At 48.3% G+C, this 136,178-nt stretch overlaps 6 protein-coding genes across 9 annotated transcripts; 4 read left to right on the top strand and 2 right to left on the bottom strand.

Moving 5' to 3' along the window:
- Positions 1 to 9,567: 9,567 nt before the first annotated feature.
- ABHD15 (abhydrolase domain containing 15) lies at positions 9,568 to 14,359 on the bottom strand. The gene is made up of 3 exons (XM_074974933.1): positions 13,940 to 14,359; positions 11,129 to 11,481; positions 9,568 to 10,102 (listed from the first exon to the last, which is right to left on the bottom strand). Exons 1-3 carry the CDS (start codon positions 14,357 to 14,359, stop codon positions 9,583 to 9,585), a joined length of 1,293 nt encoding a protein of 430 aa, XP_074831034.1. The 3' UTR covers positions 9,568 to 9,582.
- A 4,866-nt stretch (positions 14,360 to 19,225) lies between these two features.
- On the top strand, positions 19,226 to 32,884 carry WDR81 (WD repeat domain 81). Of its 2 annotated transcripts, XM_074974998.1 has the most exons (11): positions 19,226 to 19,283; positions 20,079 to 23,677; positions 24,070 to 24,177; positions 24,412 to 24,602; positions 26,526 to 26,716; positions 27,061 to 27,226; positions 27,361 to 27,526; positions 27,894 to 28,586; positions 29,176 to 29,321; positions 29,560 to 29,739; positions 30,839 to 32,884. In XM_074974998.1, exons 2-11 carry the CDS (start codon positions 20,116 to 20,118, stop codon positions 31,163 to 31,165), a joined length of 5,730 nt encoding a protein of 1,909 aa, XP_074831099.1. In that variant the 5' UTR covers positions 19,226 to 19,283; positions 20,079 to 20,115; the 3' UTR covers positions 31,166 to 32,884. The 2 variants fall into 2 exon arrangements, with proteins under 2 accessions (XP_074831099.1, XP_074831100.1); XM_074974999.1 differs by lacking the exon at positions 30,839 to 32,884 and having other exon boundaries at positions 29,176 to 29,458; positions 29,560 to 29,724.
- Positions 32,885 to 36,871: 3,987 nt separating this feature from the next.
- Positions 36,872 to 46,540, top strand: SERPINF2 (serpin family F member 2). Its single transcript, XM_074974508.1, has 10 exons — positions 36,872 to 36,950; positions 38,196 to 38,259; positions 39,087 to 39,158; positions 40,544 to 40,618; positions 41,175 to 41,631; positions 41,996 to 42,139; positions 42,384 to 42,587; positions 43,474 to 43,616; positions 44,222 to 44,426; positions 45,687 to 46,540. Exons 1-10 carry the CDS (start codon positions 36,934 to 36,936, stop codon positions 46,010 to 46,012), a joined length of 1,707 nt encoding a protein of 568 aa, XP_074830609.1. The 5' UTR covers positions 36,872 to 36,933; the 3' UTR covers positions 46,013 to 46,540.
- Positions 46,541 to 50,631: 4,091 nt separating this feature from the next.
- Positions 50,632 to 58,635, top strand: SERPINF1 (serpin family F member 1). Its single transcript, XM_074974485.1, has 8 exons — positions 50,632 to 50,742; positions 53,472 to 53,557; positions 53,968 to 54,169; positions 54,254 to 54,409; positions 55,344 to 55,547; positions 56,531 to 56,673; positions 57,575 to 57,785; positions 58,236 to 58,635. Exons 2-8 carry the CDS (start codon positions 53,480 to 53,482, stop codon positions 58,493 to 58,495), a joined length of 1,254 nt encoding a protein of 417 aa, XP_074830586.1. The 5' UTR covers positions 50,632 to 50,742; positions 53,472 to 53,479; the 3' UTR covers positions 58,496 to 58,635.
- A 340-nt stretch (positions 58,636 to 58,975) lies between these two features.
- On the bottom strand, positions 58,976 to 69,971 carry SMYD4 (SET and MYND domain containing 4). Of its 2 annotated transcripts, XM_074974285.1 has the most exons (10): positions 69,773 to 69,971; positions 69,542 to 69,686; positions 67,832 to 67,912; positions 65,597 to 66,767; positions 63,198 to 63,380; positions 62,406 to 62,575; positions 61,295 to 61,427; positions 60,671 to 60,787; positions 60,187 to 60,310; positions 58,976 to 59,376 (listed from the first exon to the last, which is right to left on the bottom strand). In XM_074974285.1, exons 1-10 carry the CDS (start codon positions 69,904 to 69,906, stop codon positions 59,223 to 59,225), a joined length of 2,412 nt encoding a protein of 803 aa, XP_074830386.1. In that variant the 5' UTR covers positions 69,907 to 69,971; the 3' UTR covers positions 58,976 to 59,222. The 2 variants fall into 2 exon arrangements, with proteins under 2 accessions (XP_074830386.1, XP_074830387.1); XM_074974286.1 differs by lacking the exons at positions 69,542 to 69,686; positions 69,773 to 69,971 and adding an exon at positions 69,316 to 69,503 and having other exon boundaries at positions 58,977 to 59,376.
- A 157-nt stretch (positions 69,972 to 70,128) lies between these two features.
- On the top strand, positions 70,129 to 114,392 carry RPA1 (replication protein A1). 2 transcript variants are annotated; one of them, XM_074974288.1, is made up of 18 exons: positions 70,129 to 70,506; positions 71,134 to 71,159; positions 72,846 to 72,893; positions 73,263 to 73,341; positions 73,965 to 74,073; positions 75,001 to 75,089; positions 86,653 to 86,742; positions 88,421 to 88,553; positions 89,225 to 89,327; positions 90,574 to 90,642; positions 90,792 to 90,984; positions 92,078 to 92,217; positions 94,441 to 94,589; positions 105,066 to 105,198; positions 106,349 to 106,525; positions 111,206 to 111,313; positions 113,383 to 113,469; positions 113,858 to 114,392. In XM_074974288.1, exons 3-18 carry the CDS (start codon positions 72,852 to 72,854, stop codon positions 113,966 to 113,968), a joined length of 1,812 nt encoding a protein of 603 aa, XP_074830389.1. In that variant the 5' UTR covers positions 70,129 to 70,506; positions 71,134 to 71,159; positions 72,846 to 72,851; the 3' UTR covers positions 113,969 to 114,392. The 2 variants fall into 2 exon arrangements, with proteins under 2 accessions (XP_074830389.1, XP_074830388.1); XM_074974287.1 differs by lacking the exon at positions 71,134 to 71,159.
- The last annotated feature ends 21,786 nt before the right edge of the window (positions 114,393 to 136,178 follow it).

A 136,178-nucleotide genomic window follows, 5' to 3' on the forward strand; every position in this document is an offset into this window, starting at 1 on the left:
CCTACGCTGCCTCCATCAGGCTCCTTCTCCACCTCCAGGCACACCCTGTTCCTGCCTGGGTGAGCTTCATCTTTAATTAGTCCTCATTGCTCCCTAGCTTCTCCTCCAGGTGCTCCTCAATTGGCCCACCTGACCACCTTAATCAGGGTTGGGGTGGGGCGAGACCCCATCACACTCGTGCTGTCACTGAGCTGCAAATAGAAACAGACTGTAGCTGCGGGAGGGCCTAGCTGCCCTAAGCTGTGCTCAGTGTCTCAGACAGGACAGCTGGCCCCTCCCACCACCGCGTCTACATTTAGTGCACTAGCTTGATGCCAGCTAGCATGAGTATGTCTCCTCAAACTGTGAATCACACCCCCAGCTCCCAATGCAGCCGTACCCACGGACCAAGAATCTCTTTGCTCCTGCTCCGAGCTGAGCGGCTGGCCTCGTTCTTTCTGAGTTTCCTGGCTGGGGAATTTACACTGGTTGGCAGCTGCCCATTCAACTTTCCTTTGGAAGTCCCATGTTTGTGACTCCACCTGTAGCCCTGTCCATGGTCATAGATCTTCCAGCCAGACGGGACCATGCTGGGTAGTGCGGATGCCAAGACAGGTGGCCACCTTGTGTGGGCAGCCCGGGAGCCATGCACCTGGACAGCATGGTGCACGCTATGGCACACTCCAGCAGGAGGGCGTCCAGCCCAGCTCAATGTTCTCAGCACAGCTGCTCGGGGTCGGCACTTCAGGGCGATGCCCTGGAAGGGATGCGGGCTCCAGAGTTACCAGTGCTGTGTCCGTGGGAAGTGAGGGCTCCTCTGACCTCCTGCTCTGACTTTCAGGGCTAGAGTCACACCCTGCTCAGCCAAGAGGGGAAGAGGAAAAGTCTGCTCTGGCACCTGAAGGGTGGTGGCATGGGGAATACAGGCAAGTGGAGGGACAGGGCAGGAGGTGACTCTTAGGACTTGCCTCCCAATCTCATTACAGGGTTTAAACTGCAGCAATCTGAGCTGGGATTAGGTCTGGTGGACAGAGCGGGACACTCATTTGTTAAAATAATCACTTCTCAAACTACCCACTTTCAGGGCCTGGAGCCCTTCTCTGGCCTCTCTGCCCAGGCCTGCAGAGGAGCAGTTCCCTTGAGCCACCGCACAGAGCCTTCTCCAGAAGGGAACTCACCTGTCTCAGGTCAGCTCTGTGGGGTCCACATTTCCCCTCTGCCTGCTGCTAGGACCCCTTTAAGGCTGGATGCCTCATCAGTTTGGATTGCCAGATTTCAGCTGACAGCCTGGGGCTGCTTTGACGTCATTCTGACCTCAGCAGAGCCTGCCAGCTGATTGCAGTTCCCTGTCACTCCAGCAGCAGGGCCCGAAATAACAGCAGCCTTGCCATGTATAGACACACCCTGCCCTGAGCAGCGGCCCCAGCTTTACGCAACTCACATTTACTGCTGCGGGCTGCGCGATCCCCAGCACTGGCTCCTGCCTGCCCCCACTGCCGCATCCAAACTGCGCGTCTGGTCCAGACCCGAGGCCTGCCACCGCCCTCCGGCTGCACCTACCCCCTACCCACTGCCCAATATGCCGTCCACACCGCATCCTGCTTCCAGGCGCCATCCATACACGCAGCCGCACGCCCCAGCCCTGCCCACCGCCCCGCAGCCGCACGCCCCGTCCCTGCCCACCGCCCCGCAGCCGCACGCCCCAGCCCTGCCCACCGCCCCGCAGCCGCACGCCCCGTCCCTGCCCACCGCCCCGCAGCCGCACACGCCAGCCCTGCCCACCGCCCCACAGCCGCACGCCCCAGCCCTGCCCACCGCCCCACAGCCGCACGCCCCAGCCCTGCCCAACGCCCCGCAGCCGCACGCCCCGTCCCTGCCCACCACACCGCAGCCGCACGCCCTGTCCCTGCCCACCGCCTCGCAGCCGCACGCGCCAGCCCTGCCCACCGCCCCACAGCCGCACGCCCTGTCCCTGCCCACCGCCCCGCAGCCGCACGCCCCGTCCCTGCCCACCGCCCCGCAGCCGCACGCCCCAGCCCTGCCCACCGCCCCGCAGCCGCACGCCCCGTCCCTGCCCACCGCCCCGCAGCCGCACACGCCAGCCCTGCCCACCGCCCCACAGCCGCACGCCCCAGCCCTGCCCACCGCCCCACAGCCGCACGCCCCGTCCCTGCCCACCGCCCCACAGCCGCACGCCCCAGCCCTGCCCAACGCCCCGCAGCCGCACGCCCCGTCCCTGCCCACCACACCGCAGCCGCACGCCCTGTCCCTGCCCACCGCCTCGCAGCCGCACGCGCCAGCCCTGCCCACCGCCCCACAGCCGCACGCCCTGTCCCTGCCCACCGCCCCGCAGCCGCACGCCCCGTCCCTGCCCACCGCCCCGCAGCCGCACGCCCCAGCCCTGCCCACCGCCCCGCAGCCGCACGCCCCGTCCCTGCCCACCGCCCCGCAGCCGCACACGCCAGCCCTGCCCACCGCCCCACAGCCGCACGCCCCAGCCCTGCCCACCGCCCCACAGCCGCACGCCCCGTCCCTGCCCACCGCCCCACAGCCGCACGCCCCAGCCCTGCCCAACGCCCCGCAGCCGCACGCCCCGTCCCTGCCCACCACACCGCAGCCGCACGCCCTGTCCCTGCCCACCGCCTCGCAGCCGCACGCGCCAGCCCTGCCCACCGCCCCACAGCCGCACGCCCTGTCCCTGCCCACCGCCCCGCAGCCGCACGCCCTGTCCCTGCCCACCGCCCCGCAGCCGCACGCGCCAGCCCTGCCCACCGCCCCACAGCCGCAAGCCCTGTCCCTGCCCACCGCCCCGCAGCCGCACGCCCCAGCCCTGCCCACCGCCCCGCAGCCGCACGCCCTGTCCCTGCCCACCGCCCCGCAGCCGCACGCCCTGTCCCTGCCCACCGCCCCGCAGCCGCACGCGCCAGCCCTGCCCACCGCCCCACAGCCGCAAGCCCTGTCCCTGCCCACCGCCCCGCAGCCGCACGCCCCAGCCCTGCCCACCGCCCCGCAGCCGCACGCGCCAGCCCTGCCCACCACCCCACAGCCGCACGCCCCGTCCCTGCCCACCGCCCCGCAGCCGCACGCCCCGTCCCTGCCCACCGCCCCACAGCCGCATGCGCCAGCCCTGCCCACCGCCCCGCAGCCGCACGCCCCGTCCCTGCCCACCGCCCCACAGCCGCACGCCCCGTCCCTGCTCACCGCCCCACAGCCGCACGCCCCGTCCCTGCCCACCGCCCCGCAGCCGCACGCGCCAGCCCTGCCCACCACCCCGCAGCCGCACGCCCCGTCCCTACCCACCGCCCCGCAGCCGCACGCCCCGTCCCTGCCCACCGCCCCGCAGCCGCACGCACCAGCCCTGCCCACCGCCCCGCAGCCGCACGCCCCAGCCCTGCCCACCGCCCCACAGCCGCACGCCCCGTCCCTGCCCACCGCCCCGCAGCCGCACGCCCCGTCCCTGCCCACCGCCCCGCAGCCGCACGCCCCGTCCCGGCCCACCGCCCCGCAGCCGCACGCGCCAGCCCTGCCCACCACCCCGCAGCCGCACGCCCCGTCCCTGCCCACCGCCCCACAGCCGCACGCCCCGTCCCTGCCCACCGCCCCACAGCCGCACGCGCCAGCCCTGCCCACCACCCCGCAGCCGCACGCCCTGTCCCTGCCCACCGCCCCGCAGCCGCACGCCCCGTCCCTGCCCACCGCCCCGCAGTCGCACGCCCCGTCCCTACCCACCACCCCGCAGCCGCATGTGCCAGCCCTGCCCACCACCCCACAGCCGCACGCCCTGTCCCTACCCACCGCCCCACAGCCGCACGCCCCGTCCCTGCCCACCGCCCCGCAGCCGCACGCCCTGTCCCTACCCACCGCCCCACAGCCGCACGCCCCGTCCCTGCCCACCGCCCCGCAGCCGCACGCGCCAGCCCTGCCCACCACCCCGCAGCCGCACGCCCCGTCCCTACCCACCGCCCCGCAGCCGCACGCCCCGTCCCTGCCCACCGCCCCGCAGCCGCACGCACCAGCCCTGCCCACCGCCCCGCAGCCGCACGCCCCGTCCCTGCCCACCGCCCCGCAGCCGCACGCCCCAGCCCTGCCCACCGCCCCGCAGCCGCACGCCCCAGCCCTGCCCACTGCCCCGCAGCCGCACGCCCCGTCCCTGCCCACCACCCCGCAGCCGCACGCCCCGTCCCTGCCCACCGCCCCGCAGCCGCACGCGCCAGCCCTGCCCACCGCCCCGCAGCCGCACGCCCCGTCCCTGCCCACCGCCCCGCAGCCGCACGCGCCAGCCCTGCCCACCACCCCACAGCCGCACGCCCTGTCCCTGCCCACCGCCCCGCAGCCGCACGCCCCGTCCCTGCCCACCGCCCTGCAGCCGCACGCACCAGCCCTGCCCACCGCCCCGCAGCCGCACGCCCCGTCCCTGCCCACCGCCCCGCAGCCGCACGCACCAGCCCTGCCCACCGCCCCGCAGCCGCACGCCCCGTCCCTGCCCACCGCCCCGCAGCCGCACGCACCAGCCCTGCCCACCGCCCCGCAGCCGCACGCCCCGTCCCTGCCCACCGCCCCATGGCTGTGTGTGCCGTCCATGCCTCTCCGCCCGGCATGCGGTCCATACCTTGCCCCACCGCCCACACTGCACACTCTGTCCGTACCTGTGCTGTGCCATTGGGTGTGCCCTCCAAACCATGCCTGCTGTCCATGCCCAGGCCCTCCTGCCACGCGTGCTGTCCCTGCTCACACACTGCCCTGGGCAGGTCCCCGCTGCCTGCAGCTGCACCCTCTTGCTGCACATGGTAAGCGCAGATCCCCACTCACGCCCACACCCTCTGAGCGGGTCCCTGGCTGGAGTGAGCCGTACCAGTCCTACCCTCTTTTCCTTTCTGGGCACGTGTATGACTTACTTATGTCACCTTCTGCAGCTGGGGCTCCCTTGTTCTCATGCCCCCTGGGTGCTGAGCCCCCTGGGGACGTGGGGGGGCTTCCTGGGTGGTCCTGTCCCCACTGGCACAGGCACGGTGGTGCCAAACTCCCCAAGGCACCTGCAGCTGCTCTCTGTTCCTCTTTGAGGCTTTTGGCGCTGTCGTGAATTTATCCCTTTTGTTCAGACTGGTGCCTTGCCTCTCTCTTCTGACCCTTGGGGCTCCCTTGGCCTAGGGCTGGTCCCCAGAGGGGCCTGGGGGCTGTCCCCAATCACTGCACCATCCCTCCCTCAGGGTCTCTCTGGTTAATTGCTGGGCTCTGACCAACTCCGGAAGTTGCCATGGGAACAACCCTGTCTAGCCTCCTGTCTGCTCCGAGCCAAAGGTCGGTAGGAAATCAAGGTCCGTTGCCCAACCTTCGGCCCGGAGAGCAGGAAAGTTGGTGCCGGGAGAGAGCAAGCCGGGGGCTCCTGCAATGCCCCTCTGGCCAATTGCTCCCTCCCAAGAAGGAGGGTTGGAGTGGGGCTTGGAGTCAGAAGTTACTCCTGAGTTCTGTTTCTGCCCCGCCACAGACTCGCTGTGTGACCTTAGGCAAGTCCCCTGACCTCTCTGTGCCTTTGCCCTCCGTATAATGGGGCCGGGGGGGAGCGTTGGCAGAGCTTGGGTTCAGTGCAGTTCCTGGTCTATGTGCATTCAAACCACAACCGGAGCATTGCGCTGAAAACCACTTCCCAGCACTCAGCCATCTGCTGGGCAGCGTGGAGCCAGCCCGTCCGCATGCAGCTCAGGGAGCCACCTGCCGGCCATGGCGGGGTCCCACTGCGGAGACAAAGGCCCTGTTCTGGGGAAGCAAAGGGCCTGGGGGGCAGCCCTGGGCGGCAGAGGGCTGGGCTGGAGCCCCAGGCGGGCGCTGATGGGGAAGTTGGGCTGGGCGTCCGCTTGGCGCAGCAGTTCTGGCAGCGGTGCCACACCCTGGGAAGAAGAGACTCCCCTGCCCCAGTGCTCGGGGCCCTGGTGGGCACAGGGCACATGGTAGCAAATCCCTCCCCAGGGCTCAGCCCCTCCAGCTGAGCTGCCAAGCGCAGCATTTCCTGGTTGCTGAGTCCCAACTCAGAGTCCCCTGAGTGGGAGGGGGGCAGCCGGGCTGGGGCAGCTAGGACAGAGGGTGGCCAGCTTTGGTTGGGTGTATTCCTGGAGGTTTCATCACATGACATAATCTTTAATTCTTGAAGACTTCAGGACAATCCTGGAGGGTTGGCAACCCTAGCCACTGTTCCCAGTAACCTCCCTGGCTCCCTTCTGCCCCCCCCAACCCTTCCCCCCAACTCCACACTGGTCCCAGTAACCTCTCTGGCTCCCTAGTGCCCCCCCAGCAACCCTCTGCCCAGCTCCCCACTGGTCCCAGTAACCTCCCTGGCTCCCTATGGCCCCGCAGCAGCCCTCTCCACAACTGCCTCCTCCACCCATAACAATCCCTCTTCCAGACGCTCTCCCGCAGTAACCCCCCATCCCTCCCCCCGGCCCTGATCCCGCTCGTGCTGATTCTCACTGACTGGAGGGGAGAGTTGCTGCTGGGGCGGGGGGGCAGGAGGGAGCCAGGGAGGTTGCTGGGAACAGTGGGGAGTTGGAACTGTTACCTAGTCCGTGTTATATTCATATCATAAGCATATTTCCATAAATAATATGGAGTGTAATGCCACACCGGGGATTCAGCAAAGCAGGAATCTAGGTGAAGATGAAAAACAAGGCCATCGAGTGGGGCAAAAGGCAGGGTGGTTCATGCCCCTGGCACCCTCGCTGCAGTACTGACAGGCTCTAGCAGAGGGCTTGGAATCTCCAGGCTGGCTTGAGCACAGTCTGCATGGGAGTAGGGCTCAGTTAAAAGTTTCTTGAGGGCCAGCAGTAAGATTCTTGGGATGTGGTGGAGTTTGGGCAGTCACCCCCCAGCCCCCAACCTGCTGCCCTGAGACTGCACAGCTGTTAACGCCAGCCCTGTCCTTTCAGAGTCCTGGCCAGGCAGTGGGCCAGGGAGAAGATTTAAGGGAATGGCAGGAGTGGGGAAAAGGGATCTCGTCAGCTTTGTTCTTTCTCTTGTACATTGTTTGGGTTTGTACCTTTGGGCACTTTTTATGCAGTGGAAGCAGAACTGGGGACACAACTGTCAAATTTCCTGTCCCCAGCACTACAATGGTGGCTGTGTCAGACATGCCTACACAGCCACCATTGTAGATGGACAGACTCAGAAGGAAACTCCCTAGAAGTAGAAATTGTGTCCACTGCTGCTAGTCAGGTCAGTTCCACAACCTGACCTGCATGTAATCCTGTATCCAGGGCAACCTCCCAGCCCTGCCTCGGCCCCTGGTCCAGACCCTCAGCATCCACATGACCCAGTCCAGGGAATATTCCCAGGGGAGCAGCCATGGCTCATCCCAGCTCCCCTACAGCACCAACGATAACACAAGTGAACTGAATAGCCCAGTAAAGAGGCTGCTGTGCCTGGCTGGCCAAGCCCCCCTCCCTTCCCTCACCTCCCAGCCGGTGTCTGGCACACCGGCCTCTGTTTTGGAAAGAGCCCCACCCTTAAGTGAGGACAGGTGGCCCCGGGGCTAGGGTGCTAGCCTAGGAGTTGGGAGACCCAGGTTCCATTCCTGCCTGACCTCAGGCAAGTCACTGAGCTGCTTGGTGCTGAACTGCCCTGCCCCACAGGCTTTGGTGAAGATAAAGGCAATAGTGATTTGGAGATGCCCCAGTGATGGGGGCACCTAGGGAGAATGAGAACATGGGCACTCCCCCGTGGAAGCAGGGCTCCTGGCAGCTTAACTGCGGCGTTGACTAAGCCTGTTCAGATCAGGGGTCCTTGGCACAGCAGTCCCTACGCCTTAGCTACAGCAGTACTGGGGGAAGCTGCATTCCCCCAGGAAAGAGGCGACTATAGCCAAGCCCACAGGCAGCTCAGTCTTGCCAAGCTCCCAGTGGGCATGATCATCCCCCATCAGCACCTGCTCCAGGGGGTTGCTCACACCAGGTTTAGATTCTAGGGGGCCCCCTAAGAGTCCATCTCCCAGGCTTCTTGTCCACCCATTTCATGACACTGTTGTTCTCATCAGCTTGTTGCCCAGTAGTGCATACAGAGGAGTCAGGCACACCAGCTCCTCAAAGAATGGACACGTTTTCCTCCTGCCGCTGGATCTGTGTTATTGGCTCAGGCCTTCCTGTACTGGAGCACAAGTCCCTTGTCTTCCCATGGCATTGCTTGCTGCGCCAAGAGACATCCCTAGCCGCTCCTAGCTTTCCACACGACACACCCAGACAACCTTGCCTCTGCCCCCTTTGCGATGCTGGTACAGGGGGACATGGCAGCTCTAGGTGCAATGATACTTGGGGAACACAGCATCAGCCAGTGGTTGGGGTGGACTTATAACGTGCTGGTGTTTGTTATGGAGGCCTAAAGTACCCTTGTGGCTTCCCTATGGGGACAGAGCTCAGCTGTCTGGCTGCGGTGTGCGGTAAGCGTCACCTGAACTGAGCATTCGTGTGCAGTGGGGGAGTGTGTGTGCGCACACCTGTGGGTGCATGTGTCTGTGAGTGTGCACACACGTATGATAGGTCTGTGAATGAGTGTCTACTGATCCCAGTGAGATGCAGAACAGGAAGGAAGACACCAGTCTTTGAGCTTAAAATAACATTTCAAGCATCCTTTAGTCTTGTCATGGAGCATTAATGAAGAATGCCAGTTAGCCTGCACACACGGGCAAGGAGGTACAACTACACAATAGGGGTGCATTACAGATGAGGACCCAGGAGCGTCTAGCACTGCATCACCCAGCTACGTACAGCAGTTCCAGCCTCAAGAAGGCAATCTACACTAATTACTGTCCTTATTTTTATAGCTACATGGAGAAAAGCAACAGGCCCAAAATGCTGCCCAGGCAGTGACCCTAAGTCACCCCTGATCATTCTGCTGCAGCCTCCCTCCCAACTCTCAGCTACCCCCATTTGCTTGGACACATGTAAAACCTAGAGATACGCTCACTGCAGCAGGGCCTGTGTCTTCGTATGTCTTCCATGAAGCACCCAGCATAAATTCGGGTGCTACAAAATAAATAAGAATCATTCATCCCTCTCTGTTCCGTTGCAGCATAGCACCTGGCTGGGCCCCAATCTTCTAGCACTGGGACATCACAGTGCCTGGCAACCATCAGCAAAGGCACAGAAACGCATCACATTATCACAACCAGGAGCCACTGGCACTGGGACACAAACACCACTTCTGACAGGGCAGCACCTGAGATGCTGACACCCAGCCAGGACGCAGCACCTCTGTCACGCTGCAGTTATCATCTAACATGATCCGGTTGTTCACTGAAGTACTGTGTTCTTGTTCAGAGCCGTCCCTTCGGGGTGACCGCTCCGGGCCCTGTGCTTTCGGGGGGCCCCAGGCCGGTGCGATTGGCCAGGGTGGTCAGTCCTCGAAGAGACGAATCCATCTCTTTCGCCCTGGGTCCTGCACCCCACTAGGGATGGCCCTGTTCTTGTTACAAAGAGTCACAGTCCCAGGAGCGGGGCCGGGGGGGTATGGCACAACCCAGCTGTCTGGGCTGCTGAGACACCATCCAGGTGCAGCTGATGAGACAGAGCTCTCGGGAAAGGTCAGCAGAACGTCCTCCAGATGCCGTGTGAAGAGCAGCGGTCAGTGGGTGTAGGAGCGCTGCCAGCTGTAAATGTCAGGCGTATTGTGGGGGCAGCACGACTCCTGCCTGCAGCCACTTCTGCCCTGGGTGACCTTCAGCACTGGCCTGGCCCCTCTCTTCTTGGCCTGGCCCTTCGGTTTGTCCTCTGTGAGGAGGAAATCCACAGTGGAGTGGAAGAATTCCAGCAGCACCTCATGGCTCCAGAAGGCACCACCCAGGCTATCCTTGAAGAAGCCGCAGTGTCCGCCTCCCTGGGTGAGCACTAGGAAGAAGTAGGGGTTTGTCTCAAACAGCTCAAAGGGCAGAGTGTCCCTGGGGGCCCCACACATGGGGTCATCCTGACTGCAGATGCACAGCACTGGTACTGCCACCTCGTCTACGTCCCGCAGGGGGTTGTTCCTCTCCCAGTACAAGTCCCAGGTCTGGGCCTGGCAGAACAAGACCTCCTCCAGCTCCCTCAGTGACTGGCCCCCAAAGAAACGATCCAGGGGAAGAACCTCCCCTAGCACCGTGGCAAACCTGGGGGAGACAGACACTGGTAAGAGCCCAAGCAGGAGAATGAGGAGGGGGGACAGCTCCCTGTGCTGGGGGAGGTTCATTGATTGAGCATGGGGCAGCTCACCATGTCTCTATCTGGGATAGAAAAGGCCACCTCCCCCAGGGCTCTTGTGCTGAGAAGCATTCTCACTAACCAGGACTGCTCCAGCTACACCCTAGGGCAGAGGTGGGCAAACTATGGCCCGTGGGATCATCCTGCCCATCCCCTGAGCTCCTGGCCAGGAAGCTAGTCCCTGGCCCCTCCCCTGCTGTCCCCTCTCCCCCACAGCCTCAGTGCAGCGCCAGGCTCCTGGCCCGCCGCTCCTGCTGGGCAGTGCAGGCGGCGTTGCTGGCTCCGGCCAGGCAGTGGGGCTGTGGGCTCCTCTGAGCGGTATGGTAAGGGGGCGGGGGGATTGGATAAGGGGCAGGCAATTCCGGTGGGCAGTCAGGGGATGGGAAACGGGGGGGGGAAGAGGGTTGGATAGGCATGGGAGTCCCGGGGGGGCCTGTCTGTGGGCGGGGGTGTGGATAGAGGTCAGGTCAGTCAGGGCCCGGGACAGGGAGCGAGGCGGTTGGATAGGGGGTGGGGTCCGGGTGGGATGGTTAGGGGCAAGGGCCCTGGGAGTGGGCAGTCAGGGACTAGGAGCAGGGGCGGTTGGATGGGTCAGAGGTTCTGAGGGGGGCAGTCAGGGGGCAGGAAGTGGAAGAGGGTGGCCAGGCCATTTGGGGAGGCGCAGCCTTCCCTACCCGACCCTCCATAGAGTTTCACAATGCCGATGTGGCCCTCAGGCCAAAGGATCACCAGCTCAGTCCCCTATCTGCTGATCCCACAGGATCTCCCGTGGGTCCATGGGACAAGGGCAAAAGCCACTGGGATCCCTCAGTGCACTGCAAAGCTGCACTCATGGCATGGTGGAGCTGGGAGGCTGTGGTTCATTGCTTCAGACACGGCAGGGCCAGGCCATTGCTACACGCTGTCCATCTCAGCCCCAGAGATGAGTCACTCACCGGCTAAGCCACACCTTCTGGGACATGAGCAAGAGTTGCTGCCATAGCCAGGGGCACCCAGCTTCAAACCATCCCCGAGGGTCAAAGATGGGGGAGATGCAGCCAGCAGCTGTCAGGTGGCTAGAGGAACCACATTCTCCCAGGTAGGAGAACAGGAGCCCTGCCCCAGTGCTCTCCCCCACTGCAAACAGCAGGGCCCCTGGGCACTGGGAGCGGATGTACCGGACGGCTTCTCGCAGGTCAGCAGGATCCCCATACGGCTGCAGCGCGGTAGTGCTTAGGGGGCAGCCGTTCTGGCCGCGGCGGTTAAAGACAACAGGATGGTAGCCATGAAGGAGTGCCACGTGACATAGCTAGACCAGACAACGGGAGTCACTGTGAGTGCCCTGGGAACAACAGGGAAGGACAGCCTGTCTGCTCTGAGGGCCCCACCCCCGGGCTGCTCTACCAGCTGGTGGGTTAGGGCAGAGCCATCCCTTGGGTAGGACGGATCGGGGTGGCCCCATGCTTTGGGGGCCCCGTGGGCCGGTGCGATTGGCCAGCGTGGTCAGTCCTGGAAGAGACAAATCCGTCACTTCTGCCCTGCCCCCCCGTCCCCAGGGATGGCCCTGGGTTAGGGACTCAGACATCAGGAGAAACCTGTGATCACACCTGGAATCCAGGTCAGGATTCTTCCCTGTGGCCATTATCTACGTCTTTATGAATGACCCAGGTGATGGGTCTTAGAAGCCTGTTCCTCTGCTCAGTGCCATGGTATCACTGCCTGGAATGTTTCCCTCATTCTTCCTTTCCTCAGTGTCCTGATCCCCGGCCATGCGGCCTTGGTCCCTGTCTCCTGGCCTCGGGCGCCACATTCAGGCCGAGGTTTGCAGACATGCTCACTAATGTGGGCATCCAACCAGAGACACCTGGGCTGATTCCCAGTGTGCTGAGGACCCACCGTCCCACTGAAGTCAGTGGGAGCCGCAGGCTCTCAAGGGGGCTGGTCAGAAGCTGAGGCACCCAAATGAGCGAGCACGTTGAGCACTTGGTGCCTTTAATCTCTGCGTCAGCCCCTCCATCCCCAACTCAGTCGTGTGCCCATCTCTGGCCTGCTCCCACTGGGATAAATCCATCTATTAATTGGGTGAAGCCAACAGTACCAGGGGAGTCACTCACAGCCCCTGCCCTGCTGCAGGACAGCCCCAAACAGCACTGACCATTCAGCTTTCTATCGCACCGTCCACTCACTTCTAAGTCCATGAGCCGTACCCCTCACCCTCATAGAAGATCAGGGTTGAAAGGGACCTCAGGAGGTCATCTAGTCCAACCCCCTGCTCAAAGCAGGGCCAACCCCAACTAAATCATCCCAGTGGGGGCTTTGTCAAGCCAGGCCTTAAAAACCTCTAAGAAAGGAGATTGCACCACCTCCCTAGGTAACCCGTTCCAGTGCTTCACCACCCTCCTAGTGAATAAGTTTTTTCTAATATCCTCCCTGGTCTCTCCCTGCAAGAGGGAGATTTCTGCCCCAGATGGTCAGGTGGGTTGGCTGCATTTTCCATGTGCAATGGCATTTTGTTATTTTCTGCCCTTGCTTCCCATCTCCCTAGCTCCCTTTGTTTGCAACTCCTCCCAATTCAGCATCATTGGAAAATTTAACTGGCATCTTCTTTACCCCTTTCCAGATGGGCACTGCATAGGGGAGGGTTCAAATAATAGGAATGATTAATGAAGCTGTTAAAGAAGATCAGCACTAGGTGGTGTGCAGTGGGCAAGAGCATCGAGAGGCGTCATATGGACCCAGCACATGTGCCGTGCTGCAGTCGGGGTCCTGTGGCACTAGGTGTGGGAGCCAATGACGGGACAACCTGGACTCAGTTGCACCGAACAGCAAAGGGAGTACAAGCTTTTCTGAGCCCGAGACCGGAGTTAGCTGGGGAGCTCTCTGGCTGGTATTGACTGTGTTGTTCTAACTGCACTCACAGGCTGTGGGCTGGCCCTAGTGAGGTGGCGCTAAGGCCATTTCTGGTAAGGTGAAGAGAGGTTTAAAGATGCCCAGAAGGACCTACGTCTCCCAGCCCAGTCCAAGAGAATCCACTGTCTTCTCTGTAGATTCAGCTTGTCAGCTGTTGCAGCAGAGCCGAAGGGCAAATGGGGTCAGTGGGGTTGTGGGAGGACGGGGGATAAACCTCAGCACTAAATCCACTGTTAGCAGCGACTGCTAGGGGACCACTTTGGTGCTGGGCAAGGAACACACTGCTGGGGTTTATACACAGCCTTGGATAGAGAGCCTCTGCCCCGGGCGTCAGGCAGCTGGGAGACAGACTGGAGCTCCATGCAGCTGCCTGATGGGAACAGCCTGTTCTCCCTGGTGTGGGTGTGGGCGTGGGTGTGGGCAGGGGTTGTGCAGCAATTCCCTAAGTACAGTATACCCTTCCAAATCCTGTGTGACCCCCTATGTTCTCCAGCCAGGCACAGCACTCACCCCCACTCAGCCCCAACCCAAATAGGCCACAGTGCTTCCAAACCCTCCAAACAGCCCACTTCTGCCCTGAGTCCCACCTCCCCACAAACACACACATTGTTCTGCCCCTCAAGGGTAGGGATTGGCTCCATCTCTGCGTCCTGTCGCTGTCTGTCTAAGGAAATTCTCTGAGCTGTAGCTGAAGGGGTCGGGATCATGGTCCCCTTTTCTACAAAGGGGAAAACTGAGGCGCAGGGAGGGGAAGTGACTGGCCCAAGGTTACCCAGTAAGTCAGTGGCAGAACCGGGATTGCAGTTCCTAGTGCCCAGCCCCGTTGCCTGTCACTGCCAGTCCCTCCCCCTCATTACCTTGCTGATGTTGCGGGTGACCTTCCCGAAGGAGTTGGGGACAAGCAGCAGGACAGGTGTGCTGCAGATGGTGGATGTCTGCCTCCTCTTCTGCTGTGCTGGCCCCACTGCCCAGTCCAGTGCCACCAGCCCCTCATCGCTCAGCTGCAGATAGGTCCTTACAAAATGCACCCTGCTATCCAGGGGCCCCATCATGCTGGCCAAGGTCTGCAGGGAGGGGAGAGCCCTCCATGGCCAGCTGGCTTCGCATAGGCTTTTCAAGGCCTGGCACTGGCTCTCCAGGTAGGCAGCCAGCGCAGAGGGCTTGCAGACCAGCTGGGCCCCAGAGCTGCTGGGAACTTTTGCTTTCCGAACCCAAACCCGGACACACAGGAAGATGAGCAGTAGGAGGAAGCCCAGCACCCCCGCCCATGGCAGCATGGCCAGGACAGAGCCTTCTTGGATCACAGGTCCCTGCTCCTCTATGGGCTGTGTGGAGCTGAATCACACACAGCCCTAGGGAGAGGAAGGAGCTGAGCCCAGGGGGCTGCGCTATCCAGACTTCCTCAGCAGACTTCCCTCCAGAGAGGACAGGTTTCTAGCATGGCAAACTTCAATCTTCTGCTCTGGTAGTGAGAGAGAGCGGGGGTGGCTGGGGCGTGTGAAGCAGCAGCCTGGAGGAGGAGCTGCAGCAGTTTCCGTGTAGGTCCCAGACGCAGAGAGAGAGAACCACAGAGACCAGAGATTGTCCATTAAAGACTAACCCTTTGGGGGGGGGGGGGCCTGGGGTTGGGGTGTGTGTGAGGGATGCTGTGGGGAGAAAGGCTTCACTCGGCTGCTGGGGCAGGCAGCACCTTACCACTCTGCACCTACCCCCTCCGGGCACAGGAGTGAGAACAACCCCAGTCCTAGGAGAGCGGGCACAGCAAAAGGGAAACCTGGGGAAGACAGAGCCCAGGACACCCAAAGCAAAGGGCAATGGCTCCTCTCAGCAGCAGGTTCAGCAGCTCATGAGCAAATACAGAAGAGAAAAGGAGTTAACATTTCCCGTCCCTTATTCTCAGGCTCTGGCCCTCAGAAGCAGCATTTCAAATGCTCCAACCCAGGGTTGGACGTCCAGGGCAGATGCATGGGCAAGAAGCAGGAGAGTTAATTGGGCAGCGCTTTCCAGCCCACTCAGCAGAGCAGCTGAAATCCCCAGCTGCACTCACGGAGAACAGCTTCCCACCTCCCTCTAGGAGCACGGCCAGCCACACCCACCATGCAGCTCACCCCTTAGCACTCACAAACCACGACACAGGAAGCATGACATCTGATGACTAGACTGCTGGTGGCACAAGCCCCACTGCCATTCCTTGCAGCAGCAACCTGGGCTCTCTGCAGAGCTGGGCCACATGGAAGCCAGGAGAATGGTCTGTTTCTCCAGCAACAGCTGCCAGATCTTGGCCATCTGAGCTATGCTGGCTAAGGAACCCTGACTGCCTCGTCTAGATCTCAGACCAGTCCTGGCTGTAGCTGTGCTGAGACCAGACAAGTCTAGTCGGGGGACAGGGCACCAGAGCAGCAAGAAGCAGTGTCTAACCCCACCTCCTCCAGGGCATTTGGGTGCCTCTCACACACACATAACCCCTGCTGACATTCCACAGGGGAACCCATCCGGCCACACCTCCAATGCATGTGATAGTCCAGCCAAAAAGCAAACCTAGGCTGGCTCCCAAGGATAAAGCCCTGGCTCCAAACCCCTTCACCCACAAGGCAAAGACCTTACTCCAAAGATCTTACCAATCACCCATGTCTTGGAGGCCTCCCAGTCAGGATCCAGGCCAGGCCACAGCCCAGAGATGGCTTTGGTAGCGCTCACAGATTAGTCTCGGTTTGGTGTGAGAAACAGTGTGTGAGTGTGAGTGCGGTAAAGCAGGCACACCCGAGACTGGGCTAAGGGTGCATGTGGGTCACTGGCCTTTTCTGATCCGGGCGGGCTTAACGCTCCCTTAACCTCGTTTTCTATGGAACATGAATGAACAGCACCTGCAGTGATGCTAGCAGGGATACAACAACCAGAACGATTGATCTCTTGTTCCAGGTCATAAGCTGATCACAGGAAGGGGTCAGGCAGAAACGTGTCCCTAAGGGACAGCACTGCAGGTGCATTAGGTCTTCTCCAGTGCATCCTGCACTGGCCACCATATAAGGCGGACCGATGCCCAAAGGGCAGGCCATCCCACACCTCTTCCTGAAGATGCCAATTGCCCTGGGGGGGTCTCTATCAGTACATGGGCTTCCCCTGAATGATGCACCAGGTGATTTACAGCCTGTTTTGTCCCTTGTTTCTTCATTGACCTTCCTGCTGCCTTGAGGGTTGTTTCATCCCCGCAAATAATGACTCAACAGAAGTTGCACAAGTCCCTGAATCAACATTAGTGAGAACAGGTGCGGCCAGAGCAGGAACTTGTAGCCACAGCACCAGATGCAGCTGAGCAGGTACCACTAGGAGGCTGTGGGGCAAGGAAAGGAAAATCGCATCCCAAACCCCCAGGCCTGGGAAAGGAGGCGTGACTGGAACTGAAGGACACAGACAGGGCTGCAGGCTCAGCACCAGGAACTTAGCCCTTCACAAATGAAAAGTCTCCTTATTAAAAGTAATCCACATCATGCAGTGTCTGACACTCCCCCACAGAGGGCCCTGCCTCCTCTGGGAGCCATCTGGGCTAATGGATGCTGCCTGTTTACCCTGGACTCTTTCCTTGCACTGAAACAAAAACCCACTTACCCACGAAAGCTGGCATGGGCAAGCGAATGGGAAGCTGTGATGGTTGCAGGACCCTGAACAAGGAGCTCACAGGATGTGCTGGTGGCGCAGGGAGTGGATTCGTGACACTGTTGCTCCCAACTTCTGCTTTCTCTCTTCCTCTGGGCCACGAGGCAGAGCCCAGCGCAGCTGCCACTCCGCTTTGGGTGCCTCTGTCCCAGGTCCCACAGTCAGCTCACAGGATTCCTAAAGTCCCTAATTCAGGTGAGAGAAAATAAGCCATTGCTTTTCTATGGAACTGACTCTGTTTGTGAAAAGGGCTCTGTGCACACGGCATGGCACATGACTGTGCCACACGCAAGCAGCCTAGCTGAAAGCATGGCACTGCAGCTGTAGGAGTGTGTCACACTGCCCTGCACTGCGTGTGCAAATGACTGTGCATCAGTCTGTCTGCCATATGCTAAACCTTCCAACAGCTGAAACTAATAAAAACCCCTCTGCCTTTCATCAGAGGGTCTGGAAGTGCTAAGAGCCAGATGGGATTCCTTCCTGGCCGTGCTCAGTGTCCAGCTGGCATTAATTTGCCCCCAAATTAAAAGTTTAGAAAACCCTGTAGTGGGGAGGGTCTAGGGAAAGGACAGAATATGGAGAACACGAATGGGTCAGTAGCCTTTATTTGGGTGGGGGGAGAAAGGCATGTGCTAGATGTCCCAGGCTGAAAATTACTAATGAGGTGCATAGAGAGCTCAGGACTGAAACTGCAAGGCCAGGTTGCAAGTCAGCAGCGCCAGGCCGAGCTGCGTGGGCGCTGTCTGGCTGTTTACCCTGATCACACTGCACCATCTCACCTCCCCACTTCCTTGCTGTGGATGGAGGAGCGGGCCATGTAGTTCTGTGTTGCTTTCGTTTCTGTAGTGACTTGACCACTTCCGGCCCTGTGTGGCTCTCAGCCATGCAACCCCATGGGCCCTGCACTAGAGCACCAATCTGCACAGCAGCGTCTCTCTGTACAGCATCATCCTAATACCTGTCCTTGCTGCGGCTTCTCTCTTTCCCAGGCCAGGCTGGGGAATAAAAAGATTCTGTCCAAGGTGACGAAGGCCAGACATGCAGGGAATTGCCGTGGGGACCTATCCAGCAGCCCTATGGTGATGGCCTCAGAAGCTGGAGGATACCATAAGAACGTCCATACTTGCTCATACCAAAGGTCCATCAAGCCCAGTATCCTGTTCTCTGACAGTGGCCAATGACAGGTGCCCCAACGGGAATGAACAGACAGGTTATCATAAAGTGATTCATGCCCTGTCACCCACTCCCAGCTTCTGCTAGACAGAGGCTAGGGACACCACTCCTGCCCATCCTAGCTAATAGCCATTGATGGACCTATCTTCCATGAATTTATCTAGCTCCCTTTTGAACCTTGTTATAGTATTGGCAAGGAGTTCCAGAGGTTGACAGTGCGTTGCTTGAAAAAATACTTTCTTGTGTTTGTTTTAAACCTGCTACCTATTAATTTCATTTGGTGGCCCCTTGTTCTTGTGTTATGAGATGGAGTAAATAACACTTCCTTATTTACTTTCTCTATACCGCTCAAGATTTTATAGACCTCCATCATATCCCCCCTTAGTCGCCTCTTTTCCAAGCTGAAAAGTCCCAGTCTTCTTAATCTCTCCTCATATGGCAGCCGTTCTATACCCCTCATCATTTTTGTTGCCCTTTTCTGAACCTTTTTCAATTCCAATATATCTTTTTTGAGATGGGGCGACCACATCCGCACACAGTATTCAAGGTGTGGGCGTACCATGGATTTATATGGAGGCAGTATGATACTTTCTGAATCTTCCTTGATGATTCCCAACACTCTGTTCGTTTGGACGGCCGCCGCACATTGCGTGGATGTTTTCAGAGAACTCTCCACAGTGACTCGAAATCTCTTTCTTGAGTGGTAACCGCTCATTTAGACCCCATCACTGTATACGTATAGTCGGGATGATGTTTTCCAATGTGCATTACTTTGCATTTATCAGCACTGAATTTCACCTGCCATTTTGTGGGCCCTAGGTAGGCCGCTCACCTAGCTTTCAGCGGCTGGCCCTCTTCCGGGGGAGGGCTCTCCCTGTCCCGCGTAAGAGCGGCGAACAGGGCGCTGCAGAGCACCGGGCTGGCTGCGGGCCCACGTGGGAGCTACCGGAACAGCCGCTACTGGGGCTGCGTCCTGGGCACCCCGTGGGCCAGCGGCGGGCGCGGGGCGGGCGCGGGGAGCCCCGGGGAGCCCTCGGCGGAAGGGAAAGGCCTGGCACCGCCCGCGATCTCAGGTCGGGGCTCCGCTCAGGCCCGGAGCAGGGGTCGGGGGACAGTCACCCGCCGCGAGAACCTGCCCGGGAGCCAGGCCCCGCGCGGGCCGGAGGGAGCCGCGGCCGGCCCCGCCCCGGGGCCCCGCCAGGCCCGGCTCAGGCCGCGCCCGGCGCCTCCCCACGTGGAGCTTGTTTCCCGGGGAAGCGCCGCACGTGACCGGCATCAGCTGATCCAACATGGCCGGGGCCCGGGCCGCCCCCGCCCGCCGGGGCTAAGGGCTGGGGCCGGCGCCCGCCCGGGGACCCCGCGCCGCGGCCGCAGGTACGGGCCGGCCCGGGCCGGGGCCGGGGCCGGGGGCGGAGACGGGGCCGCTGCGGGGCCCGGCTCCCCCTCGCCCCGCCGCAGTCCCCTGGGCGGGCGGGTGGAGCGCAGTCCCCGTCCCCCTTCCCGGGGCCCGGCCCGGCTCCGCCCGCAGCGGGGGGCGCGGGGCTGGCCAGGCTCCAGGGGCCGGGCGAGCTGCATTGACAGCTCCCCGCCCGGGGGGGCCCCGGCTCTGGGGGGGGGGCCGCCCGGGGGGGCCCCGGCTCTGGGGGGGGGCCCCGGCTCTGGGGGGGGGCCCGGCTCTGGGGGGGGGGCCGCCCGGGGGGGCCCCGGCTCTGGGGGGGGGCCCGGCTGGCCCGTGTGCTGCCCTTGCCCAGATTTAATGGCGCTGCCACCGCTCTCCTGAGCGCAGCCTGGCCAGCCCTGTGGCGCCTGGCAGAGCGCTAAGGCACCCGCCTCAGGCGACCCCCGTTCAGGAGCGAGTCTTGAGCCCCTAGGTCTGTCTACACTGCGGGGGGGAGTGAGCTTCCCAGCCCGGGCAGACAGACCCGCACTAGCAAGGCTTGAACTAGTGGGCTAAAGGCAGAGGCTGGACTAGCCACCAGAACGCGGGGCCTCTGGACTCTCTGTTTCCAGCAGTGCTAGCCCCAGCCCTTAGCGTGGGTCTGTCTGCCGGGGCTGGGAGGAGTGTAGATACCCTATGGCTGAGGAGAGTCCTCGAGCCCCATGTGCATGGGTGGAATCGCAGCCCCCAAGCTGCCTGTCTCATTTAAAGTGTGTCTGTTTCCCGCACAGACCGCTGAGCTGTGGAACGCGCCGGTGCCAGACCAGCATGGAGTGTCTCCTCAGGAGAGTGGAAAAAGACCTGAATATTGACCACAGGCAGCTCGCTGCTGCTGCTGAGGGGACCCATCTCATTGCCTTTGTCCCAGTGAAGTGGCTAGTGAGCCTGAAGGAGCGCAGGGTGCTGCCCAGCCTGTGCCCCCGGCCCGAGGGGCTGAGCGAGGTGGAGGTGAGGACTTTCCTTCAGCACTCTGTGCAGAAGCTGCCTGTTGGCTGGACGAGAGTGGAAATCCATGGTCTGAGGAAAGAGAGGCTGGCTTATCCGCTGACTCTACACCACAGTGCGCAGGACGATCGGAACGGGGGCGTGGAAACACTCCATGGGTTCATGCAGAACGTTGCCTCCCAGAATTATAGAAACTTGTGGCACAGAGCTCACCGCCTGTATGTGCAGCCGTCCTGTCATGCTCACGTGCCGCCCACGATGCAGGCCCTGGACATCCTCAGAATGGCTCTTCAGAAGATCTACGGCTGCCTTTTTCTCCAGGTGGGCAGGAGTGTCCAATATGCCTCTCCAGCCAAAGAAGGTTCTATAGCCACAAAGGGGACATCCTCCTGCCCAAACGTCCTCCGAGCAGAAGCTCTTCTGGAGTCAGCTAACATGCTGTACATCATCTACCCGTATGTGCAGTATTGCTTGCATGACATTGTGACCTTCAGCCCTGCGAAGCTCACCAACAGCCATGCCAAGGTCCTTTTCATCCTCTTCCATGTCCTGCAGGCTATGAGGGCCTGTCACCAAGCAGGGCTGGCGTGTGGCCCCTTCTCCCTTCGCGATGTGGCAGTTGATGAGAAGCTGTGCAGCAGGCTCAGAATTAACCTCCGTGAGTATGAGAAACCGAAGGAGGAAGAGAGGGATCTGAGAGCTGATGAAGAGCAAAGGGCTGAGAAAAGCAGGGCTGTGGAATGGGCTGGGAAGGAGGCTAGGTGCACAGCTTGCCAGGAGGAGCTCAGGGGCCTTGTGCTGGATTGGGTGCATGGGCGAGTCAGTAACTTCCACTACCTTATGCAACTGAACCGCCTGTCTGGACGGAGAATGGGAGACCCCAACTACCACCCGGTTCTCCCCTGGGTGGTGGATTTCACCACCAAAAATGGCAAGTTTAGAGACCTAAGAAAATCCAAGTTCCGCCTCAATAAAGGAGACAAGCAGTTGGACTTCACCTACGAGATGACCAAGCAGGCATTTGCGGCCGGAGGATCAAGTGGAGAACAGCTCCATGTGCCCCACCATATCTCCGACGTGCTCTCGGACATCACCTACTACGTCTACACTGCCCGGAGGACACCCAAGGCTGTGCTCTGTTGTCATGTGAGATCGCAGTGGGAGCCAAATGAATATCCAGCCAGCATGGAGCGCATGCAGAGCTGGACTCCAGATGAGTGTATCCCTGAGTTCTACACAGACCCCACCATCTTTAAATCCATTCATTCTGACATGCCTGACCTGGATGTGCCATCCTGGTGCAGCTCCTGTGAGGAGTTCATTGAAGTCCATCGCATGCTGCTGGAGAGCAGGGAAGTCTCTCAGGATCTCCACCACTGGATTGACCTCACTTTTGGCTACAAGCTGCTGGGGAAGGATGCTGTCAAGGAGAAAAACGTCTGCCTCCATCTGGTGGACAACCATACCCATCTGACCAGCTATGGAGTGGTGCAGCTCTTTGACCAGCCACATCCCAGACGCATGGTGGGACTTGCATACATACCCGCTGAAGCGCCAGTCATTGCTCGACCTCTCATCCAGAATGCCAGAGAGACAATAGTCCTAGAGGATGTCCAGGGTGAGATGGGTGATGGGGTCAATGGGCTGGTCTTGGAAGCCACTCCTTGTGAAACCAGCTGGTCTGGTGACAAATCCATCAGTGGTGAGGATGACTTGGAGCAAGGCACTGAAGCTCTGGATTCCATTCCTGCAGCTGGCAGAGCCGCCGACCAGCCCTGTCCCTGCATGCCTTCAGCTCAGCCCTCCAGCCTCCCTGCCTACCCTACAGAAGGCAAAACCTCAAATGTCCGGCCTAATCGAAGGAGTAAGCCTGGTGGTGTGGATCAAGCTGAAAGGGACAAGATGAAGATTACACTTCCTGAGGGTTTTAATCCTGTCCAGGCCCTGGAGGAGCTGGAAAAACTGGATAACTTCTTGGTTAAAGGCTTAAACAGTGAGATGGAGCTGATGGAGCAGCCACGGGTGGAGCCGCCGCTGGGCCTCTCAGATCTTTTCCAGAGAGACATGCAGGCACTGGGAGTTCTGATAGCTGAGATTGTGTTTGCGCCGAGGGTTCGCACCCTGAAGCCAGATGCATCCCTGCTGGAGCGGTTCCTGACCGTTCGGAATCTTTGCCGGTATCACCCGAAGGAGATCCCAGCCCCGCTCCAGCACATGCTGGATACTTTGTTGCAGCTGAACATGCCTCAGGGGAGACTTTTAAAGAACAAAGTGGCCAAGAACAGAGTCCAGCTTTTTGAGTACAAACCTGTTTCCCAGGGTCTCCCGCCACCCAGCCCCTCGCAGTTTCTTAGTCCTTTCAGCTCAGTTGTTCCCTTCCCTCCATATTTCCCGTCTCTGCACAAATTCATTTTCACCTACCAGTCAAAGAAAGTGGAGGATGAGAGTCAGGGCCGTGAGCTTGTTTTCCAGCTGTGGCAGCAGCTGGAGGGGATCCTCTGTGAAATCACTCCTGAAGGCCTGGAGATCCTGCTGCCCTTCATTTTATCTCTGATGTCGGGGGAGAACACTGCAGTCTATACAGCCTGGTACCTGTTTGAACCCATAGCAAAAGCTTTGGGCCCCAAGAATGCAAACAAGTACCTGCTCAAGCCCCTGATTGGTGCATATGAGAATCCCTGCTGCCTCCATGGCCGGTTTTACCTGTACACAGACTGCTTTGTGGCCCAGTTAATGGTGCGTCTGGGGCTGCAGTCCTTCCTCTCTAATCTGCTGGCTCATATCCTGCAGATCCTTGTTGGCGTTGAGAGCTCCCAGGAAGAAAGTAAGTCCCTTCTGGGAATGGCAGAAGATGAGGAGAGTGGAGGAGGCAGCCCAGTTTCCTGTGCATTTGCGGAAGAGATCAAAATGGATGTGGATCATGGTTCCCCGGCACTTGACCTTTTGGATTACACATCTGGAGTCAGCTTCCACGACCAGGTCTATCTGCCAGAGAACGAGGACTTCCAGAGTGGCCTCTATGTCAGCGAGTCCCTGCAGTCTCAGGAGCAGGAGCTGCTTAGCCTCGGGCGGCTGAGTGACAAAAGCAGCGCCAGTGAAGTGTCGTTGGGAGAGGACAGACCTGCAGATGGGGATTCCCAGAAGGACAAGAGTAGCTTGAAGTCTGTGGACAGCAGTCAGGACCTGAAGCAGAGTGAAGACTCTGAGGAGGAAGAAGAGGAGGTGGAGGAGGAGGAGGCCACAGTTGCTACAGAGCTTACCCTGTCAGTGGGCACTGGTCCTTCCATGGATGCTGCCCTGGCTGATGACCACAGTGAGCCAGAGGAGGGGGACGAGCAGGAGCTGCATGACCACTCTGAAGATAAAGAGCAGACAATTCTCCTGGGTAAGAGCTGCTATTAGATGTCCGTCTGTCCGAGGTGGTGAGTGACTGGTGCAGCAATGGGAGTGGGAGATGGGAAGCCAGGCCCATGCAGGAGGAGCTGGAACCAGTTCTGGACATGCTCCTGAATTCTCCAGGAAGGTGATCAGAGCAAATCTGAATCTATCAAATGGACACTTTAATAGGGTGGAAGATGGAGTCCTGATGTTGCCGCTTGGCTGATGCAGCTGGCAGGGTGCTTGACAGAAGCCCAAGCGATGCTGCAGGTCAGGAGTCAGCTATGTGGGGAGCTCTGGTGAGGACTGAGGCTCTAAGTATCCCATGGGCAGGGTCTGGGAAGCTTACAGAGTGGTAGAGTATTGCTCCTTCTCCTACTCTGTGCTCTTGTTTTGCAGACACAGCCTGTAAGATGGTGAGGTGGCTCTCGGCCAAACTGGGCCCTACTGTGACATCCCGTTACGTTGCAAGGAACCTGCTCCGTCTCCTCACATCCTGCTATATCGGTAATGGTGTTTCCACCTGCTTTAGAGGCCCTTTGAAGGGCTGCTCCTCTGACTGTGTCCTAAAGCAATCTGCTGTGAATGCTGCCCTCCCCGAGAAGGGGTGCAGACCCAACTGCATGGCATGCATGACTGGCTGGGGGGTGGACAGGACCCGCATGTGAGTCTTGGGATGAATGTGCCCTTTGCGATTCAGCACAGCGTGTGTCTCAGCTCACTGAGCTCTCTCTCTGGCAGGTCCTACCAGACAGCAGTTTGTACCAAGCAATGAGGAAAACAGTCCCCTGAATGCGGGAAACATCTACCAGAAGCGACCAGTGCTGGGGGACCAGGTGTCCAAGCCGGTCCTGGCCTGTCTCATGTATATGGCATACCTGTATGGAGAGCCTGTTCTGACTTATCAGTACCTGCCGTACATCAGCTACCTGGTTAGTGTCCCTTCTTTCTCCTTTACTTGTAGCTGTTCACGCATTGATGGAGCGAGAGCTGCATCAAATGTTGAGCTGCAGGCACACAGGAGGGATGATATACAACACAGGCCGCTGAGAGAGCTGCTAGTCTCCAGAGCACACGCATTAGCTGTGGTTAATCCTGGGCATTGTAAGCCGAGCAATGTCCTGCTGGGCTGCTGCTTGGCTGGGAGTTGGCAGGGAGAGCACTTTGCTGATGCAGCCAGAGCAGGAACTGCCTATTCCAGGAGTGAGTTCCCACTTTCTGCCCATGGGTGCAGTGGAGGGATTTCCTGTTTGGAAACCCTCGGTCTGCAGGAGCTCTTGGTGTAAGAGTTCTGCACTATATAGATATGGGACAGGCCCAGGAGGGATTGAAGGCATCTGCCTCTCAATTCCATACTGAAACATTAGCAAGATTTATGGGCTTCTTGGTTTGAAATTCTTAGTTGCTCCTGTTGATTATTTGGCAAAGTGTGCAGTAGAGGTGATCAAAAAATGGAACCCTGTTTAAAAAAAAAATCAACCTTGATTTTGTTTTGAGGTGTACAAAACAGACCCATTTTTATTCTCTTAAATAGTTGTTACTTTTCTACTTACAGACTCTTGCTACATGACGAATTTCAGTAACCATTTCCTTAGCATTTTTTGATTAAAAATTGTGGGTGGGGAATGGCACAACAGTTCATGGAACCCTTTGGCAATGCTGGTCAGATTTCTGTGGAAAAATTTTGTTTTTGGAAAAAATGCCATTTTTCAATAAAAACTTTGTGGAAACTTTCAAGCGGCTTTATCATGCAGGTGGTCAGCACAGGAGCCTGGGAGTCACTGAGTTAAGCCTCTTTCCCTACCAGCTCTCTGTGATCCATTTGCCCTGGAGGGGATTCTCAATGTCTGAAGTCAGCAGCTAGAGTTATGTTAGCAGCTGATTTGCTTTGGCCTCTTGTTTTATTCCAAATAGAGAGAGAGAGAGTGTGTGTGGGGGTGGGGGGCACACCATGTGCTGCCTTATTGTTGCGGAACAGTGTTTGGCAACCTGATGTCGGAGAGATGAAACTGGGGGGCACGCCCACCAACTGCTCCTGCAGGGGCTTGGCAGAAGGGTTTGTGCAAGACCTGTGCTGTATTGGGTTAAAAGATGGGAAGAAACGTAGCTTGTGATCGGAAGCTGCCACTGAGAATTGTTCCCATTTTCAGTGCAAACAGCTCTCTGCCCTGTGTCTTGGGTAAGAGCATGGGTTTGTAGGGCGGATAATCTAGAAAGGATGCCTTTGGTGTTACACTGAAAAGCTCTTTAATAATGCTAACTGTGGCCAGAGCTCTGCTGTAGCCAGTGCCCTTAAGGCAGGGAAAATGGTCACGTACGTTCCAAGCCTGACCTTTGAGGTTCTGGGCCTAGGCTGCTCTTCCAGCTCTGAAGCGCGCTGGGCTGGCCCCTCGGAATGTATCATTTGAATGTCACTGGCCCAGGAGTCCGGTTCCCAGGATGCTCTGCTAGCGTCCTGGCATGGCCTGGTGGTGCTGAGGCCTGTGTGCTCCGTTTCTCTTCCCCCACTCAGACTCCAGGCCTTAGTGTGTCCTGCAGGCAAACGCTGTCTGTGCCATGGAATTGAAGTGCTTTGTTCTCATCGCTCTCCCTCCTCCTGGCTTCTGGGTCTTTCCAGCAGGTGAGGGCTTTGGGCTCAGCCTCTCCCCTGCAGTCTGTTGGTCCCTGGTGGGGCTTGGTGCTTGAGCAATGGTTGGAAGCTCCTCTGGAGGCCGTGAGAGGTGCAAGCATGAATTCCTTGGGAACTGCTCCAGAATGTGGCTTGTCCGACCTGTGCAGGGAGGCTGGTAACCATGGAATGGGAGGTGGTAATGGAGAGAGCTTACGACTGCTTGACTCTTCTTTCTGCCCTCCAGGTTGCCCCTAGCAGTGGGGTTGGCTCTGGCCGACTAAACAGCAGGAAGGAGGCTGGGCTGCTGGCAGCTGTGACTCTGACCCAGAAGATAATCGTGTGCCTTTCAGATACCACCCTGATGGATATTCTCCCCAAGATCAGCCAGGAGGTCCTGCTCCCAGTACTGGGCTTCCTGACCTCACCTGCCATTGGGTGCGTGTAGAGAGCCATCACGCCCAGGGACCAATCAGCACCCACCAAACCCTGGCATTTCCTCTGCCTGGTGTGCATAAAACATGATGAGCAATCTAGCGGGTTGGGATAAAGCTCCCCTGGGCGGGGGTGGGTTCGGGACTATGGGGGCTCACGCTGCCCTTCTGCCCCATCCCCCCCGGTGGGCTCTCCTCGTGCCAGTACTCGGCATGCACACAGAGTTCATGTCTCTGGAGCTCTCTGACAGTCCTGTCTCTCCCCTGTGCTCCTGTAGGGCAAGAACCCTACGTGGGTGCACACTGTTGGTCTGCGGGGTGGGGTGGTGACTGATGTGTCCTCTTCAGGTTCCCTAGTGGTGCCCAGGCCCGCGCTGCCCTGTGTGTTAAGACCATCGGTTTAATTGCCTTGATCTGCCTGCGGATTGGGCAGGAGATGGTGCAGCAGCACTTGAGTGGCACCGTAGGAACCTTCTTCGGGGCTTTCTCGCTAGTGCAGGAACTGCAGGAGCAGGTTAGTGACCATCAGTGGCGTCTGTCTCCCTCTTCCCCGTGGGGCTGTGGGCACATGGACGTTGCAGCTCGTGGTGCCCAGGGAACGCGTGAGGGGCTGGTCTCACTGGAAATCATCTGTCTTCTCTTGTCCAGGGTCTGTCTTCAAAGTCATTGAGCCCTGGTGAGATGTCTGAGCTGGAGGTGCCCTTCTCAGATGGGAGAGTGCTGCGCCTGGACCCAGCTGTGCTAGCAGAGTTACAGAAGGTTTTTAGCCCAGAGATGGCCTACACCACCTATGTCCCCTTCTCTTGCCTGCTAGGTATGCTTCAGCTACCTTCTCTCCGCGGCTGGGGCCTCGTGCTAACAGTCCTTGCCCTGCACTCTGTGTTTATATGCCTGGCCTGGGGTCCAAGTGCAGCAACTGCTCTGTGCATGAGCCCTGAACCATAATGCAGCATTGATGGACAGGAATAAACCCTCAGGACATCATATGGGCCTTGCCCTGCCTGCAGGGGACGGAGATCTCCCTGCCCCTCTGACCAGGAAGGACATGTAGGTGACGGTACCTGGAGGGGGCCCTGGGCCAGCAGAATACTGGATGCTCTGCAAGCCTTGTGCTATTGCTGAGGGAGATGGGGAGGCCGGGGAGAGGTTCCTTCTTCCAGAGCTGTGCTCTGTACTTTCAGGTGATGTTATCCGGACGATTGTCCCTAACCACTTGCTGGTCGGGAGACTGGCCAACTTGTACCTGGAGAGCGTGAACCCAAAGAGCTTGGTCAGTCCGGAGCCAGCACCGAGCACAGCCTGCTTGGACCAGGATGCCCGAGGCAACGAGCCCAGTTCCAGTCACCATGAAGACAGTCACTCGGGCACCTTTGGGAGTGTGCTGGTGGGAAACCGCATTCAAGTCCCTGCAGACACACAGCACAAGGGTTCTGGCCCGCTCTGCTTCAGCCCCAGAGCTGATGGCTTTTGCCTCAGTTCTGCCAGCGAGGAGAATGTCCTGAAGCAGGATCTGCCCCGCAGTGCCCACATGCTATGTGGGAACTGGCTGGCTTACTGGCAGTACGAGATCGGAGTGAGCCAGCACGACCCCTGCTTCCACTTCCACCAGATCAAACTGCAGAGCTTCTTGGGGCACACAGGGGCCATCAAGTGTGTGGCACCACTCAGCTGTGAGGACTTCTTCCTGAGTGGCAGCAAAGACAAAACTGTCCGTCTCTGGCCCCTCTACAACTGTGGGGATGGCACCAGTGAGACGGAGCCACGGCTCACGTACGCTCAGCACAAGAAATCTGTCTTCTACGTGAGCCAGCTGGAGGCCCCGCAGCAGGTGGTGAGCTGCGATGGTACTGTCCATGTCTGGGACCAGTTCACAGGTGAGGGGGCGTGTGCTGATGCAGTGTTTGAAGAGAGGGGAAGCCGGGACAATGGTGAGAGGCTGAGCTGTACTCAGCAGGCTGTACACTTACTGAGAAGGACCAGGCTAAATCTGTACATCTGCACCTGTAGGAAACCCAGCCCTGTCCTCTTGATTTCAGGAGGAACAGCTGGCTGGGGCTTCTCTGCAGAGTAAGACAGAGTGATTCTGTTCTCCTCCTGCTCCTGGCAGAGTCTTACCTATAGGACAGAGGGGGTCCCTTGCTCTGAAGCAGCAAGTCTAGTCTGCCTCTAGAGGCAGGAGACTGGAGTAGAGGTGTCCTGTGTTGCTGGTCCCAGCTGATTTCCTGGTAGAGACTGTGCTCTGTTCCCTTCCTTCTCCCTCCCCGCCCTCCTGACACCATGGGTGTCCTTGCAGCAGTGCGTGATGAGTTGCACACAAGGACTGGAATTGCCTTTGGTTCCAGGAGCCATGGCCCAGCGTGCCCTGAGCGGTGACACCTATTGGGGCAGCTTTGCTGATCCTCCCCTGCTGCAGTGAGGTAGGCAGGCTGCGCTGGTGCACTCAGCCTGTTGTTCTTTTCAAAGGTAAACTTCTCCGGACCTTTGATGCACTGGACAGCAAAGTTCCCATCACTGCCGTGACCACCATGCCCTCTCCCCACAGCAGCATCTCTGTGGCCAGCTCAGACTCTGTGCTGCGCTTCATTGACCACAGGAAGCCAGGATTACAGGTACCGGGGTCTTTGCTATCTCTAGACATTGTGGGCCACCCTCTCCCTGATCTGTTCGACAGCTGCACCTACCTCCAAGGTTCTTACCAGGCCAGTCATTGCTACTCCCAGTCCATGCAGGATTGGGTACCCACAAGGTGAGGCTGGAGAGCTAGGCCTGGCATCCAGGCCCTCCCTGCATCCTCTCCTGTCACTCAGTACCTGGGGCTACTCCTGTCTGTACCTCTGTCTCCTGTAGCACGAGTTCCGCTTGGCCAGTGGAGTGAGCGCTGGGCTCATCCGCTGCTTGGCTGTCAGTCCCAGTGGGCGCAGCGTAATGGCTGGCTTCTCATCTGGATTCATTGTGCTGTTGGACACCAGGACTGGGCTCATCTTGAGGGGGTGGTCAGCCCATGAGGGAGACATCCTGCAGATAAAGGTGAGAGGCTGGAATAGGGCTTGGGCTGCTCCTGCATGTGGGGGACCACAGACGGCGCTAAAGGCTGAAAGTTGGCTGTGTGGGGCCTGCTGCGCGGATCCTGCTGAGCCTTGCGGCAGCAGAAAAACAGAGCTGAGGTGGGGTGTCCTGCTGCCAGTGGCTCCTGCAGCATTCAAAGGCAGTGGGTAGATGTGCCCATTTGTCATCTTCCCCCACTCCTTAGAAGTCTTTTAAACTCTTGGTTGACTTTTTTTTTATTTTAAGGCCACCTCTGTTGCCCCCTTGCCTGGGCTTTGCCTAGGGACTGCCAGTGACTTTTGGTGCATTAGATTCTTCCAGCTCATGTTCTGTCTGAGCCAGCAGATCCCTGGTCTCCTTGCTGATGAGCAGGCGTGGGCATTGTGAGGGGCAGGCCAGACACACAAGCTGGGGAGGAAGGGAGGGTGCAGCTCTCTCCCTGAGGCTAGCAGCCCCTCCCCGCTCAGGACCTCATTCTAATAAGTAACTCTTGTCCATATTTACCTGCCCTGAGGGAGCAGCGCTGGAGTTTTTGTGTCCTTGACCCAGTTCAGGTTAAACAAAGTTCACCTGCGTGGGCTGTTTACCCTCTCGCAGCAGCACCGCTAGCCAGAGTGCAGCGGCCCCAGCCCTTTGCTCTCCTCAGTGCAGCGTGTTGCACAGTCTCAGCTGGGCCCTCAGCTCGGCATCCCTGAGCGGGGTTGTGCTTTGGGGACCTAGGCTTGGGGAGGAGAGAGTCTGGCAGTGCTGCCCGCTCTGTAACAGTAACAGGCTGACAGAGGAAGGGGCAAGCCCCCAATGTGCAGGGAGAGGGCTGTCAGGTGAGGCAGAGATGCACGCTGTCGATAGTCCCTTGGGAGAGCGCCAATTGCCAGCCTGCACTCAGGAGTCTGAGATGGGAGGGTGTCTCGGGCTGACAAGTTCTTGCCAGCAGGAGATGCTGTAGGTGCCCTGGTGAGAGGAGCTCAGTGCTACTGTTTGCAGGGTCTGCTTCCTGTGATCTGGGGAGGGGAGAGTTGGGCTCTCAGGCTGGGGTGCTCTTAGCGCAAACACTGATTCACTGGCACGTTCTCTCCTGCAGGCTGCAGAGGGCAGTGTGCTAATCAGCTCATCTTCTGATCACGCTCTGACTGTCTGGAAGGAACTGGAGCAGAAGCCTTTGCATCAGTATAAATCTGCTTCCGACCCCATCCATGCCTTTGACCTCTACGGCAGTGAAGTGGTGACCGGCACCGTGGCCAACAAGATTGGCGTCTACTCCATGCTGGAGTCGTTGGCCTTACCTACCAGCACGACCAAGTTGAGCTCAGAGAACTTCCGGGGCACCCTGACCAGTCTGGCTGTGTTGCCCACGAAGTGTCATCTTCTCCTGGGTTCTGATAATGGTGTGATACGTCTCCTGGCATAGTGGCCGCCACGGCCTATCTGCCTGTGTCCTGTGCAGTCATTCCACGAGCTCTGGTAGTAGCACCTAAGGCCAGTATCTTGGCTCATGGGGAAAAGGGGGTGAGGTATTTCTCCGGGATACAAGATACAGGCGAAATGTACTTGTGAAGGAGTTCTCAATAAATCACCCCCAACCTCTGCCTGCATTCAAAAAAGCCATAATGGAGGAACCTCCACTGCTGCTGGGAGAAATCTGGGCATTGCAGGGCAGCATCACCCTCCTGCAAGAGGCCTGGAGCCTTCCACACCATGTGTGCCTGACTCCCCCTGGGACTGAGCTGCTCTCGAGAGAAAGGTGGACTCTGGGCGCTCTCCCGTCTCCCTCCAGCACAGGGGTGAGAGGCAGCCCTTGGTAAGAGGAACACAGCCACTGCCCTCCGTGGACTGCCCTCCACACTCCAGCCCAGAATTGGTGGAGCCAGCTGAGCCTGGGAACTGCCTGATATTGGGCATGCTCCCCTATGGGGCCTGTAGGGCACTGGGCTATTCGGTTGTCCTGGACGGTGAGGGCTGAAGGGACACAGATGGGTTTTTTTTCTCAGTTTGCTTTATAGTCTGCCGCAGTCCATTTAAAAACCCCACCCCAGCCATGGCATCAATCTGGGAACCTTTCCCAGCACCCACTGTGGCTTCTCACTGATTCTAGGGCAGTGGAGGGTAGCAGAGCCAGCCATTTACCCAAGGCATAACCACCACCTGCTGCCCACCATCTGTTTGGGGGTGGGAATGCACCTACAGATGGGTGGGGCAGCCCCAGCTGCCAGGGGAGGCAGGAACTAGACCTGTCTGGGAGGTTTCAGGCTCCCTGCCAGGCCCTCTGCCCCGAATCTCTGCATGCTCCTTGGGCAGGATGTATGTCTTTCCCTAGCTCCTGTCCCAGAAGAGGCAGATCCATATCCCCCATGGCTGGGGGGGGATTTCTTTTGCGTGCTCTGGAATGAGGCTGTGTTGGCTGCTCCTTTCAAAGGAGGGGCCCCATCTCTGCTGGGTGGATTCAGGCTTGGCGGTGAGGGTAGCTTGAGCCCCCCTTTGCTGTCGTACCTCACACTCTACCTTACAGGTTTAGGACAGCGCGGGGCAGGACCCAGCATGCCTTGAACCCACAAAGTGCTGCCCTCAGCCCCAGGTCTCCACCTCCTGCCAGAGACCGTGGCTAGAACAGCCCTCTCCAGGCAGCAGTGCTGGAGCTGTGCCCGAGGGGAAGAGGGCATTCCTTGGGCCCATCAGTGAGGGTAGCTGCCTGTCCATACCCCACGGCTTGGTTCTGCTGCAGGCTCCCTCTCGGTCCCTTGAGCTACTCTGAGCGTTTGCGGAATGGTGTGGAGGGGTTGGGGGGCCTAGCCTGAGATCAAGGCTTGGCCTGGTGGAGGGGAGGAGCCTGCAGTGCCTGGGCAACTCCTGCTGGCTCTGTGTGGAGCGTAGGGACTGTGGGGAGGGGCTGTCGTCCTGCCTAGGCTGGGAGTCCCTGGGCTGCCCACTGCTGGGGGGGTCTCTGCTTTCCGCTGCCCTGCGCTTGCAGACGGAGGGTGGAGGAGATGAGCACTTAGTCCCTTGCTATCCCTCCATTCAGGGGTGGGAGGGGAGCTCTGTCCCCTGTTGCCTATTAACCATTTGCAATAGATGTAAATATTTATTCTAATAAACCCTTTGAAAGAGACCAGGAGAGGAGCCTTTCTGTGTGTGGTGCAGGGGTGTGCGGTGTGGCGGTATGCGTGTGTTTTACTTATGGGAAAAGGATGATGGCCTCCTTACACACCCTTCTGTAATGTAGGAAAACACCTGCACAATCCTGGGGGACGTCAGTCTGAGTGACACATGCTGGTGTTCTCATGCTGCCAGGACTAAAACGTCCTTGGGACTTTCTAAACATTCCTAACGCAAAACCTGTTGCAGTCAACGTGGGGGAATTCTATATTAGACCTTGTCTTAACAGATAAAGAGGAACTGATCACAAAACTAAAACTTAATGGTAGCTTAGGTAGGAGTGATCATGACTTTATTCTCCTTGCACGTTATAAATGTGACAAACTCCAGACCAGTTATATATATTCTTGCTGCTTTAAGAGGGCCAATTTCACAAAGCTGAAAACAAGTATGAGCCAAATCACCTGCAAGGAAGAATTTAATCAGAAAAAAGTGAATGATGGTTGGGAATCATTTAAGAACCCCTTACTAGATGCCCCGAAAAGGCTGTGCTGATTAAAAAACTGACCTGGGTTAGAGAGGAAATGATGGCAGCTGTAAAAAACAAACAAACAAAAAAACAAACAAAAAAAACAACCAACCCCCCGCCCCAAGTCTCGCGCTCTGCGTGTGTGTGTGTATATATATAAAAATAAACAAATGGAAGAGGGAAGCTGTTAGTAAGTAATATAAATTAGAAGGTAGGAACTTAGAAAATTGATAAGGGATGCAAGGAGAAATCTATGGACAAGGAGTTTTTAAAATATATTCGGGGGGGGGGGGGAAGAGGAAGAATCCTTACAATGGTATTGGTTCATTTCTATATGGAAATGGCAGAATTATCAATAATGCAGAAGTTTTCAATAAATATTTCTGTTCTATATTTGGGGGAAATACATGATGCAGACTCATCATAGGGTGATGATAAAACTCTTTCCATTCCACTAATATCTCTGGAGGATGTTAAACAGAAGCTACTACAGTTAGGCATTTTAAAATCAACAGGTCCAGATAACTTGCATCTAAGTGATTTGAAAGAGCTGGCTAAGGTGCTTGCTGGACCATTAATGTTGATTTTCAATATCTTCGAGTATTGGGGAAGTTCCAGAAGACTAGAAGATAGCTAATGTGCCAATTTTTAAAAAGGGTAAATGAGTTGACCATTCAGCCTGACGTCGATCACAGGCAAGATAATGGAGTAGCTGATAACGGTACTCGATTAATAAAGAACTAAATGAAGGTAATGTAATTAATGCAGATCAATACAGGGATTATGGAAAAATAGACCTTATCAAACTAACTTTATCTTGTTTTGATGAGACACAGTTTGGTTGATAAAGGTAATCATGTTGATGTAATATACTTAGACTTCTGTAGGGTGTTTGACTTGGTACTGCATGACGTTTTGATTAAAAAAAGAACAATATAAAATTAACATGGCACATTTTAAATGGATTAAAAACTGGCTAACTGATGGGTCTCAAAATGTAACTGTAAATGGAGAATTGCCATTGAGTGGGTGTGTTTCCAGGGGGGTCCTACAGAGATCGGTTCTTGGCCCTACACTATTTAAGATCCTTATCTGTGACCTGAAAACACAAAATCTCTTCTGATCAAATTTGCAGAAGACACAAAAATTGGAGGAGTGGTAAATAATAAAGAGGACAGGTCACTCATTGAGTGCTCTAGATCACTTGGTAAACTGGCTGCAAACAATATGTGTTTTGTTATGGCTTAATGTCAATGTACAGACCTGGGAACACAGAATGTAGGCCATACTTATAGGATGGGGGACTCTATCCTGGGAAGCAGTGACTGAAAAAGATTTGGGCATTGCGGTGGCTATTCAGCTGAATATGAGCTCCCCATGTGACGCTGTGGCCAAAAGAGCTAATGTGATCCTGAGATGCCTAAACGGGAATCCTGAGTAAGAGCAGAGAGGTTACTTTACCTTTGTATTTGGCACTGATGTGACCACTGCTGGAATCCTGTGTCCAGTTCTGAAGCCCACAATTCAAGAAGGATATTGATAAACTGAAAAGGGGTCAGAGAAGAGCCACAAGAAGGATTAAAAAACACGTCTGATAGTGATAGACTCAAGGTGTTCAATCCAGCTTCACAAAGAGAAGGTTAAGAGCTGACTTGATTATAGTCTGTAAATACCTACATGGGGAACAAATATTTAACAATGGGCTCTTCAATCTAGTAGAGAAAGGTCTAACATGAGCCAATGGCTGGAAGTTAAAGTGAGACAAATTCAGACTATAAATAAGGTGGAAAATGTTAACAATGAGAGTAATTAAGCATTGGAACAATTAAGCAAGATTGGTGGTGGATTCTCCATCACTGCAAATTTTTAAATCAACATTGAATGTTTTTCTAACAGCTCTGCTCTAGGAATTATTTTGAGGCAGTTATCTAGGCTGTGTTATACAGGAGAACAGGCTAGATGATCACAATAGTCCCTTCCGGCCTTGGAATCTATTAGTCTATGGGTGGGAATGGGCGCTGCCTGTTGTGTGTTTGAGGGAAAGGCATGGGGTGTAGCTGGATGGTGGAGGGGCAGTGTGGCTGTGTTTATGAGGGAAATGGGTGTGCAGCATTACCAGGGTTGGGGTTGTGGGAGAGGGTTGCAACGTGACTACTCTTCAGCCAATAGTTTCTCTGCTCTGAGTAGTGACTTGATGAGAACCAAGCCAGCTCGCCTCATTTAGGCTCCCCTGACGGAAGAAGGGGTGCTGTTGAGCAGCCCTGTCCCTTGCCAGCTTGGAGTAGGTTGTGCTGCTGACCCTTGGATCCAACTTCTACTTCAGTATGTTCTAGAGCTCCTTTCCCCCTCCCTGGGCTTTCAAAGCAGCTTCCCAACAGAGCACTGATCTGTCCCAAATCAGCCTCCTTTAAAGCAGCTTGTGGTGACAGTTCTCAAGCCTGTCTTGTTTTCACCTGTTCTCCCCTCCCCAACCTCTTAAGGCTTCTCCCTGTAGTCACTGTGGGGGCCAGGGCCTACTCCAGGGTGTATGCGTGTGGGGAAAGGGCAGCAGCCCTCCTGCCCTCGCTCAAAGGCTCTAAGCCTAGACTCAGCTAGCATAGCCCTGGCTCAGGCCCTATGGTCCCATTCAAATTCTCCACCCCTCCCTAGCACTCTAGTCCAACAGTGATATTAATGCATGAGGCCGCATCACCCCCAGAGACAGGTGAGGCTCATTATCTCCACTGTTCAGAGGGGAAGCTCAGGCCAAGGTCATAGCAAGTCAGTGAGAGAGCCAGTATTGTGCCCTTTCCACAAGAACATCCTGCCACGTTAGAGTGGGGGCTTTTCTGGTGTGTGTGTGTCAAGGGCTCACAACACCGTTGCTTGTGGGGAAACCCAACTCTTCTAGGCATGGCTCTGCTGCTGCCCTCATGATGTGTGGCATGGCCCAGAGGGTGTCAGCTAAGCCCAAGCTGAGCCCACTCGGCTTCCTGCTTGGACCCACTGCAGCCAGCAACTTGGGCCCTGGCCATGTGTCAAAGGGCTACAGTCCCGTGTTTGCTGCAGCAGGAGGAGAGGCTGGGATAGACAGACTAGAAAGCTGGAGTTTCTCGCACAGAAAATTCTAAGAATAGTGGTGGGGCGAGGAACCCAAAAGCCATTAAGTCCCAAACCTTGGCTCTCCCATTTGAGGCCATGTGTAAGGGGTCTGCACTCCTCCAAAGGCACAAAGGAGATCTGGAAAGGGGGAGAGTCTCAATTAGACAAAAGATTCCACTTGTTACTTCTACTCTTGAACTTTCAGGAGTAACATAAGCTGGTAAAATCAGGGTCACAGCTATCCTTGGGGTGCAGCGACCTAGAGCCCCACAGAAAAACACCAATTCGCTCCATCCCAGAACAAATGTTTAACCGGATGTACAAGGTCAATATTTGCTGAAAGGGAAAAATCTTCAAATAAGGGGTGGTGCTGAAGGTCATGCCTGTCACTGCCTGGCAAGCGTGGGCTGGAAGGGGCTTCATCTGTCCCATGCAGAGCCATCGGCTGGGTAGAGAGGGTGTCAGCACCAACAGAAATGCTTAGCAAACCGAGGTAAGGGGCAGAGGAACTTGGTTTGGGGGGGGGGGAGATTTGGCAATAAACTGGGGGGAACTGTTCCAGTGGGGGGGGCACAGTGTGAAATTGCCCGAGTGGAGGGTGTGGGGGGTAGAGAATTCAACAATGAGCGGAGGGCCAAGGGCCTCAGGGATTGCATGTGGGGCCAGCTGTTGGATTTGTGGGGGGGGGAGTTGAAATACCCTTAAGCTCTTCACATATGATTGGCGGATGGGGGAGAAGGACTGCAGCCCAGCTTGTCCAGGTTACTCTAGGGACTGCCTGGCAAACTGATGCTGCCCCCCAGGAATTCAGCTCTGTTTGGGGGTGGTGCTGGGTGTTTACCCAATCAAGGAGTAGGAGAACAACCCCCACTAGACCAGGGTGAGTGCCTGGGGCTGGAGCCGGGTCCCAGTGTGGTCCAGGCCACTGCGAGTGGGCAGGGCCATGCCTGGGGCACTGGCAGGGAGCCTGGCCCCCCAAGTGACAGGAACAAGAGTGTGGTGGTAGGAGGGGCTGTGCTTGCCTGTAAGGGGAATATGTGAGTGGGGGGAAGGGGAGGGCTCTGTGCTGCAGGCCAGCTATTGAGAGGGTAACACTAGTGATCAGCTCTGACATTGCACGTCCCATCCACAACCCTCTACAGGCAGCACCTGCTGGATCCTTGGAGCTCCCTAAAAGGCAGGTCAGTATCACTGTCCCCCATGGAGGCACAGAGCAGCAGCAGATGTCTCTGACCATCAGCCAGGGGCCTGTCCCTTATCCCCAGCTTTGTGTGCATGGATGAGAGAGTGGAGAAGCTGAGCCTCTCCCTGGGTTGTGCGGGACAGATTTCATTTGGGAATCGTTAGGAAACTGCAATTTGCTCTCCAGCCAAATGAGGGTGAGAGGGGATAGAAATGCAAGTGTCCAGGGAGAATAAACTCCTGAGCACAGCTACAGCACTGCATCAGTGCTGGATCCTGGTCAACGCGATGCCTTGCGTTGGTCCTGGACTCCAGTGCTGCTTCAGGGACTGTTCTCTTCAGCATCATTCACCTTGCCAGCTGCTGTCTCCCTGGGTTGGTTTCCCAGCAGTTTGTGTCTGTTCCTCCTGGATCCTTCTTTCCTTTCCTCTTCTTTGGGCTCATTATCTGTTGCTGTTCTCATTGTAATAATAGGCAGGCACAGCACAGGCACCCCGGGAGCAGAGAGGACCCAGGGAGTAGCCTGTGAGTGTCACTGACAGCTTTTGTATTCCAGAAATACGGCGATGCTGCTCTGGGGTCTGCTGCTCTGCTTGTCTGCTCTGCACGATAGCCCACGGGTAAGCCACAGGCACAAAGCATTGCCTTCACCCGTCCTGCAGGGCATCTCCTCTGTCAGCACACTCTTCACCCCAGTCAGCCGGGGGCAGTGGCGGGAACAGGGCAGGCAATGCCAGGCTGGATTAGAACAGGGCTGATCTCCAAATGGCTGGCACCAGATGCTTCTGAAGAAATCTCCAAACAGACTACAATGGAATAACCTGCCCCCAGGGGACGCTGCTTCGGCACCCGGTCAGTCAGTTGTTGGCTCCTGCCCTGACACACAAGGGCGTATAGACCTCGGTTTCTTTATCCAGTCTGATGTGACTGTGGATGTGCTCACAATCCAGATAAATACCTAATGTTTTTTAACATTCTCCTGAACTTCAATGATATCTAGTGGCTGTGAGTTACAGGGGTTCATCAGGCACTGTGATTTAAAAAAATCCTTTCATCCATTTGCCTCCTTGCTCTCATGAGAGCAGATATAGAATTGCTCAGTCTATCTTCTATCCCAGCCACTATTTTGCATCCCTCTCTCCTGTTCCCTCTCTAAGCTAAACAGTCCCAATCTTTCCAGTCTCTCTCTAACCATTTCCATCACCCACCTCGGGACTCCTCCACTTCTGTTACATCCATTCTACAAAGAGGTTAAAACTATCTTTGCTTCAGTCAGCCAAGAGAACCACAGGGGACATGCTTGTCTCTGGCCCAGCCTGGAGGGACGTGGCAGGAAGTGAGCCAGAGGGGAGTGATTTCCTCAGCCAAACCTGGAGGAAGCTATTTGGTATCCAACTCTGGGCCTCTTCCCTTTCCCCCAACTCTGACTCAGTTCATTTCCTTCCAGTTTCCTTTGGCACATGCCCTTGAGATGGAGACTCCCCCCCGTGACAATGCTGCCCAGCAGGAGATCCCTGAGGTAAGAGGTGACAGATTCCCATATGTTGAGGTTACTCCAGGGTATTTGTAAAGCTCTACCAGCTCACCTTGGTCTAGTCCTGCCAGTGCCACCTTCAAACACATGCCAAAAATATGGGGATGTCCAACTTCATTGTGTGTAGAGTCTGCCATATGCACTGCATCCCAAATATGGTCACCTGACTTTCAATGGCACTTAGACACCTCACTCCCTTACGCTGGTTTGAAAATCCTAACCTTAAGTGAGAGGCCAGCATATGGTATAGGTCAGTGGCTCTCAACCTTTCCAGATTACTGTACCCCTTTCAGGAGTCTAATTTGTCTTGTGTACCCCCAGTTTCACCTAATTTAAAAACTACCTATTTACAAAATCAGACATAAAAATACAAGTGTCATAGCACACAATTACTGAAAAATTGCTTACTTTCTCATTTTTACGATATAATTATAAATCAATTGGAATATAACTATTGTACTTACATTTCACTGTATAGTACATAGAGCAGATTGTCTATATGAAATTTCAGTTTGTACTGACTTCACTAGTGCTTTTTATGGAGCCTGTTGTAAAACTAGGGAGATAACTAGATGAGTTGATGTACCCCTGGAAGGCCTCTGTGTACCCCCGGAAGGCCTCTGTGTACCCCCAGGGATATGCGTACTCCTGGTTGTGAATCACTGGTATAAAGGACAGAAACTGATGTGTAAAGAGATTGGCTGGTGAATTATTTAGTCATAAAACCAATTAAGAAAATTACCAGCTGTGGGCAAGGAAGAATAGAAGCTTGTGTCTGAAACTGTGTCTGTCTTGGCTCTTACACTGTGCTCATCCCTGTGTTACCTGAGTGCCTCATGGATCTGTTCAAATACACACAAGGAAACCTCTGTATGTCTCTCCCTCTCCCCCCGCTATTCTGTTGGGAGGGTTTTTGTCATTTAGGTGGAGTTACTGAGGGCCGGCTAGGTCCAAGAAGTGACCAGCATTGTAGATGTAGAGGCTGTGACACCCACAGAGAATGCTGCAGAGATGGTGCGAGGCAGATCTGCAGTGCTAGAGGTGTGGAGAGGAGGAGAGTTCGGGGTTGATGATGCTGGAGCTACAGCCAGAAGAGGCAAAGGAAGGCCTGAACAAGAAGGAAGCCAGAACTGGAGTGCAGGAGACTCCTCGTGCCAGGAGAAGGATGTTAGCCGGAGATATTTAACTGAAGGAAGCTGAGATGAAGCCATCTTTTCACTTAGCCAGGGCAGATCAAGAGAGTAGGCAGGGAGGAGTGATTGACTGCCTTGGAAGACCTTGGCTTGGCCCGTTTTCTTTGGAATAAGGCCCTTTCTATTTTCCCAGTTTGTGCTAGTGTGAAATCCTGAATAACTGCTTTCAACCTTCAGGGCCCTGCAGTGAAAAATGACACCAGCATAGAGAATCCGGAGTGGGATCCCTCAGCACTACAACTGACCAGTCAGGTAACAGAGAGGACGGGGGCGCTGGCCAGAGCTGGGGCTGATCTTCTGGCACAAGGGGTGAGGCTGTCACTAGCTCAGCATATTCTGTCCTGGGATGTATCGTGTCAACACACAGTGGCCACCTCGGCACTAATACTCCATAGTCAAAGAATACACACAAGTTTTGAGAAGAGACTGGATGCAACAGGTCCCTCATCATCCTCCCCTTTAATATAGGTCATCGTCTGGTTGCTGTTATTGTCAGGGGACTTGGTCCCTCTGCTCTTCAATGCAGCTCTGATAGGAGCTGCTCAGATGTCAGGACAGTGCTGATCTTTCAGATTGCTGATCAATTCCTTCTGGGTAGCCCTCCCTCTCACTGACTACCTGTAATGCTTCCTCACAGAGCATGTAGCCTGTGCCAGCTAACCAGGCACTGCTGCCTCCCCACCAGTGTGAACTGGACCCATTCGTCCCCTCCCTGTGACAAGCCACCTGCAGTCCCAGGAAAAGAGTGAGGAATGCAGCTCTGTTTCCCTGCTTTCTCTCACTGTAACATCCTTCTGTTTCGTTACAGCACTCTGAAGAGGCTGGAGCCTTAGAAGGAGATCCACAGTTTGTTCCCACCACCACTCTTCTGCCAGTAGTGGATCCAACCCTGCCAAATGCTGCAGTGTCAGATTCCACCTCTGACACCTGGGAAGACATCCATGGGCCTACACTGCCACTTCCTACCACTACCAGGACCACAAGCCCTGGGGCTGGCCTCACAAGCTCAGAGGGCCATCTTGTCACCAGGACAGTAGGAGATCACAAGCAGGTGCTGCAAGGGCAAGAAGTTGATTCCTCTGAGGAGGAGGGAGAAGGTCAAGAGAGAGGCTGTGACATGTCTCAGGAGCAGACACACAGGCTAGCAGAAGGTCTGATGAAATTCACCATCGATCTCCTGACAGAGGTCCAGCTGGAGACCAGCAGACCCAATGTGATCCTGTCTCCCCTCAGCATCAGCCTGGCATTGTCCCAGCTGGCACTAGGTAAATTACTACATTCAAACAGCACAAGCTTTCACCCTCTATAATGTTCCCTCTAGGAGAAGCACCCATAGCCAATGTCCAAAATGCAGACACTAAGCCGGGCACCCTCCCTCCAGTGTTAATGCTCTGGCTTTATTTACTAAGGGGCATGAGGTTATGTTCCCCTGAGGCTGGTCTCAGTTTCACTTGCTGGGACAGCATGGACCTGGCCAGGAGGCGCTGTGATAGTGCTGCCAATGCCTTACACTCAGGCCACTAGCGTCTCTCTGGGAAGACATCAGATGCCCAGCCACAGAGGGAGGTGGTCAGAGCACCTGCCCCTCAGCCCCTCAGATACTGACACAAATCTGATGTTGCTTTTAAGGAGCAGCAAACCAGACGGAGAAACGCCTGCTGGAGGCACTGCACCTGGAATCAGTGCCCTGTCTCCACCACCTGCTGAGCAGCATTCGCAGGCAGCTCACAGGGTCCATGCTCAGAGTAGCTTCACGCGTCTATCTGCAGAAAGGTGAGAGCCAGGAATGGGGAATTCCTACTGGGGTGGGGCTGTTGAATAAAACTCTCTGGGACGCACACACAGACTGAAGCAGCTGGGCTGACAGAACAATGACACCTGTTAGTTTCCCGAAGTACTCCCTGTGGGGATGCCTCTGCTATCTGGTGAGCACATCTGGCTTCACACTGCACTGTCTGACATGCTGAGCGAGTTTCATCAAGGCCAGATGACGTCATGTCAAGTTCCTTCCTTGCAGGGTTTGAGGTTAAAGAGAAATTCTTGGAGAACTCAGAGCAATTCTATGGGGCAAAGCCTGTGACCCTGTCTGGGAACAATGAAAATGACCTCATTGCCATAAACAAGTGGATAAAGGAGGCTACTGAAGGGCAGATATCCACCTTCCTGGATCATCTCCCTGTGAGCACTGTGATGCTCCTACTCAATGCTGTCCACTTCCAAGGTGAGCTTCAGTGCACTCCACAATCCCCACTTTCCAGGTCTTTCCCTCAGTGACTAGCTGGGGTTCTGGGTCCTTTCCCCAGGTGAAGTAGCTGCATGTACTCAGGTGGAATCTCCTTTCATTTCTTCCCCATTTTGCTAGATTCCTCTTTTCCTTCCCCTGCATGTATGCAGCTCCCCTTGTTTAGTCTTGTCTTCAAATCCCATTACAGCGCAGCCTCTTAACTTCCTCACCTGTGCTACACACGTTAACTGACCCAGGAGCCAGAACTAACCCACAGCGTCCCGGTTGCCTTGTTGGTCCTGGTCCCTGGGACGCAGCACATCACCTTGCTCTTCTTAGCCAGGTCACACACACTTCATTAGGTGCCCAGCAAGGTGCTCTGAGGTGCTCCTGTGAAGTACTGGCCAGGGTTTCAGCCCAGCCCAACTTTAGCGTGGTCTTCCTCTAATTCTCTGAGGGCTGAATACCTCCGTGCTGTCAGGAGCCTGGCCTGTACTCTTGCAGGAGCTCCTTGCACTATCACTGATGTTGGCCTCCTTCCTCAATCCCTGCATTACTGGTTGCTCTACAGCTGTCTCTCTTCTCCTCCATCACTGACTTTATCCTGCACTTACAGACATTCTCTACTTCCTCCCCACAGCACCTCAGTCTTCTCCCTCACTGAGGCACAGAGAGGGGATGCCATTAGGCGTTGGCTCATTCCACTGCACCACACAGCCTCTCCTGAGGATAAAGACATCCTGAACTCACAATTCTTCCTGCTCTGACACTTCTTTCTGCTCCAGTCCCCACTCACCTGTTTGCTGATGCTTTGTCAGGCACTTTCCTTTGTTTTTCATTCAGATTTGGGTTTGATTAATTACAAATTTATGGTTTTGGACAGGATTTTGGAGGCATAAGTTTGACCCCAGCCAGACTGGGCCAGATATATTCCACCTTGATGACCAGTTCATAGTTCCAGTTGAGATGATGAAAGCTCAGAAATATTCCCTGAGCTGGTTTACTCTGGATCCCCTGGAGGTTCAGGTAAGAGTCTGTCTAGGGTTCTGCCGGGCAGCTACAGGAATATCCCTTTGTTATTGCAATACCTCCACTGTATTCATGTTCTATGAGAAGAGATGAGTAATACCTGTTCACAGACGCAGGACACAGAAGTTCTTTTCAAACATCCTTTGCCTTCATTCCCTGAAAGGCTGTAACATCTTTGCCCTCAAATTCATGGGGATGATGGACTAGATGGGACCTAATGGACCTTTTGGATAAGTCTGAGAGAAAAAGCAACATGGAGATGGAATTCTCCCATGAAAATTGGGAGGATCTCTTCAGAACAGGGCCACTGCAGTGTAAATGCAGTTCATTTTACAGGGTGGACTTTGTGTTTCTCATATCTTTGGTCTCCACCTGCCTTGTGGATAAATACTGGCTCTGAGCATTAGCCCTATCTGTTCCAGTCTGACCTCTGTCTCCCTGGGATAAACAGCCACTCCACTCCCACCATGCTGCCCTCCTCCCCCTGGCTAATTGTTCTATTGAAAAATCAGCAATGAGGGGAAGTATCCCTTTCTGAGCCCTCATTGGCTTTGCTTGGCTGTTTCCTATTCCACCAGTTCTTCTGATTGGTTTGTTTCCAGGTAGCCAGGTTTCCCTTTAAGGGCAACATGAGTTTTGTGGCCATTGTCCCAAACCAGTTTAAGTGGAACGTCTCCCAGGTGCTGGTGAACCTCAGTCATGACAAGCTGCACAGCCGTTTCCTCAAGGAGAAGCCCACCATGGTAAAGATGCCCAAACTGCATGTAGATTACCAGCTTGAACTCAACCAAGTCCTCAGCCAACTAGGTAATGCCCAGGGTGAGGTTTGCACAGCATGAATGGGTTGGGCTGATTACAGTTATCTGTGCACTGAAGCTCAGAACTGATCTCCTTGCTCGAGGCAACTTCAAAGACCATGTAACTCTTTACTCTTCTCCCTGTTCCTGCCCTTTGCTTTTTTAGCACCAGCCTTTTCTCTGCCCACCCCGCAAAAATGTGGCCACTGTTAGTCTGAGAGCCTTCTTCACTGCAGTTCCTGTAACTGTCTCTCCCTATCTTCCCCTCCTTCAGCTCTCCATCTCACTTCCAAACTCAGCTGTGACCACCTTTCCCCTGCCTGTGACCTCAATTTATTTTCCCTTGATGTTAGGATGTATGAACTGCCAAGACAACCATGCTTCTCAGTGACAATGTAGATCACAAAGCCCAGAACAAAGTGTGTGAGAACTAAGGACAAAACAGTCTTTGTTAAGAGGATCCGGACCAGGTTATGAAATGGACTTCCAGATGAGATTAGGCAAAAACAGAGTATGAGTGTGTTTTAGGAAATGCAGCAGAACCTTCCTCATGGACAAAACATTTCCAGCATAGCAGGAATGACCTTAACCACAAAGCCCCCGATCTACCCTAGCACCCTTCAGAAAACAAAATCTGCAACCAACCAATCAACACTAAGCAGCAAACAAAATATACCCCATCAGAGCTTTCCCCCCCGCAAGGGAGAAATGCCAGAGACTCTATGAATTCCACTAGGGACATCACTGTTTCTACTGGTTTTATGTGGAAGGTGCTCAGATACCATGCTGTGGGCAGCAGTATAAAGCCCTAGGATATGATCAGTCCATATGAAAGCTGTGTTTGTTTGGCACTTGCAGATCTCCATACAGGGAAGGACTGGTAAATCTGGCCAGAGTGCACTTTTCCTTCCTCTGCCTGGCCAGTCCCTGGTGTTGTGCATAGAATACAGCGATACAGGCGGCTGCCGCCTCTACAGCAAAGGTTCTCAAACTGGGGGTCAGGACCCCTGAGAGGGGTGTGAGCTGTCAGCCTCCACCCCAAACCCTGCTTTGCCTCCAGCATTTATAACAGTGTTAAATATTTATGTGTTTTTAATTTATAAGGGAGGGTTGCACTCAGAGGCTTGCTATGTGAAAGGCATCACCTGTATAAAAGTTGAGAACCACTGTTCTACAAAGATGAAATGAATGTCTGAGCCAATGGCATGCCATGGCCCCGAACTAGTGAGTAGACAGTCTTCTGTTTGACCCCAATTTGATTTCTCTTTAGGCCTCGGGGAGTTGTTTTCAGCCCCAGACCTGCAGAAGATCACAGATGAGCCTCTCTTTGTATCCAGCATCCAGCACCAGTCCACCCTGGAGCTTGCAGAAGATGGCGTGGAGGCATCAGCTGCCACCAGTGTCATGATGTCTCGTTCACTCTCCACTTTCAGCCTCAACCAACCCTTTCTCTTCATCATCTTTGAGGAGACAACGGGCATCCCACTCTTTGTGGGCAGCATCCAGAACCCCAATCCCAACGCTGCCAAACAGAGAAAAGAGCCACAGGACTTGCCTAACCTGAAAAATGCCATCAAAAATAGTATCCCCAAATAAGGGAGGAGCAGTGCCTAGGAGTCCTGGGACTGCTGCCTGTGAGACCTCTGTAGCAGGGTCTCTCTCCCTTGACCAGGCTTCCATCAGAAGCCCTTCTGCCCCATCCCAGTGGGTCCCCTCTGGCAGGGCTCTCTAGAGCCCCTCAGCACCACTCTTGAGCAGCAGTGCTGGGTACTTCATTGTCTTGAATACTCATTAGTTTCTGACAATGTCTCTATGCAATTGGACAAAGACAAGAAGTGTAAAAGCTGCTCTTCCTTCTGAGCCCCTCATGCACATTCCTTGGTCAGGACATTGACCAAATAGCAGGACTTGCTTGTCACTATATAGGCCAACGGCAGCTAAATCAAACTGACTAGCAGCCAGTTGCCTTCCCTGGGATGTGAGTCTCAGCTACTACTTCTGATAAAGGTTCTGCCTAGAACATTCCTGCCCCTGTCCCCCTGGGTACTGGGATTTGCTGGGTGTGTGCACAAGGGAGGGGGTTTATTTCTATCCCTAGCACCAGCCCTTCACCTGGGATTTTGGAGGCATATTTTGTAAATTGTTTTTTTAGTAATTTTTATGTTGGCAGAATAATAAAGAGTAAAACAGAAGATGTTTGGCTGAGTTGTCACCTTGAGAGATACCTGGCAGAGACTGGAAAGGGGCATAGCAGGGCAGCAAACAGGCGGAGTAACTGCAAAGACTGAGGGAAAAAAAAGACTTACTGGGGCTTGACCAAAGGATGGAAGGTCCTAAAGGGTCTCATGAGAAGTGAGCAGTCCTTTCTCCTTACTCCAACTCACACCACCAGAATGAGGAGCCACAGGATGAGATTAATGTCTAGTAAATATGGAACCACTAAAAGGACATTGCCTATTCCTCTTTGGAAATCTCAGCTGAACATACCAGAGAATCCACTAGTGTGGGTGGATACAAAGAGAGGGGAGATCCAGTCTGATGCCATAGGGTCTGAGCTGAATGCTGTAGGGGTCAAGAAGGAAGTTTCCCCATTAGCAGCATAGCACAACTGGCTGGTCTTTGCCTTCCTCTGAGGGAGGAATTGGTATTGGGCATTGCCAGCTGGCAGGCTACTGGCTTCAATGGATCAGTGGTCTAATCTGGTCTGGCACATCCTACGTGTGACTTGTTCTCCTATGTTGGGTACTCCTGAGCCTGCAGAACAATGCTACAGGAGTTTGACATCTTCCAGGACATGACTGCATCTCCTTGGGGTCAGAGTCACTCCCTCCCATCAGTACAGGGATGGTGTTCACCTTGAAGTTCACTTCTGAGACGGGTACAGCTCACTGAATCCCTGCTCTGAAATAATTCAGTGTGTCTGACCCAAGCAGCAAAGACTGATGGTTCTGGGGAAAAGCAACCCCCCCCACAGCAACTTAAGCTGTCTTATGTTAGTCTTGCTAGTTTTGGTGTTTCTGTAGCAATTAACAGTGAATGTCTACCTGCTGACAAAGGGGATTTAGAACCACTCTTTGTTGGTAGATTCTGCTTCTCATTGCTTCTAGGAAGTCATTCTAGGGTATGTCTACAGTGCATCTGGGAGCGAGCTTCCCACCCTGGTCCACAGTAGTGAGCTAAAGGTAGCTGTGTAGACAGGGTGGCTTGGGCTCTGAAGCCCACCCTCCTCCCACAGGTTTCAGAGCCCAAGCTGCAACATGGACACAGCGATCTTTAGCACACTACCGTGAGCCCTGCTAACACAAGTCTCTTCACCCGAGCTGAAGGACTTACTCCCAGACACCAGGTAGACATACCTTAGTGGTTTTGTTTTTGAATGGAAGTAGCTAAAGAATCAGAGTCACCTTCCCAACAGCTTCCCCTTTCCTGAGTAGATCTGCCCCAACCAAACAGCAAGCTGCCTGCTGGCATCTCCCTCACTGACTGGCCTGCACTTTCTGTTGGGATTGGAGGGAGGGGGATCAACGCACTGACCACAGACTTCAGGGACACAAGAAACTTTTTCAAAGAAAGCAACTGGCTCAAACCTGCAATTACCAATAGACACCACACATGGTTTACAGACTCCAAATCTAAGGGGAGACCAGCTAAGAATAATTCCCAGCCCTGTGACCCATGGAATGACATTTACTGGTCAAAAAGAGGGTATAATTACTCTACCGTGTAATTAACAAGTAAACCAGCAGGAACCCAGCTCTATTACCTGGGCCCTCAGAGAACATTTCAGATTGCTTTGCTCTCATATTTATTGCCTTAATTTAGAGATGCTGGTCCATGCCTTAGTTAGGTCTTGCCTTGGCTACTGCAACTTCCTCCTCCTTGATTTGCACCTTGCTGCATTCCATTCTATCCAAAATCCTGCAGCTAAAGTCATCTTCCTTCCACACCACTGCCTTCCGGCTCCCTTTGTGCAGAATGTACATGTTTCTTCCTCTTCAAAGCCCTGAACAACTCAGTTCTTATTTCCTCCTACTCCCCTTCATTCTGGTAGTTCCCTCCTGCTTTTCTTCTCATACTCCCATCTTCATGTTGTTCCAGGGGACAGTGGCTAGTTCCTACTGCACTGTGTATGAGGCACAATTAACTTTTTATGTTCAACAAATGATCTGTTACATTGAAATTAATTCATGAGATTTTGCGCAGTCTTTTGAGGCTCTTTAATGGAGGAGTGCTGTAGAAATGCAAAATATTATTAAGATCCAGGCTCATGACTTCCCACCACAGGACAATGCTCTTGCTTCCTAACATTCATACATCTTGGTGATGACCCTTGAACCTATTCTGGTAAAGCAAAGCTCTATCATAGATTGTAAGGCCGGAAGGAATGACTGTGATCTTCTAGACTCAAATGTATGACACAGGCCATAGGACTTCCTTGAATTAATTCCTGTTTGAACTAGAGAAGGTCTTTTAGAAAAACATCCCATCTTGATTTAAAAATTTCCAGTGAGTGAGAATTTCCCATGTCCCTTAGTAAGCTGTTCCAATGGTCAATTACCCTTACTGTTAAATTTATAACTTACTTCCAGTCTGAATTTGTTGAGCTTCAACTTCCAGCCATTGGATCTCGCTATAACTTTTTCTGCTAAATTGAAGAGCCCTCTATTATAAAATTTCTGTTCCCTCATGTAGGTACAGGACCTCTTCCCTGAAAACAATTGCCCATAGGGTGAAGCCATCACTAAATTAATATTTCTTGATAACTTTCATATTTGAAATGTTATTGAATTTCTTCACTTTAGCAAATCCATATGAATACCAAACATACAAAATGTCCATGACATAAAGCCTAATGCTGTTCAGAAAGAATATGCCCTATTTTAAATAAAATAAGCTCCTCAAACCAAAATAAAATGTCCACATGGAGGGTTTGGACTGGTTTAACAGTTTGTTTAAATTCACAACTTTAGTTAAACAGATACAACTCTCCACATAGAAAAGGACCAATTGACTTAGCTAAAGCAAAATAGGTGTGTTCACACAGCCTTTGCATGGGTTAAAATCACACCTATAGTTAAACTGGTGCAACTTTCTTGTGTAGACAAGGCCTTAGTAAGAATCAGCCCAAAGCCTTCCACAAAGTGCATTTTAGTACAAAACACATACATTGAAAAGAGGAAATGGAGAAAAACATGGGAAATGTCAACTGCTAATCTCCAACAACCAGCATCACTCAGCCTCAGGGGAACGCAGAAGGGGTCACAGGGACAAGCTTATTTCCACTGATCTCTGCTTACAATATAAGTCCAGAAGTAATTTCCACATAAGGCCATAACTGTCCATCTTATTCCTGCTCAGGAAGACTGTTTTTTCTCGCTTGGCCATGGTCAATGAAGCAGCACTGAGCCACAAGAAACCAGCTGGGATTATTTGCTTTGCTCACAAAGGTGCTGGTTTGCAGTCATCCCCTCTTCCCATTAGCTGAGGGCCTGTAGGCGATGAGTGCATGTATGAATAAGTCAGTTTTATGCTTCTCATTGCCTAGAGAGTAAGGCCTGCAGCACAGCAGGGACAGATTCCAGGACAATCCCCCATATGGGGTTTGGCACAGCTGCCTTCACTACATTTTCAGCATTTCCCTCTAGACAAGCTGCTTGAGGCAATGGTCAGATAGCCACAGTCCCATCCCATCTCTCCTTCACTGAGCATATTAACATTCTTGTTAATACTGATCCTGCAGCTTGGCTAGAGCCACTCCTGGGTCCTTAGTTGCTTTAAATCAGTATTTGGATCCTGCTGCTGGGTCGAGGTTCTTGCTACGTTCAATGTTAAAGTTGCTGCTATATTAATGATGCTACTGCAGCTCCCACACAGCCATCACCAAGCATTTTATAACCCCCTGAGGTAGGGAAGGAATAGTCCCATTTTACAGATGGGGAAGCTGGGGCTCTGCGACGGGAGCTGACTTGCCCAAAGTCACACAAGGAGCTTGTGCAAAGCACAGAATAGAAGCCAGAGAACTTGGTTCTTAGTTTTGTGCTTTAACCATTGACTGTTTCTCAAATAATGGGATTTGCTTTGGGAGCTGGATCAAGTGAAGGGTTAAAGCAAGCACAATGCAGTGACAATCACAGGATCAAAAATGAGAGCAGACCACTTTAAGAGAGCCCTGGGAAGTGTAACCTGAAGCCTGCTGAAGGCTGGGCTTGGGGGCAGTCTGCTGGCAGGCAGCAAAGAAAGCAGATGTGGCTGTTATAAACTCCATGCTGTCCAGACTCTCATCAAGGGTGGTAACATTAGACAGCACTGGCTGAGAGGAGTCCGAGGTAAGGAGCAATTCACCTTGCTTCCGGCCCTGTTGGCCCACAGCTAGTAGCAATGGGAGTACCCAGAATTATGGGAAGGGCACAGGAATGAGCCCAGGGGTGGGGTGGGGGGGGAGCTCTCTTGCTGGGCCTGGGAGACAGGAGTGATGGTCCTTGCTGTGGTATGGCCTGGGGAGTGTAGAATTCCTCCTGGGGAACAGGAGTAGGCTGGAAATGGGGGACTCTCACAGAGGGCCTGGGGCTCTCCAGATGTCATGGGGCTCCTCCTGAAGGGATTGAGGGCCAGAAATGTGCTTGGGAACAAGGGTCCCTCCTGAAGGCTCTGAGGACCAAGCATGGATGGGCAGGGGTTACAATGCTGCATCAATTAGCACTTGTGTTGCAGTTAGATATTTTTCTTTGCAATAGTAACTAAGTCTAGCAGAAAACTGAGTCAGACCCTCTTGGTGAGGTGCTCTGAGACACCCCCCAATAGAGAGAAACAGACCTCATGGGTGGGGTGGCTGAGATATCCCACACTCAAATGTGCTTAAGGATAGTTAGAGACCTTCAGAACTCTCTAGCCTGGGGGAAATGCTGTTTTATTTTAGAGCTGCAGAGATCCAGGGATCGGACAATTCGCGCTTTGAAAGTATCTTCTCAGCTTGTTTCCCAACCTGCTCTTTCTGAGTCTAACATCACAGACTGTGTGCTCTAGATCTTTTCCTCTCCTTTTAAACATAGCTATAGATTTTAAAGTCATGCTAGAAATCACCCCAGCTCTGCTCCAGCAAGGACTTTTTCTATCTGCAGTTTTGGCTGTGTGCATCATAACTGCAAAAATAGAATCCAGATGTTCAGGCCCATTCCGGCTCAGCAGGGCTTTGTCATTCTAAAATGGAAATCACTTCTTGGCAAAGCCTGAGAAATATGAGGGTGGTGACAATCTTGGCAAAGATGATAAGATCTGGGAATGCATGCTCCATTCTCATGCTCCCAGGAGCACAGAGCAGTTGGGAGCAGAGTATTGTAGAGCTTTTTTTCAGAACAAAGACCACACTTCATGGAAAACCCACGTCTCACGCCTAGCCCAGAGCACACCTCTCACACTACGCATAGTGGTAAAGCCAGGTGAAGAATCTGCTTGCAGCAGGCATCCTCAGACAGCATCCAGCCAGAGCCTCTCTGCTCACGTGTGCCACAGGAGGAAGGCCTGCTCAGAAATCCCCACCATAAGGCTCACTCTCACAGGGACGAAAAGTCCCCGACTCACACCCACCATCACGCCACCTAACATTGCTTTGGTTCAGTACAGCAGCTCTACTCAGAGCATATTTTCTGCACTGGAAAGAAATCCAGAATACCGCTCTCCTGGGTGGGCGATGGTGTCTGAGCATAGATGCAGTTTTGTGAAATTGGACTGCATAGCCAGTTTCATGTCTGCTCTAAACAGAAACAATGCTACAGAGAAATCTCCTTTGGCAGGGATGCTGTAGAGGCACATCGTGTTTCCTAAAGCAAAACAGCTATTCTGGAGAGAGGGTCTGGGGGAGCTTTTTCTTGTAGGGGAATCCTCTGCCTGAAAGGCTGGTCCCTGAATTGTAGTCGTTTTGGACACGTGGCTTTAAGAGTTTGCAATTCTACCAACAGCCATGTTTGCTTTAGAGCTGCATTTAATTTGAAACACATGTGCAGACTCCTACTCCTCTGGCTGCACTGGATCACAGGGGTTAGTTAAATACAAGTGCCCTTCCTTTAATTTCTTTGGAATTTATATAAACATGGCTTTCACCCAGCCCATGGCATCTGACCTCAGGGACATGGCATCCCACCTCAGGGACATGGCATCCCTGCAATAGCTCTAATTTACCCAGGATGAACATTTGGGTAACACTACCCTTTGGGCCAGACACATCATCGTACAGAATCCTCCCATGCAGACACTGGAGAGGTTAACATTGGATTTCTGAAAAAGAACAGGATTACTGGCTCTAGGGAGCTTGGTGGTTTTTTCCTATCAGGAATCCTGAGTAAGCCCAGTCCTGTCCTTTACCTCCTCTCTGCTTTAGCCTCTACCCCATGGTATACATTTAGGGTGAGGAAGAGTTCGTAGGACTCCCTTTGGAGCCCATCAATGTTGCTATTTAAACAGCTACTGAGTGAGAGTGATAGTAAGGTGCTCATGCAGGCAGTAATCCTCCAAGGATAGGGCTACTCAGTGAGCAAGACTGAGGCTAGGAATTGGGGGGCTGGGCAGGGGGTGTATGCATGTTCAGAACAACAGCAGTAGCCCGTTAACTATCTTTTATTTCATCCAGTGTTAGTTGTTGCACTTGCTGCTTTTGTATGAATATTGACATTTGAATGTATGGGATGTAAAGCAGCAAGAAGCGTCTCTTGTGCACTGATCTGATCTAGTACCTTTCAGGGCCATGGAGTCTGGTGTCTTGTCTGAGAGCCAGGGTGATTTGCATCACATCTCTACCTCTGCTTTTGGGCACAGGCACACCTGCCCATGTGTCCACAAATGTGCATGCCACAATCTCAAGAAGCTCAAAGCAGCTGGAGCTGAAGCAGCTGAAGAAGCCAAAGGCTGAGGATTTGCAACTGGTCAGCTGTGCACACCAGGTCCTGCTGCAGACAGAGATGCAAATGCAGTTCCTGCTAGGTGTAGTAGACAGAGCTAGCTGGAACAAATAAGTAGGCAGACTGACTAGGGCAAACAGCTCTATTGTGTTCTTCCCTTCTAGGTTCCATCATGCAGACTCTGTTTGTTCTCCTGTGGTTAGGGCTCCTAGCCTCCCCCAGCAGATCTCAGGACTCTGCTACAGAGCAGGTGAGCGTGATACAAAACATGACAAGGAGAGTGAGAAACCTGGAACATAAAACTTCCAAAATTAAAATTCTAAATGGGAATATTAAGCACCATCCTCCAGAGTTGCCAAGGACAACCTAGGATCATAATGGGCAATGAAATGAGAAAGGTAAGTCCTACTCTGCCTAGGTAAAAGCATGGTGGGATCTCTAGTAGGTACAGCAGGGAGGACTGGGTTCTATTCCCAGCTCTGCCTATGACATACTGTGTGATCCTCAGTTTTCCCAATGGTAAGACAAGGCCAGTACTTCCCCAGTTTACAGAGGAATGTCTGTAAAGCACTTTGAAGGTGAACGGTTCTCTGGCTATCATTACTGCTCCTCCCTTCTGATACATAACAATTCTAAAGAAGTGTTTCTTGTGCCTGCAAGGACTCTGGTACCCCTGAAGGAGGCAACACAGAGGCTGCTGAGGAGGAAGATCCCTTCTACAAAAGCCCTGTAAACAAACTGGCAGCTGCAGTCTCCAACTTTGGCTATGACCTATATCGCCAGCAGTCGAGCAAGACTCCCACCGCCAATGTGTTACTGTCTCCCTTCAGTGTGGCTACTGCACTTTCTGGTATTTTACTAGGTGAGTCCCTACTCCTCCTCCTCCTCATGCATACTCGAGCATGGCTGGAGGGGGGCCTCATGCTCCCTTATTTATGGTTGGCAGGTGCTGGAGAGCGAACAGAAGACCTGATTTCTCGTACTCTCTTCTACGACCTGCTTAACAAGGCTGAGGTCCACAACACCTACAAGGAGCTACTGGCCAGCATCACTGCACCTGAAAAGGGCCTAAGAAGTGCCACCCGCATTGTTGTGGAGAAAAGTAAAAACCTACCTTGTTTTTGTCCCTGAGCAGCAGTCAGTAGAGCAGAATGGATGGGTAACTGTCACAGGCACCCATGGCTTCAGTTACGGGACACAGCTGTGCCTGGAGCCTGAGCAACTGCTTCTGCCCTGTGCTGATTGCACCATGCAGTAACAATGTTGGGGGTCCCTATATAGAGCTTGGAAAATGTTTATTAAAATCAAAAGTGTCAACAGGGCACTTGGCAACAGAGCTGCTGGTACAGAAGGGACCCAAGAAAAAATTGCTTTGATAATTTCATCTCCTCTCTAAACCTCACTCTAGCTGTGCCTACCTCCCAGGAGCCATCTGATGTATTTTCATTTCCAGATACAGTTTGATTATATCTTTTGCTTTACTATAATGATCAGCCCCAGCCTGGAAGACAGATCATATAAGACTGTTTGACCCCTCAGCGTCAGTTAAAATGCCATGTTTCACTCTGCTCTAGACCATCTTGATAAGAATGCTAAAATCTCCCACTTCCCCCAGTCAGCCTGAGGGCTTGAGGAAGATCCAAGCTCCTCAATAAGCTGTAATCATATAAGGAGTGTAGGGACAGGGCTACAGTCAGACACCAAAGTAGTGGCAGCTACAGGCAGGCTTTTGGTTCCTATCTCCCATCTTTACCCATTAGTTGAAGGTTTTTCCAGACGACAGCATAGGATGTGGCTGTGAGACTTAGATAAATACATCAGTTCCCCACACAGCTTTAGTCAGACTCTCTAGGTGTTTGCGCATGCCTGTGTATCACAACAATGGGTATTTAGAAGACCTTGGCTTACACATCTGTAAGTATGTCAGGAAAGGGCGCGGGCTGCTCACTGCCAAGCCTTCAGCTGTATGTCATTGCCTTGGGATTTAGTCTCTGATAGAGGGAGTAGGCCGCAGTAATGGTCTTTCTGGCCCTCAGAACTGAGAATGAAAATTGGGTTTGTGAGCCGGCTGGTGAAGTCCTATGGAGCACGGCCCAAGTTGCTGACTGGCAATGCCCAATCAGACCTTCAAGACATCAACAACTGGGTGCAACAACAGACCAAGGGAAAGATTGTCAAATTCCTGAAGGAGATACCTACAGGCATCAGCATCTTCCTCATCGGGGCAGCTTATTTCAAAGGTAAGAGCTTACTGTCATTCATGGCAGGGGAAACGGGGGGGGGGGGGGTCCTCCTATTTGCATGCCAGAAAACACAGGAGGGAAGGTCAATTTCTGGCTAGAGCACACTGAAGAGGTAGGCAGAAAGACAGAGCGACAGGAGGAAACTTCTTTGAACACATGGATATAGATTCTCTACTGTGAGTTTAGTAAAGGAGGTGGGACAGATGCCTGATGAACATGGAAAGAACTTCCCCAGGGGAGGAGTCACTACTCACAGGAAGCTGAGTCTTGACCTGCTTGCAAAAAGGGGTCAGGGAAGGAGGAAAATGAAAGCCTGTAAGGATGAAAGACAGAATGCCCTGCCCAATGGAAGGAGATTCATCAACAGTTCAGATGGGACTGTGCTTGCCACAGCACCCCTCTCCATGGACAGGAGATACTGGGGAGCCGTTTTAGGGAATCCAGACATCAAGTATTTATATTATAAGAGAAGCTATTGGCCTAGTCGGGCTCAGGGCCACGTTGTGCTGGGTGCTCCCTGAACAGGGGTACAGACACAGTCCCTGGCCTGGAGAGTTAACAAGTCAAGACAACGAGCAAATACACAAAGGGTAGGTGGAGATTAGCAGTACCACTTGTATTTGTGCATATAAAGTATAAAATAGTTATGTATTTATAATTACATAAATAAAATATCAGCTCTCCCCAACTGCTCCTCCACTCAACCAGCATATGTCAGATGACTTCGTGTCCAATCTGGTTAAACCTCAGATGGGATGGAAGGGACTAGAGAGCCAACAGTAACAATAAGACAAAGTTGCAAGTATAGCTGATCCCAGTAACTGGCTCTCTCACTTCTATCATCCTCCACTTACCAAGACCAATCCCCTAAAGAAGGGCTATTTCATGTATGAAACCACAAAACCATTCCACTGGCTACACACCCAGGCCTTAGGTTTTCCCATTATTCCTGAACGTTCCTGTTTTATTTTTAAAAATAGGACAGTGGGAGACCAAGTTTGACCCTACAAAGACTATGCTGCAGGACTTCCACCTGGATGAAGACAGATCTGTGAAGGTGCCCATGATGTCGGACCCCAAAGCCATACTGCGATATGGCTTCGACTCAGAACTCAACTGCAAGGTCAGGTGAAGGACTGAGCAAGAAAGAGACGGTAGTCCCTGTGCAAAATCACCTCGCCCAAGACTAGGGAAAGATCCATCTTCACTCACTAGCTCCCCCCCACTAGAGGGTGAGTTCTGCCCCTCCCACCAAACTCCTGTAACTCTTATGCTTACATTGTACACCAGGGCAGAGAGCTTTGGGTTTTCTTAGAGAACTCCACATCCCCATGATCATATGGCAAGCAACTACATCTTTAAGTAGCACAAACGTCTTTCCAGTCTGTACAGCCATCCCCAGCTGGGCAGGGAGGAAAGTGATAGGTTGCAGGGAAGGGCAGGCTCTTGTAGAAGTTTCTCTCTGACTCACTGCCTTTCAAAAAGTGGTAAGTTATTCGCTTTACAATGTGTTCCTTCCTGTTCCTAGTGGAGCTCCACACTCTGGTAAGCATCCTCCCTCTGACAGGGGAGGGAAAGTGCTGCTTCTGGGAATTCATCAAGGCTGCTCCTGAAATAGCTGGAAAGGTTGCTAGTGAGTTAGGCAGGGCTGACCCTGGGTCAGACTCCCAGAACTGGGGACTGTGCATAGCACAGCATCAGTATAGGGGTAGAAGTTCCAGCTGAGAATTCCACGGTGCCCCACAGCAATACTGCAATTCAGTACAGATTCTCACAGGAGAGATTTTGCATTCCCTTTCACAGCAGGAGGGACAGGGTTTAGGGCAGAAGTCTGCATTGTGGAGGGGCAAGGGGGACTTGTGGTATAACAGATAAGCAGGGTGGGAAGGAAGAACCTGGTAGATGGAGTGGCCGGCTGGCCAACCAACCAAGGTTCAGAGACCACAGCTGGCACTGGGAGATTCTGCTGGTGTGTTTAGAGATAACTCCATGTTTTTTTTTTTTTTTTTAAACTACCCTTCCAGATTGCCCAGCTACCACTAACAGGCGGTGTCAGTGCTATGTTCTTCCTGCCACAGAAGGTGACCCAGAACATGACCCTGATTGAGGAGAGTCTCACCTCAGAGTTTGTCCGTGACATTGACAGGGAGCTGAAGACAATTCACGCTGTGCTGAGCATACCCAGGCTGAAGCTGAGCTCTGAGGAGGCACTTAGAAGCACACTGCAGGAAATGAGTAGGTACACAGCATGGCCCTCTGCAGGCTGCCGGGGCTCAGAGCAGTGAGCAGAGCTGCTCTGTTCCTTCAGCTTCCTGAGAACAAGCAGTCAATTGTCACAAGCTAGGTCCTGCTGTCATATCCATGCGCTTCACTGACAACTGCAGCTCATGCTTCCATCTCTCATATAGGCTCTGCCTGGGGGCAACTCCCACCATCCCCCAATGAGCTCAATGGACCCCATGAATAGGGTTGCCAATTTTGGTTGGATGTATTCCTGGAGATTTCATCACATGACAATCTTTAATTCCTGGAAACTCCAGGCCAACCCTGGAGGGTTGGCAACCCTGCCTATGACTCCTCCCCTCTACAGCACTAGTAGTACTGCCCCAATCTGCAGCACTGTCTCCTCACCCGCCCAGAAGGCCCCTTCTTCCTAGCTAATGGAATCTTCCTCCTTTCCCATAGGGCTCCAGTCGCTCTTCACATCACCTGACTTCAGCAAGATTTCTCCCAAATCCACCAAGCTCTCTCATGTGCAACACAAGGCAGTCCTGGAACTAAATGAAGATGGGGCAAGATCCACACCAAACCCTGTAGAGAATGCTGCTCGCCTGACCTTCCCCCTTGACTACCATCTGGACAGACCTTTCCTATTTGTGCTGCGGGATGATGTCACGGGAACCCTCCTCTTTATTGGCAAAATCCTGGATCCCAGGAGCACTTAGTTCCATGGACAGCAGCCTGCGATGTTAGAGTCCTCCAGAAAGGCTGGGGTAACTGGGAAGGATGCTGGGTCCCTGCTCTGCTGCACAGATTTTAACTTGCAAATCTTATGCCTACATGCTGCAATAAAAGAGCTTTTGCCACGAACATCTCAAAGCGCCGCAATGTTCTCCCTTGTGACACAGGCCCTGGTTCAGTTTGCACTGGGTCCCCATACCAGTTTCCCAGAGTTCCTCCAACATCACCATATGTCCCCTCTGGTGAGCTCCACTGTTCTTGCCCAAGTTCTATTGCATCCCCTTCATCTTGTGGCTCTACATTTCCTGTCCTGCTGCCCGCCTCATTCCAGCCCTGTGTCTCTCATGTTTGCAGGAATAGGTGTGCTGAATGGCAGGCAAGCACTTCACCACTATTGTTTGCTTTCGAAAACTGTGGGCGGGGGGGGGGGGGGGGCTGCGTGCATAGGACCAACATTTAACCCTCCAGGGAAGAACCACAACTTCAGAAAAAACGCATAATGGGCTCTCAAAAGCATGTTAAGAAATTCTACAGCAACATTCATTTTTATGAGACAGCCCTTCTGTCAGTACCACAGTGGTGTCCTCTCCCATGTCAGCAGTGATCAGCTTGATTCCCTGGCCCTCCCTAGGGACATTTCAGAGCTCACCCAGCTTGTAGCCAGGCCTTGTTTGCATGGCTGCCCTGCCACATGGCAGCTTCCTTTGTTAGTCACTCAACCCTGTGAAGGAGGCTTCTGGGCAGCTCCAGCAGACAGGCTCTCATCTCCTGCAGTTCCTGGACCTGGGCATTCTGAGGGCCACAGTGCACAGACAAAACCGTCTCTGCTCTTTGAATTGTGCACAGAGCTTCAGACACTGCAAACCTGAAGTACAGAGGGAAGAAGTGAGAGAAAGATTTAGGGGACAATCTTCCCACAGCACATTTGATGAAGTCATTCATTCAGCACCCTTCATCCTTTCCTCCATTTCCCCCTAAGCCAGGACAGCTCAGAGAATTTCTGTCTCAGTGAAAGAAGGAAGAGGTGCCTGATCACATGGGTAGGACTCACCCTCCACATCCCATCACTATCAGGTAAATGCCCTGTTTTAGCTAGGGGAACTCAAAGTGCTTCACCCTTGGAAAAACAGCCATATTATCTTATTGCCACTCTTGCCAAGGTGGGAGACAGTTAAACCAGAAATACTGATAAAAAAGGGGTCGACAAAAAAAGTAATGAGATCTGCTGGCCAATGGGTTAGAAGAGAAAGCGTCTGGGGCACTGTCACTTTAAAAGGAAGTGTCAGCAGCACTGTAGTATTGGGGCCTGAACACTCCATGGTACCTGGGATGCCAGAGAAGCAGTAACAGGAAAGGGGATGATAGGACAGGAGTGGGACAGAGGAATGGGTAGGAAGGATGCCAAAAGGAACACAAGATGGTTGTGGAGCCCCTAGCCAACTGAAGGAAATTTTCATTTGATCCAAATACTTCGCAGCCTCCACCTCATCCTGGATAAAGGGCAGATGTCTCCCCTTTGCCAGAACATCCAGGAGTCCTGGAAGACATCTTGCAAAGGGACTAATGATGCCAAGGACTTCCTGCCACATCCCCATCTCAGAGACACAAGGACATGGACTAAAGCAGGGAAGAGATGGAGAATGAAGGGTGAGATCATGGGAATGGGGCTCTTTACCCATTAAAGAGGACTTGCGCCAGTTTGAAGAGTTCATGACCTGTTTCCACGCTGGACGGTCCATGGCGAGTTTCCACAATTTGAATGCTGCGCTGCAGGTGCCTCGCTGCTTCCTGCCACTTTCCTGGCCAAAGAGAGAATGGATTATTATAGCTCCCTTTCTATAGCCACTGCCCTGGAAGGAACTCAAAGGACTTTACAACTTTAGTGAACTAAGACTCACAGAGGGGTGTTATCCTTATTGTACAGAGTGGGAAACTGAGGCACACAAGGTCACACAGCCAGTCCCTGTTGGCTGGGAATAGAGACTGTGGCTAAAACTAGATTCCTAAGAAGATTCCGCTATGTCAGTTTAGTGGGCTGCAATAAGAGAAGAGAGGTGAGAAAGGGAACAGACCAATCAGGGAATCTCCTTCTACCGACATTAGAATTAATAGGCCAGCCATACAAAAATGACCCCAGAGGCGACAGGAAGACATCTTACCAAGCGTGGCATAACCCTGTGCCAGGTGATCCTCAATCTTGCCCACCAGCATGTGCTCTGCAGACAGGAAGTTCTCCGCATCCATCCGGCACCTCATCAGCAGCTCAACAGCCTGATCTGCAAATCCAGGGAACAAAAGCACTTTTCCACAAGACATGAACCCATTTCAGGTGCCAGTTGCCAGCTAGCCATGGTCTATGAAGTGAGATTGGGTCCATCTATTCCCGCCCCCCAGCCTTGAGCAGTTAGCCCTGGACTTTATATGTTGTTCTTGCAGAATTACCTAGGGTCACCATTTCTATTTCAGTCTGAAGCCTGTCTGACCTAATGCAGAGTCACTGGGGGCAGGGGGACCTTCTGGAACATAGGGTCTGGGCCCGAACCTTTAACATTTCCCTGAATTCCCTCAAATTCCAGTGGAGCAAACATGAGATTTAGCCTCCCAGTCTGATCAGCAGCATAAGCAGCCTACCACTTGTGCTCCCAGGGATTCCAGCTTCATATCAGCAGTACCTAAATGCTTGGGCAAAACTGCCATCTGGTGGCTGGGACCAGGATCTTGCTATAAAGATTACTTGTGTAATGAACTGAACAACGTCCAAGACAGATGGCTGGCTCTCTTACTGGGCTGGTTGTCTTGGAGAAGTCCCAGTGCTGTTTTAACTTGCAGCTGAAGGTCCCATAACTGGTGTAGGAGGTAATCCCTGCCAACCAAGAGTGTACAAGCACCACTGGAACAACGAAGCACATCTTCCCCCTGTGGAAGTCATAGAATCATAGGGACCGCAAGAGGTCTTCAAGTCCAGTACCCTGCACTCAAGGCAGGACTAAATTATCTAGACCAAGCCACCTTTACAATAATTTTTGCACACAGAAAGCATAGAGTTGTGTATCTCTACACCCTGTAGTGTATTACAGGGCTATTGCACTGTTTCCCAGCCACACTTTAAACAAAGGGGCCTGTCTGTGTGCTGGTGTTATATCTTCAGATCTCTGGAAGAAAGCTGAAGGAGTAGCCCTGGCAATGATGCCAGCCTGAGCCTGCTTAGATAAGGCCAAAATAGGGCATGAGCCACCCAATTAATCTTCACAGAAAATACACACTTTCTCTTCCCTCTTTCTTGAGGGCTCATGGCTCTACAGCTGTTTTAGAAGTTAAAAAAACAACAACATGGCTGTGCAGGGTATTTTACAAAAACAGATGAAACAGAGTCTCTACCCTAAGAGCTTACAATCTGAAGACCAGACCAGACCAACAGGAAAAGAGACCACCAGGAGGCTGGCGGAGGATTAGCCCAAAGATCATATGATCTTGTGGTTGCAAGAGAGTAATGCGCAGATCCTATTAGGACCCTAGTAGGACTGTTTTTAGTTTATAAACCTTCCTTGAGAAGTGGGTTTTGTGAAGGGATTACTGAGAGCAAGGGCACAAGGCAGACACATTAAGGGGTTTCCAAACATCTGGAAGATTGGGGGGGTGGGGAGAAAACAGTACTTGAGTGGGACCCCTTGATTGTGGCAACCTTTCCCTCTGGACAGGCTGGAGAAGTACAAGTCTTCCAAGAGGGTTGCTAGAGAATAACGAGACCATCCCTCACTTCTGCCTAGTCCTAAGAGCAGGGGCCCTGGACTCAGATCCCCACCTTGCCCCTCACAGTACAATGCCAGAGTGCAGAGAACATTTAGTTTTACTAACATTTCAAAAGTTACACAGTTGTGATTATGAAACAGTTACCTGCATTGAAGCATGGCAGCTGGAACAGCAGAATATATCCGTTGTGGCTACTATGCCTGTGACATCAGACCCCAACTCATCCAGGCAGGCCTGGCATTGACACTCAAAGAAATACTGACAAAGGAGCCGTTGCCGCCTCTCAGCAGCCCTCATTCTGCATCGGTGAGGCCCTACAAAGGGATGATAATGAGTCAAAGAGATGATACATTAAGAAAGCAGGGAAGTTGGATACCTAACTACAGACTAAAATCCACCCTGCCATGGATTGAGAGGGAATATATAATCTGTAAAAAAACCGAGGAGTACTTGTGGCACCTTAGAGACTAACAAATTTACCCAAATACATTTGTTAGTCTCCAAGGTGCCACAAGGACTCCTCGGTTTTTTTTGCTGATACAGACTAACACAGCTACCACTCTGAAACCTATTTAATCTGTGGCTTCATTACATTTTGGATTTCCCACCCACATCTGAGGCCTTGCAGTGAAATTAATGGGATTGAAGAAGGGGTTGGTGTGGCCCAGTGCCTCTATGTCAGGGCTATAAACTGTGGGTCCCACATCTTGAGATGCAACTAGAGAGTGACCGTAAGAGATAAACAGCAGGAATAGGAGGTCTCATGCTGATGTCATTGATGCAGGGTTGTGCACACACATGCATGTGTGGATAGAACAGAGAAACTCCAAACACATGTTTGGAAATGTTACCCTTGTGGCCATGATACTGCAGGGACTGCAGAGGTGAAAGGTCACTTGTGTACCTTATGTATTCCTGAAAGGGACTGCAACTTACCATAGCAATGGAAAATCTCTTGCCCTCTTGGGATTGGCTGCGATGCCCTGACTGTGACAGCAGTCCCACTGAAAGTCACGCTAGTATTAGGGTCACAGGAATGGTTCAGGAGGCTGGTGACAGGGAAAAGGGCTGTGGCCAGGCGCACCTCCTCACTATCTGCAACAATGCTGTCTCCGGACTCTAAAGACCACACAACATAAAAAGGGCCAAATACATCATGAAATCAGACCTAGTGACCTACTTTGCTCATATTCCAGGCACTGAATCTAACCACAGCAAAACATCAGCAGCAAAAAAAGTTTTTGGTGTTTTAATGTGATAATAAAAGAATAATTACTAAACAAATTTGAAAGCTGCCATGCTCACAGTCTGACCATGTGGAGATGGTTTTGGGTAATCAGCTCCCCATTTGAATCCACAGGGAAAGCAAAGAGTTTCTAGACTGCTGAAGGTAAGTTCTATTCTTCTAGACTGCTACTATAATACAAATACTAAGTTTAAATATTTGGTTTAGCTGCTGTTTAACTGAAGTATTTTTAAAAACAGAACTTAAAATTATAAATTTAGAAATCTTTGCATCCAAATCATTTCTCCCTGCATCCAAACGAAGAGCAGATTCCCTAAGGTCTACTCTATAATGTCATTATACTTGACGTTATAAAAAGATAAAAAATAATCTAATTCTGCCAATAGATGTGTATTTTTAAGCATTTCCCCCCAATTTTTATCAATTTCAATGTTCATGTGTGCAAAATGATGGGTAATAAGCAATTTTTTCGATTTATATTGATTTAAAATTTCACAGCTATGAGAAATTATGGGGGGAGTCAGACAATCATTAAATGGCAGTAGACATTGAGATTCAAAAAGTTAAAGCTTTATAGCTGTTAAACCACAAACTGTCAACATCCCATGTGAAAATATACAAAGTAAATATCCTTAAATCAAACTCAAATCAAAATAGTTCTCAAGCAGCATTTTTCTTACTTTCCCTATTTGTAAATTTTGATTGAAGTATTTTGTTTGTTTCTGTGTGTATGGTGAAACTGATGTTTACTGATATTTGCTGAAAAAAATCTAATCCTTCCAAGCCTAGTTATCTATCAAACTAGGGAAATGTGGTCTAGAGGAAATCATCATAAGCTGGGTGCAAAATTGGCTGAAAGATTGTACTCAGAGTAGTTATCAGTGGTTCACTGTCAAACTGGGAGGGCGTATCCAGTGGGGTTCTGCAGGGGTCAGTCCTGGATTCAGTACTATTCAATATTTTCATTAAGGACTTGGATAACAGAATGGAGAGTATGCTTATAAACTTTGCAGATGACAACAACCTGGGAGTGGTTGCAAGTACTTTAGAAGACAGGATTACAATTCAAAACAACCTTGAAAAAATCGGAGAATTGGTCTGAATTCAACAAGATGAAATTTAATAAAGATAAGTGCAAAGTACTCCACTTAGGAAAGAAAAATCAAATGCACAACTACAAAATGGGAAATAACTGGGTAGTTGGTAGTACTGTTGAACAGAATCTGGGAGTTATAATGGATCACAAATTGAATGAGTCCGCAATGTGATGTAGCTGTGAAAAAGGCTAGTATCTTTCTAGGGTGTATATACAGGAGCATTATGTATAAGATGCAGGCGGTAACTGTCCCACTTTATCGGCACTGGTTAGGCCTCAGCTGGAGTACTGTGTCCATTTCTGGGTACCACAGTTTAGGAAAGATGTGGATAAATTGGAGAGTGTGCAGAGGAAGCAATAAAAATGACAAATCAGATTTTCTAAACCTTTTAGAAGGAAAGGTTAAAAAAATGGTCATTTAGTCGAGAAAAGAAGACTGGCGGGGGTGGTGGGGTGGGGTGTTGAAAACAGTCTTCACATATGTTAAGGGCTGTTATAAAGAGGATGGTGATCAATTGTTCTCCATGAAGGTAGAACAAGGAATAAAGGGCTTAATCTGCAATCCTGGAGATTTAGGTTAGATATCAGGAAAAACTTTTCACTTATAATGATAGTTAAGCTCTGGTATGGACTTCCAAGGGAGGTAGTGGTATCTCCATCATTGCAAGTTTTTAAAAACAGGTTGGACAAACATCTGGCAGGGATGATCTAAGTTTACTTGGTCCTGTCGCAGCACAGGGGGCTGGACTTGATGATTTCTTGAGGTCACTTCTAGCCCTACATTTGTATGATTCTATGCTGGGCATACCACTAGGAAAGAATAAGGAAGTTTCCATTGTAAAAGAGATTATGAGGTTTTAGGGAGATAAGATACTTACACAAAGTTTACCCAAGTGCAGTGTGATCTCTTTAAGAGTGCTCATTCATTTACTATATCCCTCCCAAAGGACAATCCAACGAGGACAAGAGAGAAGAGTACAGTTTCTCACTGACCTGACTCCCGGATTGCAGTCACTGCTTGAGCATTACATTGCAGCTGCAACATATGCCTCAGCATTGCTTCTCCCAGAATCTTCAGCTCCGGAGACAATTCAGCAGACAACTTCACATGTGCTTTCAGTTTGGACTGGCTCTCACATGACTCCTGACTAAAAATGGTCAGATCTGTGTCGAGCAGTTTCTTGCATATGGCTATTATGCTCAGGCTGCAAAGGAACTTGTGTTCAGGGCTGTGCTTTTCAGCATGGGTCAAAAGGTTGAAGACAGCTTGGTAAGAACCCTGGTACTGTCCATCATCCTCACAACCAGGAATCAAAGGCTTTGCTTTCTCAGAGAGACCCTCCATGCCAGCTGTGGAATCTTGTGTCTCATCCAGACTCTTACCTCTGGCTTCAGTCTTGTAAAGTTCCTTGTCATCTCCATGAAACTGCTTCACTAAGCTGCTAACCTCTGCAAATCCAGCCACTAGGACAGTCCTTAAGGCAATATGGGAGAAGACCCCTAGTGTGAGCAGCAGTGCCCCTAATGGGCACTCTGTACTGTGATAGTGCTCCCATGCCAGCTGTGCACACTTCTTGCTGCAGTACTTGGCATAGCTACACCCCCCACAGGGCACTGAAGCCAAGAGCTGCTTCAAGCAGCGATGACAGTGGAGGTCCCCATTAGTTACCCTAGTATCCCATGTTGTTTCAGCACTGTCCTGGAGCAACAGACCCTTCCCTGGGCTGAGCACACTTACAAAGGCCTCCTCTTTCACCAAGTTCTCCCCTGGCAGAATATCTTTGGTGGCAACCAGATGACGTCCTTTGCAGGAGTTAAAGTTCAAGCTCACAGATGAAGATGCACTTGAAATTTTACCATTTTCTTCCCAGAATTCCAAGTCCTTTTGAGTTTTGCTGAGTGCTTCCGGCACCGATAGTGGGCTACTCTCCTTCTCATGTGCTTTCACTTTAAGTTGGCTGATTTTTCTTAGCAAAATCTGGCGTGTGGTACTAGTCAGACTCTGATCCATAGCTATTTTACTCTCCACCTTGCTGATGACCCCTGCTGCCTCCTGTAATCTTCCCAGAAGAAGCAGACACTCAGTCTTCCGCAGCAAGATCTTAGGCTGCAATCTGTCTGGATAGCCCTGGGCTTGAGCCCTGTCAATGTCTTCCAGACAATCCTGGAAGCAAATACAAGAGGCGTTTTAAATGACTTTGAAAAATGCCTGAAAGATTTTTACTCTTCTGCCTCATCTGAGATTGGACACATTTCATTTATTTAGAACTGCATTAACTAAGTTTCTGGTCCATGACTGAACAGGGGTCACAGTAAAGTCTTATACAGTGCTGCCACTTTAAAAGTGAGACCATCCCACAGAGAGAAAGGGTGAAGAGATTCCGCAGGAATTCAGAAAGGCACCTGCAGCTTGAAGCAGTTTTAAAACCATATGGGACCACAGCCTCTTGTTCTGGTATTTAAACTTTGTTCTTTAGTCATCATAATTTGGATTTAAATAAACACAAGAACACCTATCCCAGGTCTAGTGTACAGGGCTCGGATAATATAGCTTTAGTTAGTTAGTAAGCCCTCTACTGGCTTTCCCTCTCTTCTAGGTTTTAAAAGCTACTGGAATGCAGAGCACCAGTGTATAAATGTAGCTAGGCATTGCATGTTGTATACAGTTAGTAAATTTGGGGATATGGACTTCACTGTGCCAGTGTGGTTTCTTCATATTATGTTTGCTATATAAAGAGCTAAGGACACAACACCAAGTCCTAGGCACCCTTATCATGCACTAAAACTATACCATAAAAACCATTACAAACACAGCAGCAAGAACACATTACAAACCAGATTAATATCATCCACTGCTCAGATTCCAAAAGAGAAATCCTACTCTAGCCATCCCCAAATGCCATCTTAGGCTATTTTGGACCAAGAGCACACAATGTTGAGCAATGGTCTCCCACTGAGGTATGGCCTTTTCCAATTTAGTGGCACTTCATTTAAACACCTTCAACTAGCCTGACTGCTGCCGTCTTTTGGGAAACATATAGGGGGATTACGCAGTGCTGGCACCTTCAGAAACACACAGCATGCCACTTTTTTGAAGTTGTGGCACAGCATATAAAACACAATTGAATAGCTGCAAAAACTTCACTGCCATTACCGGATTCTCTATACCCAGTTTTCAAAATGAATAGCTGCTGGGTTGTCCTTGATTCTGTCAAATCTAGGACTTACCTCAAACTGACCCAAGTGAAAGAGGGCTGCAGAGCGATTGGCATAACACAATGACATTTCTGGGCTGTTGTGGGACACTGCCTGCAAAGACCAAAAAGAGTAGTTGGCACATTGAGAAAGAGGGATTGGTATATGTTCTATGGGCAGCTTGGGTTCTGGGACATGAAATGTGCGTGGTCAGGGCTGGGAAAGGGAGAGTAGTGGGGTAAAGAGTCAATTCAACCTGTTATGTGCCAACCACTGGATTAGTGTACTGGAGATTTTCATTCCCAATCTTGCTTATCTTGACCTCTTCCATCTTTATTCCACATCATAATGTGGTTAGGAGGGCTTGTGAGATTCTTGGATATATTAAACAGGGGAATACAGAGGAGCAGGGAGGTAGTTTATCTCTGTAGATTACATTAGTGAAGCCATTACTGGAATAGTATTCCTGATTTTGATGCCTACTCTTCAAAGAGAGATGTTGATAAATTGGAGAGGATTCAGAAAATGGAAAAATTACTACTCAAGCTCTGAAAATCCTGCCTTACAGCAAAAGACTTAAGAAGCTCAATCTATTTAGTTACTATATGGTTAAAAGATGATTCAATCACAGTCTATAAGTACTTGCACACGAACACTTCATTATGCCTTTTTCTGTTAGACTAAATTCAGACTTGAAACACATTGCAAAATTTTAACAGAGAGATCAACCAACCACTGGAACAATTTGCCTAAGGACATGGTGGATTTTCCATCACTTGAAATCTTTAAACCAAAACTGGATGTCTTTTTAAAGACACACTATAGCTTAATCACAAAGAATGTATTCGATGTAGGAATTACTGGATGAAGTTCTATGGCCTGTGTTCTGTAGGCGGTCAGATTAGATGATTAGAAAGGCCCTTTCTGGCTTTAAAAATCTATCAATCATAATAATTTGCCCTTCTCTAGAGTCTTCAATCCAAGGATCACAATACACTCTACAGGTTTCAGAGTAGCAGCCGTGTTAGTCTGTATTCGCAAAAAGAAAAGGAGTACTTGTGGCACCTGAGAGACTAACCCATTTATTTGAGCATAAGCTTTCGTGAGCTACAGCTGAAGTTCCATCCGATGAAGTGAGCTGTAGCTCACGAAAGCTTATGCTCAAATAAATGGGTTAGTCTCTCAGGTGCCACTAGTACTCCTTTTCTTTTTGCGAATATGCTGTACAAAAGCCTGTAAATTAAGCCTCAACACCCTTGTGAGGAAGATGTTTTTATCTTGCATATATAGAAACTAGAGATCACAGAGATCGTAGATCCAATCCTGAATGGTGCAGAGCATTCTCAGCTCCTGTGAAAATCACTGGGAGTTGAGACTGCTAGTACCTTTCCAGACTGAGCTAAGAGCAACCAGTGACTTGGCAAGCCCAGAGCGGAGATGGGACTGACCCGTGGTCAGGTTATAGCCGTGACGAGAGAAGACTGGCTGGCTACACGCAGGGTACGCGCAGAACAAACCTTCTCTGACGGTTCTACCCGAGGGCGCCCCAGAACGCCGTTTCCTTGCTCACCGTACACAGCCGCATTAGACATCTCTCACAAGAGCCACAAACAGCGCAGCATGCCTTGGGAGTCCCAGCAAAGTTATCCCCACATCACACCGCCTACCGCGAGATGAACCTGAGGCCGAAGTGCCCTCAAAGCACCCGTGTTTCCATCGGCGTGAACCACTGGGCACCTCTACCTTGGAATAGAGGATCCGTGCAGCCGCGTATTCCCTTTTCTGAAACCTCTTGTTCCCCTCCTGCTTGTAGAAAAGCGCCGCTCTCGGATCCTTTCCCACCCCGTTCCCGAGCGCCAGTCTGCGCAAAAACTCCTCGTCCGCGGCCCTGCGGGGAGAGGGAAAGCTCCGCGTCACGGGCCGGCGGCCACACGGCAGCGCCGCGGGCGGGCGGCCGGGCGGGCGGCTACTCACCGGAAGAGGGGCAGGCAGAGGAGGAAGGTGTCCCCAGGCGGCACGGCCAGAGAGAGCTGCTCCCGCAGGCCGGGCTCCAGCGAGGCCCACCTGCGACGGGCGTACGCCTTCCACTGCTCCGCGGGCAGATCCATGGCGGGAAGACGCCGGCCGGACAGAGCCGCCCTGCGAGCTGGCAGCAGCGGCGTCAGGACCAGTGGGGCCGCGGCAGCCCCGCGCCCGCCTTCGTGCGTGCCCGCCGCGGCGGGGTGGGCGAGGGGGCGTGTCCTGGCCCCACTGGGGGCCGCCGGGACACGGCGCCCGACGCTCACAGCAGCCCGGGAGACGGGGCCGGGCAGCGAACGGACCCCTCCCGCGCCTGGAGACACGGGCCGCTGAGCTCCCCCCGACCCGCACCCGGCCCCGAGAAGGCTACACGGCCCTGCCTGCTCACCCCCGCCCGGCGGGGCTCTCTCCGTCACGCTCCTCAGCCGCGGGACTCGGAGTCAGTCAGGAGGAGCCCATGGCGGCGCACACCGACGACCGGCCGGGGGATCACTTCCGCCGTACAGAGCACGCCAGCCAATAGCGGGTGTCGCACCGGTGACGTCTACACGTGCGGAGCGTACGTGCTGAGGCGGTGGCGTCGCGCGACGGCTGAGCGGCAAGAAGGAGGATTTGGCGGGAGTGCGAAGAGCTCGCGGTCGGGGAGGCTACGCACCATGAGCGCGCGGCTGAGCGAGGGAGCCATCGCGGTGAGGAGCTTCGGGGAGCGGGCGCCCGGCCTGCCCTGAGCCCGCCCGGCGGCGCTGCGGTTCCACCTCCTCCCGTGGGAAGGAGTGGGGGCTGGGCCCCACGGGGCGGGGGGGCGAGATGGGCGTGGTCAGTGCTCGGGGGCAGGGGCCCGGCGCGGGGCCTGTCCTGTGGCCCCCCCAGAGGCTAGGCAGGGTAGCGCACGGCGCCGAGTGGAGTAACTGCTCTCGGGTGGGGCAGGGCCCCGAGCGCTCTCGGAAGCGGCCGGACAGGCCCCTCCACCCCGCTCCGGCCCTCAGAGGCGCCAGCTCCTCATGGCGCCGGGGGGTGCCCGCGCCCTCCGTCCCTGCCCCCAAAGTCGCTGCCTCAACTCCTCCACCCCCCCCCGTTGGACCCCTCCCCAAATCCCCGCTCCTCCCCCTCCCTCCCGGCGCTCGCCGCCGCGGCGCGCTCGGGGGAGGGGAGGCGGGGCGGGGCGGGGCGGGGGCGCGCTCGGGGGAGGCGGGGCGGGGGCACCCACCAGTTTTTCCCCGTGGGGGCTCCAGCCCCGGAGCACCCACGGAGTCGGCGCCTGTGCTGGACCTGCTTTCGTTACGGTTCTCAAACTGTTATACTGGTGACCTTTACAGCAAGCCTCGGAGTGCGACCTCCCCTTGTAAGTTAAAAACAATTCTTTTATATGAAACACTACTATAAATGCTGGAGGCGAAGTGGGGTTTGGGGTGGAGACTGACAGCTCATGACCCCCACATAATAAACTCCTCGGGGGGGGTCATGACCCCCAGTTTGAGAACCCCTTCACTACACCCCTGGGTTGTTACATTCTTCCACTCCATGGCTACTTCCTCAGCAATCCTTGTCACACATACCTCCCTTTCTGGCCCTGAAGTTATAGCTGGATAGTATCCGCCTGGCTGTGGATTTCTGTATTCTTTAAAGTGTTGGAGCAGCTGGTTAGTTATAACCCCGCCTTTCTGTATCTGAGCTGTTTATTCTTGCTGCCTGTCCATAATTTCACTTCTATTATTTTTGAGGTTTATAAAGTTAGAAGGGAGTGCTTGTCATCTGTTCAGCGCACCTCTGACAATTGGTTAAATGAGCAAAAGAGAGTGAGCAACAACCCTACAAAGTATAACAAAAAAATAAATTACCCATAGCACTCTCTGCCCCAACTCTTGGGTACTGTTTGTGGTCTAGTTCTGTGCCTGCGTGTTTACTACTACTCCAGTTCTGGTATTTTGCCAATTTGATCACACTTGAATTCAACACCGGAGAAATATGCAACAAAGAGCAGGGGTGGGCAGATTACGGCCCAGGGGCCACATCTGGCCCTCAATATCCTGGGGAGCGGGGTCTGGGGCTTGCCCCCCTCCGCATGTGCCGTGGCTCTGTAGGCTCCCAGAAGCAGTGGCATGTACCCCCCTCTGGCACCTACATGTAGGGGCAGCCAGAGGGTTCTGCACACTGCCTCCTCCCCAGCTGCCGCTCCCGCAACTCCCATTGGCCGGGAACCATGGCCAATGGGAGCTGCAGGGGCAGCACCTCTGGATGGGGCAGCGCGCAGAGCCACCTGGCTGTGTCTCTGCGTAGGAGACGGAGAGGGGACATGCTGCTGTTTCTGGGAGCTGCTTGAGGTAAATGTGCCTGGAGCCTACACTACTGATCCCTTCCCATGCCCCAACCTCCTGTCCCAGCCCTGATCCCCCTCCCACCCTCCAAACCCCTTGGTCCCAGCCCAGAGGACCCTCTTACACCCCCAACCCATCAGCCGGAGCCCTCACCCCCTCCTGCACCCCAACCCCCAATTTCATGAGCATTCATGCCTCACCATACAATTTCCATATCCAGATGTGGCCCTCGTGCCAAAAAGTTTGCCCACCCCTGACAAACAGAGAAATGTGGAAAGGGAAGAGATGGTCTTTAAAAAAAATAGTTGAACTCTTTGGGAACTCTAGGTTCCTTGGCTAAGTTACAATTTGTAGGAAGTATAACTACTTGCAGCAGCTCCATCGGCTGCCTGAAAATGCTCAACAGGCAACTGTGTGAGAATTGATGAACTAGTAAATCAGCCTGTCGCTTCCCATAAAGTGCAGGGATTTCTGAGGTGAAATGTTTCTCTCAACAAATGGTCTGTCCTTTTCCTTGTATCAGGACGCGCTTATACAATGAATAGAAATTTTGAGGATGTTCACACTGTTGGCACACTAACCAAGTTTGATTCCCTGTTTTGGGAACAGTTTATTATAATTAGTCCAGTTATTTGTTGGCTAATCTCCTCAGTCACAAAGCTCTAAAAATGTTTTCCAATCAAAAGGATTAAATCCTCTATCTTCTTTTATAGGCCATAATGCAGGGAGAGAATAATTTAAAGCCTGTCCTCCAAGTCATTGTGAGTATTCCCTCAAGTGTTATTTTATTCCTATTATCCGTAGCTTAGTGTACTTATAATTGTACATGCTGATCCACGAGTCCATAAAGATAAGGTGCCTGACAACTCCCCTCCCATGAGTTTACAATCCAATTCAGACATGAAGAGGTGGAAGCCTTGTAGGTGAGCAAAGGAGCACTGAAAGGCTCGTTGGCATGAATCTGAGCAAGCATGTTTTAGTCCATCTGAGATTGGCTTTAATTGATTGTCATCTGTCTATCTTAGTTTTCTGCTTTATGAGTAAGCTCTCCCCAATAGGTGTGATCTCATACTTTCTCTGTGTGCCTATAAAATCAGATAAGGGCTAAGAATTCAAGTGTTTTCTTCTAGAACATCCGTGCCATAGCCACAGGAAATGGGCCACCTCGTTACCGTGTGCTGATGAGCGATGGGGTGAACACACTTTCCTGTAAGTAATGCATAGTGATGAGAATTTACAAGTGCATGGCTAATAACTGCACCCAATTGTCAGAATTAATGACAGAGTGGTTTTTGCTGCTGAACTAAGTTCCAAAGGAGTGTGTGAAGGATATAGAATTTATTTATTTAAATTTATTTAGATTCTGGGATCTATAATTGTATTTTAATCTTACAAACAAAATCCAACTTTTCTGAGTTGTTGTTGCAGAGCGTCCAAGAATTCATGTTAATTATGGAGAACAGCGATTAGCGGACTATCCTAATAGTGGTGAGGTCCAAGAACCATTTAGCAGCTCATCTTAATCTATCTTTTTCTGATTTGCTGCATAAATTTTACTTCAGGGGGTTGGGCTACAAGGCAAAATATCATTGCAAGGGTGTTGTATTCTGTTCTCAAACTTTAGGGAGTTAATAAGTGATTTATGTTCCAGAGATATATTCATACTTTCTCACTTGTGATTGCACTGGTTTGTGTGAGATGATTAATGGGGCAGGCCTTAGATCTATGCAGGACTAGTGGCCAGAATGGATTGACTGCAGTTAGCTATGACGACCATCTTTTCAGGGCTGCATATGCTGGTTATTTTAGGGTTTTTCTTCTGTTTTTTGCAGCTTTCATGTTGGCTACACAGCTGAACTCTCTAATTGAAGAGGAGCGCTTGTCTGCCCACTGTATCTGCCAGGTTAACAGATACATTGTTAACAGCCTGAAAGATGGAAGGTATTCATGTATATTTAGATATGGGCACACAAATGCATCTGACTAGTGGATGCTGCTGCATCTCACATACAGGATGAGAGGTCAACTGCTGTTGTTCTGAGATTATTAGTAGGTGTATCCATTGGGGTGTATGGTGCATGAGGGAGGAGGCATGTGTTTCTCCTGACACATCATGTAATCGTGATGGCTGTTCGAGGGTTGCAGAGATAAAAGTTGCTATACCTGGCTGCAGTGTGTTTAGTTGCAGATATTAATATCTGTGTAGTAATTAAATGGAAATAACTGGATAAAATGCATCCAACTCCATAATCATTAGATTTCAGTCACTGAAAATTACTCGCTGTGGGTGAGGGTGTGAATGAGGACATGCCCTGGTGGTGGTTGTTTTTGTATTCAGATGGTAAAGTACTTGAACTTTCTATTGCAAATTAAGGTAGGGTAACAAACCTTCAAGATTGTATACATGCATGAATGTGTAACTGTGTGAACTTTTGCTGTCACTGTCTTTCTCCCCAGTCCACTTTTTCTATTTGACGCTCACTTGTATTTAGTTTTATGCCATATGGGGCAGAGTTGTAAGGGATCTAGCACATTTTATGTGCTCCGACAGTAACGTTGACTGTATCACTACATCTCAACATCATGTGCATCATTCTGATGGCTATCTGCTCTTCCTGATTAAGTGCTGTATTGTTTCAATCTACACCACTTCTACCTGCATTTACTAAATGGTTAAATCTCTAGTTGATAATGGAGTGTTTCTTCTTGACAGTGCCTCAGCAGGAAATCTGCCTTCTGTAGTGATTGCAGTGCCTATGTGTATGCAAAAGACACATTTATAGCCTAGGGCTGTATATGGGCTTCTCTCTCAAGAAGTGTCCAGGAAGATGTCAAGAGTCTTTACTGTTGTTTACTTTGTGTTTGTAGGAGAGTGATTATATTGATGGATTTAGATGTTCTGAAAACAGCTGATGTGGTTGGTGCAAATATTGGCAATCCAGTCCCATACAATGAAGGTAAGGAACCTCCTACAGACAATAGCATTGTATAAGAGACTCACTATCATGCTGGTTTTCAGCTGGTTACTCTGTTTTTAGTGAAAAAAATAAGGACACCCATTTAATTGTCTTGTGCCTGGAGTCTTGATTTCCAGTTCTCCACTGTCACCTGTATCTGTGTAGCTTACAGTTTTGTACAGTGCCTATCACCACAATAGCTAAGCCCAGGCCAAATGGGTTAGTTCCTGCTTCTATGTGTTATGGGGAAGTATCAGACCAGCTGACTGTCACACCTTAGTGACTTTCTATATAGCTCTCAAGTATAATATTGCCTAAATGTTTCCATTCTGATTCTTTTTTTATCTGCTTGTAACTGTCAGCTTTCAGGCAGACATTTTCCAAGCCAGTCTCCTTGAGGTTGTGTTTGGAAAATTGATCAAAAAGTTCAGCTTTCTTAATGAAAGTTGGGTGGTGGGTGGGAAATAATTTGATATGTAGGGCTTTAAACTAGATTAAAAGGTGCTGGAGACAAAAGCCCAAAGGTAAGTGTAAAAAGAAATGACCTTAACAGAGGGCTAGCTGTTTTGGGGGGAGACATGGAAACTTATGATAGGGTCATAGGAGCAACAAGAGGGAAATTAGTGAGGAAATCTGCTTGACAACTAATTGACTATACACAAATGTAAGGGCTATGGGGAATAAACATAAATAACTGGAAGTCTTAGTCCCTGAGCTAAATTATGACTTAATTGGTGTTGTGAGAAGTGTCATGACTGGAATATTGGTATTAAGGGTATAGCTTGTTCAGTAAGGGCAGGCAGGGTAAAAAAGGGAAAAGGTGTTGCATTAAACCTCAAGAATATATACACTTGTTCTGAGGAAATGAGAGGCCAGACCAGTTGAAAATATCTGAGTAAAGATAAAGGAGTAAAAAAAAATAAGGGTGACGACATGGTAGGGGTCTACAGTAGATCACCAAATCAGGAAGAGAAGGCTGATGAGGCATTTCTAGAACAAATAACAGAAATATCCAAAACACAAGACATGGTACTGATCATGAGCTTCTACTATCCTGACGTCTTTTGGAAAAGTAATACAGCAAAACATAACATTTTTAATAAGTTCTTGGAATGTATTGAGGACAGTTTTTGTTTCAGAAAGTGGAGGAAGTAACCAGGGAACAGACTTGATTCTGACCAACAGGGAGGAATTGGTGGTGAGTCTGAAGGTGGAACACAGTGTGGGTGAAAATGGTCATGAAATGATTTTCATGAGTAGAAGGAAAGGAAGGCATGAGATCAGCAGAATGAGGACAATGGACTTTGTAACAGGGTCGGCACCCACCTCTCATGAGTGCCCCTTCTGGTCGGATGTGATCCTGCTGTTTCTTGGTTTGTGGTAATGGGGTAGCATCCACTTCTCACAAGCGCCCCCTTCTGGTCGATGGTTTCTTCAGCAGGTCTTCAGTGACTCATCCCTCCGGCTGAGTCTCTCACGCTGTCTGTAGGTGGAACAGAATAAACAAATCCCTTCTGGGGTATACTGTGTTTACCTTCTGCCAAGGCTTCCTCCCTGGAGACACTGCCCTCTATAACAGTCCAGCTGGGCCCATCGCGGTATACCCTCATTTGGTCTGGCTAGGTTCTTTGTCTTTGCTCGGCAGCCTGTCAGGAACTCCTTTTTAGCTTCATCAGTCTTCGGCAGCCTCCCCTGGGCTCAGTCTTGCCCACATGGAGCTGTATGTTGCCTGCTGCTCTTCCAGCTAGCCAGGAACCTTGGCTTCCCTCTTCCAGCACCAGGAAGCAACTGACTGCTCTGCTTGTTCTGCTGCTTCTTTTTAAGTGGCCTTCCTGGTCCCTCTGTTTGGCTGCTTCCCCTGCAGCCACTCTAGGCTACCTAGAGGACTTCTCCTCTGCTCTTCTCTGGGGAGGGGTGAGATGGGACATCTGGACCTAGTCCACCCCATCACAGACTTCAAAAAAGCAGGCTTTAACGAACTCAGAGAACTGGCAGGTAAGGTGCCATGGGAAGAATATCTCAGGGAAAAAGTTCAGGAGAGCTGTCAGGTTCTCAAGGAGACGATATTAAAGGCACAACTGCAGACTCCTGATATAAAGGAAAGAGAGAGCCATATTGGCCCTCTTTCTATTCTTCCTATTAGGAGCTCTTTAATGACCTGAGAGGAATCTTACAAAAAGTGGAGACATGAACAAATTGCTAAGGAGGAGTATAAAAGAGTAGCACAAGCATATAGGGACAACATCTGAAAGGCTATGATTACACCTACCAAGAAACATAAAAGGCAATAAAAAGAGGATCTTTAAATATATTAGGAGCAAGAAAAAAACAAAAGTGATGGCCTCTACTTAGTGGGGAAGGAGAAGTAATAGAAAACATCAAGAAGGCTTAGGTGCTTAATGCTTCACACTTCGCTAAAATGGTTAATGACGACCAGATGCTCAACACAACTTATATTAGCAAAGGGGGAAGAAATGTAAGACAAAATATGGAAAGAACAGATTAAAAAATATTTTAGATAAGTTGAATATATTGAAGTCATCAGGTCCTGATGAAATTCATCCTGGGATAGTTAAGGAACTAGCTGAAGCAATCTTGGAACCATTAGCATTTATCTGTGTGAACTCATGGAGGATAGGTCAGGTCCCATTGGACTGAAGAAGGGCAAACATGTTACCCCTCTTTAAAAAGGGGAACGAGGAGTACTTGGGGGAATTATAGACCAGTCAGCCTAACTTCAATACCTGATACTGAAGATATTGAAACGAATAGGGTTACTGGCCTGTCAGTAGATGTGATATATCTTGATTTTAGTAAGGCTTTTGACACAGTTCTACATGACATTCTCATAAGCAAAGTTTGGAAATGTGGTTTAGATGAAATTGCTATAAGGTGGGTGCACAAAAGGCTGAGACACCATACACAGAGAGTAGTTATCTGTGGTTCCCTATCAACTAGAAGTATCTGATGGGGTTCTACAGGGGTTTGTCCTGGGTTCAGTACTTGTCAATATTTTCATTAATGACTTTGGAGTGGAGAGCATGCTTATAAAATTTATAGATGACATCAATCTGGGAGAGATTGGAAGCACTTTGGAAGACCGAATTAGAATTCAAAAAGACCTTAACAAATTGGAGAACTGGCCTGAATTCAACAAGATGAAATTCAGTAAAGATAAGTGCGTAGTACTTCACTTAAGAAGAAAAAACTAAATGCACGACTACAAAATGGGGAATAACTGGCTATCTGGTAGTACTGCGGAAAAGGATCTGGGGGTATAGCGGATCACAAATTGAATGAGTCAACAATGTGATGCAGTTGCAAAAAAGGGCTAATAACATTCTGTGGTGTATTAATAGGAGTGCTGTGTGTAAGACACGGGAGGTAATTGTCCACTCTGCTGAGTGCTGGGCGCCACATGTTAAGAAACATATGGACAAATGGCAGAGAATGTCCAGGAGAGCAGTGAAAATGACAAGGGTTAGAAAACCTGACGTAGAAGGAAAGGTTAAAAAATACTGGGCATGTTTAGTCTTGAGAAAAGAAGGTGGAGGTGCTGGGGGACCTGATAAGGCTGTTACAGAGCACTGTGATCCACTGGTCGCCACATCTGCCAAAGGTAGGGCAAGAAGTAATGGGCTTAATCTGCAGCAAGAAAGATTTAGGTTAGATATTAGGAAAAGTTTTATAAAACTATCAGGGATGATAGTTAAGCACTTGAACAGGCTTCCAAGTGAGACAGTGGAATCCGCATCACTGAAGGTTTTTAAGAGCAGGTTGGACTTACATGTGTTAGGGGTGGTCTAGATTTACTTGGTCCTGCCTCAGTGCAGGGGGCTGGACTTGATGACTTGTCAAGGTCCCTTCCAGCCTGACATTTCTATGATTAAAAAAAAAAAAAAAAAAAATCTGAACTTTCTTTGAACAGCTCTATCATTGAAATGGGTGGGGATAAATAGTTGAAATTTGGCAGGGAAATAGCCCTTTGGGAGGAGCAGTGCCTTTCAGAGAAACTCAGGTAACAATATGATCCATTTTCATTGTTGCTGTCTCCACCTTCTGATTTGGGAAAATAACACACGTGTGTGTGGTAGAGTAGCAGGACTGACAGGTAAACTGCCAGGCTGACCAGAAATCTAGCTGACTAGTTGGAGCAGAAATCCTACCTAATGCTGCTGTGTAGAATCATCTTTTTCTATCACTGTTACTTCCATTGTTACTTTTGGGGGAGAAATGCATGCACTAAACAACAAGAGCTTGCTCTTGTGACAGCCATGAAGTTAATCACAATTTTAAATGGTGTGGTTAATCGTAGGTCTAGACTAGTGTCTTCTGAAAATTTACTGAATAGACTGTTTTATGTGCATGTGTGATTTTTCTTCCCAATTGCTTGTCTGATACAATAGTATATTTCTTGTTAGCTAGGTGTCTGTTTCAGAGTTGTAATTATTCTTTACTGTTGCTTAGAAGCAGCTTGTCATTTCAAATATTTCTAAGATGCATTTTCAGTTACAGATTATTCTGAATGTGCAAGTTGTGAAATTATTTTCTGTAGTATGGCTTAGGTTTTAAATTTGCATAAAAGTGATTGTAATAGGAACAGAAATCAACACAGACTGAGCAGTTCTTGCATTGTTAAAATTACTGGGGGAGTTTTGCTCCTTGTGTTTCTTATTTGAATTTACAGCTAGTCAAAGAACTAAAGTTGTTGGCATTTGGTCTAATATAGTCAGAGCGGTGTTAAAGGTTCAGGAGCAAGGCCAATGCACTGATGCATTCTGCAGATTAGAGGTTCTCAAATTTTTTCATAGTGTGGACTAGGGATGTAAAATATTAAATGGTTAACTGGTAAGTATTAGTCTTACGGTAAACCCACCCTTACTGTTAACCCCTTGCATGTGGGTCTTGAACTGGTTCTCCTGTCCCTGCGCCGGCTGGCTGGGCAGGGGGAGCACATTTAGGCTGGGGGGGATGGGCTGGGGCTGCAGGCCCCATTGAGGGGGTAAAGTAGTCCTCGGTCTCCCCCGTGCCACTGGAAGGGGTTCGGCTTCAGAAGCGGATGGTGTGCTGATAAGGGAAGGGAGGGGAAGCTGCTGCTGGGGTGGCACGGAGAGTCTGTGGAGGCCGCATCGGGACAAACTAGGTACCTGCAGCCCTCTCCCTTTAATTGATTAACCAGTTAAACAATATAATTTTAATAGTTTAAATGGTTATCTTTTTAAACGATATTTACATCTTTAGTGTGGACCACTTTTTAACACGGAGATAGTCCTGTGCGCTTCATGCCCTCACATTTGGCATCTCATAACATCCCTGTAGTAACTGCAGCAATTTTTTTGCAGGGACCAGTGATGTTAAGGAAGTACTTAAAATTCATTAACAGAAGCTAAAAACGCTAACAGCTGAAAATAGGGCAGAGGATGCTGTCTGGAGCGCCTCATAACTGCGAGTGCTGACCTCAGGGCAAACATCCCAAAATGGTGTATTCTATAATTTAGATTTCACCAAACCAGTAACAAAGGTGAAGTCCTGGATCACTATACCAGTTTTACCATGGAGTCACAGACAGTCCCCTTAAATTCACCATTCTGTCTTGCCACCCAGACAAACTGGACTGATGATAAAAGGTCACTTAAACCAAAAATCACCCCACATCAGATTGTTCCCAGTCCCAAGAGACCAACCAGTCTCTTACCCAGATCAATTGGTACTCTAAATCTTACACCAAAGACAATATTGGCAGCCAATTCTATAGTAAACTAACTAAAGATCTTTTAGCTAAGAAAAGGAAGTGAGAATTATTGAGAGGTTAAAGCAAGTAAAGTGTGTGTGTGGTGGATATATAAGTGAATCAAAGTTTGTAATTCCAAATGTTGGAAGTGATGTAATAAACTACCAATTTCCCAAAATGTCTCTGGGGATCTCTGGTTTGCAACTGGTACACTTCCCTGTAAGAATCCAAATGGTTCAGAGAAGGATCTTTCCTTGAATCCATATTTATAGCTTCATCTGACAGAAAACAAGCTGACTGTTTGTCTATACCTGCATGGGCTTTTCCTTTGATGATGGTGAGTGAGGAATGCACTTTGAGTCCTTGACCCCCCTTCTCTGATGAGGATGTTCCGATGAAGTGAGCTGTAGCTCACGAAAGCTTATGCTCAAATAAATTGGTTAGTCTCTAAGGTGCCACAGGTACTCCTTTTCTTTTTGCGAATACAGACTAACACGGCTGTTACTCTGAAACTTCCCATTAGTTATAAGGGTATATACAATGTAAATGTTTGCTGCTCATTATAACAGGATACAGATTAGTGAAAACAACGCAAGTAACATCCCATTAGTTTTATGAAGTCTAAACATCAAATACTCTTTTCTGCCTTCAACAGTCACTTTGATTTGGTGAATTGGCCTGAATACACTTTGGCATGACCTGGTCTGCCAGCAGCATAAGATCAATAAGCTCTCTGTAGAGCCCAAGCAAGTGCTCTGCAACCCACTAGCTACGCATGTGCTACAGTTTTGGATCCTCTGCTATAGATTGTTAAACTTTTACCTGGTTAAAACCATAGACTCCTAATTGAGAAAGACCAGGAAGCTAGGGGAGTTTGTTGCTAGTTGTATATTTGAACACATATTCCAGATGTGTTAATTGTAGAATTGTAGGACTGGAAGGGACTTCTAGAGGTCTTCTGTCCAGTCACCTGCATTAAAGGCAGGACTAAGTAGTATCTAGACTTCCCCGAGAGATGTTTGTCTAACTTGCTCTTAAAAATCTCCAATGATGGAGATTCCACAACCTAGGCAATTTATTTCAGTGCTTAACCACCCTGACAGTTGGGAAGTTTTTCTTAATGTCCAACCTAAACTGTCCTTGCTGCAATTTAAGCCCATTGCTTCTTGTCCTAGCTTCAGAAGTTAACAAGAACAATTTTTCTCCCTCCTCCTTGTAACAACTTCTATGTACTTGAAAACTATTATCCTGTCCCCCCATAGTCTTCTCTTCTCCAGACTAAACAAACCCAATTTTTTCAGTCTTCCCCCATAGTTCACGTTTTCTAGATCTTTAATCATTTTTGTTGCTCTTCTTTGGGCTTTCTCCAATTTGTCCACATCTTCCCTGAAATGTGGTGCCTGGAAGTGGACACAATACTGTAGTTGATGCCTATCAGCTTGGAGTAGAGTGGAAAAAATACTTCTCTTATCTTGCTTACAACACTCCTGCTAATACATCCCTGAATATTTGCTGCTTGCTTGCTTGCCTTTTTTTCCCCCCCCCCCCAACAATGTTTCACTATTGACTCATATTTAGTTTGTGATCCATTATGATCCCTTTCCACAGCACTCCTTCCCAGGCAGTCATTTCCCATTTTGTATGTGTGCAGCTGATTGTTCCTTCCTAAGTAAGTGGAGTACTTTGCATTTGTGCTTATTGAATATCATCCTCTTCACACCAATTCTCCAGTTAGTCCAGATCATTTTGAATTTTAATCCTGTCCTTGAAAGCATTTGCATCCCCTCCCTGCTTGGTATCATCTGCAAACTTGAAGTATATAGATTCCTCAGGGGATATATTACTTATAAAGTATGTTGTGAAGCACAATACTGGGCAGCTGGCTACTAAGCCATGCCTTGGAAGTTCTTAGTGCTTTTATCAAAAGATTCTTTCACAAGTATTTTCCTGTTAAAATGCAAGAGAAAATGTGGAAGAGCAAAAATAGTTTTAAAAAATCCCCAAACTTGTGCTATTTCTGAAGCCTCTTCATTTAACTCCTCTTTCATGGGCATCTAGGACTCTAGCTTTCTTATCTGGCTCCTATACAGAATAAATTTGGAGTTACTGAATAGGGAGTCCTGTTGGGCATCTTTTCTCTTTTGAAGCTTGAGCACTTAAGTCAGCTAAGTTTTGGGTGGCAAGGGTGAAGCCCAGCGTCTCTGTCTAGTGGATACTGGAGAAAGCACACAGTATTGGGTTTGATGTCAGTCTGTTGTTAGGGAACAACTGTCACCAATTCAGTATTGACTTTACTGTAGCAGCCAATTAGAAGAGTAGATTGGCTTTGTGCGGAAACCTTGTTCTGATTAAAAATAAACTAAAGGGTCACACACTTTATAGCTTCTGTCAGCTGAGCTCGTACACACCAGAGCTCCTTGAGTTCCACTGATCGCCCCCACAAGCTCCCTATGTGCCACCCTCTCATTCCCCTCTTTCAGGGACTCCCTGCAACGCGCGGCCGCCCCCCCCCCCCCCCCCGGGCTTTGTGCTTCCCTCTACTGTTGTTGGTTTTTTCTTTTCGTCAGGGAGATGAGTTATTCAGGTTGTGGGCATTTTGAACTCTCTTGGTGCAATAGGCAGAGTTGAGATGGTGGAGTGTTATGCTAGAAGGTGTTAATGGCTGCCATTAAACCAACTATTTGATCTAAACAACTGTAGACCTGGAATTTTGAGAATTGATTGTATGCATTGTTCTAAAAATTATTGCATCATGCCCAGACATATAGAAATGCCATCAGGCTGAGTGCAGGGCCTGACTTCGCTCAGTCAATAAAAACCCAACAAAATCTTTGACCAGTGAAATAATGAGGGTGACTATTACACCTGTAAGAGGATCTAAGTTTTCAAACTATGGGTAACACTTCACTAGGGAGGGTTGGGGGAGGAAGGGGTTGGGGAGGAATTGGGGGGTGTTGTTACCTTGGATTAAAATAGCAGTGAAGACATAGCTATTTAGCTTTTAACTTGGGTTAGCAGCTCAAAGATCAAAGTTGAAGCCTATTGGGGAGTCTGGAGTTGAACTTCAAGCTGCTAACCTGAGTTAAAAGCCAAGTTGCTGCGTTTTCACTGTTGTTTTAAATTGTCTGAACACTTTTTTTTTTTTTTTTTTTTTTTTTTTTGCAATTAAGACACATACATAGGATAGTTTTCTGTAATGTAGAGTCAGTCCCTATTTTAGGGTGCTCCCAAGTGGCCATTGTCAATATACTGACAACTATCTCTAAGGTGATCAGATGCTGTGATGATCCACCTGACTTCCTGTGAATCTCAGCACTGTGGCTCAGGTTGGTCAGCAATGGATTCAGACTTGACTGTGGTGGTTTCTATAATGTGGAGCCCATCATTCTTCATTTAGTGTCTCCATATTTTCTAAATTAAAAAAATAAGGTATCTCTTATGGTTTTCTTTATGGTTAGTGTTGAGTCTAGATTTACCTTCACCCAGCACCTTTTCGTCTGCATTTTAAAGAGTTTTGTTAAGTTGTTATATTTTAGCTCTTGCATGGTGCAGTGGTGCAGACCCTACTGCTTAAAGCTGTCAAAAGCTTAAGAACAGCCCTACTGGGTCAGACCAAAGGTCCATCTAACCCAGTATCCTGTCTACTGACAGTGGCCAGTCCCAGGTGCCCCAGAGGGAATGAACAGAACAGGTAATCCATCAAGTGATCCATCCCCTGTCACTCATTCCCAGCTTCTGGCAAACAGAGACTAGGGACACCATTCCTGCCCATCCTGGCTAAGAGCCATTGATGGACATATCCTCCATGAATTTATCTTGTTCTTTTTTGAACCCTGTTATGGTCTTGGCCTTAACAACATCCTCTGGTAAGGAGTTCCACAGGTTGACTGTGCGTTATGTGAAGAAATACTCCCTTTTAGTTGTTTTAAACCTGCTGCCTATTAATTTTATTTGGTGACCCCTAGTTCTTGTGTTATGAGAAGTAGTAAACACTACTCTACTTTCTCTACACCAGTTATGATTTTATAGACCTCAATCATATCTCCCCTTAGCCATCTCTTTTCCAAGCTGAAAAGTCCCAGTCTTATTAATCTCTCCTCATATGGAAGCCGTTCTGTACTTCTAATAATTTTTGTTGCCCTTTTCTGAACCTTTCCTCATCTCAGAAAAGATATATTGAATTGGAAATCACATCTGTACACAGTATTCAAGATGTGGGCATACCATGGATTTATACAGAGGCAACATGATATTTTCTGTCCTATTATCTATCCCTTTCTTAATTATTCCCAGCATTCCGTTAGCTTTTTTGACTGCCGCTGCACATTGAGTGGATGTTTTCAGAGAACTATCCATAGTGACTCCAATATCTTTCTCGAGTGGTAACAGTTAATTTAGACCCCATCATTTTATATGTATAGTTGGGATTATGTTTTCCAACGTGCATTACTTTGCATTTATCGAAACTTAATTTCATCTGCCATTTTGTTACCCAGTCACCCAGTTTTGAGAGATCCTTTAATAGTATCCCTTTAAATAATTGCCAGCCCTGAATTCTTTCTAAGTAGTAATAGAAAGTGGTTGCTTGTGAAAATAGATCTGGTTGAGATCACCATATGCTATGGCTCTTCTCAGGATGGTTTGCTGTTGTCTTGTAACACAGTTGAATGTCAGTGGGTGTTCTATGCCATGGGGCTCTTGTGAAAACAAGATTACGTCCCATTGTGACACCATGGGTATGTGTGCCTCATTTTCCTTTAGTGGGCTTTTGGTAAGTTCAGTGATGCCTGCATACAGTGAACAGTGCCCCTCCAGGGGTCTAGTTTATTTAATCAACCACCAAACATGCTTTGTAAACAAGCCACTACCTGCTTTAAGACCCAGGGCTTCTCTTCTGCCAGGAGCTGTGCAGTCTTTCCCATGCTAACTCAGGGTTTCTCCCATGCCTTCCTGCCTAAAGAGCTTTGTAGTCTTTCTCCTCTGGAGCGTTCTCTTTGTGTTCTGTGGCTGGTTCCTCTCTCTGGGAACTTCTGCTCTCCAGGAACACACCACTGGGAGTAGCTTTCCTATCGAGCGCCCCTGTGGAGCATCCTCTTGGTTCTGGGCTCCTGTCTGAGGCCCATAAGCTGAGGCCCAGGTGTTTCTTAACTAATTAACTTCTGCCCACCTGTTTATCCAATTAACCATCCATAGGTAGATCTGGGTTGGCTCATTCTTTTCAGTAGAGCCTGTCACGGGGAGGCTGGGTGCCTGACTCCACAGAGGACCACCCCCTGTGACAGGCATCCGAAAGGCACTTTTAATTACTTGGGTCCTCATAAAGCAGTTGCTGTGAGAGATCTGGTTGAGATCCATATATGCTGCGGCATTTCTCAGGCATGGTCTACATTTAAAAGTTAGGTCAATATAGCCATGGTGCTCAGGGGTGTGGAAAAAAGTTCACACCCCCTGAACACCATAACTATGGTGACATTAACCTCCAACATGAGGGCAGCTCGGTTGATAGAAGAATGTTTCTGTCGACCTACCTACTGTTGCTTGGGGCTTTGGAGTTTCTGTGGTGATGAGGAAAACCCCTGTCATTGCTGTAGGATGCATCTGCACTACAGCAGCATATCTGTGGCACAATAGCTGTGCTGGTCTAGTGCCCATAACCTCAGGGTGGCTTGCTGTTGTCTTGTAACACATTTGAATGTTAGAGGGTGTTACGTGCTATGGAGCTCTTGTGAAAACAAGGTTCCATCTCAAAAAGGCACCTTTAAGGCAGTTTTAATTACTTTGATCTCCAGTCCATTGCACTATAAGTAGTCTTTTTTCCCCTCTGGTTAACAGGACAGGGGCACCAGCAGCAACGTTCCTCAGCTCCAGCAGCCAGCCCAGGACACAGCAAACCACAGCAGCAGAATGGAAATTCAGCAGTAGGTAAGACAATTCTCATTCAGGGTGGCTAAATATTGGCTTGCAATACTGAATTGAATTATGAGCCTGAATTTGTTTAGGACTGGAAAGTAAACGCAGCTAGAGAATCCTATAACAGCAGAGAATGGAGGCAACTTCAGGGCACCACTTCAAAGTGCTGAGAAAAGAGAGGGCAAGAAGTTGTTCTAAACCAGGAAGTGAAAAGTATACAGCAACAGACAAACCGTAAATGTCTCTTCATTCACTTACTGTCCCTGAGAGAATGCTGTCCTAGAATCTTTGGAATCTGTTTCCATGGCGAAAAGGAACTACTGCCTTTAAAATATTTGAGCCCTTCTGTGAGGGAAGAATGATGAGTTCATCTTAAAACACATGAAAGAAACTTGGTAAAAATTCTTGACCTCGTTTGGGAAGTGGCATATATTGCACATTCTTTCTGACGGATGGCTTTTGGTTGAGGCCTTGTCTACGCTGCCACTTTATAGCGCTACAACTTTCTCGCTCAGGGGTGTGAAAAAACACAGCACCCCCTCCCCCCCCGAGCACTGCAAGTTTCAGCGCAGTAAAGTGGCAGCGTAGACAGTGCACCAGTGCTGGGAGCTATTCCCCTCGTGGGGATACAGCAGTGGGAGAGGTCTCTCCCAGCGCTGGTGCCGTGACTACACAGCCATGTTAAAGCACTGCCGCAGCAGCGCTTTAACATTGCTAGTGAAGATACATTGTGCCCTCTAGACAACTAAACAGATTGAGGTTCCAAACTGATTGAAAGGGTGTGTCCGTGCTAAGCCATTAAAGCAGAATGGTTAGGTGTTATAGGTATGAGATTCAATTGAAACTGCCTCTATAAATAGTAGTTTTTGGTGAGGGCTTTAAATTGGCATATAAATTGTCTGTCTAGCTGCAGATTTATTTTTCAAGCAAAAAGGTTTCAATCCAAGTCTGAGCTGTGAGTAAGATTTGGGACCTGTCTTAGACTTTTTTGGCCAAATTGCACTATTTGAGAAGCATTTTGAAATAGATACGAGAATTTTGAAGCCTGCTTACTGAGACAAAAGTGAAAATGACTCCTACCTTACTTTCTTTACTCCTTACCTTACTTAAACGTATTTGGTTATTCGTTTTACATTTATAGGAGCATAAAAAGGCTTAGTAACTGTGTGTTTGAGTTCTCCAAGGAGCTGCAGGACTGTAGCTAAACTTGCCATATCTTATTGGTGCTGGTTTGTCCTTGCTGATAGCTGATGATTCTAACTGAACACCCTTGGAGACTTGTCCATAGTTGCCATTCTTTGTTCACTTACGGTTTAATAGTCATAAAAGACTGAAGCATTTCTCTTCTGAAACAGTTTGCAGTGACAGACTAGGTACAGTTTGTGACTCAAGAGTAGAAGTGCTTTAAAACAGTGACTAACTTATTTAAAAACATACTGTTCGGTGCCTATGTACCCTGGTGACTGGAGCCTTATAAATGCCTACATGCACTTTCTTCTACTTGCTTATGTGCACCATCTTCCTGTAGCCTAGTGAGGAAACTTCTGTTGCAGATTAATTGAGTGGTGCTTGGCTTGGCACTGCCACTTGAAAGTTATTTACTTTAATCTTTGTCTATACATAGAAAACAAAAGTGCAAGATCATTTTGTCTGAGTTCTATATAACTGAATTTATGCTTGTTTTTTCTAGGTCCCACTACTACTAAGTACCAGGGCCCCTCAAAGCAGTTTGGTAAAGCAGGTGGTACTAGCTTCTTGAGCACCCCTGGTGGATCACAGTCCAAAGTGGTACCAATTGCCAGTCTGAACCCATACCAATCCAAGTGAGTTACTCTACCAGCCAGGTTCAAAGAATACTGCATGCATGAAGGAGTGATGCTCAGAGTAAATTTCTGTTCTCTCAGGAGAAACATCAGTCTTTTACGTCTCCCAAAAATTCTTTAATTTCTCTCGGACACAGTGTCAGTTACCTCAACACAGCTGGTACTAAAGGTATTTTTTCAATTACCCCATGTCCTAGGAACTCTGATAATCTGAGATTAGGCTCTGGATCACCAAGCTCTACGATACAACCGCGGTTGTATCGTAGAGCTTGGCCGTAGACAATGGATCGTGTGGTGTGGTCTGGATGAAAGCTGGAGGCATGTAGGTAAGTATAGCGGTCAGTAGGTTTCCGGCGTAGGGTGGTATTTATGTGACAATCGCTTATTAACACTGTAGTGTCTAGGAAGTGCTTCCAAGAGAATTGTGCTTTATCACGCTATATGCCTTAAAAGTGACTGTTTTCTTAAATGTTGTTGCTTCTCTCTAATTTCTGTTTTAATGGTATAGACAGTATACTGTTTACACAGACAAGTAGAATCACTGAGATACAGTGGAGAATCCTAGGTTCTAAATTAACATCTCAAGAACTGAAAGTCTGTGAAATTTGTAAGACTCCACTCCAGTCTAAAAAAGGACATTGGAGTACTAATTCTTACTGTCTTGTTTCCAGATGGACCATTTGTGCTCGTGTTACCCAGAAAGGCCAGGTTCGCACATGGAGCAACTCCCGTGGTGAAGGAAAGCTGTTCTCTATGGAGCTGGTTGATGAAAGTGTAAGTACTGTGGTGGGATCCAAGATACTACTGTGATGGGAGCCATAGAAGTACCTAGATAGGAGCAGATGAGTTTTTGAGAAACAACATTCTGAGAGAAATGAGAAGGAAGAACAAAGGAAATAGTTGGCAGATTTGTTATAGAGAATGGCATTCTTTGAGGTGTTAATGTACTTGATAGTCCTGCATTCATTCGCTCAGAGTCTTTACAGCTATCTAAAATGAGACCCTAAATACAGTTATTTGCCTCTTTTGTTAACTCAGTCTAACATGTGGTAAGTGGGCAAAAATGGTGGCAGCATCAGAATCTGGTATCTATGCAGACGGACAATGTCTCTGGTTTGTGGCACTCCCCTTTAGATTGGCAGATGAATCCCATTGCTGTTGCTAGGACTTCACATCCATAATACAAGGAATAAGACATGGAATTTAAATGAGCATCTCCAAATAGAAACTCTCATTTTAATTGGGAAATCATAATGTATAAAAAAGTAATAAAGGGAAATTCCATTTCTGGTTTATTTTGATAAGTGAAGTCTGGTCAATCTAAGTCTGCTCTTGAGACTTGTTACACAAATCTCTTGATTAAACTATTTTGTTACACAGCAGCTTATTTGTTTGTACGAGATTATTTTTAGTACCAAATGTGTGGTTCATAATTTGACACATCTTCATCAGCCTTTTATTTCACTTCTGTATGCTGTCAGCATTTTGACTGACAGTTTTTATTTTAATTTTTAATATTTCTATTGCATAAATATCTTAACTAGTGGAATTCTAGCTCTGTCATTTATTGTCATTCAGGGAAGAGCTTGTCACAACACACACTGCTGTACTGATCAGATATGATGTCATCCCCTAATTTGTGAAGCTAAATGCTATATCTAAAATGAGGTATTGCCTAATCTGTAAAATGACACAATTAATGCAAGGTTCGGGCATATCTGTTCAGAGCTACACTTCTTTACTACAATGTGATGGCATACTGTATGCACCACCACATCTCATTCTTTCTGGAGTTTTTTTATATGGGGTTGTTAAAACATGGAGATGAAATCAGATGGTCAAGCAAAGGATTTATCATCCTAGTTATAGCAAAATATGTATGGAAAATTTGTTTCTTCCGTGGCTGAAAGAAGGCTACCCCTACAGAGCATTCCACATCTGTAGAAATGGTGCCACTTTTATTGGAAAGATTTTTGCATGCTGAATTTTAGTTCTAACTGGCTTTTGCATTTTCCTGCAGGGTGAAATCAGAGCTACTGCGTTCAATGATCAAGTGGACAAGTTCTTTCCCCTCATTGAATTGAACAAGGTATAGTATCATTTTTTATTTTATAAACCGATATGAGCTAAAGAGAGGTGTTCATAGAGTGTACAGGGTTGTTTAATGTGAACATGAGCCATCTGCAGCATTTCAGTGCAAGTGTATCCTATGTTTCATCACTTCTCCTTCTCTTGTAGGTGTATTACTTCACCAAAGGCCATCTGAAGACAGCTAACAAGCAGTACACAGCTGTGAAAAATGACTATGAGATCACATTCCATAATGAGACTTCTGTTGTACCCTGTGAGGATGCTCAGCACCTTCCTTCAGTTCAGTTCGAGTTTGTGCCCATCTCTGACTTGGAGAACACATGCAAAGACTCAATTATCGGTGAGTCTGTATTGCAAGATGGGGAGCCATGAGGCTTAAAATTAGTCGTCTTGTACCAAATACTTGAGGAGCAGATGAAGAAACCTATAGTGCTATGTGATTGATATGTTCTCTATTAGACATTGACATTCAGTTACTGCAGTGGTGGATGCCCCTAGAAATGCCTGAGGTAGTTACTTTTGCTTGTTTTGCTGGTAGGAACTTTGGAGATGGATGTCCGAGTTCAAAGCAATGTAGAGATTAGAGGACATGTTGCACGAGTTTCACTTCTAAAGTGTCCAAACATGTTTGGGTTGCCAAATGAAAATGACTTTGGTGTCCTCATCATAGTTCCTAGCAGATGCATAATAGCCACTTTATAATCCCTTGCTCAAGAGAGCCTCATACTGGAATAAAGAACAGGAGTACTTGTGGCACCTTAGAGACTAACAAATGTATTAGAGCATAAGCTTTCGTGGGCTACAGCCCACTTCATCGGATGCATAGAATGCAACATATAGTAAGAAGAGATAGATAGATATACATACAGAGGACATGAAAAAGTGGAGTAAGAGGCTAATTAATTAAGATGAGCTATTAGCAGGAGAAAAAAAACTTTTGTAGTGATAATCAAGATGGTCCATTTAGACCGTTGACAAGAAGGTGTGAGGATACTTAACATGGGGAAATAGATTCAATATATGTAATGACCCTGCCACTCCCAGTCTCTCTTCTACTCTGAAACCTGTGATACTGGAATAGGAAGTGGTGCTGCAAGGTGAGAATGAAGTCCATTTTATAAAGTGGTAGGAGAGAAGATTGCACAAAATCTTAATCTACCTGGTATGGTGAGTCCCTTACTTTCATGAATGCTAAATTCATGAACAAAATAGTATTGCAAAGATGTAATGGATTTTTCTTTCACCAACAGCCTTTCTACTTTAATATACAGGGTTCTCAGGTTTTAGACTTTTAGAATTTTAACAGTGATTTAGAATCTCACAAGATGTAATCTGATGCTACCTATGTGTGAGTTCTTCCCAGGCAGTCTTTGCTCATCTGCTCTAGCCATGACCTTTCAAGTAATTCTAACTGAATTATGCCTACTTTTCAGACATAATTGGAGTCTGTAAGAGCTATGAAGACAGCACTAAAATTACAGTGAAATCTACCAATAGAGAGGTGTCCAAGAGGAATGTGCATTTGATGGATACATCGGGGAAGATGGTGACAGCTACTCTTTGGGGAGATGAGGTGGGTGCCCTGTTGCCTGATCTGAGCTTTCAGATATATTAAAAAGAAGAATGGCTATGGTATGTCACCTGAGGCAGGTAATAGTACTAGGCTAAGGGAGGGGATGCATCTCAGTATTGAGGGTGAAAGATTTAGTTTGGCTTCACTCTGATCTGACATTGTTAGCCTTTCTCCAAAATAACTTTATGCTGTGGCCGATCTGGTGTAGTTTGAGCAACACTGTGCGTCATGGCTGTCAAGAGTCTGGAGATAAACAGGCTTCTGATTCAGGAAGCCAATCTCAGCATTAGCTCCAGGTGAGTTGCTGCTTGATCAAGGAAGAGCTCAATGACCAAAGGTGTCCAGGAGGGTTAAGGTTTATTTGTAGGGCAGGGTCCTTGCAACCCTGACTAAAACCAGTGCTTGTCTAAGGTTGTGAGGAGGAGTCAACCTCAAAAAGCTAGCAGGAATAAAGAGCTCATGAATGTATTTAGTTTTTAACCATTGGGATTTGGGGGACATGAGCTCAATTTTGAGCATTGCCATAAATGTCTGTTGTGGCCTTGAACAAGTCACTTTGTTGTTTTCTAGTGATGTGGTAGGCTCTTGTTGATCTGTGCCCCAGTTTCCTGTCTGTAAAATGGGTATGATTCTGATCCACCTGACAAGGATTCTTTGAGGCTAGATGTTCATAAGTCACACAGCCTCTCTGATTGAAGGTGCCACAGAAGAGCTAAATGTTAACTTCATGCAAATAGCCATTGTGCAGAGCTATAAACATTATGAATTAAAACTGTTTTCTGCCACAGTCTGGAGAGGGTGAGCAAGCTGAGAGGGAGGAGAGGGGCACAATGTGGGTTGTGAATGGCCAGTCTGCTGCTGCAGGGAGAGATCTGTGACCTGTGTGATCGGGCTGGATTTCTTGAATATAAGCACTCATTGTCTTTAATCCTGGTCTTCTACTGCAGTTTGTTTGCACGGCCGAATATTGGGGTTGGCGGGGTGGATTGATTTTTTAAATCATCAGTTTTAATCATGATTTAAATCAGCAAGCAGGAAATCTTGGTTTAAATTACCAATCTTAGTAGTGTTTTGCATTTATACTTTTTAGTTATTGTCATAAAAAAGGGTTGATTCTGATTAGTTGGTAACAATTATAGCATGTTGATTTGTAACTAAATATAGCCTCTACTCTAAATTTTGTGCTGCTTTTTGCTAACCAGGAAGATATACTTTATTGATGCACAATTCTATAGCTTAAATTACATTTATTCAGATTCTTAATTTTTATATTTTTTATTGCTGGTGAACGATGTATTTCTTTACTAGATTAATTTTTTTTTTTACTTGTGCTTTGTGTAAAGCTCTGTGTTGGATGGAAATTCAATTTCAGTTAAAAATTCGCATCATTTTAATTTTTATTAATTAAATAAAAATACTGTATGTGCTGGGTACATAAGGAAAAAAGCTTATCAAAACATGTTTTCTATTTTTAAAATTATTTATTAAACAAAGGAAGAATTATAGAAACATATAAATGTAGAGCTGGAAGGGACCTCAATTTTTATAAGCATATTTTAATTTTGTAAACATACTCTCCACTCCATCAGCTAAGTCATGAAGGAAAATATTCAATAGTACCAGACTCGGGACAGATTTCTGTGGGACCTCAGTAGATACGTCATCCCAGTTTGACAGCAAACCATTGATAACTACTCTTTGAGTGGTGACAGGTTTCAGGGGGGTAGCCCTGTTAGTCTGTATCAGTAAAAACAAATGAGGAGCCCTAGACTTTATTTCCCTAGTTTGTTTATGAAAATGTCATGTAGGACGGTAAAAAACCTGACTAAGATCAAGATCACACCTACTACTTCCTCCTATCCACTAGGCCAGCAATCCTGTCAAAGAAGATAAATAGGTTGATTTGGCATGGTTTGTTCTTGACACACCCGTGTTAGCTCTTGAAATTAGGCTGACTTCATTTTTCTCCAGCTAAATGCGCACACACTAGGGTTTGGGGACTTCCTGCATTCTCTGAGATTGGCCATTGGGGATACAAAAATCCTTTAAACAATGATTAATAGCCAGTTTTCAAAGGCTTAATGACCTAGCTTAGATACTGTACCTCATAGGTACAGTTGGACAATCTGGTCCAGTTTTGGCCTGTTTTTAGTCATGATCTATGAATTATGAACCGAGGTGAGCTGCCACATTGGGCCATTAATGTTTTCTGTGTTTTCACAGGCTGAAAGATTTGATGGTTCTAGACAACCTGTGGTAGCCATCAAAGGAGCCAGAGTCTCTGATTTTGGTGGCCGGAGTCTCTCTGTCTTGGCCTCGAGCACAGTCGTGGTGAACCCAGATAGTCCAGAAGCATTTAAGCTCCGAGGATGGTATGACTGTGTACTTGTGTTGAATAGAGGGGACTGCCTATTGCTTGACTTTAACTTGTTGGGGATTCTGTTCTTGTGTTACCCCTGTAATCCACGTGAGTAGTCTACAGAGCATTAAGGGAAACACAGGATTTGGGTTCTAAATAGAACAGTTTCCATTTCTCTTGGAGGCATTATGGCCTTTGAAAGGTTGGTTTTAAAATTCTTAAACTGACAAACCTGTATTCCCATAGCAAACTATGAAGAAATTGGAGAAGAAGCAATTAGAGTGGAAGTGGTGCATGTTGACCCATATCCTTGGAAGACAGCATGAAATCAGACTTTTAACAACTCTGCTTCTATGGGTTTTACCTGAGAGAATGTTTTTCTTCCACAAGCTTTATCTACTCTGCAGGATCTTGTGTGTTCAGCTAGTGTGGGTGGGAGGAATAGTTTTGATTCTTGAAAGGTTTTGTTGTTGTATTGCAGTCTCCTTTTCCTTTATTAGATGCCTTTTATGGCATAATAACAAAATGACATCAGATCTTTGTCGTCAAAGTAATGTAATTCCAGAGGTTCCCCTAGTGCTGCTAGATTACAAGCCCTGCTAAGAGGAAACTACAAGTGTAGAAAGGATGATCTAGTGAATAAGGCACTGGACAGGGACTGAGGTCCTGAATTCAGTGCTTGGCTCAGTTAGACACTCTGTGTGATCTTTCACAAGTCACTTAATCTACCCTGTGCCTCCATTTCTCACCTGTAAAATGGGGATAGTACTTCCATACCTCACAGGACTGTTGAGAATAAAATCGTTAATGGTTCTGAGGTTCAGATACTGCTGCAGTTTTCATTAAATGCTGTTTTTTACGAAGTGCTGTCAGCATGCTCAGTCTGTACCAGATACAGAAATAGCCCCTCCTTCAAGGAGGTTATGCTGTAGTAAACAGCAAGCATCAAACACATTGGGAAGTGTGGAACAGCGCTCTATCTTAAGATACATGTTTTGTTTGTTTTAATGTAAGTGTAGGCTCATGTTTGTGGGCTCTGTACAATAAGTGAGGTTTGAGGAGGAATTTTAAAGGGTTGGGAGTCTGGTGGAGAGCACACCATGGGAAAAAAAGTGTGAAAATGAATATGACGGAAGGTGAGAGGAGAGGATAAGAAGTAAGAAATGAGATCAAAGATACAGGGAAGAGCAGACCTGTGCGGTCTGAAAGGTGAGGATGAGAAGCTTAACACCCCCCTTCCCCCCCAATCCCCTGCCTTTTGGAATCAAGTTAAAAAGAAAACACTCCAAACTGTAACATGATGGAATTGCTACGTTTAAATAAACATAACTAATGTTGAGCAACATGGTGGGGAATAGTGTATTTGGTACTATACTTCAGGCTGCTTAAAAATAACTTGGAGCAAGTTAGCCCATGACATGATCTAGTAGATCTTCCTGATAGTTGGGTTCTTTCTCATGCTTCACCAGCATTAATATTTCATTGGTGGTTGCCTATGGACAGTAAATTAGAGCTCTCAAAATTAGTTTTTACACTAACATAACCATGTATTGTGATGGTTTAGTGTGATGTCTGCGTTGTACTCTACTGAAAGTCATAAGACCTTACAGTGCAGAGAAGAGTGCATGGCCTCCCAGACGAACAGGAAACCCTTTCCTCCCTAAGAAAAGCTAAACAAACACTGCATTAAAGTAACAATGCACAGCAGTTCCTCAGGGGTGGGAGAAAGAAACACCAGTAAGTACTTCAGCTTTTGAGTTTCCTGGCTCTGGAATATCAGAATCCTAAATAGTATCATTCTCTTTTTTGGGAGTTCTAGATTTTTGTTAGTTCAAGATCATGATGTCCTTCTCTCCATCAGAGAATGGGTTTAGTCTATCAGTGCCACTTGTCACCTAGCTGCGGTTGCTGGACCATGAAGTGATGAGCTTTCACCAGCCTGCTCTCGGCCTCTTCTGACCTTGAGGGGAGGGACAGATAGGGTCATAACTCAACCTCTGATTCTCCCACTTGGCACCATCTGTCTGCTTTTAGGCTTACTTTAATATCTGTGGGAAGCTTGGAGAAGATGTGCCTTTGGAAGGGAATTGGAGTAAGGGCTTGGGAGCCTTTTAAATTGATACCAGTTACTTTGGAAAACTATGTACAGGGTGCTTTTGCTTTTTTATGCAATGCACTTGGGTTCCATTTCAGTGACTCCCAGGCTTTCTAGACTCCTCTTCCCAAGACTTCTCAGTTCTTCTCTGACGCCTCCCTCAACCCCATTCAAAGTGTACATAGGTTGAGGCAAGGCTTCCTCATTATTTCAGTTCAGTTTTCAGTGTGCAACTAAGTTAGCCATGCACATGTTGGGTACTGCAGCCGCCTTAGCTGCATACTTCATAAGCTCAGCAAGATAATTGTATGCAAAGTGCAGTTATTCAAGTGCTTGCTCATGTCAATTTCTTCTAGGTGTGTGCTCGCTCACGTGCGTGGTTGTTGGAGATTTTTGCCTTAGCGGTATCTGTAGGGTCGCCAGTGGCACCCCCTTGAGTGCCGCGCTCATGCACCAGTATATCAGGCGCTGCCAACCCTACCCCCTTTCAGTTCCTTCTTACTGCCCGTGGTGATTGGTCGGTGCACCTTTCCTTGCATTGCAAGTACTAGCGGTTTTCATCTAGTGTCTTGGAGCCTTAAGGCCTTGTAAATAGGTTTTTTTATAGCACTTAGTGTTAAGTAGTTAAGTGTAGTTAGCAGTTAGGGTCCCAGCAGGGACTTTGCCACAAGCGGTGCATGCCCCAGTCTCCCGGATTTGAGCCCTGCCTGGTCTGCAACAGGCCTGTGTCTGTAAGTGACCCCCATAGCAGCTGCCTCAAGTGCAATGGGGAGTGACACGTTAGAGACAAGTGCCAAATTTGTAAGAACTTCCAGGCCTGCACGCAAAAGGAGCAGGATATTTGGCTATGGGCTCTCCCCATGGAGTCCGCCCTACCTCCGAGCAGCCCCAGCAAGACTCGCCAAGTACCTCTGCCTTGGTGCGCAGTGCTCCCACGGCACTGTTCCCTGTCACTGGTGCCCAAAAAGAAGACTAAAGAGCATAGCTCCCCAGCACCAAGCAAAAAGGGCCATGGGCCATTGGAGCAAAGGACCCGCTTCAGGCTGCCTGGCCACTCCAGAGCTGTGTACTTGCACTGCCCCCCCAGCCAGGGCTCTTAGTCCCGTGAAAGGTCCACCACCGACTCCCAGGAGCAGCATGGGACCAAAAACCCTGGCAGCACTGACTCCTTCACAGGCACCCCTTGTGCCGAGAGCACACAGGCCTCTGCCCATGCCGCCACTGCAGCATGTGCCCCACGAACTGGCAAAGGCTCCCCACGAGGGCAAGCCAGCCGCTAAGACCCCTTGGGGCAGTGGAGTGCCACCAGTCCCCTGAGACGAAGCAGTGCTCTCTACCTCTGCACTGCAGGTCGCCGGAGTCGCAGCCCGGATGCTCTGGGGCTCATCCTTGGTCACCGGCACCACGTTCATGGTCGCCACTGTGTCAATGCGGATCGCCTAGAGCAAGACGCCAGTCTCTGTACTACCAACGCTGCTCGCCCTCCCACAGATCATCCTCTAGGCACAGGTTCCAGTCGCCTGCATAGTGGGAGCGCTTCCCATCACGTCTCCAGGCTCTCCAGCGCTGATCACCTCGCCTTGGGCACCAGTCCCCGACGGCAACGGCCAGGAAGCAGACCCAGTGTCAACAGCTCCACCGTGGTCACTGGAAAGGGATTCTCTTGCATGGAAGCCCAGTTCAGCCCCTTGCTTAGTCTGCACTAGCGCAAACGGGCACCCGAGGCTACGTCGACATTTCCAACTTAGCAGCGTGGCCAATCATAGAATCATAGAATCATAGAATATCAGGGTTGGAAGGGACCCCAGAAGGTCATCTAGTCCAACCCCCTGCTCGAAGCAGGACCAATTCCCAGTTAAATCATCCCAGCCAGGGCTTTGTCAAGCCTGACCTTAAAAACCTCTAAGGAAGGAGATTCTACCACCTCCCTAGGTAACGCATTCCAGTGTTTCACCACCCTCTTAGTGAAAAAGTTTTTCCTAATATCCAATCTAAACCTCCCCCATTGCAACTTGAGACCATTACTCCTCGTTCTGTCATCTGCTACCATTGAGAACAGTCTAGAGCCATCCTCTTTGGAACCCCCTTTCAGGTAGTTGAAAGCAGCTATCAAATCCCCCCTCATTCTTCTCTTCTGCAGACTAAACAATCCCAGCTCCTTCAGCCTCTCCTCATAAGTCATGTGCTCTAGACCCCTAATCATTTTTGTTGCCCTTCGCTGGACTCTCTCCAATTTATCCACATCCTTCTTGTAGTGTGGGGCCCAAAACTGGACACAGTACTCCAGATGAGGCCTCACCAGTGTCGAATAGAGGGGAACGATCACATCCCTCGATCTGCTGGCTATGCCCCTACTTATACATCCCAAAATGCCATTGGCCTTCTTGGCAACAAGGGCACACTGTTGACTCATATCCAGCTTCTCGTCCACTGTCACCCCTAGGTCCTTTTCCGCAGAACTGCTGCCTAGCCATTCGGTCCCTAGTCTGTAGCGGTGCATTGGATTCTTCCATCCTAAGTGCAGGACCCTGCACTTATCCTTATTGAAGCTCATCAGATTTCTTTTGGCCCAATCCTCCAATTTGTCTAGGTCCTTCTGTATCCTATCCCTCCCCTCCAGCGTATCTACCACTCCTCCCAGTTTAGTATCATCTGCAAATTTGCTGAGAGTGCAATCCACACCATCCTCCAGATCATTTATGAAGATATTGAACAAAACCGGCCCCAGGACCGACCCCTGGGGCACTCCACTTGACACCGGCTGCCAACTAGACATGGAGCCATTTATCACTACCCGTTGAGCCCGACAATCTAGCCAGCTTTCTAGCCAGCTTTCTACCCACCTTATAGTGCATTCATCCAGCCCATACTTCTTTAACTTGCTGACAAGAATACTGTGGGAGACAGTGTCAAAAGCTTTGCTAAAGTCAAGAAACAATACATCCACTGCTTTCCCTTCATCCACAGAACCAGTAATCTCATCATAAAAGGCGATTAGATTAGTCAGGCATGACCTTCCCTTGGTGAATCCATGCTGACTGTTCCTGATCACTTTCCTCTCATGTAAGTGCTTCAGGATTGATTCTTTGAGGACCTGCTCCATGATTTTTCCAGGGACTGAGGTGAGGCTGACCAATGGCTGGTGCAGTGGCCTTATTGGGGCTCATGGGTAATGCTGGTTGTGGCGATGCCCCCTTCTCATCACTGATCGGCCGCTGCCTCAGAGCAGCAGCTGGCGGCACCGGGCTTGGTGCACAGGGCACTCCCAGTGGTCAAAACAGAGGAAATGGCGCCCACCCCAATCCTCCCTCCCCTGTGGGGGAAGATGCTCCGGAACCTCCCCTGGTGGTGCAATCATCATCCTGGTCCCCAGATGAGGCGGTTGCAGGTCCCTCAAGGGCAAGGCTGCTGGACAATTTCAAGGGAAATCAGGCTCTGCTGCGTTGGGTGGCCGAGAACTTGGGCCTGGAGGTGGAGGAAATAGCTGAGCAGATGGACACCTTGTTCAGCGTTCTGTCAGCTCCACCCCAACCCATGTCGCGCTACTGGTGCACGATGGTGTCCTTAAGAGTGCCAGTGGTCTCTGGCAAACTCATTCCTCCTACCTCAAAGAGGGCCAAAAAGTAGTACTTTGTCCCGGCGAAGGGGGTTGAGTACCTCTATACCCACCCTCTCCCCAGCTCGCTTGTGGTCTCTGTGGCCAACAAAAGAGACAAGGAGGGGCATACCAGTTCGACCCTCAACAATAAAGAGGCTAAACGGTTTAGGAGAAAATTTATTCGACGGACAGTTTGCAGTTCCGGGTGGCAAACGATCAGGCCCCCTTGGGCTGTTACAACTTTAAGTTATGGGACTCCCTCCGTAAGTTCGAGTCCTTTCCACAAGGTTTGACCCAAGAATTTGGCACTCTGGTGGAGGAGGACACTGCGGCCACCAGGTGCTCCCTCCAGAGGCTGTGGGACGTGGCAGACTCATCAGCCAAGGTGGTCGCGTCAGCGCAGCTCCTGGCTTCAGACTGTAGGTCTCTCCCAGGAAATGCAGACCTCCATCCAAGACCTCCCATTTGATGGGAACAGTCTCTTTTCAGACCAGACTGATGCAAAGTTACGTGGGCTGAAGGACACCAGGACCACCCTTTGCTCGCTGGGAATACATACGCCACAGCCTGTGAGGAAGCAGTTCCAGCCGTCCCTGGCTCATCAAGGGCGGGTCCCGGAACCAAGTATAGAGAAGCCTTGCATGCCACCTGCCATGACCTGGGCCTGTTGATGATAAATGAGAGAAAATCCACCTTTCACCTTAAGGCCAGTCCAACACAAAGTTCATATGAGCGGTTCTCAACTCCATGCAAGCCAGAGCCTTCCTTCCGGAGGAGCGTTTTCAGACCGTCGGACCTGATTTCCCATGTGAGGAGCTGCCCGCTCACCATGGCTCATACTTGCCTGCGGTTGTTAGGCACAGGCACCTATGTGGCCCATGTGGTCAGTCGTGTCCAGCTCCACCTCCGGCCTCTGCAAGCATGGCTGGCGTTGGTCTACACCCACAAAAGACATGATCTTGACCTGGTGGTCAGGGTGCTGGATCACATCCTGTCGTCCCTGAATTGGTGGTTGGATGCCAGGTCAGTGTTGCAGGGTGTCCCCTTTGTGACCCCTCCCCGCGCTGACCCTGGTCTCTGATACTTCAGACCTGGGCTGGGGAGCCCAGCTGGGCGAGCTGAGCACCCAGGGCAGATGGTTGTGGGATGATCTGGCCCTTTACATCAATGTCAGGGAGCTCAGAGTGGTTCCCCTGGCCTGCCAGGCCGCCTTGCCCCACCTGAGGGGCAAAGTGGTGAAGGTCCTGATGGACAATACTGCCGCGATGTATTACATCAACAGATAGGGCAGAGCCAGGTCATCAGCCCTCTGTCAAGAAGCTCTCAACCTTTGGCACGTCTGTGTGCGGCATGCCTCTCATCTGGTAGCCATACACCTGCCCGGCACCAAAAATATGCTAGCGGATCTCCTCAGCAGGACCTCTCGTCTTGCTAGGTGGATTTGTTTGCGTCCTGCCGGAACAGGAAATGCCACATGTTCTGTTTGCTCCAGGGAATGGACAGGGGTGTGCTGTCAGATGCTTTCCTAATTCTGTGGTCAGGGGCCCTGATGTATGCCTTCCTGCCAGTGCCATTGATCCAGAGTCCTTCTGAAAATCAAGCAGGACAGGGCGAGGGTTATCCTGATAGCCCCCGAGTGGCCTCACCAGTACTGGTTCAGCATGCTGCTAGACCTTTCGGTAGCCGAGCTGCTGTGACTCCCTCTCTGGCCAGACCTGCTGTCTCAGAATCACAGCCGTCTCCTGCACACGAACCTGGAGGTGCTGCACTTGACAACATGGCTGCTGCATGGTTATACGCAGATGAGCAGGAATGCTTGACCCGAGTGCAAGCGGTCTTGCTGGGTAGCAGAAAGCCCTCCACCAGTGTGACCTATCGGGCAAAGTGGGAAAGGTTTACATGCTGGGCCTCAGATCGGCATGTCTGAGTCCAGCAGGCCTCCCTGCAGGTGATCCTGGACTATCTCCCACACCTCAAGCTCTAAGGCTTGTCCTGTTGTCAGGGTCCACCTGGCTGCTATTTCAGCTTTCCATCCTCCTTTCCAAGGAAGGTTGATCTTCGCTCACGGCATGACGGCTTAACTCCTGGAAGGTCTAGAGAGTCTTTATCCGCACATCCGGGATCTGGTCCCTTATATGCCATCATGAGCCAGCAATGCCCCTCTGCCATGTACATTGGCCAGACCAGACAGTCTCTACACAAAAGAATAAATGGAGACAAATCTGACATCAGGAATTATAACATTCAAAAACCAGTAGGAGAACACTTCATTCTCCCTGGTCACGCAATAACAGACCTAAAAGAGGCAATTCTTCAACAAAAAAAACTTCAAAAACAGACTCCAACGTAATTTGCAAACTGTACACCATCAAATTAGGCCTGAATAAAGACTGGGAGTGGTTGGGTCATTACAAAACCTAATTTCCCCTATACTAATTTCCCCCTACTGTTACTCACACCTTCTTGTCAACTGTTTGAAATGGGCCACTCTCATTACCACTACAAAAGTGATTTTTCCTCCCTTGGTGTGTCCTACTGTTAATTGAATTGTCTCGTTAGACTGACCTCTCATTTGGTAAGGCAACTTCCATCTTTTCATGTGCTGTGTATTTATACCTGCTAATGTATTTTCCACTCCACACATCTGATGAAGTGGGTTCTAGCTTATGCCCAAATAAATTTGTTAGCCTCTAAGGTACCACAAGGACTCCTAGTTGTTTTTTCTCTGGGATTTGAATCTCATGTTGTCGAGGCTCATGGGCCCTCTATTTGAATCTCTGGCTTCCTGCTCTCTTCTCCTGTCTCCTGGAAGAAGGAGTTCCTGAGGGCTATTACGTCCGCCCACAGAATGTCTGAGCTCAGGGCACTTGCGTCAGAACAACCCTATATGGTGTTCTACAAGGATGAGGTTCAGCTGCAGCTGCACCCGGTGTTCCTGCCCAAGGTAGTCTCCCAGTTTCATACCAGCCAGGACATTTTCTAACTGCTCTTCTTTTCGAAGCCCCATAATTCCAAAGAGGAGCGCAGGTTACAGGCCTGGAGATCTGGCGGGTGCTGGCCTTCTATATCGACAGGACACAGCCTTTCCGTAAATCAACGCAACTGTTCATTGCTGTGGCAGACAGGATGAAAGGTCACCCAGTGTCTGCTCAGAGGATTTCGTCCTGGATCACAGCGTGCATCTGATATAGCTATGAGCGTGCGAGTGTGCCTCCGCTGGCGATAGTCAAAGCGCACTTGACTACAGCGCAAGCATCGTCAGTGGCCTTCTTGGCTCAGGTGCCGATCCAAGAGATCTGTAGAGCTGCTACCTGGTCGTCTATCCACAAGTTTATGTCCCTGGGATGATGCTGGCTTCGGCAGGACAGTGCTGCTAGCTGCAAAACTGTGAATGCCGAGCCCACCTCCATTGGCACTGCATGTGAGTCACCTAGAACGGAATGGACATGAGCAAGCACTCAAAAAAGAAAAAAACGGTTACCTACCTTTTGCAACTGTTGTTCTTCGAGATGTTGCTCATGTCCATTCCATTACCCACCCTCCTGCCCCTCTGTTGGAGTTGCCTGCAAGAAGGAACCAAGAGGGCATAGGGTTGGTGACGCCTGATATACCGGTGCGTGAGCATGGCACCGAAGGGAGCGCCACTGCCGACTCTACAGATACCGCTAAGCCAAAAATCTTCTCCAACCGAACACGTGGGCGTGTGCACACACACCTGGAATGGAATGGACATGAGCAACTCCTCTCGAAGAAAAATAGTTACAAAAGGTAGGTAACTGTTTTTTTCCAGCAGGTTATAACTTGGCAAATCCAAACCAGTTTTTATCAGAACCCTCAAAAGCACTTCTCAGTGAGGTCTGTCTTTGTGCCAGGTTTCAACTTCCACTCCCTAACCATTTGGGCTTTAGAGCTGTGCAGAAGAATGTTGCAAGAATTTATTACAATAGTTAAGTGGTGTTCCATTCTTCTCAAAAATAGTTGAACTGTTATTACTCAAAATTTCCAGAAGAAAATCCCCTTTGTGCAAAGACTGAATATGAGAAACTTCTGCTTCAAAGTGAGTGGCTGAAAATGGGATTAGAATCAAAAGCTTATGCAGTCTTACCTATAATGGTCATTACTGCTCCTGTGGACTCCTGTTATTTCTTTGTGATGGATATATAACTAGTGGGTTTTTGAGAGAGCTTCTGCTAGCCAAATCAGATGTGCTGTAATTCAATTAATGGTCATGGCTGTATTGATGCAAGAGGCTACCCTTTTGTGGACAGTGGTCTCTGGGAGGTTTGACACAACTGAAATGAGCTTTCTGCTGAAATAAATTTGCCACTAAGTTGAAATCGCAACATCACCTGAGCAGGGCTTGTAGCACCAGTTTCACTGGCAGACATATTTGCTTATTTTAACTAAAGAAATATGATCTATTAAACACTATTTGCTTTTCTTTCAAAGCTGCAGGAAAGATAATGGCAGCATGTAATTTAATTCTAATTATGCAAATATCTGGCTGCTTCTAAAATGCATGCAGTTCCTGGTTTGGCCACTAGCTGGCATCAAAGCTATGGACATGTAAAGCAGAATTTGTCCACTTTTGAGATTATAAAATACTATGCTAATTAAAACCGGATTAATTTATCCTGAAATGCTATTTGTGTAATATGCACATGGTACAGTAATTGTTCCCTGTGCAAGTTGCTGATAAACTCCCTCTTGCATTAAGTATGTAAAACTAAATATAAGATTTTGGATAAGTCTGGCTGGTTTGCATTCCAAAACTGGAAGAATCTCTGTGCTTTCAGGTTTGACTCTGAAGGGCACCTTTTGGAATGTACCTCAATCTCTGATCTGAGAGGTGGACCAACAATTGGGGGAAATACCAACTGGAAAACTTTGCATGAAGCTAAATCTGAAAATTTGGGACAAGGAGATAAGGTAAAATAGGGCTATTAAATGCAAACTATATATGCTGCATAGAAAATAAGTTAGGTTTTACCCAGGTGTGGTGTTTGAAGTTACCAGTTCTTGAGGGAGACTGTTACCTTTGGAGACTGTTAGAACTTTTGATCTTACTGAGTTTGAACAGAGGTTAATCAGATCCTGAAGTTCATGGCATCACTTTATTTATTTTTCATATTATTATAGCAGCTAGAATCCCCAACAGAGTTCTGGGCCCTGTTTTTTTTTTTTTTTAAAAAAAGACACTCTATGACCAAATAAGCCAATGCCAGGTGCCCCAGAGGGAATGAACAGAACAGGTAATCAACAAGTGATCCATCCCCTGTTGCCCATTACCACCTTCTGGCAACAGAGGCTAGGGACACCATCCCTGCCCATCCTGGCTAATTACCATTGATGGACCTATCCTCCATGAATATATCTAGTTCTTTTTGGGGTTAGAACCCACGTCTGAGTCCCAGTTCAGTGCTCTGTTCATGAGATCACACTGCCTTTTGTTTTTGAAATTTCAATGCTAAAGCTTCACGATATAAACCTACCAGCATCTAAAGGGTAGGAAGAGACTTTTCATATAGGCAGGTTATTCCATAATTGTCCATTATGGAGTTTGTCTTCCTCTGAAGCATCTGGTGCTGGCCACTGTCAGATAGACTGGACTTGATGAATCATTGGCATGGCAGTTCCTGTGTTCTTTTGTTCTGCAGGCTGTGGTTTTACTGAATGTTAGTTTGCAGCACTCTCTATTGTATATAGATCCTCTGCCTTTTTAATTTTACTCTCTCAAGAAGAATGGGGAAAGTATGAAATTTTGTTGTGGTGAATGAACAACAGAACATGAATCTCCAGTCTTGACCAGAGACAATGGGAAAGCAAATGTGCTCATTCTAATAAAGTAGGGATTGTGAACATGGTTCAATGAAGATTTAGGCACTTCGTTTAACTTAATGGAATCCAAGAGCAGTGGCAGCAGCAGATTTGAGTTGCAAGTCCCAATGACCCATAAATTTGAGGTCTATTAGTCATAAAAATCCAGCTATGGCCTTTCATGTTTTCCAGTTCATTTAGAACTCAGATTCAGAAAAAAATCCCAGTGTTTTGTGGGTAATGTTGCTCTCTCATTTCTCAGGCAGATTATTTTAGCTGCGTGGGCACAGTGGTATTCCTGCGCAAAGAGAATTGCATGTACCAGGCATGTCCCTCTCAGGACTGCAATAAAAAAGTGATAGACCAACAAAATGGACTGTATCGCTGTGAGAAATGCGATCGCGAGTTCCCCAACTTCAAGTATCGCATGATACTCTCGGTAAGTAAAAGGATTAGGTGAAATAGTGTTGCTCATTGACCACATGCCTAGTATAAACATAATTATATGCTTTGTCTGAGAGAATGGGGCAGCAGAGCACAGTGGTCCAACGTGTATGGATCCTGTGGATAAATGAGCATTAAGCAGCTTGTGTGCTTTAACCAAGCAGGTAAGGAGTGTTTCATTGATCTGATTAGCAGTTTGTTTCCTTCTGCTTCAATTAAAAACTTTTCTTTATTCCAAAAAGTTTCAGGCTAACCCAGTTGATTCTGGTTTGCAAACGTGGCATGCAGTGCAAAACTTAGATGGCCCACATCCCTTCAGTTATGAAGATAAACTAATGTAAAATGGCATTTCTGAAGAGTAATAATTGCACTTTCACAGCTGATACCTATATTTAGTTCATTCTTTTGTAGGCAATGTTCTGCGTCTCATGCATTAATGGAACCTGCTTCAGGATAGTGTGTCTGAGAATTGTTATTGTGACACCTGCTTGCACCACTCACATTGAGATTCTTTTTAGCCTTTACGTTTATAAAATGCTTGAAAAATAGTGGGTTGTGCCTACCTTTAGAATTGCTGTGCTGGGGGGTCTGCTTGGGAGCGGATCTATTGCTGCAATTTCACTTTGGGTAACACAAAGACTAAATGAAACAGTACTTCTAAACAGAAATACTCCTCTTATTAGAAAATCTAAAAATGTACAAACTACCCTATGAATTAGTATTTCTACTGTGGAGTGTAGGGGGAATGTGGGAGGTGTACATATGAATTTCACACCACTTGAATCTCCTGTTTTTCACAGAAAGAACGAGGAGTACTTGTGGCACCTTAGAGACTAACAAATTTATTTGAGCATAAGCTTTCATGGGCGAAAGTCCACTTCATCAGATGCATGCAGTGGAAAATACAATAGGGAGAGAGAGAGAGAGACACACACACACACCCACCCACCCCATGAAAAAATGGGGGTTGCCATACCAACTCTTAACGAGACCAATCGATTAAGGTGGACTATTATCAGCAGGAAAAAACCAAAAAAACCCTTTTGTAGTGATAATCAGGATGGCCCATTTCAAACAGTTGACAAGAAGGTGTGAGTAACGGTAGGGGGAGAAATTAGCATGGAGAAATATTTTTTAGTTAGTGTAATGACTCATCCACTCCCAGTCTTTATTCAAGCCTAATTTAATGGTGTCCAGTTTGCAGATTAATTCCAGTTCTACTGTTTCTCATTGGAGTCTGTTTTTTGAAGTTTTTTTGTTGAATAACTGCGACTTTTAGATCTGTAATTGAGTGTCCAGGGAGGTTGAAGTGTTCTCCGACTGGTTTTTGAATGTTATAATTCTTGACGTCTGATTTGTGTCCATTTATTCTTTTGTGTTGAGATTGTCCGGTTTGGCCAGTGTACGTGGCAGAGGGGAATTGCTGGCACATGATGGCATATATCACATTGGTAGATGTGCAGGTGAACGAGCCTCTGATAGAGTAGCTGATGTAATTAGGTCCTATGATGGTGTCCCTTGAATAGATATGTGGACAGAGTTGGCAACGGGCTTTGTTGCAAGGATAGATTCCTGGGTTAGTGTTTTTGTTGTGTGATATGTGGTTGCTGGTGAGTATTTGCTTTAGGTTTGGGGGGCTGTCTGTAAGCGAGGACTGGCCTGTCTCCCAAGATCTGGAAGAGTGAGGGATCGTCCTTCAGGATAGGTTGTAGATCCTTGATGATGAGCTGGAGAGGTTTTAGTTGGGGGCTGAAAGTGACAGCTAGTGGCGTTCTGTTACTTTTTTTGTTGGGTCTGTCCTGTAGTAGGTGACTTCTGGATACTCTTCTGGCTCTATCATTCTGTTTCTTCACTTCAGCAAGTGGGTATTGTAGTTGTAAGAATGCTTGATAGAGATCTTGTAGGTGTTTGTCTCTGTCTGAGGGGTTGGAGCAAATGCGGTTGTATCGTAGAGCTTGGCTGTAGACAATGGATCGTGTGGTGTGGTCTGGATGAAAGCTGGAGGCATGTAGGTAAGTATAGTGGTCAGTAGGTTTCCGGCGTAGGGTAGTGTTTATGTGATCATCGCTTATTAGCACTGTAGTGTCCAGGAAATGGATCTCTTGTTTGGACTGGTCCAGGCTGAGGTTCATGGTGGGATGGAAATTGTTGAAATCATGGTGGAATTCCTCAAGGGCTTCTTTTCCATGGGTCCAGATGATGAAGATGTCATGAATGTAGCGCACGTAGAGTAGGGGTGTTAGGGGACGAGAGCTGAGGAAGCGTTGTTCTAAGTCAGCCATAAAAACGTTGGCATACTGTGGGGCCATGTGGGTACCCATAGCAGTGCCGCTGATTTGAAGGTATACATTGTCCCCAAATGTGAAATAGTTGTGGGTGAGGACAAAGTTCAGCCACCAGGTTTGCCATGACATTATCAGGGATACTGTTCCTGACGGCTTGTAGTCCATCTTTGTGTGGAATGTTGGTGTAGAGGGCTTCTACATCCATATTGGCCAGGATGGTGGTTTCTGGAAGATCACCAATGGATTGTAGTTGCCTTAGGAAGTCAGTGGTGTCTCGAAGATAGCTGGGAGTGCTGGTAGCGCAGGGCCTGAGGAGAGAGTCTACATAGCCAGACAGTCCTGCTGTCAGGGTGCCAATGCCTGAGGTGATGGGGCGTCCAGGATTTCCAGGTTTATGGATCTTGGGTAGCAGATAGAATACCCCTGGTTGGGATTCTAGGGGTGTGTCTGTGCTGATTTGTTCTTGTGCTTTTTCAGGGAGTTTCAGAGGGTAATGGCCTGTAGAATGTGGTATTAGAGAGCTGCCTAGCAGCCTCTTGTTCATATTCTGACCTAGTCATGATGACGACAGCACCTCCTTTGTCAGCCTTTTTTATTATGATGTCAGAGTTGTTTCTGAGGCTGTGGATGGCATTGTGTTCTGCATGGCTGAGGTTATGGGGCAAGTGATGCTGCATTTCCACAATTTCAGCCCGTGCACATTGGCAGAAGCACTCTATGTAGAAGTCCAGTCTGTTGTTTCGACCTTCAGGAGGGGTCCACGCAGAATCCTTCTTTTTGTATTGTTGGTAGGAAGGTTTCTGTGGGATAGTATGCTGTTCAGAAGTGTGTTGGAAATATTCCTTGAGTCGGAGACGTCGAAAGTAGGATTCTAGGTCACCACAGAACTGTATCATATTCGTGGGGGTGGAGGCGCAGAAGGAGAAGCCCCAAGATAGGACAGATTCTTCTGCTGGGCTCAGTGTATAGCTGGATAGAATAACAATATTGTTGGGTGGGTTAAGGGAACCACTGTTGTGGCCCCTTGTGCATTGTAGTAGTTTAGTTGCTTCTCTACAAAGGAAAAGACAAGTGTGTGTTGTAAATGGCTTGTCTAGTTTTTGTAAAGTCCAGCCACAAGGAAGTTTGTATGGAAGGTTGGTTTTTTATGAGAGTATCTAGTTTTGAGAGCTCATTCTTAATCTTTCCCTGTTTGTTGTGTAGGATGTTGATCAAGTGGTTCTGCAGTTTCTTTGAGAGTGTGTGGCACAATCTGGCAGCATAGGATTAGGGTTACTCCTTGTTCTTTCTGCTGATACAGACTAACACGGCTAGCACTCTGAAACCTGTTTTTCACAGAAGACAGAGAATTCACTTGAGAATTTTGCTTGGTCTTTAACTTGTACCACATTATTGCCCGGTATTGTGGGAGTCTCAAGGTAGTGTGATTTTTTTTGCATGCTGTTTTGCTGAAATACCTGGATGCAATATGGTTTGAGATGGAGACGTTAAGATTAAATTAGGACACAAATTGGTTTCTTAAACTGATTGTGGTGATAGAGATTGCAGGCTAAGATAAAGCTCCTCCCATGTCCATTCTTACGCGTGTGTTGGCATCTGAGTTAGGGCAAACAATCATAGAATACCATGGTTGGAAGGGACCTCAGAAGGTCTAGTCCAACCCCCTGCTCAAAGCAGGACCAATCCCCAATTTTTGGCTCAGATCCCTAAATGGCCCCCACAAGGACTGAACTCACAACCCTAGCTAAAGCTAGGCCAATGCTAAAGCTAGGCTCCACTGAGCTAGCCCTCCCCCCATTAGTGAAGACCCCTGCTGTTCTATTGAAAGCACTATGCATCTGACACTTAAACAAAATCTTTGAAGTTTGTCATAGCCTGTGCATCAAGTCCCAGTTTCCAAATGTGATCTGTACACCAGGCTTCTGCACAGCAACCCTTCCTGCCTGAGTGCAGTGTGGCTGTCAATCTGCATGCAGCTGCTGCTCCTGTTCACTGGCGTGAAGAAAAAGGTGTAGTGCTGCTTGCAGCTACCTTCATTCCTTGCCATGTTGCACTGAGGCTAATGGTCTGTGTTCTGCTGTCACTTACACGAGTACTTCAGGGTGGTGGCAGCATACGGCCATTTCCCCCATATGTTTAAATTATCAGCTTGTTGGCCTCTCCTTTTGACTCTGGTTGAAGCATGTTGCTAGACAGTCTGTACTGCCATGAAAAAGATTGTTGCACTTTATCCACCAGTGAGTTCAAATAGTTACAAAAGGCAGGGAGCTTGAGGCTGCAACAGTCACATTTAAAGTTTAAAGCGCTCCCCAGCTGTAAAATAAAACTTTTGTTCTTTAGTTTTCTTCAGTGGGAGGCAATTGGATTAAATGGCTGTGGACTCTTTTTAGGTGAACATTGCAGACTGTCAGGAGAATCAGTGGGTGACTTGTTTTCAGGAGTCAGCAGAGGTCATTCTTGGGCAAAATGCTGCTTTCCTGGGAGAACTGAAAGAAAAGGTGAGTCAACTAGCTTGTTCCTTTTTTAAAAAAAAATAAAGTAAATGTCGAGAGTATACAAGATTCTGTTTCCATGTGTTTTGTCACTTGGGATTTTAGAAGCTGCCAGTGGTAGCTGTAGCATAGTGGCAGTACCCTCAAAAAGGTCTCTTGTTCTTTCTGATCCTGTAGTTAGACTTCTGTGACAATTCACTAACTCTAAAGGACCCTTGAAGGGTGTAGATTTGGATCCTGCCGTGAGTTCTGTATGGACAGACCCCTGTATGCACACACAACACCATTGAATTTAGCAGGGATTTGCAGGGGCCTAGGGTTCCACTCATGTGGCTCTCATTGCAAAATTGGAACGTTGTTTATTGAAATGAGTATACAAGGAGTATCTGAGAGATTCCTGCTACATTTAGCAGGAATTTGATTTTACCCATGGCTTCCAACTTTCTTGTTCACACTAGCGTAATTTCCTATCAACTCAATTCTGAGGCTAATTTTACTGGTGCTGCTTAGTGGAATTCAGTTTTGTGGCCTGACAAAAATTATGGCTTTTTAAATAGTGTGTGCAGAGATGTTTTAGACATCTGTCTCATCAGATTAGAATAGTTTGATAATAAACCACTTAAGCTTTAATAAAAATGACAGTCTTTTCTTCTCTTTATGTATACATACCTCTCCTCTACCACAATCTCCCTCCCCTCTCCAAACCCCACCCCCCCCCCCCCAAAAAAACCAAAAAACTTTTTCTAGCTTTTTCTCTTGAAAATGATCTTTTGATGTCAAAGCTCATATCAGACATGAAGCAGGTCATTCAGAAATACTTGGTTTATTAAACTGAAATGTATTAAATGTTGCTGGACCTAAAGTCTTAGAGGAACTCTTTTGCACAGGATGACATTTTTAGCAGTCAGCTAGCTATATAACTTAATCTGACTTTATTTTGAAAGGATTGTAGCAAGTGGCTAAGCTGTCCGCCACTGAGGTGTGATGCTGGTCATGACCATAGTTATATTTGTATAAATTTTCATTTTACATCCCTAACTTAATGAAACTCTCTCATCTTTCAGACATGATTAGTCTCTGCCTGATTCTGAACAAAAAATGGTTCAGCCAATTCTGAGTCAGAGGAGCATTGGGGAAAATACTTTCCCAATTACAAAAACATAAAACAAACAAAAGATCTGGGTTCAATTTCTGGGTCTGACAGTTATCTGCTCCTTGACCTTTGATAAGTCACTTTCCCAACTCTATAATGGAGACATTAAAGCAGTATTTATTTGCCTGTATCACTCAGGGGCTGTGAGATCTAGTGGAATGTCTGTACAGTTTTTAAAATGTAAAGCTTTATTAAAAAAAATAGTGTATTGTACTTGAGAAATGGTATGTGGTCATGTAAGCAGTCTGTGGTGGTATAATAGACACATGATAGATGGTACAATTGCATGTGTAACCTTAACTTTTCCTGACTTTTGAGTGCTTTTCCGTGCAACTTGGACAGTCATTGTATGGCTAGCAAAAAGAAAAAAATCACAACCCCCCCTCCCCACCACTCTTTTTCTTGTGTGGTATCCTTTCCAATGAATATGTGTCAGGATGCCAGGATACACATGCAGCTTCACTAGATAAGCACAGAAGCTGAATAAGTCTGATAAGACTGTTGGCAGTAAAATGGCTAACCATCTTGACATTTCAGTGACTATAATTAAGCATCAGAATTAACCCCAGTTCAGAAGCATGGGGGACTTCACAGCTGTTGGTGATCTCAGTTTAGTTCTCTGCAAACTGAACACAACTGTGTGTTTTCACATGGCCAATCAAGAGTCTTCAGCATGGACTGGAAACTTCATCTTTTTTAAAATTTAATTTAAACTACAACTGTGGAAACTAAACAATTTGTTGGAAGAACAGTCCTCCAAACTAGCTTTTACTATGCCCACACACTTCCATTGACCCAGCTAGTCTATATTTTAACAGATTCCCTCAAACTTTACAATGGCTGAGCTTTTCTGAGACTCTGTGGTGCAGCTGGATGCTTGGATTGTCGTCGTCTCACGTCTCTGTCTTTGTACTCCTCACAGAATGAGCAGGCATTTGAGGAAGTGTTCCAAAATGCCAACTTCAGCTCATACGAGTTCAGGATCAGAGTCAAGTTGGAGACTTACAATGTGAGTACTCCCACCAGGTGGATGGGGACATATAGCTCTGCTATATTTAGACTAGATTGACAGGAACCTGCTTTCTTTTATGCTATGGAGTGGGGGAGGGGAAAGAGCTTCCAGAGGTTTTAGTTAGGATGGCCACTGTTCACAGCATGGAATGAGAGAAGAATTAGCATCATTTTGTGACACTGCTTTTCTTCTTACTCAGCAAAATCTAGCTTTTCACTTTGTTTTCACTGGAACTATTAGCTCTGGAAGCCAGAACTTCACACTGCTGAGTAAACTTGACACCAAGAGTAATGAAGCTACTTTGAGCAAAGGGAGATTAGAACTCATGTGTCTGGAGCACTGAGCCCCAGCTTTCCCTCTTACGTACCACTTTTCTCTTTCAAAGGATGAATCTCGTATTAAGGCTACAGTACTGGATGTGAAGCCTGTGAACCACAAAGAATACAGCAAGAGGCTGATCATGAACATCAGAAAAAACGCAGTACAGCTAGGTTGAGAAGGATGGTGTTGATTGAGCTGAAACTAGAACTTCCACACAGAATAACTCAAGAGCTGAAGTTAAATTGATTTCTTCCCACCTCATGTGACAATTTGGCATTAGTTATACAGTGCATGGTAGCCGTTTATAGTGGGAAAGTGATTTCATGGAATCCTGTGTGCAGATATCCCAGTGGTAAGTTAAAAGAAAGTCCATAATAAACCACGGCCTCCTGAGTGCTCTATCTTGGTCAATTAAACTATGGCAGAGCTAAAGAGGAATCACTAGACAAACTGATACTAGTTGCTCCAGCAGGCCTGCAACCTGTGTTAAGATTTTATTCTTCAGACATTTTGTATGCCTTTGCTAAAGTAACTTTGCTCTCTTCAGAGATTTAAAGCGAAATTACAGACAGATTTTTTTCTTTTCTTTTTTTTTTTTTTACTAGACGAGACTGGTGACACCCTTGACACTTTTGACTTGTTCTGAAGGGGGTGAGGGGGAGGGAGAGACTGTCATACAGCTTTCTGATGTGGACTAAGGAGAAAGAAAGGGCCTATTAGCACGAGTCAGTCCTCCTTCCGCAGAATTCAAAGGCTTTCTCTTTCCACAGGTGCCAGGCAGTTGTTAATGCTTGGAATGGCAATATGGTAGAATTATTAATCAAAGACACATCTCTCATATCTGAAGAATATCCTTCCTTCAGGGTTTATCAGACTGAGTCAGATGGGTCTGATATTAATCAAAATTGTCTCTTCTGGGAGAAGCTGATAAGCATTGACTCTCTGTCCCCCAGGGAAATCTAGGCAACTACAAAGCATTGCTTTAGTTTTCACTTCACATACTTCTTGCCTTATACATATTTCTTGTGTTGGTGTTTAATTTCTTTGGTTTTGTTTGTAAAAGTGTTAATCAGAAAGAAGTTTTTAAATGGGGGCCACTTTATGTTAAAACTGTGTTTCAATAAACAATAACAATAAACAACAAAGATTTTTGTTCCTGTGTTGTGAATCTGCTTTCTTTGAACTGAAGGTTTCTCATTACTGGAAAGCAATTAATTAGCTTCATAATAAGTGTTCACTTGGGGGAGACATTACCTTTTTTTCAGACTCTAAGGTTAGACTGAGGAATGGAGATTTCTCTGCCTGATGTTGGCAGCAATGGAAATGCAATGATTTTTTTACCATTTCTCTGCCTGCGAATGCTGATGATCTGGCACTTTTGGGATTTTTATTGACGTTTACACAGCAGTCTAAAGCTAACCAGGCTTTGAGATTTGTACAGACAGTGAGCTAGTACAGAAAACAGTAATTATGCTACTGGGCTTTTCAGTCAGCAGAGCATGCTAGCTGTGTGTGCTCCTAATCACATTAATTATGTGTTTCCTGGCTGCAGCTCACAGCTTGGCATTTGCTGCACAGCTCCAAACATCCAGACAGTATTGCAGTCAGTTTGTGGTAGCAAAACTGAGTTTTGTTATAGAACTATAGCTTGTGTGCTTGATTGTGCACTCTTTACTTCCTGAGGTGTCCTGTTTGTGTCCTTCAGTTTGTGGGTCCTTTTATATTCAGGAGCTCTAAATGCCATTGCTGATAATGGACATGAATGGCATTTTCCCAGGCCCATTAACTGCATGGACAACGCTTTTTCCCTTTTTGGACTCTAAAGGTAGTGAGTAGATTGCACTTGGTTCTTTTGCTGATGCCTCAGAATTTTTATGGAAGTACTTGTTCACTCTGACCTTGCTTGTAAAGCGTTGACTAGAAAATTATAGTCCTCAACGCTGTTCTGGATTGACAAATTGTGTGTTAGGAGTGATAATCTGTCTTTCCACTGTGCTAACCAGTCTTTTAGTTCTGCTCCTTTCTTATACTTCACCTCCCTCCCAATTTGGGAGCACTGAAAACAAGGTGTTAACATGAAATGTTCCTGTGTGTGGTGAGCCCTTTAGTCTATTTCTCTTGCTCTCAAGTTGGGGGAAGAGGAGACACATAGCTATTGCACAACTGTTGTGTGAACACATTTTTACTGGAGTGCTCCAGTGAGAGCAATTGCCAAAGTTTCACTTTAGATTTCTCTTCGGAGATGCACCGTAAACAGGTGCCAGTGTTTTTTTCTTTTTTAAAAGTTTGTGTTCCCAGAGGATCTTCTAAATAGATTCTGGCTCTTGGACCTTACAGTTTTTTTTGGAAGTATAACAGCAATAAAGGCCAATTATTTTATTCTGCATAATATCTTTCACTTTTATGGATCAATCTTTCTGTCATATCCACAATGACATCACTGTTAAACAATTAAGAAAAAATTAATGTTCTTGCCTTTATTTTATAGTCCTAGAACTCCTCTCCTATTTTATTGTGCAAGAGACTGAAAAAAGAGTAATCATCTAATTTCTTTCTATTTCCCATTGCTCTATGCTTTCTGTTAAAGCTCTCCTCTCTGGTGTGTTGCACTAACTTTTTGAACTGCCTGGTCAAAAATCCCCCCCTCGCCCCCTCCTTTTTGAAAGGACTGTTTCTGAAAGTTAAAAATATTGATTGAGGTATTTAATACACTAATGAAAACCACAGTTATTGATTATATAATTAATATACTGTCTAAAAGTGAAGTTTGGCAGCACTTATGGAAAAGCTGTATTGACTTGTGCTGCCTTGGCAATGTGCCTTGCAGGTTTTATTTATAGAAAATGATACAGGTTCCTCTTCAGGTAATGATTCAATCCTACTTTCTACTCGCCACAAACTAGAAAGTTACTGTTCCCCTTACTGACTCGCTAAGATTTTCATTTATCTTTGGGGAACTAAAATTTTCAGCATTTAGCTTTTAGGTCTGTTGTATTAGCTCTTAATACCAAGCTATTCTGCTAGTATATAGGTCCTTTGTTTTTTTGTTTTGTTTTCAAATTTATCAGGTCAGAGGTCTCCAAACAGCTTTGCGTTTCCTATAAACAGCTATATCCCGAAGGATCTTTGGGTTTTGTAAATTCTTAAGAGAAATTAGTACAGCGTTACTCAGTATAACCAATTCTGCCCTTTTTAAAGCAGATCTGTCTGGTGTGAAAAAGCCACACTTAAATAAGACTTTCTAATTTAGGCTCACCAGAGTGGTGGTCAGTTTTGCGTGGTTTTGGTTCAAGCCAAGGTAGCCTTTAATATAATACAGGAAAGAAGGCTCGGCATCTAGCCACTGAAGAACAGAGCCATCTTGCTTACGGGTGTATACCTGCCTTGTTTCATGGGCTTGGTTGGCTTGTTAAACCATACCCTGCTAATATTCTGAGCCACATTCAGCCTTGCTTCTTTCTTCGTGACAGTGTTGCCTCCAAGTTTAGGTTTACATGTCCTCCTTGGTGTTATGTCACAAAGCCTGTGTAAAATTTGCCAGGAAAATAAAGCTGCATTTTAAAAATTGTTTTAATTTGTTCCATTGTCATGTGAAATGGTTAAATTTCTTAAGCCCAGGTGAAGTTATTTACATCCAGTTCAGAAGCTGATAACTAAAGTGTTGTTTTTTTGTTTTTTTTTTTTTTAGATTTCAAGCAGTTTTAAAAAAATTCTTCCACTCCCAAGTGTATCAGCTTTCTGGTAATTGGAGCTTTTGCTGTCATTAAAAATGACAGCTTTCTCCGATAACATTCCTAGTGCTTGTAAAATGCTGCTAACGTAACCTATATTTAACTTGTATTAGCGAGAATTTCCTTTCAGTGGTCGCTTATTCCAGAGTCCTGGGGTGAATAGCTGGTTATTTTTCTCTGTGTGAACGTAGCACCCTCTAACCTAGTTAAGAGTTAAAGATTTTACCTAAGGACCGAACTGGACACTCATGTCTCCTTGTCATAGCTTCCACGGTAGAGGCTTATTTGTGTTTTCAGCCAGTCATGGAGCGAAGACCATCCTTTTTGGAGAGAGAATGCCCTGCACTAATGCCTATTGTAATAAGGCCCAGATTTTGCTTGTTTCCTACTAAAGGCCTTTGGAAAGACTTCTTACTCCCACATTGATCATCCAAACAAAACCCCCTTGCTCTTTGTGGTTGGTTGAAAACGTTTGTCCAATGGAAACATTAAGGTGCTGTCCTGGTAATTGAGATGCTGTATCACAATCTGCTCTTCTCCTCTGCCTGGAAGTGTTCCACACAGAGCCCTCTAATTAAATAGAGAATGGTTTGCCATGTGAAACTGCCACTTCTGAATCTAACTAACTCATTTCAAAAGATGTCATCACTATCTTTATAGCTATTCTTAATAATTTTCTCTTGAATCAGAGAGGGTTCTAACCTCATATTTTGCTCCACCAGTTGTTTGGTTTTGGTGTTTTTCTATATTTGGAATATTTGTATAGGGTTGGGTTTTTTTTGTTTTTTTTTTGGTGTGGAAACACTCATTAGAGTAACTCTTAAGGGTACACCTTTGTGAAATAGAGTCTGTTAGGGCCCCTCTGAAGCATTACTATTTACAGTAGGAGCATGTGCAGTCTCTTAGCACAGAGCCCTGTCAATCACATGGCTGTCATATTGGGAGAGTGCTTGAAGAGCACCACTGCCATCCCCATTTGCTCGAGAATGAAGGTGTTTAGGTATTTTACCGGGTTAACATCTATTTCGCAGACAGATGTGCGTGCTGCAACCACCTTCTGCACATGCCTATAATAGAAACCATTAGCTCCTGGGTGCTATTGAAGAGCTAGAGTGAATAGGAAGAATGTAGGGTACTATTAATGCATGAGGCATGATCCAGATAGGACAAAAATAGCATAGCAGATTACCAGGTAAAATTGGCTTTTACCTCTTCCTTATCCTTCTTGCAGTCTCCTGCCAAACTTCAGCTTTTAAGCCAGTACTCAGAGAAATTCTCTCTTGTTGTAAAGATGCCTCTTGTTACCAGTTAAATCAGTGATTGCTTGGCAGAAAATCTGAGTAGCTGGTATCATTATTTATTACCTTCATTACCTACTGCATTGAGTGTTTGTCTGATATTAGTGGCTTCTATTTACCCAACTAAGCATCGCAAAGATATTTTGTCTGTCTTCTAGTGGCTCTATCTGCCTTCATCCAACTGGATGTAGAGATCCCGCAGGGGATAATACTGTAATGACCCATACTCAGTTCTTTAAAGGCTCTTAATTCTCCTTATTTGACAGTAGGGGGCTGAAGAATGTGTTTTTCCAACTACTCTTACTATCAAACTTCAGCTGGGTTGTGGAAATCCCTTCTAGGTTTGTACTTGATCTCTAAATGCTGCAAGCCTGATGCCACCATCTTCAAACAGCGAAGGAGTAGCAAGCCAACTCCTGACAGTTTGTTGGAGAATATTTATAATTCAAATGCTAATTCCTCCTCTTGACTCATAATAGCTTCTGAATCCAGAATCTTTAAATTCTGGATCTCATGTCTGAGGTTAATCCATCCAGATAGATTGAGAAATAGAATTTGTAATTTGGAGAAGTAATGTCAATCTTTCTTTGCTTTAGCCAGTTTAGTTATAGGCATATTGGCCATGGGTCCCACCAGGATACCAATGCATGACATTTGTTCTGTAAACTCTCACCAAAGGCAGATTGTTTCTAATTTATTCGTATGGGCAGCATTGAGAGTTTGTCTCCTTTGTACCCATGTCCTGACACAGGTTTAGAAGCCTCAATAACTGGCAGTGGTATTAAGCCTTTTAAAGAAGTTGTAAACTTGGAGAAAATAGACTGCAAAATAATCAGGAATTTCAAGTTTCTTCTTCCATGACTAATGAAAATTTGCAGGGACTGAGGAGAGAGATGGGATCTCTCTGGATTAAAAGTCAAGAGGTACTAGTGGTGCCATATAACAATCTAGATTTTAAACCATAGAAATAATGAGTAAAAACAGTGAAGAAAACAATAATTCTGGCTAATCAGAACTACATGAGCACATTCGTGGCTCTGTAAAGAGCTGGATTGAAGTACAAGAAGGCTCTGCTTCTGAAAATAAGGGAAATGGGTTTCTGCACCAGTCAACGACAGGAGGCAGAGCCTACTTGAATTAGGCTGGAAGTTAAATTTACTGAAGCAGTATATAGAAACACTAGAGTGTAGTAGCAGAGCACAATCAATAGACAGGATCCAGAGATGATAGCATAAATGTTTCAAATGTGCTCAGGGTAATTAGTTCTGAATTACCATGTGCATATTTTAAACATTTAAATTACCATCCTAGGATTTAGTAAACAGTTTCATGCAGCTTGGTTTGATTTTTCCATAAAGCTGTTAGTGACTAATCTGGATGAGCAGGGTAGAACAGCCACAACCTGCACTGTTGCTGAAGGTAATCAGCAGTGCAGCCACTGGAATAACTGCTGGAAAATGGGGTTTAGGTCATAAACCCTCCCTGTCTCAGCTGTCTCATACAAGCTGCCTCTCCTAGGAAGCAATATTCATTTTGTACCAGTTTTCAAAATGATTGGCTCAGCTCTTAAACTGAAAGGATTTTATGCAGGTGTATGTTGCATTTTCTTATACCTCAAACAGCAACAGAACAAAAACAAAACCAGTAAGTGGTTAAAGTGCAAAATCCTATTTGTATGCAGTAAACAGAGATCCCCCTTCTGTCTTGATACTCTGTGGCTGCTGTGTGCACATCATATCTTTCCTTCTGCTGTCCTAACTGGGCCTTCGACTTACAGGCATGTGTGGCAGCCCATGGACCTTCACTGCTTCAAAACGGTCATCACAATCCAGGGTCTAACTAGGCAGTTGAACATGCCTAAATCAACTAAAATATTGGCAGAATTCTGGGATAAAAATTCATTTTCTTCCATTTAGTATTTTATTTTTTAAAAAAATCCATGCTCAGTCTCAGGATTTTCTTTCTTCTGGCCTTTTTTGGCCACAGCATTAACTTTTAGCACGAAGGGTATTTAATTTAACATTTTTAGGACAATAACAACTGGCTAATGCGAACCTTCTGTGAATTAATGGCGTATATCCTGGAGCCAGCAGGTGGAGCTTTAAGAATAGAAACTATTTCTAAACCCCGTTTGTGCTAGGGACGCTGAGTGGGAGCTATCTGTGCTGAAATCCTGATTGAATAAAAATTGTTCATTATGCAAACTGTCTGGTTCAGTACGCAGAGGCATCCCCCAGGCACAAACCCCAAGTAGCTGCTTTCTCTTTCCCCAGATTAAAACATATGAACTGCTTTGATGTAATCTTATAACAAAGCCTAATGGAAATTTTATTTCCTCTGAAGTTGACTGTCATTTCTTATTGCTCCTCTTCCTCTGTCTTCTTAATACTCTCTGATTCGGAGATCTGCAGTTAAATTTGCACTGTTCTTGTTCCCAAACACAGTACGCTTCCCCTTCCATGTTCAGGTTTATTTAAATTTAAATACTGTTATGTTGCATTACAGTATATTTAATCTCTTGTTTTTCTACAGCTATTTATCATTTTAATGAAATGCTGTAGAATATGACATTATGCAATGTGTTTAAATTGATAAATTACATTAGAAAAATATTGGATGGGATTTTTTAATGGTTAGTGGATTTTAGTAGATATATTTTCTTATTAGTAGACTCACTGCACACAGCTGGCATGAGGATGGAATGTTAAGGATTTTGGGATAGGCTATGTTTATAAGTTTTCCGAGACTTTGTTGAGCAGAATGGATGAAGAAAATTTGCCCCAATGCAGTTACTTTTACATCATCAGTTGCCATAACAACTTCATGCAATGCTATATTTTTACTCAAAAATTCCTTTTAAGACTCAGTTGCTGTAATTTGTTTCAGCTCTTAAAAGGCGTGTTTCTCTTGGTGGTGGTTTCAGGGCTCTCATTTCTGTAACGGAAAAGTAGCTGTGCTAATATACTCTTCATTTCAACATATGCAAGAGTTCAGTACCATCCAAAAATAGAATTTAAGAGTGGAGGTGATGAATCTGCTGTAGGATCTCTTCAAGACTATAGGAAAGAGGAATAGGCTTAGCTGGCAAACTGCCTTAAGAAGAGAGATGCTGGTGTTCTGTATCAGTGATTACTAAACCCAATGGGAGTCTAAAAAAATGCAACTTCAATTCTGTGTATCCTGCTGTTTTGCATCAGGCATATTCCAGTTGGCCTTTCATGGAAGACGGATGTATTTGCATCTCCCAAAGAGCTGGGGCTTCAGCCAGATGTCATTCCAATCATACTAACAGTATTTGACTAATGAGTAGAGATGTCCCTGAAGTATTTGCTTAAGAATAAGCAGCAGAGTAAAGCTTGCTGCCCTTTCTTTCATGATTAGCTGTTACCTTAATTCATTAGATGACAACTTCACAGGCTATGTATGTATGTTTAGGTTTTGACCACAGTCAGAGGCACTCGTTAGGCCTCTTGGGTCTGTAGAGTGAGGCTGGACATCTTCTGAATAGACTGCTGAGAGTTTTCTGGTACTGTACTTCCTGCTTCAAGAAGCAGAGCAGAACCAAGAGGGGTACCACATCCAACACTATCTGGGAGAAGTTAGGCAAACTTCTGGAGGCCCCAGAGTTTAGGCCTGGTTGGAGTTTTGAGTTGGTTTTACCTGAATGGCTGTGTCAGTCCGTCCTTACTTTCCTCAGGCTCTTAATCTTAGCTTCTCCTAAGGTGCCTATTGCCCTGGTGGTCAAGCCCCATATCAAAGTTGAATGATCTTTATGGTGTCCTGTAAGCCTGTTTGAGGGGTGTGATGCATGCAGTTCGGGTGCAAAGTTGTTGCAGTGTAAAATTGAATGTTGAATGTGTACTATCTTCAGGGGAAATGATGCAGTCAGCCTTGGAGCGGGTCCTTGCTCCCCATTGTACAGGGACGTGTCTGTCTCCCAACCCCAACATGCTATGGGACTGTTCCCCACTAGAGAAAGGAAGAGATTCCAAACCCCTTCAGGTCTTTGCAAATGTCATGATCGACATGCCTTTCCTTGAGAGACTGTTGGACCTTCATGCTGCCATTCTGCAATATGAAGGTTCCATAGAGTCTTTGTTTAATAGTCTGAAATTTCTGATTTCACTGTTTCCTGTATTTGTTCTTGGCTTTTTTAATCGTGTGTGTGTGCGCGCGCGCGTGTAGTTGGAAAGGGTTAAAATGGTCTTAGTAGCTCCCTCCTGTCTGCTCCAGCCACAGCTCCTAGATGATTTAATAAAAGCAAAGATGAGGGTCATCTAATTCATGCCCCTTTGTAGAGCAGTGTTTTTCTGTAGCCCCCCGGCAGCTCATCTCAAGTGCTTGATTTTCTTTATGCTTTGTCACAGCTTTCATCCTTTACTGTATTTCTCTGATAAACCATAACTGCTTTTTTGTTGCTGCTCCCGTGAAAATGACCACCTTACAACTTGGATTCTGTCGGCCTCTGGCTGTGAGACTTGGGCTGGGCAAATCATTTTGTGTGAGCAGAGATTATAGGAAAGGGCATATCTCTCCATGAAAGATGAATCCTTCTTCCTCCCTTTGCTCCTTATTGTAGTAACTTTATTCCTGAGAAATTTTGTTACTTATATGAATGTCAAATATGATTCCATCAGAATTATAATGGAATTCAGCATAAATTAGTGACCACTTAGTGTTACAGAAAGCTGCAATGTAAATTCGCTCTGATCTCTCACCACAGCTCAGTCTTTAGTAGATGCTTCAGGATGGATTCTTTCTCTCCCCCCCCCCCTCCCCAAAAGTGGTCATAAATTGCAACCAGTCACTGGACTCCCTCCAGTCCTAGAGCAATTACTGGGCCAATTTAACTGAAGGTTTTCATCAGGTGTTCTACTAGCAGGATTTTATTTCACTAAATGAATGTCTTCTACGGGACCAGGCATGTAATATTTACATGTTAAAGTGCTGCGTTTAAGTTCACTAGGAGACCAAGAATCCTGTGGTAAAATGTGTGATAACTGCTGCATTTACGAGGGAAATAAATTATAGCAGTTGAATTCCTCCACCCGAACAAAGGCCCATGTTATACAAGCATCTCTGCTTTATGAAAAATTGTTTGAGCCGTTCTCACTTCCTGCCGTAGATGTTCCATAGAGTTCCTGTGCACTGTGGCTATTGCATTCCACAGTCGTTGGGGCAGTGTATCAATGGGTGGGGGATTGTTCTAATTTTTCCATCTGTACAACATGACTGATGTAAGGTTTAACGTAATTAATGTTTGGAAAGTCTTATGAGAACTTCAGATGAAAGGGGCTATTGAAGTGAAAATTGTTAATGTGCTATTTCAGTACTCAGAGCAGTGATGTAAACAGAACCTGATTCTACCTACCCCGGTCTGGGTGTGCAAGGGGGAAAAAGTGCATTATCCTTCTCCTAGTCCTTTGCTCATGTGTGAAGGAATCAGCCCCTTTCATGGAGAACAAGCAGCAGGCATGTAAGCTGGAGAACACTTTTAGATGTGTACCATTTCATGACAGACAGCAGCTCCAGGATGTTTGAGCATGGGGCTCTTTGCCCATTATACCTTTCCATCTTGCAGTCTTAGGATGACATCGGGGGGAGACAACACTGCATCTCAAGCAAAGTATAGTCCATTGTGTTTACTTTGGGCATTAGTGCAACCCTGAGGAAGTTGGGTGCATACCTATCCCTACTGCTTCACACCCCTTTCAGCCTTCATCATTACTACTCCTAATCTGATTAGCCACTTACTGCTTTTATTCTGCTAGGTCATGAATTGTAAGCAGGCCTCATGCACTGCACATCTCCATGCTCAGTGCACATGTGTGTTAGTATCTAAATTCTTCATCTTAACACATAGTTGAACTAATCAGACACTAACACTCTGCCGCTTAACTTTCTTATTTCTTGGGATAATCTGTTCCAAACTGAGTATTTTAATATATTTTGTACTACATAATCTGTTCAAAAAAAAGAAAAAGGCAAACTCTGCCTGTACCAACCCAGCCCCCATAACCAAAGAAATCACTTAACTGGGCAATTACCTGTGAAAACCATAGCCCCTCCTTCCTGCTATGCCTCACCTGCAGCCCAGGGAATGAGGTGGCCCTTGCAGTATTCACTGAAGCACAACACATTCATGATTTTTTGGGGTCTGAAATGAATCCGCTTGTTGAAGACCCTCTTCGGAAAATACCGAGCCAGTCGCCACCTCTTGTTTAAACCAGGTGCTGGTTGTGAGTAACATAACTTGCTGCTCCTCTACATGGAAGGCTGAATTAGTGACAGCCTGGCCCCTTTTTAAGCGGCAGTAAATGGCTTTTTCTATTGGTGTATATAAACCATAACCTTACTGACTTTCATCTTTAATCTCTCTTGCAGCAGCTGATTGTCAGTTCTCCTTGGCAATGCTTTTCCCAAATGAAAGAGGGTTTGATGGAGTTAGCTCCGTGCTCAGTATCTTGAGGGGAATGAGTCCCTGAGCAAACAAGTTCAGGCCTTTGACCCTAAAAGTACTTGAGGTGTACTGTGAGTGTAAAGTGAGTTGTATGCGCCCTGTGGATTCCCAAACCACACTGTGACTGTGGAAGGCTCCCGGGTGTGATGCTAGGGCTGATCTTTCATTTCTTTTTCTATGCCTTTCAGCTGGGAGATAAGTGAGATCACAGAGCCCCACTTTGCTTTTTGCAACAAGACAGTCTCTATCAATGCCCTGACAGCTCCAAAAGAAATGCACACATTACTCTTTGTGGGACCTCTAGCTTCTTCCTTTCAGACTAATGAGAGACGCCATTTCGTGACCAGCAAGTGCTTTGTGGATAGATGTGTTCTCTTTATCAGCACCTGTCTGATTACGGTATAACCAAGGTGTATCAGCTGTTTTCCTGGAGTACAGCTAATACCATTATATGATATACTTTTCCGGGCAGAGCAGAACATATGTGCAGTTGCCTCTCAATACTTCTGTGTAGCATTAGAACTAATAAGAACCTTTCATGGCTTTTGATGTGAAGCAGTTAATGATGTATGCTTCCAAAATGAAGGGTGTTGTCAAAAAATAGAAAGGGAAGAGAAATTAAATGCTACCCCCAGCAGTAGCAGAAGTGAAAGAGCATGTGACCCTAGTCCACAGCAGGTGGCGCTGTGCTTTCCCTGGCTAATTACATTGAGTCTGCATACCTGTATGGTAATGATGGACTTTAACACCAGCAAAAAGAAAAGGAGTACTTGTGGCACCTTAGAGACTAACCAATTTATTTGAGCATAAGCTTTCGTGAGCTACACCAAGGTACTCTTTAAATAACACAACGTTTAAGCACCATAGCTTTTCCCTTTCATGTATGTTTTGGTCTCATTTCTAATTATTGAAGGCATTTGACTTTAGAGAATAGGCCATTTCCCCTTGTTCCTGCTGTGGTTCAACAACCCTTTGTTTATGCCAAGCCAGGCCAGTTTCTTGCAACAGATTGTGATGTTAAACAGAAGGTTTTGAAGAGTGAAGCAAGAGTAACTCGGAGAGACAAGTTCTCTCAAAACAAACTTCTTGCCATTTAGGAAGGGCTGGGGCAAAAGGCAGAACAGCATCCCAAAAAGGTTAACTAGGATTAGTGTGCATCTTTAGGAATGTGTGCAACTACATTAAAGAGCAGTTAGTTTCCAAGCCCACCTAAAAAATGATGACTTTTGGCTCCAAGAATGTCCAAAATTACACACACACTCATGAGAGCTCTGTGGGCCAGATCGCTCCCTCCTTCAGAAAAGGCTGCACGACTGACACAATTAGGTGGAAAACTCTATGCCATTGGGTGGATGAAAATTCTCCTGCATTGTGGGGCAAGAGCAAGGGCTAAGGCCCCTATAAACCATGAGTAGCATGGGGAAATCTCGCAGCATGCAGGCTACTCAGGATGGGGCACGGTCCCTTCGTGGTACTGTCTGTCTCTCAACATCCGTGTCAGAAGGGTTCCCGCAGGAGCACTTGCCGCGGGCTATGCCTGCTCCAAAAGGAGGGACAACAGAGTTAGTGGACTGAGCATAGCATTTGGAGGCAGCAGCCATGTGTGTGTCACATTTCTGCTTCCAGCTGGGTGTGTGACCTTGGGTAAATTGCTTTGTCACTGTGCCTCGGTTTCTCCATCTGTAAAAGGGGGATAATACAAAATGTTTTATAAAGCTGATGGTGTAAGTCTAAAGTATTCTCCTGTAGGGACATTGCCATGAGTTTGTAGGGAGGGGTTGTTGTTAGAGCATGACTCACAATTTCATCAGTTCCTAGTTACATCCCTGCCCCAGTCAGGCAAAGAATCTCTGTAGTACATCGGAGAGGAATGAGACACTCATCTGCGTTTAAGTCAGGAGAATACTGTAGGATGCTTGCTGCTGTAAATGTCATCCTGAGGAATTTTCACATACACCAGCATACGGATATTTAAAATAAAAAGTGAAACTTTTTCAAAGCGAAAACGGGGAAGATCTCGGTGAGACCAAGAAATCTGCTTTACAGCATGAGAGGAAGGGACCCAAGGAGAGAACTCTAGCTCATCTTGGCTGCAATAACATGTAGTCTGTCCCAGGACACCCACATCTCTGGCTGTGACTCTTGGTGGTAGAAGCTGCTAAATCAACAAGTGTAGCAATGTGGTGTTTTTTTCAGAACGTCCCTGATCATTTTTGTTGGTGTTTCTTTGTCCCATCCTCTGCTCCTTCATGCTCAGCAGCCCAAGAGCGGATTTATCATGAAACAAACCATACGATGGCATGGAGCCCCCAATGACAGGAAGCCCCTCAAAATACAGGACAAATATCTGACAACCTGCCCCCAAGTCCCTGCCGTCGGTGCAGCAGGGCTCAGGCCGGCAGGCTGCCTGCATGCTGAGGCCAGTGGGCCCACACTGCTCCCGGAAGCAGCCGGCTGCTGGCATGTCTCTGTGCGGCCCTGGCCGGGGGTGAAGGCGGCTCCATGCCCTGCCCCTGCCCCAGGCAGCGCACGGAGACTCACTGACCCCCTCCCACCAAGAGGCGCACAGAGACGTGCCAGCAGCAGGGCTAAGGTGGCCCCTGCCTGCTCTGCCTCCCTCCCTCTGTGCCGCTTTGTTCCCGTAAGCGGCTGGCATGACCCTCCAGCCCCTGGAGGGTGGGGATGTCTCCGCGCACTGCCCCCGCCCTGAGCACTGACTCCACAGCTGGGGGGGCAGTGGCACGTGAAGACCCCCTGCGCGTGCCCCCCATTCCCCCCCCCCCCCCCGGGTCTAGGAGCCAGGGTGTGTGTGCTGGTAACTTTGGGAGTCACGCTGCTTGAGGTAAGCGCTGCCCCCTGTCCCACTCCTGCACCCCAACCCCCTGTCCCAGCCCAGAGCTTGCATCCCATGCCCAAACTTCCTCCCAGAGCCCATGCCCCAGCCCAGAGCCTGCACCCAAACTTCCTCCCAGAGCCCACCTCCCACATCCCCTCCTGCACCCCAACCCCCTGCCCCAATCAAGGTACCTCACTTTATTTTCATTTACTTCCCTTACTTTTAGGAGGAGAATGAAGAAAAAAATAATGAAAAATGCGGGGGGGGGATGGGGAGATAAGAGATAATGTTCTTTTTCTTGGCTGGGTCCCAAGGGGGGCCCCCTGAAAATGAAGTTGCATATACGGCCCCACTAACTCTAAATCCACCTCTGCAGTAGCCACATGAAAGCAGAGCAAGGTTAAAGATACAAACCAGGAATTTGCTATCCCCAAAACAGACAAAATTCTAGGCCAGGTCTGACATGGGGGCCATCGAGTCCTTTTGCTGACTGTGGCCAGTACCCACTGCCTCAGTGGACGGTGCTAGGCTGTGATGTTACTGATAACTCTACGTGTCCAGTTTCAGTGGCTACAGAACATGGTGTGCCCTGTGTAGATCTCTCTGAAGCTACCATTCCATGCTCTGGGGTCAGTTTGCTGGTGGAAGCTTCTCCCTATCCTGGAATATCTCCTGAGACTGCAACCGTGTTTGGTTATTTGTATTCATCTTCAACAAATGCCAGTAGCTGCTGTTTGGTGTTGAACTGAATACCAAAAATGTTGATTCACTGACTTAAAAATACACTGGACAAAATGCTGGAAGATGTGCATTGACAAGCAGCTGGAATTGGTGACTTAAGTATGCTAACTCTGACTTTTCCAAATCTTATGGCGCTGTTTCAACATAGATTGGATTGTTTTATTGGACAATTAATTACCTAGATCCCTTTTTAATTTCATGGATATACAGTTTGAGATTGTTGGGGATTTTTCATCTTCAGATGCCTTTTATCCTTTCCCCAGTAGACTGATGTTGCTGCCAAATTGAAAGGATTATTTTCTTGGTGGCCAGACTTGTTTGTGCTGTGAAGCCTGCTCTAGGAATTGGGGTGAAAATGAAGTCTATCCAACTTTTCTTTGCCCCACTGGATTTAGTCCCCTGGCAGGCTTCCATTAAAGTCCTGGAAGGGGAAATTCATTAGATGTACCTTAGCATGATTTCCCATGGCTTTGATTTTAATGAAAATGTGGATTTGAAATTGTTTTATCATTAGAATCTGTTGACTGAATGTCAATGAAAAGCAATTCCACCCACCAGCCGTACATAGATGCATCCTGTGTGCTTAGGTAAATCCCCCAGTGAGAGTGTGAAACATCAGAAAGGGCAGAAATTAGCCTGCGAGGTTTACAAATGCACTGCAGGCTAATGTTTTTCTGCATTTCAAGGATCTAAGTTCAGTTCCAACAATGTTGTTCCACTTATAATCCGTAATGGGAAAACTAATCAATTAAAATGGTCCATTCTTAAACCATTGCAAAAGGAAAGTGATGTTTAGAATAACTGTATTATGTAGCACGAAGGATGTAAGCTAAAGATAAAAGCATGTTATCCCCAAATCTGCAAATCCAGACAATCTTTTTCCATGGTACCTGAGAAGGCAGGAGGAGAAATTCTGGTGAGACTCTTTAGTAGATTACCAAGGAGTGTTTATGCATAAGGCAGCTGACTTCTTTTCTCTGAAGACCAATTTACACCAGCCCCAGTGACTGCAATGAGCCTTTAACTCCCAAATCTCAGGGCTGCAGCTCAGCATTCTAACCAAGGATACCACTGGGACTGCAAAGACAGCTGTAGGGTTTGGATGTATACCATTGTACCTACTATAGCTGTAGAAGAAGCAGGAGTGCTCCTGAAAGCTTGCCTGTGTTGTTTATACAATATGTGCATTTGAAATCTACCACACAAGTATGCATTTGAGACTATTAGACAGCCTTTCTTTTTTAGGTCAGTGCAGTGTCTAACCCAGACCTGCCTGATTGCCTTGTGAATGAAAACAAAAATGTAATGTAAGGGTTCCTCAAGTGTTACCTTTGTCTTAAGCCACCAAGGCATGCTGACCACAGTACTTTCAGTGCATCCTCTGGATAAAGGTTAGTATCTGAAGAGTTGCAATGTGGGTAAATCTCCTTTATGGCAATCTGGTGCCAAAATCTGCTCTGTTACACCTGTGCAATCTCTTTGCCTCCTACAAAGACTGGGTCTGATTTTCCTGTAACTTAGATGGATGTAAATCAGGAATAACTGCTGACATCAGTAGTTAAACTGATGTAAAAACTGGTGTAAGAGAGGAGAATTGGGCCCCTTCTCAGTATCTCTGCCTTGCTCTCTGCTGAATTCTGCATGGAGATCAGCACTTCCAACAACAAAAGAAAGTAGGTCACTGGCAGGTCCCCCCCAGTCCGCCCTCTACTGCCTCATTAGAAGCATGTGTGTTGAATTACACGCCTGCATTTTGAAGCAGGAATATGCACAATAGTTTCCCCATAGGAAGCTGCATGTGGTTTGATGTTTACAGCTCACTAGGTAAAGGTGCACCATAATGTTCACTTCTTCCCCACCCATCCTTACTGTAGCTGTCAGACACGTGATGCCTGGAAAGTCAGGAGACCTGTTCGAATGTAAATATTGCAGAGGAAAGCTGCCCTAGTTTTGCTGTAGTGCAGCGGTGCTTCTGGGAGCCTGTGAAGCAGACATTGGCACCTGCATGCGTGTGCGCTCACTCTACCCTGTTATTCTGCTGCTGTGTATTTCCTTTGCTCACTGTGTCCATGAAACTCCAGTTCTACTTGAAAGATTATCCAATGTGCTAATTGGGACTCCTGCTATGATTAAAAAGAAGTTTCAGATTAAAACCACCATGCTGTATAGCTCAGGAAGAAAACATCTCTTTACAAACACAGCAGGAATTTTTTTTTTTTTTTTTTTGGTAACTTTGAAGAAACTGGCTCTTACTGCTGTTTTTGCCCACAAGGAGTCAAGTATGGACAATCAGTGTGCAGTGGTCAGAACTATAACAGGAGGAACATTTGCAGGGAGGTAACATTGAAGGGTTTTTTCTTTTTTAACGTGATAATCCTAATAGTTTTATCTCTGTAAACCTCAGATCCTATCCACGTGGGCAATGGCAGATTCCACTGCTCCTAGCTAGAGCACTCGCATGTTTTTGTGACTTTGGTCGTGTGACTACACGACCAGGCTAAGTGCTGTTGCAGCTTTGATGGGCAGGGTAGGGCATTTAGCCCATCTAATTTGTTACGGAGCCTCTGCTGTAGTACAATAGAGCTGCTTTCAGAGATGGCCTTAGCTTGCTGGAAGTCCCCAGACAGAACTGACTGGTGAGCTTTCCTGAGTTCTTAGTCACAAATCGCTATTTTAATAGGAGCAAACTCTTATCAATGACTGCAATATTTGAGATCATAATGGTGATGTCCTGGACTTCCCAAACGTTTGCTTTATTTTATTTATTTTTGTTACACAGTCTCCTAAATTGTGTCCAAAATGTGACCCACCTTCACAAACTATTGCAGTCTTGTGGGGAGTGTCCCCTGGAAATAAACAATCAACTTCTCAATTGAGTTTTTTAAAGAGCTGCAGTTTATATAGGGTACCTTTTGGCTCAGTTCCCAGAGCAGTGATAATGTCAGCAGTGATGCTGCTACACAGACAAAGTTAACAGAATGGGCCAGGTTAATGTGAGCATTGTGAGCCTGCTCCTGTTGACAGTGAAGCCAATGGGAGTTTTGCCATTAACTTAAATGGGAGCACATTTGGACCCTGTAACACACAAGAAAATAAAATCAGACTCTGTCAACAGAAAAGATGTGAAATGGCAGAGTCTTTGTGGCGTCGGTCCCTGCGTTTCTTCAGGGCCTGTTACTCCCACTGTGTGTGTTGCAAAATCAGAGCCAGAGGGTATTCCAGCGAAAAGGGGCCTGGGAGCCCTACTGCCTCTCTGCTCTAGCTTGGGTTTGGGGTTTGTTAGCAGCCCAGAGGAACTGGCTCTGTGTTGACTTAGCTGCCCCTTTTTTCTGCTTTCTCTGGTGCCTAAAGCTGCCTTTTATGGTTTTCAGTTTGTAGTTAATTTGAAGAGTTGCATAGCTTGGAAACCACTGTTAAAGGAATCCGGTTCCTAGCACCTGAGATGAAATGATGAAAACCATCACAGACAATGGAATTGCCTTTATTTTCAAAGATTTTAAAAATAAAAGAGACGGCAAATAGAAAATCAACCGATTGGTGTAGGTCACAAACATTCACACAAGGGGACAGTATATTGTATCTTATTAGAAAACATTGTTCCATTGGATCACTGAAAAGAGAATAACGTTTCATGATAGTATTAATTGTATTAAAGTTTGCACTTGAATTTGTGCAGACTGTTAGGGCAAATATCTGTTTCCCAAACACTACAGTACATACATGTGCATGACATGCTAATGTTGACCAGAGAATAAGTCACGTGAGCCTCCAGAGAAGAGTCGTTTGCATATTATAAGGACGTTCTCCGGCCTGCGTTATACAGGAGGTCACTAGATGATCACAATGGTCCCTTCTGCCTTTGGAATCTATGAATATTATCTGCACTGATTGCTGTCCCATCTGAGCAGAAAGAAATGGATCTCTAAACCAGATAATTGTTTCTTCTGTATCCTCCTCTCAGGCCTCCCTGAATCTCATCTCGGTCCCCTGTAGTCCATTCAGAACACAGCAGCGAAGTTTATCTTTCATAGCCACTGCTCAGACCATAGTCTCCCCTATTGGAATCCCTTCTCCAGTTTTCCCCTCAGCCTCTGAATCAGGATATCCTTCTTCCTTTCAGGACTTGGCATGATTCCACCCCAATCTATATGTGGGCTGTCATTTCTGACCAGTCCTTTTGTCCACTGTGCTCTTGCCTCACCTCTCTTTTTGCCTCACTCTCCCATGCTGGCCCCTGCACCTGGAAGGAACCCCTCTCCTCATCCCAATGCACCAAGCTCCCTTGTAACTCACTTCAGTGCCTGCTCAGTGCTCACTTCTGCCACGCAGCCCCTAAATGCTGCTACCCCCCTATGGTGTTGAGACTCTACAGTGGTAGGAGCCATGTAAGTTTCTAGAAAGACAGACAGGGCCAAAACTAAGATGATCTAAGGCAGGACCCCCCTCTGCATCTTCCCCTGTGTTTGTGCTGTCCCACTGTTTAGACCATAAGCTTCTCAGTGCTGGGGCCAGGTCTTCTCTTGAACTCTTACAGCACTTAGCATACTGACAGCTCTTAACAATAGCAAGTAAAGAAAGGATTTCCGAGTCTGCCTATGCCTGCTCTGCAGAGAACCTATTTCAGCCATTCAGTGAACTTGAATGTATCAGGCCCCGCTGAGCTAACTGAAAACCCAGATAGTGGAGCCAAGCTGTCAGCTCTTGGCTTTCTGTTTACTATAATTTGTAGGGAAGGACCCAACACATGTATGTCTTCTGATTTTTCATTGCTTTATCCATGCACAACTGGTACAATAATGAGCCTGGGAGCTGAGCAGTCTTCCTGCTGCCACAGAGGGCCCTATGGCCTGTTTGTCTAGCTAACTGTTGTTGTCTGGTTTCCACTGTTCTGCATTCTCTGCTCTTTCATGGAGGCATTTTCCTGGGTTATGCTTTGAAATAGCATTTATATAAGAGCTGGAAAACTATGGGTGTCCCAGGGTCTCTTCATAGCAGAAATCAGATGAAAACATGATACTAGCTTCTCATACAATAGGAATATTTCCAATGGACCGAGGATACAGAGCAGCTTTGAGTTGGGGTAGTCTGCAGGAAACAAACTGAGTTTTTGAAGGCTGCTTGGTCCTTCCCAGTTGCACTGCACTATACACTGCGTAATGTACACACCAAGAGCGTAATGCATGGACATGACCTTAAATCAAAAAGTGAGATTCTTAGTGTAATAAATAGATACACTGTTAGCTTTAAAGTACAGGCACTAGACTCCTCAGGATAAATATTAGGGGAAGCTACACAAGTTCTTTAAGAAAAGTGATTTTGTAGGAATGCACTATCCCCTCTGGGATTTGGCTTGGAATTAGGTGTCCCGGAGACCTACTGTGAGGAAGTAAGAGGTGTGATGTACAGCTGAAGCTCATGCTGCTTAATTCTAAACAAAGTTATTCTGTGGAATGGAAAATCCACCTTTCTGGAAAGCAAAAGGTATGAAGTGGAGAAGAAATTACAATCTGTTCTCAGACAGGTCAAAGAATGACTAAGAGACATTTTATTTTCTGTGTCAGCCGCCGAGATCTATAGTGTGTTTTATAATGGCAGTTTGCTCTGGAATGGAATCCTGATGCCTTTTTCTTTAACCTTTGGCTGAAGGGTTGGGATGTTGTTAGTTAATGCCTTTTTCTATCTACAGCTCTTTCTCTTAATTGTATCTTTTCTTTAGCACCTGTCCCCTGAGAAGATAGGTTTGCACTGGTTAAAGTCAGATATATTGCTTTCTGTACTGAGGTATGGAGAGAGCTATAATCTCCAGGTACAGTGAAGCTCTGGGGTATGTGGCTATGCAGCTGTGTCTTCTGGAGGTTTGGCTTGCCGTGTTGTTGGCAGGTTGCTGACTCACAGAGCCAGTAGACACACCCTGACTATATTCTAACGGGTAGGATATCATTTACATTGGCAGTGGTGTTGGGGAGGGATACTGCTTCATTATGGTTAATTGCTATTTCATAAATTGTTAACTAGCAACAATTTGCTCAGCTCAGTACAAGACAAATGTAGAGAGACAGTTCCTGTGTCAAGGATCTTACAGTCTAGCGGGAGTCTACTTAGTTTACGATTCAGACTGAGGGCCAAACCCCAAAGCGCTTACTCAGTTTTCACTTAAGCAAAACTCTCACTGACCTCAGGGAGAGGTTTGCCTTTAGAATCTGTGTGTGAGGTTTTGTTACTCTGAATAATATGCATAACAACCTAAAGCCTCCTGTTTTGAGTTCATACTTTATCTGGAAACACATACAATTCAGGATTTGTGAAAGTTACTGCAGGACTTAGGTAGAACATTTTCTGAGTCAGGGAGGATATCAGACTAAAATAAACAAATTGGGTGAAGAAATGGGGGAAAAAAAATTGAGGTTCTGAGTAATTCTAGCAAGTCCTTTAAAAAGCTGTGTGTGGTGAGCAATGCACATGTTACCCTGCAGTTGTCAATAGCACAAGGGCTCTGTGGGAGTGAGGAGCAATGTAAGTTGTTCACGATTCTCAAAGCATTAAGATCACTAGAGCACCTGTTTGCTGTTGACTGTAATTCAGGTTAGGCCCCATCTCTCTTTGGTATAGCTGTATTGTTTTGTTTCCTCTACACATGGCCCAGAAAAAGCTAGACAGGAATGTTACTGTACAATCCCCTTTATCCCGCTGATTTTTCAGAAGACAGATTTCTAGCAAAGCTGGAATTAGTCCTGTTAATGTTTTGCAACAGAAGTAAAAAATACTAGTGAGTTGCAGTAAGAGCAAGTGGGCCATGTGCTAATCAGGGGGGGTTAAAATGGGATTCGTTTGGCAGAGAGAGTGTAATCAGAGCTACGATGCCGCAGTTGTGTTCTGCCATGTGTTATTTAAACAATAATTTGGTAGTAAATATAAGTTATAAACTATATGTTAACCTGCAAAGGAAGGGGATTGGGAGATTTGTACAAAAATTTAGAAGCAAGTTAAAAGGGCAATTAGAGGAGCAGAAAGAGATCAAGCAGTGAATTGGAGAGGATATTTTCACTCATAGTCAAAGCTTCAGGAGATATATTCAGAGCAGACAGAAGGTAAAAAAAGAAAATTGGTCCATTACAAAATGATAGCAGGGAATTGGTGACATGGGAGAAGGTAATGGCTGATTCATTTAACAGTTATTTTGATTCTGTTTTTACAGAAGAGGAAGGGGAGCTGACTGAGACAGATCAAATTTCTTGATAAGGTAGGGGAAGAGCTCGAGAATGTAGAGCAATATGCAAATTGTTATGGAATGATTGGACACATTCAAAATCTCAGCCACA

This window comes from Natator depressus, chromosome 17 (assembly GCF_965152275.1).
Source record: "Natator depressus isolate rNatDep1 chromosome 17, rNatDep2.hap1, whole genome shotgun sequence".
NCBI lineage: Eukaryota > Metazoa > Chordata > Testudines > Cheloniidae > Natator > Natator depressus.

What these genes read in the sequence shown, in the direction of transcription:
- ABHD15 (XM_074974933.1), bottom strand. Translation starts at nt 14,359, where the DNA reads ATGCTGCCATGGGCGGGGGTGCTGGGCTTCCTCCTACTGCTCATCTTC. An exon ending in TCACCCGCAACATCAGCAAG is followed by an intron (nt 11,482 to 13,939) that starts GTAATGAGGGGG and finishes TGTCTGGTCTAG; the next exon opens with CTATGTCACGTGGCACTCCT. An exon ending in CAGAAGGTGTGGCTTAGCCG is followed by an intron (nt 10,103 to 11,128) that starts GTGAGTGACTCA and finishes TGTCTCCCCCAG; the next exon opens with GTTTGCCACGGTGCTAGGGG.
- RPA1 (XM_074974287.1), top strand. Translation starts at nt 70,474, where the DNA reads ATGAGCGCGCGGCTGAGCGAGGGAGCCATCGCG. An exon ending in TGGAGCTGGTTGATGAAAGT is followed by an intron (nt 89,328 to 90,573) that starts GTAAGTACTGTG and finishes ATTTTCCTGCAG; the next exon opens with GGTGAAATCAGAGCTACTGC. An exon ending in TCAAGTTGGAGACTTACAAT is followed by an intron (nt 113,470 to 113,857) that starts GTGAGTACTCCC and finishes TCTCTTTCAAAG; the next exon opens with GATGAATCTCGTATTAAGGC.
- SERPINF1 (XM_074974485.1), top strand. Translation starts at nt 53,480, where the DNA reads ATGCAGACTCTGTTTGTTCTCCTGTGGTTAGGGCTCCTAGCCTCCCCC. An exon ending in CGGGGCAGCTTATTTCAAAG is followed by an intron (nt 55,548 to 56,530) that starts GTAAGAGCTTAC and finishes TTTTAAAAATAG; the next exon opens with GACAGTGGGAGACCAAGTTT. An exon ending in AAGCACACTGCAGGAAATGA is followed by an intron (nt 57,786 to 58,235) that starts GTAGGTACACAG and finishes CCTTTCCCATAG; the next exon opens with GGCTCCAGTCGCTCTTCACA.
- SERPINF2 (XM_074974508.1), top strand. An exon ending in CTCTGCACGATAGCCCACGG is followed by an intron (nt 38,260 to 39,086) that starts GTAAGCCACAGG and finishes ATTTCCTTCCAG; the next exon opens with TTTCCTTTGGCACATGCCCT. An exon ending in CCCAGCAGGAGATCCCTGAG is followed by an intron (nt 39,159 to 40,543) that starts GTAAGAGGTGAC and finishes TTCAACCTTCAG; the next exon opens with GGCCCTGCAGTGAAAAATGA.
- WDR81 (XM_074974998.1), top strand. Translation starts at nt 20,116, where the DNA reads ATGGAGTGTCTCCTCAGGAGAGTGGAAAAAGACCTGAATATTGACCAC. An exon ending in CCTCACATCCTGCTATATCG is followed by an intron (nt 24,178 to 24,411) that starts GTAATGGTGTTT and finishes TCTCTCTGGCAG; the next exon opens with GTCCTACCAGACAGCAGTTT. An exon ending in TGCCGTACATCAGCTACCTG is followed by an intron (nt 24,603 to 26,525) that starts GTTAGTGTCCCT and finishes TCTGCCCTCCAG; the next exon opens with GTTGCCCCTAGCAGTGGGGT.
- SMYD4 (XM_074974285.1), bottom strand. Translation starts at nt 69,906, where the DNA reads ATGGATCTGCCCGCGGAGCAGTGGAAGGCGTACGCCCGTCGCAGGTGG. An exon ending in CACGGATCCTCTATTCCAAG is followed by an intron (nt 67,913 to 69,541) that starts GTAGAGGTGCCC and finishes TGGTCTTTGCAG; the next exon opens with GCAGTGTCCCACAACAGCCC. An exon ending in GCTGCCATGCTTCAATGCAG is followed by an intron (nt 61,428 to 62,405) that starts GTAACTGTTTCA and finishes TGACTTCCACAG; the next exon opens with GGGGAAGATGTGCTTCGTTG.